At 46.2% G+C, this 144179-nt stretch overlaps 1 protein-coding gene across 2 annotated transcripts; it reads right to left on the bottom strand.

Annotated features, from left to right (window-relative positions):
• Positions 1 to 61568: 61568 nt before the first annotated feature.
• LARP4 (La ribonucleoprotein 4) lies at positions 61569 to 143401 on the bottom strand. Of its 2 annotated transcripts, none has more exons than XM_073576698.1 (16): positions 143281 to 143401; positions 134464 to 134608; positions 131794 to 131955; positions 113915 to 113999; positions 113625 to 113761; positions 113318 to 113421; positions 109614 to 109724; positions 105594 to 105647; positions 104374 to 104586; positions 93143 to 93243; positions 83393 to 83623; positions 73649 to 73697; positions 72846 to 73004; positions 68452 to 68582; positions 67024 to 67183; positions 61569 to 64948 (listed from the first exon to the last, which is right to left on the bottom strand). In XM_073576698.1, exons 3-16 carry the CDS (start codon positions 131909 to 131911, stop codon positions 64622 to 64624), a joined length of 1980 nt encoding a protein of 659 aa, XP_073432799.1. In that variant the 5' UTR covers positions 131912 to 131955; positions 134464 to 134608; positions 143281 to 143401; the 3' UTR covers positions 61569 to 64621. The 2 variants fall into 2 exon arrangements, with proteins under 2 accessions (XP_073432799.1, XP_073432798.1); XM_073576697.1 differs by lacking the exon at positions 143281 to 143401 and adding an exon at positions 143040 to 143268.
• Between the last annotated feature and the right edge of the window lie 778 nt (positions 143402 to 144179).

The raw sequence follows: 144179 nt of genomic DNA, 5'->3' as shown, positions 1-144179 counted from the left end.
AAGCAGACTAAGAGCATGGATTACTGGAATTAAGTCCTGCGGGCTGAGACCAACATAAACATATTTGGTTCAGATGGTGTCAAGTGTGTGGCAGCAACCAGGTGAGGAGTACAAAGACCTACAGTCAAGCATGATGGTGGGAGTGTCATGGTTTGGGGCTGCATGAGTGCTGCCATCTGTGGGCAGCTATAGTTCACTGAGGGAACCATGGATGCCAACATGGTCTGCTTCAGTATTTCACAGTACATGTTCCTCTCTCTTCAGAAACTGGGCCGCAGGGCAGTATTTCAACATGATAATTACCCCAAACACACCTCTAACATGACCACTGCCTTGCTAAAGAAACTGAGGGTAAAGGAGCTGGACTGGCCAAGCATGTCACCAGACCAAAACCCTACTGAACTTCTTCGTGGCATCTTCAAACAAAGGTGGAGGAGTGCAAGGTCTTCAACATCCTCCAGCTCCATTATATTGTCATAGAGGAGTGGAAAAGGATTCCAGTGACAATCTGTGAAGTTCCAGTGAACTCCATGCCCGAGAGAGTAAAGGCAATACTTGAAAATAATGGTGGCCACACAAAATATTGACACTTTGAGCACAATTTGGCCATTTTCACTTAGAGGTGTACTCACTATTGTTACCAGCGGTTTACACATTAATGGCTGTGTGTGGAGTTATTTACAGGCCACACCAAATTGACACTCTTATACAAGCTGTACCCTGACTGGCAGGGATTAGCGCAGATAACATATGCACTAGGCAGGGAAAAGTGATGAGAATATATGCACTAAGCAGACAATAGTGTGGAGAATATGTGCACTAGGCAGGGATTGGTGCAGAGAATATATGCACTAGGCAGGGAATAGTGTGGAGAATATATGCACTAGGCATGAAATCTTGTGGAGAATATGTGCACCAGGCAGGGATTAGTGCAGAGAATATATGCACTAGGCAGGTAATAGTGTGGAGAATATGTGCACTAGGCAGGAAAGAGTGCAGAGAATATATGCACTAGGCAGGGATTAGTGCAGAGAATATATGCTCTAGGCAGGGAATAGTGAGGAAAATATATACACTAAGCAGGGAATAGCGCAGAGAATATATGCACTTGGCAGGTAATAGTGTGGAGAATATATGCACTAAGCAGGGAATAGCACAGAGAATATATGCCCTAGGCAGGGAATAGTGTGGAGAATATGTGCACTAGGTAGGAAAGAGTGCTGAGAATATGTGCTCTAGGCAGGGATTAGTGCAGAGAATATATGCACTTGGCAGGTAATAGTGCAGAGAATATATGCACTAGGCAGGGATTAGTGCAGATAAAATATGCTCTAGGCAGGGAATAGTGAGGAGAATATATGCACCAGGCAGACAATAGTGTGGAGAATATATGCACTAAGCAGGGAATAGTACAGAGAATGTATGCAATAGGCACGAAATAGTACAGAAAATATATACTGTACATTAGGCAGGGATTAGTGCACATATTCATAGCACTGTGTGAGCAAGGCCACTTACAAACCTGGATCAGTTAAACTAGTTTTGTCAGGAGGAATGGGCCCAAATTCCAACCAACTATTGTGAGAAGCTTGTGGAACGATATCCCAAATATTTGACCTTAGTCATTCAGTTTAAGGGCAATGGTACCAAATACTAATTAAATGTATATAAACTTTTGACTTTGCAGTAAGCAATAAAAATGCCTTAAAGGTAACCTGTCAGCAGGATTGTGCTCAGTAACCTACAGACAGTGTCAGGTCTGCACCATTAGGCCGGGGTCACACTAACCGATGCAAAATACGGTCCGTAGTTTACATGCGTAATACGGATGAATGACCCCTAAATAGTGCACCGTATGTCATCCGTAAGCAAGGTGTGGTTGCGTATTTTGCGCATGTCTGCATCCGTAAATAATCCGTATGGCATACGTATGCAATCCGTATGGCGAGATTTTCTCGTCGCCATGCAAAATGGACATATAATGGAGCCCTATGACAGAGTTTCTAACAGAAAAGAAATAATAGATATAGACAAATAGAATGCGCATATATATATATATATATATACACACACAAGTCATTGAGACAAACATATATATATATTTATATTTCACAGAGTTCTTCATAGCAGAATAGCCGCTAGTTCAACTGCCAGCTTCTATCAAATCATTCCCCAACCCGACATGAAATGACACATGGTTTACATTCAGTAAAGCATTTCATTTCATGTTTTTTAATATGTCCCAGACTAATAATTAGATGAGGGTTTGTGTGCAAAATTTGTGAGTTGTAGTTGTTATTTAAAGGGGTTAATTCGTTGTTAAAAAATGTGTGGGCTTCCCTTTGCCCTGTAGCGGTGGCGAATGGGTTAATCTAACAAAGGGTTAATATCACCTTACAATCGAATGGTGACATTAACCCTTTGTTAGATTAAACCACTCGCCACCAATATAGGGCAATGGGAAGCCCACGCATTTTTTAACAACGAATTAACCCCTTAAAATAACAACTAGAACTCCAAAATTTTGCACACAAACCCTCATCTAATTAGTCAGGGACATATAAAAAAACATGAAATGAAATGCTTTACTGAATGTAAACCATGTGTCATTTCATGTCGGGTTGGGGAATGATTTGATAGAAGCCGCCAATTTAATTAGCGGCTATTCTGCTATGAAGAACTCTGTGAAATATAAATAAATATATATATATATGTTTGTCACAATGACATGTATGTATGGATGTATATATATATATGTATTCTATGTGTATATATCTATTCTTTCGTTTCTTTATTAAACCTGTCAGTGTGAGTTTACTGTATAGCGCACTGAATTTTATAAAAGACATCGGGTGCGTATTTCTCGCAAGTCACATGTGTGGTCCGTGTGTAATCCTTTTTTTTTGCGCACCCATAGACTTGCATTGGCGTATTACGGGCGTAGTACGCTGACAATCGCAGCATGCTGCGATTGGCACGGACCGTAGAATACGCCCGAGAAATATACGTCTGTTGGGAGCAAACCCATAGAGAATAATTTGTCCGTGTGTAATGCGTGCTTTTAACGCCTCTCACTCGTCCGTATTCCTCACCAGTGTGACCCCGGCCTTATACTTAATAAAATGATGCCTTGGTTGATGAAATCCGTCTTGTGCTTCTTTTTGCCGTCTAGTTTGCATAGTGAATATATTAATGTGTATATTTAAAAAGACATGTCACTTCATCAAAATGGCGGCGTCTACGGGGCCTGTGCACTTGTCAGTTAATGCCTATTATTTTGCTGTGTTGAAAAAAAAAATTCACCATCAAAATGGCGCCGCTGGCTGCGCCTGCACATTGGCATCTATCGCATACCGATAGATAGTACTGTGCAAACGCCTCCGCCCACCCCTTGTTGCTACAGCCAAAAAATTTTACACTACAACAAAATGGCGCAGGAGGCGACTCTTTTACAGTAGTGTCTATTGGTACACGATAGATGCAAATGCACAGGCGCAGCCGACGGTGCCATTTTGATGGTGATTTTTTTTTCTTTTCAACACCGCAATATAATAGGCACTAACTGACAAGTGATAATGTGCAGATGCTGGAGGCACCGCCTTTTTGATGAAGTAACATTTTTTTTTCAAATACACACATTAGTATATTCATTATGCAAACTAGGGGGCAGGTCAGTGAGGGATCAGTGACCTGTCAGCAGTCTGCATTATGAATACCTATCAGAGAACCACAAACACCAACCCCGTCTTAGAGCAGAAGCATATCATAAACACAAAACTAAAAATAAGGATTAAAAAAGTACAAGACGGATTTCATCAACCAAGGTATAATTTTATTTAGTGTAACAGCACCAACCTGACAGTATGTGTAGGTTACTCAGCACAATTCTGCTGACAGGTTCCCTTTAAAGCATTCTCTCTCTCTCATTATTCTGACATTTGGCAAATATTAATAATTATGGTAATTCTAATTGACCTAAAACAGGAAAAGTCTATTCTGATTTCATGTTAGATATTGAGAAAAACATGTATATGTGCCTTTGTATATAGTGTTTGTAAACTTCTGGTTTCAACTGTATACTCATTTATTTATATGTAATAATTGAGCTGTCAATATATACATACATAATAAGGTGTATATATATTTATCTCTCTCTCTATATATGTATATATATGTACTGTGTGTGTGTATGTGTATATATATATATATATATATATATACACACACTCATATTATGTATATCTATATATGTGTGTGTATATACATCTATCGTCACGGCGCATGTGTAGATTGCCGATGAACAATGCGCATGTAAGAAACATACTGCGCAAGCGCAGCTCCACTCTCTGACCCAGTGGGGGTCCGACTACCATTCGTCCTCCCACAGATCCTGAGAGTGGAGAGCCCACAGTGCTGGTCAGTGCCGCATCCTCTCTATTTTTCCAGGTACCACAGTGCTCTCAGCCATGTCTGTATTGGGGGCAGCACTGCCTCAGTCACCTACATGGAGCGGTGGTTAGCCCCCTGTAAAGTAGGGGGTTTTCATTGAATCTTGCTGGTCACTATTGTTCTACCCAGTCAAGTTCTGATAGTTTCCCTGTAACTTAGTGTAAAGTGTAACTAAGCCCCCAGTAAGTCATAGTCCACAGTGGGAGGCAGTAATTCTATATATCACTGTGCAATCTGTGAGGTTTGCTGTTATTAGCTCAATAAATCTCAGCACTTACAGAGTCAGATGTATTATCTCCATCTCCATGATCTCCGTGCTAATTTCTTCTTCCGGCCACTGTATGGTCTGCTCCCTATGGTACATGGAACATATACACTCACTGGCCACTTTATTAGGTACACCTGTCCAACTGTGTGTTAAGACTTAATTTCTAATCAGCCAATCACATGGCGGCAACTCAGTGCATTTAGGCATGTAGACATGGTCAAGACAATCTCCTGCAGTTCAAACCGAGCATCAGTATGGGGAAGAAAGGTGATTTGAGTGCCTTTGAACGTGGCATGATTGTTGGTGCCAGAAGGGCTGGTCTGAGTATTTCAGAAACTGCTGATCTACTGGGATTTTCACGCACAACCATCTCTAGGGTTTACAGAGAATGGTCTGAAAAAGAAAAAAAATCCAGTGAGCGGCAGTTCTGTGGCCGGAAATGCCTTGTTGATGCCAGAGGTCAGAGGAGAATGGGCAGACTGGTTCGAGCTGATAGAAAGGCAACAGTGACTCAAATTGCCACCCGTTACAACCAAGGTAGGCAGAAGAGCATCTCTGAACGCACAGTGCGTCGAACTTTGAGGCAGATGGGCTACAGCAGCAGAAGACCACACTGGGTACCACTCCTCTCAGCTAAGAACAGGAAACTGAGGCTACAATTTGCACAAGCTCATCGAAATTGGACAGTAGAAGATTGGAAAAACGTTGCCTGGTCTGATGAGTCTCGATTTCTGCTGCGACATTCGGATGGTAGGGTCAGAATTTGGCGTAAACAACATGAAAGCATGGATCCATCCTGCCTTGTATCAACGGTTCAGGCTGGTGGTGGTGGTGTCATGGTGTGGGGAATTTTTTCTTGGCACTCTTTGGGCCCCTTGGTACCAATTGAGCATCGTTGCAACGCCACAGCCTACCTGAGTATTGTTGCTGACCATGTCCATCCCTTTATGACCACAATGTACCCAACATCTGATGGCTACTTTCAGCAGGATAATGCGCCATGTCATAAAGCTCGAATCATCTCAGATTGGTTTCTTGAACATGACAATGAGTTCACTGTCCTCAAATGGCCTCCTCAGTCACCAGATCTCAATCCAATAGAGCATCTTTGGGATGTGGTGGAACGGGAGATTCGCATCAGGGATGTGCAGCCGACAAATCTGCGCCAACTGTGTGATGCCATCATGTCAATATGGTCCAAAATCTCTGAGGAATGCTTCCAGCACCTTGTTGAATCTCTGCCACGAAGAATTGAGGCAGTTCTGAAGGCAAAAGGGGGTCCAACCCCTTACTAGCATGGTGTACCTAATAAAGTGGCCAGTGAGTGTATATCTCATATAGAAAGGTACAAATACCATTAATTGTTAGGATGTTCAATACCATTAGTGATCATGACAAATGTGGCTTCATTCCTCCCCTCCTCCCTCCATTCTAGGTACTTTCTTTACCAACATTTTACATTGACTACATTCCAGAGATACAAAAAATCTGTCAGCAGGTTTCTGCTGTTTAATCTGAGAACAGCATTGTGTAGGGGCAAAGATCATAATTTCAGCAAGTTGTCACTTACTGGGCTGCTTGCTGTAGTTTCAATAAAATTATTGTTTTATTAGCAGGATATTATCATTAGAGGACTAGTTGCCTCATGCCATGTAGTCCTCCTGCTCTGTATAACTCCGTCCCCACCGATGATTAGCAGCTTTCTGGCAAAGTTTAATTTACCTAGAAAGCTGTCAATCAGTAGTGTGGGAGGGGTTATACAGGGCTCAACATTCAGAGCACTGATAGATCTGTACCAGAGAAAACAGGGATTTTAATAAAACTGCACCAAGAAGCCCAGTAAGTGGCACATTGCTGGAATCATTTTCTCTGTCCCTACATCATACCGTTTTCAGATTATGTAGCAAAAACTTGGTTTCAGATTCCCTTTAAAGAGAATTTGTCACCAGGATTTTGCCTCCTAATCTGAGAGTAGCATAACTTAGAGCTGGAAACCTTGCTTCCAGGGATGTGTCATTTGTTGGGTTGTTTGCTGTAACATAAACAGGAGAAAATCCATCTCAATGAACTTGTGAACAAACTTCTTCCTTTATTCACCAAAAGTCCTCAATAGAGGATAAAATAGAATCAGCGACGCAAGTTACATGATATGTGACATCGACACGTCTCTGGTGAATGCGCATCCATAATCATGGAGCTGTTTGCTGTAGCTTTGATAAAATCATGCTTTTATCAGCAGAAGATTATCTATAGAGGACTAGTAAACCTGCTGCCATGTAGTCCTCCTTATTTATGAGCTCTGCACCCACCCCTGATTGGCAGTCTTTTGCCTATGCACAGTGTACATTGAGCTGCCGATCAGTGGTGTGGGCGGAGTTATACAGGGCTCAACATTCAGAGCACTGCTAGATCTGCAGCAGATAAAATAATTTTATCAAAATTGTAAGCAGCCCAGTAATGAGAAACATTGCTGAAATTGTTGCTTTTAGATGCGGCAGCGAAAACCTGGTGATAGATTCTCTTGAAATCCTCAAATTCTGTCTGGCAGCAGCTGCCAATAGAGGATGTTTCTGTACGGGGATACCTAGAGGACTAGAAGATTATTGGCAGAAAAAGATCCCATGGCCTTTCTTGTCTTTATTATTTCCCTTTTTAAATTTACAATAGATGATTACTCCAAACATAATGAATTTAATTTAGTGGTGATTTTCTAACTATACACTGTTCACTGGGAAAACTGTCAGATGAGCTCTGTATACAGATTCCTAGAGAAGGTGTATGTCCTTCCTTTCTAAGAAGCCATGCTACCATAATGGCTCCTGTGTTTTCTCCTCCTACCATTGAACAAGTGAAATAATAATCCCTGTGTTGTGGCATCTTTGTGCTGTAAGATACGATCCATGAGCGGTGCCCAATACATGGCGGCTCTCTGTGCAGACAGGATCTACAGGGTAACATCCCTCCCAGAATATAATGACTCAGTCATCAGAGATAAGGAGACAGCGCCATCATTATGGAATCCAGAAGGTTGGTTTATATTAGAGCGCTACATTTTTATCACTTACAAAATTGTGATCTTTTCTATATATTTTATCTTCAGTGTTGTAAATTTAAAGAATCCCGTGAAGTCCATCCTATAGTACAAGGAAATACATCCATGCATAGATTAGGTAAGGGTTAACTAAAAGGTATGGTAACACTAGTAATTGATGGGAACTATTAAAATAGATGCTCCCACTTATTTATCCCCAATCCACAGTATAGGGAATAAGCTGCTGTTTGCTGGGGCTGCGTTCCCCGGACCCTCCAGCCCTGAGATGCCCCTGTAGCATGGAGCCGAGGTGGCGCATGCGCCCCACACACTGTACAATGATGAGAAAGACTCGTACCTGCAATTTACACCTTCAGCTGAAAAAGAAACAACAGTTTACAATTAGATTTATTGAAGTATTTAATAACAGTTGCAGCGGACGACTTATTTTTGGGTCGTATTCACACGTCTTTGTTTTTCTCATCTGCACAAACCCAAACTAATTTTCATCAGTGCGCTGCTTCCAATTTTCATCTAGTTTTAGTCCATGTGTCCATTTTTTTACCATCAGTATCTCATCCTTTTCTATTGTATGCAAAAAGAAAACCAAAACCTGATGGAAGTTTCCCAAGTTTCTCCTAGAAGTCAGTCAGTGGGTGAGTGTGATCCACAATTCGCCCCACAGCTGACATGTTACCAGTTCCATAGAATATAAGGGCCAGTGAAAAATACTGGCAGCACCCCTGGTACATAGACACACATGTGACTGAGCCCTTCCTTTACAACGTGATTGTACAGAGACTTCCGTACACAATATCGGATCTGGCCGGGCATCCAGGTTTCGGCTATACAGTCCCTACTGGAGTGCAGGGGCGTCACATCAATAGCAGGGGGCCACACGACCCGTGAGTCCTGGGGAGTGTTGGCTTTGTTTCCCCATCAACCCAACCATCATCATAAATTTACCATCAGCTTCTTGTTCCACCATTCAGCCTGAGACTTGGCTCAGCAGGCGCGATAGGCAGCAATAGATCGCGCCTGCTGTAGAAAGCCTCAGCCCCACACTGCACAGACCGGAGCAGGGCGCTGGGGGACACGGCCAGGCATAAATGCTATAAATGCATGTGAGAAGAATGTGATACTTACATGGGATGTCAATCACTGCAGGCTGTAAAAGTAAAACAGAGAAGTGTAAAAAGTCTATGAAATCTTTCATCTTCTTACATTGTCCTGTACATCACATACTCATAGGCTTCCATTACACCCGTTACACTAGACAATGAATGTGACATTATCACACAAGATAGACTGCGCTAGTATTAATAAATCTATGAGCAGAGTGCCAGTCCGTGCCCCATGCAGCATTCATACAGTCCATAAACAGCACGCCTGCTATGTGACCCGGCATCTGCTGACAACTCAGGACGGCATCGGCTGACAACTATAAGATATGTGGAATATATGTATACATTAGTTGTGTATTAGGAATCTCTGGAGCTGCGTCCATTCTGTACATATTTATTGGGTTTAAAAATGGGGGTAAACTGGCATCGCTGCATTACTAAATCTGCCGTAATGTAACAAAGAGTTGTGTGTGTTTCATGGCACTGCAGCCTTGCAGCGCTGGGGTCCTGGGTTCAAATCCCAAGGACAACATCTGCAAGGGGTTTGTATGTTCTCCCCATACTGATAGGGAAAGTAGATTGTGTGCTCCATTGGGGACAGCGATGATAATGTATGCAAAGCACTGCACAATATGTTAGCGCTATATATAAGTAAACGTTATTATTATTATGCTACAAAGATTTAACTCTTTAAAAGAGTTGTCCACTACTTGGACAATTCCTTCTTGAACTAAATGTTTGGTCCCAATAAAATAATTTAGCTTAGACTCCCCTCCCATGCTGGTGCTGTTCCAGCAGTGTCAGCACTTGCGGTCCCCAGAGCTCTGGTGCCGTGTTGTGACACGTGGTGCTCGGCACCCAATCAGCGCTGGCATCATTGTCCCCACCTTTGTACCGATTGAACATGAAGAGGAAGTCCGGGCTGCAGCTGATCTCAGTCTTCCTTCCAGCCCCGAGAACCCCTCTATACTTGATACCCAGCCTTGCTGAAGCTGGCAGCTGAGCGTTGGGGCCCCAAGCTGTCAGTTTTGCCTGGCAGGTTATCAAAAATACAGGGGAACCCACAAATTGTTTTTTAATTATTTATTTAGAGAGCATGAGTCATCACCTGCTCTCAATGTCATTAGCAGCAGCTGGCGTCGGTTGATGGGAGCAGATGTCTCATCAGCCGACACCAGTGACTGGAGGTAAACTTTGTACCGCCGATCACAGCTGTGGGTTCACGCTGTCATTTGTAGTAGTAGTGCATGGCAGACACTGGATATTCGGGCTCCCCATTCAAGTGAATGGGGTCCGGGTTTGGGTCTGGGTACTGTTCTGGTACCCGAACCTGAATGTTTTTTAACAGTTCGGCCGAACCCGCTGGACCCAAACAACCAGAGGTCCACTCATCTCTACCCATGAAAGAAAAAAGTTTTTAAAAATGTAAAAAGATAAAAATTCAAATCAACCCCCTTTCCTCCAGTTAATATTAAAGAAAGGGAAAAATAAAATAAAAACACATATTTGGTATCAATCTGTTCAGAAAAGTCTGACTTATGAAAATATAAAATTAGCTGACCTAATCTGTAGAAACTGTAAAGCATAAAAAAGAATCAAAATGCCAACGTTGCAGGTTTTTGGTTGCTACAACTCCACAAAAAAATACATAACAGCAATCAAATAATCATAACTACCTCAAAATATTATTAATACATCAGGATACCATGCAAAAAAAGAAAGTGTATAAAGAACGGACATCAGACAAAAGAAATTCCTTATTATATAGACGTATATAGAGACAGCATTACTATCACTATTCTGAATTACACGGCTTTTCTTATTTGGAACTTACATAGATCGGTCTCTCGTTTGTGCTGAACATTCTTCTCCTAGAACCAATCGCACAATCCTGAATAGGACAAATAGAGAGGTTTCCATATAAATAGCCTAATCTCAAATGCCAACTTTATCAACAGTAAATATTACTGTAACTAATTAACAAATATAAGGTTTTCTTTCTAAAACTGTATGGGACATGAGAATTGGGAAATAGGGGAAGCTTATCACAAGAAATCAGAAACTTGTATATCTAGGAAATGGGGAATAATAAGGGCAGGACAGGAGCATCAGACGCGCATACTCACTCTCATCGACAACTGCAACCCTCAAAGGAGTTCCAGTAGAACGGTTGGCCATAGCGCCGATCCTGTGATGTCACAACATTCTAGAATGTCTCCTGCAGCCAATCAGATCCAGTATAATCCTGTATAATACAGCATTGGAGGATTTATAAATATACGTAAATAATGTGATACAGCAAATTATAGAAAACAGCACCCCTGCACCACCCCCCACTCCACACACACATGAACACATGTATAAAGAAGAGTATAATCCAATTTTTTTCTTATATTGTTATTATACATATGGACATAAGTATAGGGATAAGGAATTTTATAACATGTTACTCTAAATTCATAGGCATTAATGTGGAGTTTGTCTTTTTCTCCAAGATTTTGGAGGTGTCTGTGGGGATTTTTGCCCCTTCAATCAGGATCACATTTGTGACAGTAGACATTGATGCTGGATGGGTGGTCCAGGCTAGCAATCTCCATTCTTGTTCATCCCATGTGTCTTGGTTGGGGTTGAAGTCAGGGCTCTGTCCGCCCTTAGCGGCTGCAGGTCCCTCACTGCTCCTTTGCATGGTGCTGCTCGTCTATCCTGGAAATATTCACTGCACACTCAATTCAGTTCAAGCAAAATGAATGATTTGTATTTATTTCCATAGGTACTATATACACACAAGCCACATACTATACACACACACCATATACTATATACACACCACATATTATACAAACACCACATACTATATACACACATACAAGCCACATATAACATACACACAACATACTATATACACATAACGTACCATATATACACACACAAGCCACACATTATATGCTCACACCATACTATATACACACACCACATACTATATACACACACCACATACTATATACACACAAGCCACATACTATACACACACATCATATACTATATACACACCACATACTATATACACACAAACAAGTCACATATAACATACACACACCACATACAATATATACACAAGCCACATTTTATATACACACACCACATACTATATACACACCACATATTACTGTATATACACACAAGCCACATACTATATACATGCCACATACCCACCTCATACTGCACATACACAAGCCACATACTATGTATACACACCACATACTATATACACTCCACATACAATATATACACAAGTCACATCTAATATATAACGCTCAAGTGTGTGTATGTGTGTGTGTATGTATGTATGTGTGTGTGTATGTATGTGTGTATGTCCAGGATTGGCATCCGCACCGTTGCAGCTACAGCCACAAAGTTTGGCACAGTCACACGTCTGGACCCCGAGAGTGTCCTAGGCTATGTTGCGAGGCGAAATTTTATCCCCACACGTTCCAATTCACCAAACAATTTTGCCCCTATCTACATAATGGGGAAAAAGTGTGTGTGTGTATCAAGCCCCGCCCCTCATTATGATGTCATAATGGTTGTCATGGCGACGCTGATGTCACCATAGGTTGCAAGCCCCGCCGCTCATTATGATGTCATAATGGTTGACTATGGGATGGAGGATGTGTGATGGGTATATGGGCACTGGACTATGGGATGGAGGATATGTATGACGGGTATATGGGCACGGGACTATGGGATGGAGGATGTGTGATTGGTATATGGGCACTGGACTATGGGATGGAGGATATATATGACAGATATATGGGCACGGGACTATGGGATGGCGGATATATATGATGGGTATATGGGCACGGGACTATGGGATGGAGGATATGTATGATGGGTATATGGGCATGGGACTATGAGATGAAGGATGTGTGATGGGTATATGGGCACTCAACTATGGGATGGCGAATATGTATGATGGGTATATGGGCATGGGACTATGGGATGGAGGATGTGTGATGGGTATATGGGCATGGGACTATGGGATGGAGGATGTGTGATGGGTATATGGGCACAGGACTATGGGATGGAGGATATGTATGATGGGTATATGGGCACAGGACTATGGGATGGAGGAGAATTATAATTTGCTATAACAAACCACAGTTAGTTACTATGCCCGGGCAGCGCCGGGCTCTAAAGCTAGTATTATATAAAAGAAAAAAAGGGGTTTGGTACCATGTTAGCCAGTTGAAAAATAATGCATAACATATTATATACACACACACACACACACCATACTATATACACACCACATACACACCTCATACTATAAACCAGGAGCATTGCTAGAGTCCTATAAGATCAGGGGCCCAAGCCCCACAGTGCATATTTCCCCATATAACTCCCCTAAGCCATTTAAAATATCATCTATACATACATAATTACAGTATACCAATGTTGCTAACCAAAAATACACAATGCAAAGACCATTTTATCAACATGCTACTTTAAAATATGGCTACACAATGTCCACTACCATCACCACTACACAGCGAATACATATTATAATAAGCAATATTATTATAAGCAAGCTGACTACATAGACACAAATGGAACCAAGATTAAGCTGGCTGACTTAGTGATAGAAAACAAAGAGTGGTTATTAATGGTGCATACTCAGATTGGGCCAGGGTTACTAGTGGGGTACCACAGGGTTCTGTATTGGGCCCCCTACTATTTAATATATTTATTATTGATCTAGTGGATGGCTTAAACAGTAAAATATCAGTATTTGCAGATGATACAAAACTATGTAAGGTAGTTAACACAAAGGAGGACAGTTTGCAACTACAGACAGATTTGAGTAAATTGGAGAATTGGGCTGAAAAATGGCAAATGAGGTTTAACACAGATAAGTGTAAGGTTATGCACATGGGAAGGAGAAACAGATGCTACAATTACTTACTAAATGGGAAACTGCTGGGGAAATCAGACATGGAAAAAGACTTAGGCATCTTAGTCAATAAGAAGCTAAATTGGAGTGCCCAGTGTCAGGCAGCTGCCACCAAAGCAAATAGGGTCATGGGATGCATTAGAAGAGGTCTGGGGACACGAGATGAATACATAATTCTCCCTCTGTACAAATCACTCGTCAGACCACACTTGGAGTATTGTGTGCAAGTTTGGACGCCGGTGCTCCAGAAAGACATTACTGAACTTGAAAGGGTTCAAAGGCGGGCTACTAAATTGATAAATGGAGTTGGTTCACTACAATACCCAGAAAGGTTATCAAAATTAGGTCTATTTACTCTAGAAAAGAGAAGACTTAGGGAAGACCTAATATATATGTACAAGTATATCAGAGGGCAATACAGAGATCTCTCCAATGAACTGTTTGTACCAAGGACTGTGACAAGAACAAGGGGGCATTCTCTTCGTTTGGAGGAAAGACAATTTCTGCACCAGCATAGAAGAGGGTTCTTCACGGTAAGAGCAGTGAGGCTCTGGAATTCTCTCCCTGAGGAAGTGGTGATGGCCAACTCACTGAATGAATTTAAGAAAGGAATGGATGATTTTCTTGTGAGTAACAGTATAGAAGGTTACGAATAACATAATATTATAGGTAGATAGTTGACCCAGCTTAGGGGAAGGAATTTTTTTCCCTATGGAGAAAATTGGCTTCTACTCTGTTGGTTTTTTGCCTTCCCCAGGATCAACAATGCAGAAGAGCTGCACTAAAAATAGGCTGAACTAGATGGACATAAGGTCTCCCTTCAGCCTTCAAAACTATGTTACTATGTTATTACTACGTAGATAAGGGAACTGAGTTATGGGAGCAGAACCGATCTTACTACAAAGATAAGGGAGCAGAACCAAGCTTACTAGAGAGATATGGGAGTGGGTCGCCCTCCCAGGGCCGTGGGGTACTCGGTAACGGGCCGGTGTCAGCGGGACGTGTCACAGCAGCGGTGACCCGGACCGTGGCCCTGGTCGCCCAAGTAATAGGAAGATGTGAATAGTGAAATGTAGTTAGATGAATAGTTCGTGAAGCCACCTGTGGTGTTCGGCAAGGGAGGTGTTAAGCCGATGCTTAAACAGGACAGGACAGGTCGCAGCAACCAGAGCAGGACAGCTGCCATGTCAATATGTAATACATGCAGTGGGACCATGATATGACCCTATCAATATTCCTAGGTCCCAACAATTGCTTACTGAGGCTATTCAGAACGCAATCCTGTATGCCTCCTCTGTCCCCCTCGGTACGATGCCTCAACGTACAGTGGCTATACCATTAATCTCTGCTGGTATTTTTCAATATCCCAGGAAGGATGCTGCCATGGTCATAGTATCAGCAATAGAGCGGTGCATACAGGGAAACCCCATAAAATTGGAGGAGGTCCGATTCGTCCTCGACAGCCGCCTAATGGCCCATCAGGCAATACAATCTCTAAATGTAACAGAGCCTCCTGCCCCGCTCCCACAGCAGATGCCTCTTGTGCCCGTACTGCCGCTACCTCCTCCCTCCGAGTTGTCAGTAATATACGTATTTGAAGAAGATAATGTGGAAACGACTCCTGACAGGTCAAAGTATACTCCCTTCACCCCATCACAAATAGACACTCTTTGCAATCAATTACCCGTTCCAGAGACTTCCTCCATGTCTTTCTACAGGCAAATGGCATCAAATCGAGAGATTTATTCTACTCCCCGAAGAGATCTATTGCACATACTTCGAGTAAAAGCTGGGGAGGGGTATTTTCCAATTATTGAGGGTGGCATAATGTATAATGTGGATCTGAATGGGGGAACCTATGAGAATGGTGTTGATTTCTGCAATGCTTTAAAGGTCTGGGCACAAGATAGATTGGCGGACCAAGCTACCTCTCTCACAGATGTCACACAGGACAAGGGGGAGACTGCCGAGAAGTTCTATTGGCGTCTTATGGTAGTATTTAGAGATCTGGGATTCTCACTGTATAATAAAGCCCATACACATCTTTTTGTGGCAGCTTTGATGTCCGGCCTTAAACCCGAATTGCAAGAGGCGATAATGTCAGTTAGACCTGATGTTGAGAATTCCACTCCTGATGATGCTTTGAAAGTAGTAAAAAGTTTTCAGAAGAATTTAACCCATTCTGCAGTGGCAGGGAAACAAAAATAAGCCAGCAGCTGCAGCTGTAGCAGCTCCAGTTCCTCCAATAACAGCAGCCCCCACCATTGTGCCCAGCGCGGCTGCGAGTACACAGCTAGTTCCTTATCACTGGAGCACACAGCAAACTCTGGCCCCCCCTCAGACTTCAGCTCCCTACTCCAATATCTCTCCTAATCCTATGAATAGGAACCTTCCTCCCCAGATCCGCCGTGCCAATTCTCGACTACAATGCTGGCGCTGCAGCCGACTCGGTCACTTTCAGAGAGACTGTCACACTCCCGCTGATAGATGCTACCCTCAAGTTCTCTCTTCCAATCGTAATCTAAATACTGGGAACCCTAGAGGATACCCCGGTTACGGACAGCCCCAAAATCCTGATAATTGTCCATACTGAAGGGTTGGCCAACCAGGGTCTGCCATCACAATGTGCTCCACCAAACCTGGGGCATGCTCATCCGTCACGCTCCCTGTAGGGGACATCCTTGTTAAGTTCATGGTAGACACTGGGGCGGCCAATTCTATAATCAAATCAACAGATGTACCTCCGGATATCTCTATTCAATTCTCAGATCAAGAGCTTGTTTTAATTGGAGTAGATGGCAGACCTAATAAACATACTCTTACAAAATCCATCCCTGTGGGACCCTTCCCCAAGGTTACTGCTCAGTTCGTGATCTCTCCCACATGTCCAGTAAATTTACTGGGGGTAGATTTATTATCACAGTTCCGCTCCAGAATACAATTCCAAGATGATGGTCAAATGGTTCTTACGTTACATAACCCCTATGCAGATGAAGACAGTGAGGAAATCTGTATTTTGCATGCCCTTCCCACAGTTATGATGGCCCTGATAGGCCCAGATCCACCCCCAATATTGCCTGAGGATCAACGACTCACCCCATACCTCTCAGAGATACCATCTAAACTTTGGTCAAAAGGTCCAAATGATATAGGGAAAATGCCCGTAGAACCAGTAAAAGTATTTCTCAAACCTGGTGCCCCGTTTCCCAAAGTCCATCAATATCCTTTGAAACATGATCAGGAGCGGGGCCTTCAGGAACAAATACAAACGTTACTTGATAACGGTGCTCTGGTACCCTGTGTTTCTCCATGTAATACGCCCTTGTTTCCCATTAAGAAAAAGACCCCACCTGGCCAGCCCCCTGTGTACCGGCTGGTACAAGATCTACGGGCAGTTAATGCAGCTACTATTCTGGAAACTCCAGTGGTGCCTAATCCACATACTCCTTTGTCCCAAATACCCCAGGATGCTGCTTGGTTTATAGTCATTGACCTTGCCAATGCCTTCTTTAGCATTCCGTTACACCCAGATTGCTAGTTTCTGTTTGCATTCACTTTTCAGGAACGACAGTTAACATGGACAGTTATGCCACAGGGGGCCCAAAACAGTCCCAACCAGTTTGCAAAAAACATGAGCGAGTGTCTCTTGCCCTGGAAGTTAGATCACCCTCAAGTTACGCTGCTTCAGTATGTGGATGATCTTTTGTTGTGTGCACGGATGGAGCAGGAAGCCATTGCTGCCACTGTTAGCCTCCTCAAGCATCTGGCAGCACTGAACTGTCGGGTTTCAGCCTCGAAACTTCAGTTCTGCCTTGGTCAAGTGATATTCTTGGGTCACTGTCTCCTTCAGGGTATCAGACACCTCACAGCTGTCAGCTCCCTTCCTTTCCCAAAAGATGAAACTGAACTCCAGCATTTTCTTGGACTGTGCACTTATTGTCGTCAGTGGATACCGGATGCATCCCGCATAATGCAACCCCTTTACAATGCCTTGAAAGATGGCATAATGAACTACAAGGAAAGATCACCGGTTTGCATGGAAAGCCTTCATCATGCCTTCTCTGAGTTGAAGCGGCTTATTGCTTCCGCCCCTGCCTTGGGTACCCCGGACTATACTCGACCGTTTCATTTGTATGTGTCTGAGAATGAAGGACACGCAGCAGGGGTACTTACACAATCACATGGCAGCAGGCAACGACCAGTTGGCTATTATTCAACCCGCCTCGACCCAGTGGCCCGAGCATCACCAAGTTGCATAAGGGCAGTTCACGCCACTCACTCGTTGCTTGACAAGACTGTAGACATAATTCTTGGACATGAAACGCACATTTTTGACCCGCATGATATTGCAGCAATACTGAGCCTTCAGCAACCAAGACATTTGACTGTGCAATGACACTTATGGCTGCAGTGTTCACTCCTTTTGCCTGATTATGTCAAGTTGCATCGCTGTACTACAATCAACCCCGCTACTTTACTGCCGGTCCCCACGAAAGATGGCAGTGATGAGGATTTTCTCCAACATGATTGTTCCCAACTTTTGACTGAAGAAACAGCTACTCCACCAAATGTCAGTGAGAATCCACTTACAAATCCCGATCTGGTGTTATACACGGATGGTTCAAGATATGCTGACGAGTTTGGTAGATTCCACACGGGATACGCTGTTACCACAGAGGACACTGTAGTGCACGCAGCTGCACTCCCGCCTTCACAGTCAGCACAAGAAGCAGAACTCCAGGCTCTGTCTACTGCATGTACTTTAGACGGGCGAATATATATACGGACTCACAGTATGCATTTGGTATTGCTCACGATTTTGGGGCTTTATGGGCCAATCGAGGGTTTATTACTACTGCCGGAACCCCAGTTAAAAATGCTGCTGAAGCTGTTAAAAACCTCATGGACTCGATCAAATTACCTATTCAGGTGGCTATTATCAAAGTTAAGGCGCACGGTCCTAGGAACAGTCCACAGACTGTTGGCAACGCATTTGCGGATATGCAATCAAAAGCCGCCGCTCTTTTACCCGTTGAACCAACCATACCTAATATGGTGACCACACAGTTACAAGAAGCATTGACCCTACAAGAACCTGATGATCTACAACAGACTGAAGTTTTCTGTCGGACCCCGCGAGACCGCTTAATGACGATGCAGAGAATGTCTCCAAAGGAAGAGGTGAAGCAATGGAAGACTGATGGGGCACGAATGGATAATGGCCTCTGGAAAAAGGACCAACTTGTGTGTCTCCCTAAGCCGATGTACCCTGCTATTGCCACATGGGCACATGGACCTACACATCGAGGAAAGAATCAGGCCCTCACACTGGTGCGAAAATTCTACTGGGCCCTGGGAATTTCCACAGTTTTGACAGCGCTCAACCGTGCCTGTAATATCTGTCAGACTTGTAATCCCGGTCAACTTCAACGTGTACCCCCGAAGCATCTTGCTAAGCCCGACTATCCTTTCCAAAGGCTCCAGGTGGACCATATCACTATACCTAAGTCTGGAAGGTATGAATACTGTTTGGTTGTTGTTGACATGTTCTCCAGTTGGCCGTAAGCATTCCCTGTTACCAACATGACTGCAAAAACCACAGCGACGAAACCGGTGATGGAAGTCATATGCAGATATGGGGTTCCAGAAGTTGTTGAAAGTGACCAAGGCCCAGCCTTTTCTTCTCATGTGTACCAAGAAGTTCTGACAATGCTTGGATCCACTGTAGCCCTCCATACTCCGTACCACCCACAATCCAGTGGGAAAGCTGGGAGGTTGAATGGCACACTGAAGGGACAATTGACCAAAATGTTGCAGGAGACTACGGCTCCATGGCCAGAGCTCCTACCCATTGTACTATACCACATTCATACTACCCCTATTGCAAAACATGGCCTGTCCCCATATGAGATATTGTTTGGTACTAGGCCCCCAGTTGCAAATTTCCAACCTCAGCAGTTATCAGAAGAGACTGACCGTGCTGTTCAATATGCTATTCAGCTTAGTAAAAATCTTGCTAACACCCATGCTCTAGTTTCTTCTTCTCTTCCAGATTCAGCAGAAACCGACACCTGTCATAACCTGAAGCCTGGTGATTTGTTAGTCGTGAAAAGGCATGTCAGGAAGCACGGACTAGAACCCTTGTATGACGGTCCCTATCAAGTCCTCCTCATCACCCCTACATCAGTGAAACTAGAAGGAAGACCGACTTGGATTCACGCATCGCACTGCAAGCTGGTTAAACAAGCCAATAGCAAATAAGCGGGCATAATGTTCTGGTCTTTCGCATTTTCCATATTATTATTTGTAACTGCATGGGACAGCCTAAATTCCCCAATGTCCTTGAATAAGTTTATACAACATCATGAAAAATTACTGAGAGATTTGTTGGGCAATTCCCATTCTCTGGCAGACTGTTGGATCTGCACGCATTCACCAGTGTCAGCCACGAGCATCCCCTTTTTGGCTATCCCTGTTCCACCTGAGGAGTTATTTGCTTGGATTAACTGTTCTGACACACTCGCTAATAATGCCACAGATAATGCTAAATTATGGAATTTAACTGTTGGTATACCTATTGTGGGATGGGTAGGATACCCCTGGTGACAAGGTAACCTTTCAGGAAGCAATACCCAACTTCAATATTTGGCCTATAAAGGAGGGGCTTGAGTCCCTAAGAATAAGACTAGTCTAACCAATCTAGGGCAAATTCCAACGTATGGTTTACAAGTCAGTTTCAATGTAAGGCTACTTTCACACATCAGTTTTTTGCCGTCAGGCAGGATCCGGCTTTTTTTAGAAAAAACGGATCCGGCATAAATTTTGGAGAACTGTAGAAACGGATCCGTTTTTTTGCTGGATCCGTCTCTGTTCCTGGGGGCTGGCCAATTGGATCTGAGCATGCGCAGACTTAAAAAAACCGGATCCGGTGGCTGGATCCGTCTTTTTCTGGATCCGGCGCATTCCGGCGCCCATAGACTTTCATTGTAGCAAAAAGCTGGAAGCGCCGGATCCGGCGCTTCCGGCTTTTTCGCCGGAGACAAAAAACGTTACAGTAGCCGTTTTTTCCAGACGCCGGAATGAGACAAGTTGCCGGATCCGGCAAAAAACGGATGAAACGCAATGCCATCCGGCACGATCCGGCGCTAATGCAAGTCAATGGGGAAAAACCGGATCCGGCATTGCATTTTGCCGGATCCGGTTTTACAAAAAAAGCCGGATCGCGCCTGAAGGCAAAAAACTGATGTGTGAAAGAGGCCTAACTTCACACTCTACTGATGCCTTCAAACCAATGTTGCTAGAAAGAAGGTTGCATAATACGTCATGGAAATTTTCTAATTTGTTTCCCCAGGGTTCTAACGAAACCTGTGCCAGTATTCCTGGCAATATATCTTGTAATGAGTCCTCTGAAGATGTACCAGGAACCCCCACTTGTGGAAATCCCGATGTAGGCTATTGTAGTCTTTTAGGACAATTTCCAGCTTGGTGTATGCTTCAGAATGCATCTGCATTCATAGACTTAGTTCATAGATTGGTGCTGCAACATTCAGCCCTATGGGATTCACCTGATGATATGTTCTAGATATGTGGAGACAATGCTTATAAATGGTTGCCAGTAGGGGTAAGAGGTACTTGTACTCTGGGTCGCTTGACCCTGGCCACCTTTGTTATTCCAAACAAACAGTTGGATACACAGGCTATACCCAAACATACATTATACAAAAGAGCTGCAGACATTTCACTACGCCCTTCAGGGAGACCACATATAGTGCAGATGAGTGTGGCCAATAAAATTGTCAGTTCCATTTTCATTTACCCTATGATTACACAAATGTGGGATAAATTGGTTAGGGCCACAGACTATCCAGATGATCAAATTTGGGATATACTGGACATACTTAATACTACTGTTGCTGTCCAAAATCAACTTATTATAGTCACTAATCAACATACTATAGTGCTGGACTACTTAACAGCAGCACAAGGTGTGTCAGGTCATTGGACCCGCTTGCTGTCATTATATAGATCCTAACAGTACTATGGAGTTAAAGTTAAAGTTAGAAGACATTCGAAGACGCAGAGATCAATACAATAAAGACAATGATCGTACTAAGGACAGTTGGTGGTCAGACACCTTCTCCTTTCTCAATCCAGCCAATTGGTTTAAGGGAATTGGGGGCTGGATAGCTGGGATCTTACAAAGCTTGTTACACATTGCTGCCTGTATCCTTGTTGTATATGTGATACTAAAACTTGTTTTTTGGTGTATTTCTGTATGTATTAGGAAATTCTGCACTAAGACAGCTAATGATGATACCAAAGGTGTCGTTGCCCCTGCTCTTCTCTGCACTGATCTCAAAAGGCTACTTGATGAAGATGTTGAAGCCAAGCACATGGCTACCTACAAAAGATCTCCACCACCGTCATCAAAAATTGTTATTCGTGAATTGCAGCATACAGGGGGGACGGGTGCGCCGTGACAGCCATGACTGATAACACGGCATCAGTCATGTGAAGACCAGTACCCCTCAAGCTGTTAGCTTGGGATCTGATGCTGCATATGTGTTAAAAAAATGTATCTAGGGGGGATTGTGAAGGGTTAAAACTAAAGTCAAAGCTGAAGTTTCGTTTTATCCATTCTCTGAAGGTTTCATTTCTCCATTTTTGTTGCTGTAAGATAATTTTTTGTAATTGGCATGGGCTGTCATGAAACCTGACTGTTCCCATCAGGTGCAAGATAAGGGAACCGGGGGTGTACTACTCTGAAGAATATGCCACTATACTACTTTCTATGACGGACATATATGTAGTTTCCGGTTTTCTTGCAATATTATTGGCTTATAAAGTGAAATGATGTTATTGGTAGTTGAGAACTTTGCATAATTAAGCGAAATATTATAAAAGAAGTGACTACAATAAACGGGTTACCGATCTCTTTGGATCGTCCCATACAGAGACATGTCTCCGTTTGGTCATTTGAGTTGCTAGCAACACTCTGTGGAATAATTTGGACATCACTGGCTCAACTATGAAGGGTTAATTTAACTCTCTCCCTATCAACCTGTGATCCAGTGTCCACGAGGGCGGTGAAGGGGATACCATCCACTACCACGCTCCCAGAAGAGTCAAATTGGTCTGTTCTCCTGCCGGTGCGAGTCAGTTGCCAATGATGTTGCGGCATCCTCTTTGGCGATCGCCATGGGAGATCATCCGGGCTTGATGCTAGCTGGATCCTCTCTGTGGGGGGACAAGTCTGGAGAGTCTGAACAGTTTTACATGCAGCCGTAAATCTACAATAGAATCTTCAGCTGGAGTCTGCACATGCCATACTGCAGGCACCAGGGGTGAGGATACTGCCCCCTTGAGGTACGTAACTGCTGGATGTTTAACGGCTCAGTGCAGACATAAGTAGAGTGTCTTAAGATACGTATGGATCTGTCTTTAAACTGAACAAAGGGTTCTGTAATGACATCAAGTGCAGTTGTGCCTTACTGGAATCAGACAAAAGACCTTCAATGAACTGTTCTTTCAGCATTTTGTTCTCATCTCTTACACTGTCTGGATCACTTTGTTTAATGGCCTGCAGCGCCTCCTGCAGGTTTAAGGCATAGTCTCTAACAGTGTCCTGTGGTTTCTGTCTGCAGCTGAAAAATCGCATCTTTATTTCTGAAGCAGTATGGGTGTCAAAAGTATCCTTTAATTTAGCAAAAATGTATTTTACAGTCTTTTTATCAGTAACTTCTCTCTGAGCAGCGCCACTGAGCTGACTTGTAAGTATACTGACTTTCTGCTCCTCTGACATAGGATAAATTTCACACATGCTGCGCAGCTTCCCCTTGAAGTCACTTAAGTTGTGCGATTCTCCATTGTACTGTGGCAGCCATGTCGCACCCGGTAAAAAAGGCATGGTGAGAGGCAATATGGGAGCTGCAGCTGCTGCACCCTGGGTGTCGCTGGGATTAGACATCTTCCCCCCAGTTAACCCTTGCAGGGGTGCAACTCACCACTTCAGTTGATGCAGGTCGTTGCTCCTGTAGTACTTTAGGCACGCACGGTATCCTGTTCGAATCCTGTTCGTGACGCCAAAATGACGTTCCCCAGGAGCCGTGGGATGCTCGGTGCCGGGTCGGTCATCTTAAAGGGATATGTCACAGTGGCAGTACCCAGTCTGTGGCCCCAGGTGGTCATGTAAAAGGGGTAGAATTGAATGGGAATAAAATTTATGTAGTGATTTGTTACAACAGTTGGAGTGTTCGACTGTAGTATAGCCGGCACTGCAGATGATCCCTGGGGGAGTAGATGGTGATAGCAGTGCAGATATTTAACCCTCTCCAACCAGGGCAGACCCCCAGAGATTGTGATGGAAGTAAAAGGCACAGAGTACTAAGGCAGGAGACAAGAAAAGTCTATCATTTACTGAAGTTCAGGTGCAGTTCAGAGGAGATATCACAACTCTCACCAGGTTACAGTCTGCTCTGGAGAATGTGAGTTATCCTTCCTCTGCTGTGACTCGGTGTACAGTAAGCTTCCTGCTGTTTTATTCCCTTCTGGGACCAAGGCTTCCCGGAGTCTAGAACTTTCCAGTATAGCCACTACTCACTGTGTTTTCCTCCGCTACTCCGCAACTTGCAGCTTGGATCCTTTGTGAAGCTCACGTTCCTTCTTGTACAATCCTCACTGATTCTAGTTTGCTGCTGTAATCCAGGAGAAAACACTCTGCTGGTGGTTGTATAAACCCACACAGTCTTTCAGCTTACAACCCTGCTCTGAAAGCATGGATGGTCTAGGGGCAGACTCCCTGATTCTTATTATCTTTGCTCCAGAAGGGAGCACATGGGATGGCTCCCAAGAGCGTTCTCCATCTTCCCTTCTTCGTCACTGAAACAACAACTTTCGACTACTCCCCATCCCAGTTAGGGTATGTCTGCAAAGCTCTAAGTTTTAGACAAGTAAGGGAGTGAGGTAAATTGTGTGTGTGTGCTGTGGTGTCTAGCAGAGAAAGCATAACTCCCATTGCTCACAAAACACATGCTAAACAGTACATATTTAACCCTTTTGTGGTGGTAAAGATGCAGGATGCCACATTCCCCCCTAGTTAAAGGTAGCATGTCCTCGGGCTACACAAGGAACATAAGCATGTAACAAAATGACATAACATTTAACCTGGGTATGGGTGAACAGTCCCAGTAACTGAGATAGGTCATGGATTACAGCCCAAAACCACTTCTGATTGCTTTGATCGTCCCTGAGTGCAGCTGCAGGGCACACAGACTATAATAGAAAATTCACTGCACTGGCTGTTTTAGATGGCTTCCTGCCAAGGCACGATGAACAGATTTTTCTTCTCAAGTTTAAGAGTCTTTACAAGAGTTCTTGTAGTAGAATAGGGCATAAAGACGCAGGGCGCCACATGTCTCCAAAAGTACGAGCTGGACATAATCTACTGAGCACTACAAGATACTGGTCCCTACAAGGTACTGGCACTACAATAGCAGATTTGCTATTCTGACTCAGCAACATCCACTGCTGTTTGTCACTAGAAAAATACACCAACAAATAATTATCCTCTATGTGTGGCTATAAAGCAAAAAATACATAAATGCTCCAAAAAAGGGACTTTACACAATGCTAAAAATAGGGTGCGCAGATCGCATGCAGCCGTGTGCAATAGTAGGAGGAGATGACCGGAGGGGCCGGGCAGGGGGCGGGGCTTAGCGGCACCATGCGCTGCATGTAAAATACGCTAGTCTGAAACCAGCCTAAGGCAAAATTGCCACAGTTATATCTGATGCCCATAGTGTTATGGAACAACTATTGACTTAATTACATTTGTACTTGATTATTCTTTGCTCTCCCCTATGTTGGTTCCATTGAAGATTGTTTTAATTCCTGTGAAGCACCTGACACTTCTTGAATGTGGTTTTGAGCACTTTGAGGGGTGCAGTTTTAAAATGTTGTCTCTATTGGTTATTTTCTGTCACATAGGCCCCTCAAAGTCACTTCAAATGTGATGAGGTCTTAAAAAAATGGTTTTATAAATTCTGTTTGGAAAATAAGAAATACCTGATAAAATGTAACCCTTCTATGTTCCTAACCAAAAAAAGTTTCAAAATTGATGCAGATGTAAAGTATACATGTAGTAAATGTTATTTCTTAACTTTTTTGTGTGACAGATCTCTCTGTTTAACCCCTTCCCGACATGCGCCATACTAGTACTGCTCTGCAGGAACCGCGTTCCCGCAAACAGCAGTACTAGAATAGCGCACCGATTGCACAGTCTCATGCTGAGTGCCGCGGCGATCGGGTGTGGGCGTCAGCGGTATGTGACAGTTGACACCCCACAGCAACGGGCAACGATCGCAAACATTTAATATCCCATACTGGGACAATGTAAAAAAGTAAAAACATATTAAAAAGTGTAAAAATATATTTTTTTTTATATCCCCAAAGAAAAAAAATAATCAAATATTTTTCCAATAAATACATTTAATTATGTAAAAAAAAAAAAAACAATAGAAGTACACATATCAGGTATCACCGTGTCCGTAACCACCCACTCTATAAAATGGTCCCACTAGTTAACCCCTAGTGAACACCGTAAAAATAATAAATAAAAAACTAGGCAAAAACAGTGCTTTATCATCATACCACCAATCAAAAAGTGCAATAAACGCAATGAAAAGGATGAATGTAACTAAAAATGGTACCGCTGAAAATGTCATCTTGTCCCGCATAAAACAAGCTATGATACAGCTCAATCAGCAGAAAAATTAAAAAGTTATAGCTCTCAGAATAAAGCAATGCAAAAATAATTATTTTTTCTATAAAAGTTTTTATGTGTAAAAGCAGAAAAACAAAAAAAAGATATAAATTGGGTATCGCTGTAATCATACTGACATGAAGAAAAAGGCTGTGTTACCAATTTTACCACACGCAGAACGGTATAAAAAAAGCAATTCCTGATTTGTTGGTTTTTGTTCATTCTGTCTCTCAAAAATCGGAATAGAAAGCGATCAAAAAATGTCATGTGCCCGAAAATGGTACCAATAAAAACGTCAGTCCGTCCCGCAAAAAATCAAGCCATAATATGACTCAGTCGGCCAAAATATAGGAAAATTTTAGCTCTCAAAATATGGTGATGCAAAGACATAAAAACCCAATATAAATCTGGTATCGCTGTAATCGCACTGACCCCAAGAACAAAGTCGCCTAATCACTTATACCGCACGAGGAACGGCATAAAAGATAAAGACAATTCTGATGATTTTTTCATTCTGCCTCCCAAAGATTGCAATAAGGCTTGGTACACATTTATCCTGCGCTCTGCGCTGAGCACTTACACTGTGTTTACACTGGGGTTTCTGTGTAAATCTCAGAAATATCTGATTCAGATAGAACCATGGGTGGACATACCGCCGGTTCAACCGGTGCGTTGCACAGGGGCCCAGAGGCTCCAGGAGGCCCCTGCAGGGCAGCTAATGATGAGGGCAATCTGGCCGTTTTCTTGGGGCCTGAGGCTCCGGGGGGCCCCTGGCCAGATTGCCCTCATGTGTAGCGGCGGGCAGGGAGAGATTCCAACAGCTCCGCTGCCTGCAAGAGAAAACAGCAGGAGCGGAGCTGCAAAGATCCTTCATGCCCGGTGCCAGAGCTTCCTGTGTCTCTCTGACACAGAGAGCAGCACGGCTGAATGACGTCATCATTGAGCGGCGCGGCTGCTGTGCTAGAGACACAGGAAGCAGCCGGATGAAGAAGACGGTGATGCTGCAGACCGGACATGTGAGGTACTGTGCTGCCTGTCACTGCTGCTGTGAGTGTGTGCGAGTGACTGTGCATGTGTGTGTATGTATGTAGTGTGATGATGGGAGTGATGGGGAGTGATGGAGAAGGTAATGATGTAATATGTAGTATGTGTGTGGAGTGGATGTGTGTGTATGTATGTGTCGTGTGTGTGTGGATCGATGTGTATGTGTAGGCGGAGAAGGCCATGATGGGGTGATGGGGAGAAGGCCATGATGGGATGACGGGGAGAAGGCCATGATGGAGGTGATGGGGAGAAGGCCATGATGGAGCTGATGGGGAGAAGGCCATGATGGAGGTGAGGGGGAGGAGGCCATGATGGAGGTGATGGGGAAAAGGCCATGATGGAGGTGATGGGGAAAAGGTCATGATGGAGGTGATGGGGAAAAGGCCATGATGGAGGTGATGGAGAAAAGGCCATGATGGAGGTGATGGGGAAAAGGCCATGATGGAGATGATGGGGAAAAGCCATGATGGAGGTGATGGGGAAAAGGCCATGATGGAGGTGATGGGGAGAAGGCAATGATGGGGAGAAGGCCATGATGGGGAGAAGGCCTTGATGGAGGTGATGGGGAAAAGGCCATGATGGAGGTGATGGGGAAAAGGCCATGATGGAGGTGATGGAAAGAAGGCCATGATGGAGGTGATGGGGAGAAGGCCATGATGGAGGTGATGAGGAGAAGACAATGATGGAAATGATGGAAGTGATGGGGAGAAGGCCATGATGGATGTGATGGGGAGAAGGCCATGATGGAGGTGATGGGGAAAAGGCCATGATGGAGGTGATGGGAAAAAGGCCATGATGGAGGTGATGGTGATAAGGCCATGATGGGGGTGATGGAGAGGGCAATGATGGGGATGGTGGGGAAAGAGAAAATGATGGAAGTGGTGGAAAGGGCAATGATGGGGTGGGGGAGAAGGCAATGATGATGGTAGTGGAAAAGACAATGATGGGAATGATGGGGAAGGAGGCAATGATGGGGGTGGTGGAGGAGAAGGCAATGATGGAGGTGGTGGAAAAAGGAAATGATGGGGTGGCAGGGGAGAAAGCAATGATAGTGGTGGGGGAGAAGGCAATGATGGAGGTGGGAAAGAGGGCAATGATGGGGTGGGGGAGAGGACAATAATGGGATGCGGGGAGAGGAGGACAATGAGGGGTGTAGGGGATTGGGATGGGAGGAATGTATGTGTGTGGCGCAATATATATATATATACAGTGTATATATATATATATATATATATATATATATTTATAGCTTTGTTGCCATAAAAGGAAGGGGGCCCAGACACATTTCTTGCACAGGTGCCCCAAGCTGTCAGTGTATGCCCCTGGATTGAACCCCAGGTGGAAGATTCCCTATAATGAGGCAGATGGAGGCACTGTGGGTGCTATAGGAGGATCTGTGATCCAGTGGTGTCCATCTTTTTAGGATTGCATAAAAGTGCTGTCAGCCACAAATTTGTGCACTTCTGAAAAGAATACCACTGAACAGAGGCCAGACGGAGTCCAGAGTAACTCTGCTGCCTCATTATAGTGAATGGATCAATCGCAGGCCAGGATTGATAATCTGCCCAACCGGGCATTTTCCCTCTGGGCCACGATGTTTCCATTCATAGTGGGTGCGGGCCGGCAATGCCCACTGATCTTGCCGACCGACTGGCCGCTAATCTGGCCACCGAGCCGTTTTTCCGGCCACTGGCCCTTTCAATCTGTTGGCACGGTGGTTCTAGAAGGGTTGCAACAAGAATGGAGTTGATTTTTTGAGGTAATGATGCCACCTGAAGGGGCGGGGCCTAGAGCTGTTTAGACCAGAGTTGATTTTTGTGATCCTCATTTTAGCCACTCTAAGCAATATGGCTGTAGTCCCCGCCCCTTCTGGTGACATTATTACCTCAAAAAATCGTTCTAGTCGCTACTGTGACGGAAGAGGAGATGCTGCTGCCAGAGAGATATCTGTACTGGCAGCTCTGTGCCTGTCTGCTGGTGATCTGTGCCCCTCAGCTATGTGCCGCCCAGTGATCTATGTGTCCCCCCTGTGATCTCTGTGGCTCCAGCTATGTGCCCACCCTGCGATTTCTGTAGCCCCAGCTATGTGCCCTCCAGATCTGTGCCCCATGTGATCTCTGTGTTCCCCTCCAACTATATGCCCCCCTGTGATCTGTGGCTCCCAGCAATGTGCCCCCCATGATCTCTGTGGTCCAAGCTATGTGCCCCCCTGTGATCTGTGCACATAGCTATATGGACCCCTGTGATCCCTGTGCCCCCAGCTGTGTGTCCCCCGTGATCTCTGTTCCCCCTGTGATTTCTGTGCCCTTCAGCTATGTGCCCTCCTGTGATCTCTGTGGCCCCAGTTATATGCCCCCTTGTGATCATTGTGGCCCTAGCCATGTGCCCCCATGATCTCTGTGGCCCCAGCTATGTGCCTCCCTGTGATCTCTGTGGCCCCAGCAATGTGCCTTCTCTGTGATCTCTGTGGCTCTAGCTATGTGCCCCCTCTGTGATCTCTGTACCCCCTGTGATTTGTGTGCCCTCGATCTATATGCCCCCCGGTAATCTCTGTGGCCCTAGCTATGTGCTCCCCTGTGATCTGTGCACCATAGCTATATGTCCCCCTGTGATCCCTGTGCCCCCAGCTTTGTGTCCCTCGTGATCTCTGTTCCCCCAGTGATTTCTGTGCCCTTCAGCTATGTGCCCTCCCGTGATCTCTGTGGCCCCAGCTATGTGGCTTCTCTGTGATCTCTGTGGCTCTAGCTATGTGCCCCCCTGTGATCTCTGCACCCCCTGTGATTTGTGTGCCCTCCATCTATATGCCCCCTGTGATCTCTGTGGCCCCAGCTATGTGCCCCCTGTGATCTCTTGCCCCAGCTATGTGCCCCCAGCTATGTGCCCCAATATGATCTCTGTGCACCCATGTGATCTCTGTCCCCCCAACTATATGCCCCCTGTGATCTCTGTGCCTCCCAGCTATGTGCCCCTGTGATCTCTGTGCTCTCGGCTATGTGCCTCCCCTGTGATCTCTGTGGCCCTACTTATGTTCCCCATGTGATCTCTCTGCTCCCCCAGCTATATGCCCCCTGTGATCTCTGTGGCACCAGCTATGCATCCCTCTGTGATCTCTGGCCCCAGCTATGTGCCCCCAGCTATGTGCCCCAATATGATCTCTGTGCACCCATGTGATCTCTGTCCCTCCAACTATATGTCCCCTGTGATCTCTGTGCCTCCCAGCTATGTGCCTCTGTGATCTCTGTGCTCTTGGCTATGTGCCTCCCCTGTGATCTCTGTGGCCCTAGTTATGTGCCCCCTGTGATCTGTTCCCCATGTGATCTCTCTGTTCCCCCAGCTATATGCCCCCTGTGATCTCTGTGGCACCAGCTATGTGCCCCCCAGCTATGTGCCCCAATATGATCTCTGTGCACCCATGTGATCTCTGTCCCCCCAACTATATGCCCCCCTGTGATCTCTATGCCTCCCAGCTATGAGCCCCTTTGATCTCTGTGCTCCCAGTTATGTGCCCCCCCGTAAATCTCTGTGACCCTAGCTATGTGCCACCCTGTAATCTCTGTTGCCTCAGCTATGTGCCTCCATGATCTCTGTGGCCCCTGCTATGTGCCCCCTGTGATTTATGTGCCCCATAGCTATATGTTCTCCTGTGATCTCTGTGCCTCCCAGCTATGTGCCCCCCTGTGATCTCTGTGGCCCTAGCTATGTGCCACCCTGTAATCTCTGTTGCCCCAGCTAAGTGCCTCCATGATCTCTGTGGCTCCAGATATGTGCCCCCCTGTGATTTATGTGCCCCATAGCTATATGTCCTCCTGTGATCTCTGTGCCTCCCAGCTATGTGCCCCCTTGTGATGTCTGTGGCCCAAGCTTTGTGCCCCCCTGTGATCTCTGTTTCCCCAGCTATGTGCTACCCTGTGATTTCTGTGCCCCATAGCTATATGTCCTCCTGTGATCCCTGCACCCCCAGCTATGTGCCCCCTTGTGATCTGTACCCATGTGATCTCTCTGCTCCCCCCAGATATATGCCCCCTGTGATCTCTGTGGCACCAGCTATGCACCCCTCTGTGATCTCTGGCCCCAGCTATGTGCCCCCCAGCTTTGTGACCCAATATGATCTCTGTGCACCCATGTGATCTCTGTCCCCCAACTATATGCCCCCCTGTGATCTCTGTGCTCCCAGCTATGTGCCCCCCCGTGATCTCTGTGGCCCTAGCTATATGCCACCCTGTAATCTCTGTTGCCCCAGCTATGTGCCCCATGATCTCTGTGGCCCCAGCTATGTGCCCCCCTGTGATTTCTGTGCCCCATAGCTATATGTCCTCCTGTGATCTCTGTGCTCCCAGCTATGTGCCCCCCTGTGATGTCTGTGGCCCTAGTCCCCAGTACTGTATATCCCCCCTCCCCCAGTGCTGTAAATCCTCCCCAGGGCTGTATGTGCCCCCAACTGATATGTATATTCAACAGTGCTGCATTTACACCAGAAGTGCTGTATATCCCCCCAGTGCTGTATATCCCACCATCTGTGATGTATGTAGCCCCCATTGATGTATGTGACCCCACCAGTGATGTATATTCTCCCCAGGGACATATATACCCCCAGGGCTGACGGTGCTTCCTAGTGATGTATATAGCCCCTCAGTGATGTCTATTCCCCCCAGCCTCCCCAGTGATGAATATGTCCCAGCCTCTCCTGTGACATCTATGCCCCCAGTCCCTCCTGTAATTTATATGACCTCAGAAGTTCCTGTGATGCAGCAGTCTCAATGTTTCCTATGTTATGTATGTACAGCAGTCCCAGCGTCTCCTATGTGATGTATATACAGCAGTCCCATCGTCTCTTATGTGATGCATGTACAGCTGTCTCAGCGTCTCCTATGTGATATATACAGCAGTCTCAGCGTCTTCGATGTGATGTATATACAGCAGTCCCAGCATCTCCTGTGTGATGTATAGACAGCAGTCACAGTGTTTCCTATGTGATGTATATACAGCTATCTCAGTGTTACCTATGTGATGTATATACAGTAGTCTCGGCGTCTCCCATGATTTACAAAACTTATTATGACAAAAAGTTGACTGCGCTCCTGGCCGTCACAAACCTGGAAAAGCAGCTGTGAGAAGCAACTTGATCAATTCCACCTAACATTACAAATGCACCAAAGAGAAGCAGCTCCAGCCGTCACATTAAGGGTGAGTTACCGTAATTGGTTGTTAGACTAAATATACCGGGGTAATTTTCAAGGTGGTCATTTTTGTGTGGCCCCCGAATGATGGTAGAAATTTCCCCCACCAAGAAACAGGTTACCCACCCCTGCTCTAGTGCATTCCCTACTGAGACAGCTAGAATGTATGGGCTGTAGTCAGGATCTGGAAGGAGCCCATACGTTCTAATTACAACCCTGCTGTTAGTCGAGCCCTGCAGTGCAGCACCAGGACGTATCAGGGACAGCTGGAGCTCCTACCTGCATGCCTGATCTCGGCTGCTGCCTGCTTCCATTTAAGTTCGGGTCTGGGTGAGTGTTCCTAGCCCTGAAACAAGTATACAGCCGGGGTCACACTTGTGAGAAACTCGCACGAGAATGGCACCTCAATACTAGGCACTGCCACCAGAGGTTCAGACCGGAGTGTTCAGCTGCATAGAAAAACATGCAGCCGCACACTCCAGTCTTGAGCAGTGCCGGGTATTGAGGTGCGAGTCTCGTGTGAGTTTCTCGCAAGTGTGACCCCGGCCTACATGAAAATATGTTCTGATTCCCTTGCCTTTTCCCTTCCCTGGTCCAGAACTGGCTGCAGGCTGCCTACTGGGACTGGGGATATCAGTTATCATCATTAGATTTTCCCCTTCTTAAAGTGGCCAGTCCTCCAGCAAGTTTTGCACCAGGAGCTTATTTGTGCAAGAGATGCTATGATTTCTATAGGGACTGATTTTCCAGAGGTCATATCACAATAAGCCCCTGCAAAGATCGCCAATCTTTTTTTGGATGCTGTATGTGATGGAGCCGCGTGAGGACAGTGTGAAACAGTAATACTGCTTGTATACTGAAGGGTAGTTATGAACAATTATTTTTTAGGGTATGTGCACACTATCAGTAAACACTGCGGCTTGGACGCTGTGTACAGCCGCAGCATCCAGATGTTAAAGCATAGTGGATGGGATTTCAAGAAATCCCATGTTCACTATATGTCCGTAGACGCCCGCAGAGACGCACATGTTTCTCCAGACCGCAACATGTCTATTTATCTTGCGTAGACACGAGTCTCCACAAGATAAATTTCACCAGTAAAACGTATTGGACACAGGCGGAATCACCTGCGTTCAATAGCCAGCAGCGCTTTGGATGCAGCGGACATCTGCTGTGTCCAAAGTGCTGCTAATTACTGACCATGTGCACATACCCATAAAGGGGTTGTCCAGGCTTATGGCAAAGTCTGCACTCTATATGACTAGACAAGCTGTGAGGATTCTCCATCGCCGGCGGGAACAGGCGTTCACGTGACTGTTAATATGCGGTATGCATGCGGACAGCCATATTCTGACGAGTCTGCATAACCTCACTCAATATACAGTACTTGTATTGAACGAGGCCAGATGTGTCTCACAATGTGGCCTGATATATGCATATCGCATATGGCCGCTTGGTCTCAGCACCGTAAAATCCTGACAGCTGCACCTGCTGGGAGGATTCCCAAATCTGCAATCAAATAGAATGACACACTGTGATAAATGTTGACAACCCCTTTTAAGAATGCTTGTTTCACAATAATATTTCAGTTAGACAGGCTTCTGATCACAGGTGAAAAAAGATAATAATAATAATAATAATAATAATAATAATAAATTTTATTTCTATAGAATTTTACATTTCAGAGGGGACTTGTACAGACAATTTACATTACAGCATAACAATAATCACATAGATCATAACAGATACCAAGAGGAATGAGGGCCCTGCTCGCAAGCTTACAATCTATGAGGAAAAAAGGGGAGACACGAAAGGTGGGTGGTAACAGTTACCCTGATTGTATGTGGGTCGCCCCTCACACCCAGGGCAGCGGGGTACTCGGTACCGGGCCAGTGTCAGGGGGAATGTGTCACAGCAGCGGTGACCCGGTCCATGGCCCTGGGCGCCCAATATCAATGGCGGTGATGTTAATGATGTTTATTGGAATAGTTCGTGACGCCACCTGTGGTGTTTGGCAAGCAAGATGTTAAGCCAACGCTGCGTGCAGATCCACTGGGACTGATGGTGTGGTGCAGCAAAGATGGTGTAGCTCCCCACAGGTGAAGCTGTAGTCCCAGGGCAGTGTAGGTGCAATGGATGAGGAGAGGCGCAGAATGGTATAGATGCTGGTACCCAGGTGTAGCGGTGCTGGAATAACTGGAGGACACCAGAGTATGCGGTTCCAAAGCTTTACTCACTGTTTGCAGTTCACACAACTGCCTGCCTCCGCACTGTGTTCTTCAGGTCAGGGCCCCAGCCAACCTCCACACAGGATAGGATTCTCCTCTCCACACTCTGCCAATATGTACTGTTATGAATGAGTCACCGTAGGAGGCAAAAACAGAAATGCTAGCTAAGTCCAGAAAACCAGAGAAGTTGGCAGCTATCGGATTGCAGACCCCTGAACCTATCAACAACAACTAGCAGTAGCCGTAGGGGGTTCCTACGGTGCCCTAGACCCCTCGATCACAGCCGGAGAACTACATAGCCTAAAGACAGAAAGGGAAATCTAAACTGCCCCAGAGCAGACCCCAAAGCAATAGGCAGCCCCCAACATATAATGACGGTGAAGCAAGAAGAAAAAACACTAACACAGATAGAAAGATAGGCTGAGCAAATGATGGGGCCCAAGCTAACTAGATAGGACAGGATAGAAAAGCTGCTGTCTGCAATCCGCCAAAAACCCTATCAAAACAAGAGCCAACAGACTGGCAGGGAAAAAGGCCCTGAGACGCTAGGCTTCAAAAAGACTATATCAGTACTGAGGTATTTTCTGAAGACAGAGCAAAAAGACAAAAAGGAATTCAGCTGACCCCAGCAGGGAATGGCAGAATCCAGAGAAGCAAGGCAAAATAAAACCAAAACACAAATGCAAAAAGCAAAGCAGAAAACTTAGCTTTTGAGGAGCAGGAATCAGACTGGTCTCCTAGAATCCCTCAGAGAAATCACCAGCGAGGCAGAAGGGCGTCGGCTGCCTTATATCCAGTCAGCAATTCCCGTCACCCAGTCATCCTCTACCAGCTCAGGTGCTTGGTAATCAGCCTCACTACCTTCCTTCACCAGAAGAGGGAGTTCATCAGACCTCAATGGTGAAGGGGAAAATGAACTCATAACAGTACCTCCCCCTTGAGGAGGGGTCACCGAACCCTCATCCACGCCACCAGGGCGATCAGGGTGAGCCCGATGAAAGGCACGCACCAATCTTTTGGCATGAATATCAGAGGCAGAGCCCCAGGAATTATCCTCCTGACCATAACCCTTCCACTTAACCAAATACTGGAGTCTCCGTCTAGCCAGACGGGAATCCAGTATCTTCTCTACCTCATATTCCATGTTACCTTCAACCAATACAGGGTCCGGAAGTGCCACCCCAGGAACTACTGGTTCAACAAACCTCTTCAACAAGGACTTATGAAACACATTATGGATTTTAAATGTGACAGGAAGAGCCAACCGAAAAGAGACCGGATTAATGATCTCCAAAATCTTGTAAGGTCCAATAAATCTAGGCTTAAACTTAGGAGAAGCTACCTTCATAGTGATATTTTTGGATGATAACCAAACCATATCACCCACCTTAAACTGGGGACCAATGGTCCTATGTCGGTTGGAAAACCGCTGGGCCTTTTCCTGGGAGAGAGATAACTTATCCACCACTTGGTTCCAGATCTGGTGCATTCTCTCCACTACAGTGTCAACACCTGGGCAGGCAGAAGGCTCCACGTGCCCTGAAGAAAATCGAGGATGAAACCCAAAGTTACAAAAAAAAGGTGACATCAAAGTGGCAGAACTAGCTCTATTATTTAAAGCAAATTCGGCCAAGGGCAAAAATGAAACCCAATCATCCTGATCAGCAGAAATAAAACATCTCAAATACGACTCCAAGGTCTGGTATGTTCTCTCCGTCTGCCCATTGGCCTGAGGGTGAAACGCAGAGGAGAAGGACAACTGAATTCCCAGCTTGGAACAGAAAGTCCTCCAAAATCTAGACACAAACTGAACTCCTCTGTCAGATACAATGTTCTCAGGAATCCCATGCAAGCGAACCACCTGTTGCAAAAACAGGGGCACCAACTCAGAAGAAGGTGGCAACTTAGGGAGTGGTACAAGATGAACCATCTTAGAGAACCTATCACAAATCACCCAAATAACAGTCATTCTCTGAGAGACAGGCATATCAGAGATGAAATCCATTGAAATATGGGTCCATGGCCTCCTGGGACCCGGCAAAGGCATCAACAACCCACTAGAGCAAGAACAAGGTTTAGACCGGGAGCAAGTCCTACAGGACTGCACAAAATTCCTGACATCACGAGACAAGGCGGGCCACCAAAAAGACCGACTCACCAGATCTCTAGTACCAAAAATACCTGGATGACCAGCCAATGCAGAGCAATGAACTTCAGACATCACTCTCTTCTTCTACTGGTCAGGAACATACAACTTTCCACTGGGACAATGCTCAGGTTTGTCCTCCTGGAACTCTTCCAGAGCACGTCTCAAATCGGGCGAGATAGCAGAAAGAACTACCCCTTCACCTAAGATGGTAGCAGGCTTGGTCACCACAGGAGAATCAACAAAGAAGCTCCTAGAAAGAGCGTCAGTCTTGACATTCTTAGTGCCAGGAAGAAAAGATACCACAAAATCAAAACGTGTAAAAAACAAGGCCCATCTAGCCTGTCTAGGGTTCAAGCGTTTGGCCCACTCCAGGTAAATCAAATTCTTGTGGTCAGTGAGGACCACGACTTAATGTTTAGCTCCCTCCAACCAATGTCTCCACTCCTCAAATGCCCATTTCATGGCTAACAGTTCCCGATTCCCCACATCATAGCTACATTCAGATGGGGAGAACTTTCGGGAAAAGAAAGCACAGGGATTCATTTTAGATGTTACAGGATCCTTTTGGGACAAAACAGCTCCTGCACCAATCTCAGAAGCGTCCACCTCTACCTGGAATGGGAGTAAGACATCAGGTTGCCGCAAAACCGGGGCAGAAGGGAATCGTCGCTTCAGCTCCTGAAAGGAAGAAACAGCCTCCGGAGACCAATTCAACACATCAGCACCCTTCTTAGTCAGATCAGTCAATGGCTTGGCAATACTAGAAAATTTTGCTATAAATTTCCGATAAAAATTAGCAAAACCCAAAAACTTCTGAAGGGCCTTCAAAGAAGTGGGCTGAACCCAATCATAAATGGCCTGTACCTTGGCCGGGTCCATTTTAATAGTTGACGGAGACAAAATAAATCCCAAAAATGAAATCCTCTGTACCCCAAAAAGGCATTTCGATCCTTTGACATACAGGGAATTCTCCCTCAAGATCCGGAACACAGTCCGAACATGTTCCACATGACAATCCCAATCCTTGGAGAAGATCAAAATATCATCCAGATAGATAATCAAAAATTTATCCACAAAGTCTCGAAAAATGTCGTTCATGAAGCACTGGAAGACAGAAGGGGCATTAGTGAGCCCAAAAGGCATCACCAGGTACTCAAAATGTCCCTCTGGAGTATTAAACGTCGTCTTCCATTCATCCCCATGCTTAATGCGGATAAGATTATACGCCCCCCTGAGGTCAAGCTTGGTAAACCAGCAAGCACCTTTAACTCTGGAGAATAGATCCGAAATCAGGGGTAACGGATACTGATATTTAATAGTAATTTTGTTGAGGGCACCATAATCAATACAAGGCATTAATGAACCATCCTTTTTGGCCACGAAAAAAACCCAGCACCTAATGGTGAAGAGGATGGTCTAATATGACCCTTCTCCAACGTCTCCTTAATATAGGATCGCATAGCCTCGTGCTCGGGTACAGATAAATTGAAGAGCCGACCCTTGGGAAATTTACACCCCGGGCTCAGTTCAATTGCACAGTCATAACTCCTATGAGGAGGCAAAGACGCAGACTTATTCTCACTAAATACATCATAAAAGTCCGCCAAATAGTCAGGAACATCATGCGACTGAGGAGAGGTGGAAAAAACAGGTGCCTCACTAAGGGCACACCGACAACCCCAACTCACCACAGACACAGATTTCCAATCCAAAACTGGATTATGAATTTGCAACCAGGGAAACCCCAGAACAATGGTATCATGCAAATTATGCAACACCAAAAATCTGCAATTTTCTTGATGGTCTGGGGCGACCCGCATTACCACCTGGGTCCAAAACTGAGGTTTATTTTTCGCCAAAGGAGTAGCATCAATCCCCCTCAAAGGGATAGGCATCTGCAGAGGTGTCATAGGAAATCCACAGCGTTTAGTAAAATCCAAGTCCATTAGGTTCAGGGCTGCTCCCGAATCCACAAAAGCCTTGGCGGAAAATGTGGACAGGGAGCAGATCAGAGTAATTGCCAGAAGAAACTTAGGTTGAACACCACCCACAGAAAACGTGTGTGCAAAACGTTTCTCTCGTTTAGGACAGACAGAAATAATATGCGAGGCATCTCCACAAAAAAAACACAGCTTATTACGCCTTCTGAACTCCTGACGTTGCTCCCTGGACAAAACTCTATCACATTGCATAGGTTCAGACACTTGTTCAACAGGTGGCAACACCTCTCGTGCAGTCCTGCGTTCACGTAAACGCCGATCAACCTGAATGGCTAATGACATAGAATCGTCAAGACCAGAGGGAACAGGAAATCCCACCATAGTTTCTTTTACGACTTCTGACAAACCCTTCCGAAAGAGAGCTGCCAAGGCATTATCATTCCAGGTAGTAAGGACCGCCCACTTTCGGAATTTTTGACAGTACAATTCTGCAGAATCTCGACCCTGGCTCAATGCCAACAGGGTCTTTTCAGCCTGATCAATAGCATTAGGTTCGCCATACAACAACCCCAAGGCTTGAAAAAATGCGTTCACATTAGTCAGAATAGGATCATCTGGTTTCAAAGAAAACGCCCAATCCTGGGGATCGCCATGCAGCAAAGAGATGACAATTTTAACCTGCTGCGCGGAGCTCCCTGACGAGTTAGGCTTCAAGGCAAAAAATAATTTACAATTATTTTTGAAATTCAAAAATTTAGACCGATACCCAAAAAACACATCAGGTGTAGGAATCTTTGGTTCAGCAGCATGTGAATGAGCAAGGTAGGCGGAAATTCCCCGCACTTCCGCAGCGAGCTGCTCCACAAGATCAGACAATTGCTTTATCTCCATTGAGAGAAAAAAAAATTCCCCCTACGGCCTCAGATATATAGAGGAAAAAATATACACACTTTTTTTTTTTTTACAATTCTTTCCTGCTGTTGAGTACCCTAGGATCTGCGGTATGGCTGGTGATTCTGTTATGAATGAGTCACCGTAGGAGGCAAAAAAAGAAATGCCAGCTAAGTCCAGAAAACCAGAGAAGTTGGCAGCTATCGGATTGCAGACCCCTGAACCTATCAACAACAACTAGCAGTAGCCGTGGGGGGTTCCTACGGTGCCCTAGACCCCTCGATCACAGCCGGAGAACTACATAGCCTAAAGACAGAAAGGGAAATCTAAACTGCCCCAGAGCAGACCCCAAAGCAAGGCTAGGCTAGGCTTCAAAAAGACTATATCAGTACTCAGGTATTTTCTGAAGACAGAGCAAAAAGACAAAAAGGAATTCAGCTCACCCCAGCAGGGAATGGCAGAATCCAGAGAAGCAAGGCAAAATAAAACCAAAACACAAATGCAAAAAGCAAAGCAGAAAACTTAGCTTTTGAGGAGCAGGAATCAGACTGGTCTCCTAGAATCCCTCAGAGAAATCACCAGCGAGGCAGAAGGGCGTCAGCTGCCTTATATCCAGTCAGCAATTCCCGTCACCCAGTCATCCTCTACCAGCTCAGGTGCTTGGTAATCAGCCTCACTACCTTCCTTCACCAGAAGAGGGAGTTCATCAGACCTCAATGGTGAAGGGGAAAATGAACTCATAACAATGTACCTTACTGAACGACTCCTCCAATGCGCCTTTAGGTGCGAAGCACTCCAGTACTTAGTTACCCTGGAATGCCTCTCTCTAGGTGTTCTTAGTCTCCACTTGTATGACAGACAGCTGTAGCCTGCTTCGGGGTCTCCTCTCTGCGTCCCGGCTCACTATCCGAGTGCTGTTGTGTCCCAAGTCTATGGTGGGCAGGGCTGCCACTAGGAATTTCGGGGCCCCATACTGGCAAAATTTATGGGCCCCCTTGAGACTCCGCCCAGGCTCCACCCCAGTTCCGCCTCCACCCTAGCTCCTCCTCCACCATGCAAACCGTCCAAAATCCCTCCGCCCTTTCTTGGAAAAACAGCTGAGCTGCAGGTGGAGACAGTCAACATGCTGGTACTGTGCAGCATAGTACCAGCATGTTGACTGTCTCCACCTGCAGCTCAGCCGTTGTCCTATCTTTTTGGTCAGCACAGACTGTGCTGCATAGTACCAGCATGTTGACTGTTTCCACCTGCAGCTCAGCCGTTGTTCTATCCTTTTTTTGGCCAGCAGACTGTGCTGCACAGTACCAGCATGTTGACTGTCTCCACCTGCAGCTCAGCCGTTGTCCTATCCTTTTGGTCAGCACAGACTGTGCTGCATAGTACCAGCATGTTGACTGTTTCCACCTGCAGCTCAGCCGTTGTTCTATCCTTTTAGCCAGCAGACTGTGCTGCACAGTACCAGCATGTTGACTGTCTCCACCTGCAGCTCAGCCGTTGTCCTATCCTTTTAGTCAGCACAGACTGTGCTGCACAGTACCAGCATGTTGACTGTCTCCGCCTGCAGCTCAGCCGTTGTCCTATCCTTTTAGTCAGCACAGACTGTGCTGCACAGTACCAGCATGTTGACTGTCTCCACTTGCAGCACAGCCGTTGTCCTATCCAATTAGTTAGCACTGCTGACTAAAAGGAAAGGACAATGGCTGAGCTACAGGTGCCACGGTGGAGACAGTCAGCAGCATGCTGGTACTATGCAGCACAGTCTGTGCGGCTGACTAAAAGGCTGAGCTGCAGGTGGAGTGGAGACAGTCAACATGCGGCATGCCTATGGACGCTGGAGATTTGTCCCCCACAGCCCCACTCCCGCCCCATCCATCATGAGCCTGGGCGCACGCCACCGGAGACGTCGGAGAGAGGGACAGACTGAGACACTGTGACCTGCCTGGATGTGACTGACCGCCCCAGACACTGAGGACGCAGCCACTGCAGAACCTCCTGTTAGTGACTGCAGAGCTCACCACCTTCAGCGACCGATATGCGAGGAGGTGACGGCAGGTGCAAAGTTTCAGGAGATAGTCTTGGACTTGTAGTTCAGCAGATTGACAACACAGAATGCAGCTGCTGCAGAACCTCCTGTGTAAGTGACAGTTCTCACCCAAACTCCGAACTGTGCACCTGCATCTGTCAGTGGAGCCGCACAAGAGGTTCTGCAGCAGCTGCACTCAAACTAGGCTGTGAGGCAGCTGTAGGGCAGGAGAATATTGGGAGTTGTAGTTCTGACTTTGTGTTCCGATGGGGGTTCATGCCCCCCATTCCTCTATATATAGTGGCTCAAGCCCCCACACAGTATGTACCCAGTATATATTGCTTCCCTGTGCCATCCCCATGGATTTAGGGGTCTCCTCCCCCACCCCCCTGGACATAGGGGTCCCTGCCCCGCTTAGGATACAGGGTTCCTGCCCCTCGTGTATATAGGGGTCCCTTCCCCCAACAATGGATATAGGGGTCTCTGTCCCCCACCCCTGGATATAAATCCCAACTGGAAAAAGGGAACTCTGCCCCCCCTACGCCTATATATTGGAGTATCTGCACCCCCACCCTGGAAATAGGGGTCTGCGGGCCCCACCCCTGGATATAGGAGTATCTGCCCCTGCACCCCTGAATATAGGGTTCTCTCCCCCCACCCCTGGATATAGGGGTCTCTGCCCTCCCACCCCTCCCCGGAAATAGGGGTCTGTGGCACCCACCCCTGGATATAGGAGTATCTACCCCCCACCCCTAGATATAGGGGTCTCTGCCCCCCCTGCGGGTATAGGGATCTCTGCCCCTTAGGATAAAGTGTTCCTGCCCCCCTGCCTGATATAGGGGTTCCTTCCACCCCCTGCTAGATATAAAGTCTTTGCCCACTCAGGATATAGCAGGATATAGGGGTCCCAGCTGTCTTTCGTAGAACAAGGGTCTCTTTTGTCCCCCTAGGGTATGGGGTCTCCCCCAGGACATGGGGGTCCCTGATAAAAGTAACCAGTGGCTTTCCTTCCTTAGACTTGGTACAATGGCTCCTGCACCGTCAGATAGGGCGTCCTGACTTCTGGTCCCATATTGTGGGATTGTAAACATTGAAGAGGAGGCATAGACCGGCGATGCCAGCACTGTGGGTGGAGATGCCCATGGAGGAGAATATGGAGGGCTGGGCACATCCAGCAAGTGGAGTTTGACAACAGGGTGACTGGTAGTGGATCGCGGTGAGGATGGTGCCAGGATCCATGCAGTGGGCAGTATAATGTGAAGACCTACAGACTATGGATGACCGGGCATGCTGGGACTTGTAGTATTCCGGCGGCTTCAAAGCCACAGGCTGAGACTGACATAGAGGATGACCGCACATAGAGTTAAAGCATTCCCCCGCAGAGACACTAACAGACTACTTTCCTTAACCTGCCGCCATCCACGTCCACCGTCTACTGCGAGTCCGACTGCTGCCTCCCAGTCCCACATGGCACACCGCAGCATGCTGCTCTCTCTGCTCCGGAATGAGGAAGTGGAGCAGAGCAGCATGTAACGTCACATGAGGGGACGGCGCTGAGGCTGCACCATTTGCAGGGGGGGGATTGCGGTGCTGGCTGGACCATGGTGCGGGGGGCCTGCCCGGGGGGCCCGGCATGCGCTGGGCTTTCATTTAATATAAAGCTGGAGAAGCCTGAATAATATGTAGGGGGCCCTAGCGCGGACCGGGCTGCCAGCATGGTCGGGCCCCCCTAATTATCGGGCCCCATACACTTGTAAGGGCTGTCATGCCCTGATGGCGGCCCTGATGGTGGGAGTAAGGCGTTGGTGGCTCACTACTCCTCCGGTGTCTGTTGCCGGACATAAAGATCCAATCAACCTCGGGGACCGGGCCCCGGCCTTTGCGCTCTTGACTGGAAGGGTTCTCTCTCTTTCTCAACCTGCTTCCCACCATCCTTCCATTCTCCTTCGTTCCGATCTGTTCTATCTCTCTTATGGAATCTGTAGTCTCTAGTATACATCTCTTTCTCCTTCTCTTCCTTCCCGTGCCAGCTGGCCCAGTTCAATGGGGCAGCTGCAGCACTCCTTCCTCCATCCCTTCTTCCAGGGATCCCCACTCCTCACTGAGTGGCTGTTCTCTCCTACTCCGCCTGCCTTCTTCTGCGGACTGACCTGAAATCCTACACCTTCCCTCTCTTTTATATCTAACTCCACCCGCCTCCCCAGCACCTCTCGTGTTACGAAGCCAGGGACCACAAAAGGCACCCTATGACCTTTCCAGCATAAAGCATGGATGGGTCCCTGCTGAACTATCCTGTGTGTGGGGTTCAGGTGTGGGAATGTGGGAGTTCCCACCCTACCTGGATGGTGGGGTACCACACCTTAGGAGAAGGTGCAGTACCTCTGTGGTGACTGAAGCCTCAGGGGAGCCACATATGGACCAGCCATAATGTTAAGTGTGTAACAGTTCAGATGCAGAGGGCTATTGGATGCATAAAGCATGTGGCAACATGATGCGGGGAACCTGGTTATGGTAAAAAACTTTTGGCTGTGCCACATAGGGATAGATTAGGTTAATGTGTTGAGGCGGTAGGCCAGTCTGAATAAATGAATTTTCAGGGCACGCTTAAAATTGTGGGGATTGGGGACTAATCGTATTGACCTGGTAAGTGCATTCCAAAGAATTGGCGCAGCACGTGTATAGTCTTGAAGACGGGAGTGGGAGGTTCTGATTATTGAGGATGCTAACCTCAGGTCATCAGCAGAACGGAGGGCGCGGGTAGGATGGTATACTGAAACAAGGGAGGAGATGTAGGGTGATGCTGAGCCATGAAGAGCTTTGTGGGTGAGGGTAATAAGTTTATACTGGATTCTGGAGTGGATGGGTAGCCAGTGTAATGACTGGCACAAGGTAGAGGCATCGGTGTAACGATTGGCGAGGAATATGATCCTGGCAGCAGCATTCAAGACAGATTGGAGGGGGGAGAGTTTGGTAAGAGGGAGACCGATTCGAAGGGAGTTACAATAGTCGAGACGAGAATGAATAAGAGAAACAGTCAGAGTTTTTGCAGAGTCAAAAGTAAGAAAAGGTCGAATTCTAGAAATGTTTTTGAGGTGCAGATAACAAGAGCGAGCCAGTGATCGGATGTGGGGGACAAAGGAAAGCTCAGAGTCAAGTATGACCCCAAGACAGCAGGCATGTTGCTGGGGAGTAATAGTAGAACCACACACGGAAATGGCAATGTCGGGTATAGGCACATTAGTAGCTGGAGGAAACACAATGAGTTCAGTCTTTGACAGGTTCAGTTTCAGATATAGTGAGGACATGATGTTAGACACAGCGTTTAGACAATTGCCGGTGTTTTCTAGAAAGGCTGGCGTGATGTCAGGAGAAGTGTATAATTGGGTGTCGTCAGCATAAAGATGGTACTGGAAACCAAATCTACTGATTGTTTGACCAATAGGGGCAGTATACAAAGAGAAGAGGAGGGGGCCTAGGACTGATCCTTGAGGAACCCCAACAGTAAGGGGAAGATGAGAGGAGGAGGAGCCAGCAAAAGATACAGTAAAGGAGTGGTCAGAGAGATAGGAGGAGAACCAGGAGAGAACGGTGTCCTTGTTGCCAATGGAACGGAGCATAGTCAGGAGAAGCTGATGATCCACAGTGTTGAATGCTGCAGAGAGATCCAAGAGAATTAGCATGGAGTAATGACCCTTTGATTTAGCTGTTAGTAGATCATTAGAGACTTTAGTGAGGGCAGTTTCAGTAGAGTGTAAAGAGCGGAAACTGGATTGGAAAGGGTCGAGAAGAGAGTTTCCTGAGAGATAGCGGATAAGACGGGAGTGGACCAGGTGTTCCAGGAGTTTAGAGATGAAGGGAAGATTAGAAACAGGTCTATAGTTAGCGGCACAGTTTTGGTCGAGGGATGGTTTTTTAAGTAGTGGATGTATGATGGCATGCTTAAATGAGGAGGGAAAGATACCAGAAGAGAGAGAGAGGTTAAATATTTTAGTTAGGTGAGGGGTGACAGCAGGGGAAAGGGGCTGGAGTAGATGTGACGGAAATGTGTCACTGGTGCAAGTGGTTGGGCGAGAAGATGCAAGGAGCCTGCTTACTTCCTCTTCTGTGACTGGTTCAAAATCAAAGAGTGAGCTAGATGCAGTGGGGGAGGGAGGACAGTGCACGGTATGAGGTGATTGGGAGATAATTTCCTGTCGGATCTGGTCAATTTTTTCTTTGAAGTAATTGGCCAGATCGTCAGCTCGAAGCTCCGTGGTTGGGGCCTGTACTCTTGGGTTGAGTAGAGAATGAAAAGTGTCAAAGAGACGTTTAGGGTTATTGGACAGTGAAGTGATGAGGGTGTTGAAGTAGGTTTGTTTTGAGAGGTGAAGGGCAGTATTGTATGTTCGAAGCATAAACTTATAATGGATGAAATCTTCGTGTAGGTTGGATTTTCTCCACAGACGTTCGGCGCACCTGGAGCACCGCTGCAGGAAACGTGTTTGCAGGGTGTGCCAGGGTTGTCGCCGTCTGTGTTGTGGTGTTCTAGGTATAGGAGGAGCAAATTCATCCAGGGCACTTTGAAGTGTTTCATTGTAATGCTTCAATGCAGAATCAGGACATGAGAGGGAGGAGATAGGGGCCAATGAAGACTGCAAGTTCTTCATAAGTTTCTGGTTGTTAATGGCCTGTATGTTTCTATAAATATGGACAGTGGGGGTGACCTGAGCAGCCTGGTGGTTCTTGATAGAGAATGAAAGAAGGTTGTGGTCAGAGAGCGGGAGAGGGGAGTTTGCAAAATCATCCACTGCACAAAGCCGAGAGAAGACCAAGCCGAGGGAGTTTCTGTCGTCATGCGTTGGAGAATTAGTAAGCTACAAAAGGCCAAATGAGGAGGTTAGAGATAAAAGGTGAGTAGCAGATGGGGAGAGTGGAAGAGCAATGGGGATGTTGAAATCTCCCATTATGAGGGTAGGGATGTCACAGGAGAGAAAATGTGGAAGCCAAGTGGCAAAATGATCCAGGAACTGATGGGAGGGGCCGGGAGGACGATATACCACCGCCACTCGCATGGAGAAGGGGGTGTAGAGTCTGACGGCATGGACCTCAAAAGAAGGAAAGACAAGTGAGGGTACTTGAGGGATAACCTGAAAGGTACATTTTGATGATAGGAGCAGACCAACGCCTCCACCTGCTCTATTGTCTGATCTTGGGGATCATCCTAAAGGACGAATAATCACAGTCATCCATCTAGTCCATGTAACAGAGCCCAAGTTAGGCGTGTTGTCTAGTCAGGGAATACTGATCACCCCTCTGCAGGATAAGTAATCATTCTGAGACTTGAGTAGAGTAATGTTTGGATTCGGCTTTACTGGGAGCTCAAGCAGTTGACACATGACTGTAAGTATGCTTTTACCAACCAGATTCTCATCCATTTTTCTCAAAGGGGTTATCTAGTCTAAATCCACGAGTCTGCATTCACGCTATATGTCACTATATGTCACTAGTAAGTATATTGCAAGTGTGAATGTGGCCGGGTCAGAGCTGGACAGGCCATCTGGCAATTCTAGCAAATAGCAGAAGGACCTGTCTGGTCATGGGCCACATTGCCTGCTACGTTGTAAACAGAATTGGTGTTCTCAAGACACCCATACTGTTAAGAGTTGTGACGGAGCACAAAGTCGCCGACTCCATCGCTTATCCCAGCAGGCCACGGGTATCATTAGAAATATTGGTCATGTTGTAATTCTTGCTTTGCTCCATCCAGGGGAATATTAGTAATATATTCCATCTGGTGCTTGGGGATATGAACAGCATGGGCCTGTATGATTTCAAATGCCAGGGCTGAATTTCAGTCCCAGTCTGTACCTGGGCCGGGTGTATGCATATTGACTACTCGCAGTCACGAGACCAACTGACCGTCATTCCCAGCTCTGACACCAAAGAATCCACACAGTGTACAGTGTGAGGATTCACAAGTCTGCAGTCATATAGAGTGACAAAGAGTAAATGCAGACTTGGAGATTTAGACAACCCCTTTAAGGCCTCTTTCACACTCCAGTCTTTTGGCGTCAGTCAAAATCCTTCAAAGTGTGAAAAAACGGATCCAGTGAAGATTGGCTAAAAACTGAAGCACCGGATCTGTTTTTTTGACGGATCCGTCGAAGCTGCAGATTTTGGAATTTAAAGGAGGAGAGAGAGAGAGACAATTTTGCTGTGCCAGAACGGCTTTTGGAGTTAAATTAAATGAATGAAAAATCTTGTGTGCATGCTCAGTTTAAAAAACGGAATCCATCACTTGATTCCGTCATGTGACAGACGGCGACGGATCCGCCGCCCCTAGGCATCCATTATAGCAGACAACGGACTGCGACGGATCCGTCACCATCCGTCTTTTCAACGCAGACAAAAAACGTTACTATGTCTGTTGTAGCCAGACGACGGATGCTGAAATTTCGAAGGAACCGTCAAATGACGGATGCAATGGATGGCCATCCGTTGCAATCCGTCCTTAATGCAAGTCTATGAGAAAAAAAAATGGATTCCGTTAAAAAAAATTATCCGTTTTTTTCAAAAAAAAGGGCGGATTTCGACTGACGTCAAAAGACTGAAGTGTGACAAGTGCTTGAACCACCTAATAAAGTCCAATCTGAACATTGCATTGTTAGTAATCAGCACTGGTGACTAAACATTTTCACTGGGTGGAAAACCCCTATAATAAGGATGTGCTGAGTATAAACTATAACTATTAGGCCGGGATAACACTACCGTGTGTGATGCGAGAAACTCGCACGAGTCTCTCGCATCAACACCAGGCGCTGCCTCCGGCACACAGGAGCGGAGCAGCTGCTGCATTAGCACCTGGCTGCTCTGCATATAATCGGGCTAGGTGCTCACATTAGTCAATCTGCTTGGGAAAAGCTGACCAGAGTGGGTGATTGTGGAGCTGAAGAGAGACTGTACAGACTGTGTGCACCAAACTGCAAGTATCACTGGTTACTGTGGACAATAGCTGTTTTGTTTGACCGAACTGAGACTAGCTCAGCCGTGCCTGAGTAGCCAGGGTATATATTGTGTAGTCAGCCCCTGGATAAGGCTAGGGATTTATGCTTATGGTTTTGTTTTTTTGGTCCTGTACAACCTGTGGGAAAAAAATGTCACATTATTCCACAAGAAACCTGTGCCTGTGTGCAGAGCTGCCATAAGAGCATTACTGCCCTTACTAGTGTATGGGGCATGGAGAGCAGAAGCAAAGAGGGGGGCGGTGTACTTCTTACTGGGCTCCAGGGGCAGGATTCGGCCAGGTCAGTAACGGAACGCATGTCCGAGGACACACAATAAGTTAAAATCTATGCACAGCTATAGCTTTCTGCACGGCAATAGTTTAAAGCTGCCAGTCAATCAGAGGCTGGCAGCTGATGTCAGCATGTTATGTCATTGCCATGCACTGGCGCATCAAATGAATGAGGAAGAGGATGCTGCTGGACCGCGACCAGGTAAAAAGCTTTTATTCTACTGAAAGCTGCCATATGGGGGCTTGGATTGTAGAGCATGTGGGGCCCAGGATGTGGGAGTATTACTGTAGGGGCTAATTAAGGGATATTATTAATGCTGTGATGTATTTTATTTTTGAGGATCCTGTTTTCAGTGTGGGATGTTATGTTACTGTGCAGTGCGACACTGTTGATTTTACTTTTTTCATCTGGCGTAGTGTAGAAGTTGGGGAATGTGCTATGGAAGTGTCAGCTATTGAGCACTGTGTGCTTATTTTCTGCAGAGACGAGTCCTGGCTGGAAGAAGTGATGTCAGTCTGCACTGGATGAAGAAAAAGAGAAGTTGAAGGACTTTAAAAACAAATTTCACTGATGAGTCAGTGCATTGCATACCATATACAGAGCTCCTGTTTATAATGTCACTGCTGATCACTATTACCTGCACACCGACACTATATACAGAGCTCCTGTGTATAAGGTCACTGGTGATCACTGTATTACTTGTACACTGTATACTATATACAGAGCCCCTGTGCATAATGTCACTAGTGATCCCTGTATTAACTGTACCCTTACACTATACACTGCATACTATGTATAGAGTTCCTGTGTATAATGGTATTAGTATTGTGGGTTTTTTTTTTTAAATTAATGATCAGTTTTGTAGTATTCGGTCACTGTGGTCTTGTCGTGGTGTGGCGGTATTTATCCCTTGTATGTAATATTATTCGGACATTACAGTGCCTTGTGAAAGTATTCAGCCTCCTGGAACTTTTCCCCCATATCATGCTTAAAACATAAAGATACCAAATATAAATTTTTGGTGAAGAATCAACAATAAGTGGGACACAATGGTGAAATTGAATGAAATTTATTGGTTATTTTAAATTTTTAGGGAAATTCAAAAACTGAAAAGTGGGGCGAGCAATATTATTAGGCCCCTTTACTTTCAGTGCAGCAAACTCACTCCAGAAGTTCATTGTGGATCCCTGAACAATCCAGTGTTCTCCTAAAATGATTAATGATGATAAATATAATCCACCTCTGTGTAAACAAGTCTCCGTATAAATGCACCTGCTCTGTGATAGTCTCAGGGTTCTGTTTGAAGCACAGAGAGCATCATGAAGACCAAGAAACACAACAGGCAGGTCCGTGATACTATTGTGGAGATGTTTAAAGCTGGATTTGGATACAAAATGATTTCCAAAACGTTAAACATCCCAAGGAACACTGTGCAAGCGATTATATTGAAATGGAAGGAGTATCATAACACTGCAAATCTACCAAGACCCGGCCATCCCTCTAAACTTTCATCTCAAACAAGAAGACTGATCAGAGATGCAGCCAAGAGGCCCATGATCACTCTGGATGAACTGCAGAGATCTACAGCGGAGGTGGGACAGTCTGTCCATAGGACAACAATCAGTCGTACACTGCACAAATCTGGCCTTTATGGAGTGGCAAGAAGAGAGCCATTTCTCAAAGATATCCATAAAAAGTGTCATTTAAAGTTTGCAACAAGCCACCTGGGAGACACACCAAATATGTGGAAGAAGGTGCTCTGGTCAGATGAAACCAAAATTGAACATTTTGGCAACACAGCTCATCACCATGAACACACCATCCTCACTGTCAAACATGGTGGTGGCAGCATCATGGTTTGGGCCTGCTTTTCTTCAGCAGGGACAGGGAAAGATGGTTAAATTTGATGGTAAGATGGATGGAGCCAAATACAGGACCATTCTTGAAGAAAACCTGTTGGGAGTCTGCAAAAGACCTGAGACTGTGACGGAGATTTGTCTTCCAACAAGACAATGATCCCAAACATGAAGCAAAATCTACAATGGAAAGGTTTACAAATAAACGTATCCAGGTGTTAGAATGGCCAAGTCAAAGTCCAGACCTGAAAACAATCGAGAATCTATGGAAAGAGCTGAAAACTACTGTTCACAAACGATCTCCATCAAAGCTCACTGAGCGCGAGCTGTTTGCCAAGGAAGAATGGGCAAGAATTTCAGTCTCTCGATGTACCAAAACTGATAGACATACCCCAAGCAACTTGTGTGGCCAATGCCGGCACCGGGAATCTTGTTAAAGTTGAGGGTCGCATGGATTCAACTCAGTATCAGCAGATTCTTGACAATAATGTGCAAGAATCAGTGACAAAGTTGAAGTTACGCAAAGGATGGATATTTCAGCAAGACAATGATCCAAAACAACGCTCCAAATCTACTCAGGCATTCATGCAGAGGAACAATTACAATGTTCTGGAATGGCCATCCCAGTCCCCAGACCTGAATATCATTGAACATCTGTGGGATGATTTGAAGCGGCCTGTCCATGCTCGGCGACCATCAAACTTAACTGAACTGGAATTGTTTTGTTAACAGGAATGGTCACAAATACCTTCATCCAGGAACTCATTAATAGCTACAGGAAGCGACTAGAGGCTGTTATTTTTGCAAAAGGAGGATCTACGAAATATTAATGTCACTTTTATGTTGAGGTGCCCATACTTTTGCACCGGTCAAATTTTGTTTAAATGCAGATTGCACATTTTCTGTACAATAAACCTCATTTGAATCCAGAAATATAACTGAGTCCATCAGTTATTAGATATATGAAACTGAAATAGCTGTTGCAAAAACCAAAATTGTTATAAAGAAAAAAGGTTAACATTAATAGGGGTGCCCAAACTTTAACATATGACTGTATCTTGCGGAGACGGAGCGTCTCAAGATAGACATGCTGCGGTCAGGAAAGACGCACTGCATGTCCAGATACACAGGGCCGACGGATGCAGCCCTGCACGCATAGTGGAGACGGGATTTCATAAAATCCCCTCCAATATGCTTTAACATTTGGATGCTGCAGCTGTACGCAGCGTCCAATCCACAGCAAATACTGAATGTTTCCGGACCGTGGAAACATACCCTAAATGTGTGAATGGTGAGGACATGATGCAGAAGTGGAGTTTTTCCAAGACTAGACAGTGGGACTGTGTATAATGTCACTGGTGATCCCTGTATTACCTGTATACTTACACTACTGTATATACAGAGCTCTTTGGTATAATGGCCCTTATGGTAATATTAGTATTGTGTTTTTGCTTTTTTTTTTTTTCTAAATTAATGATCAGTATTGTAGTATCTGGTCACTGTGGTCTGGTCAAGGTGTGGTGGTATTTATCCCTTGTATGTAATATTATTTGGTCATTATATTGTGGTAATATGTGGTCCAGCCATGGTATGACAGAATTTGTTCCTTCTATGTGGTATTAGTCATTTTTAAAAATGTACCTAAAGAGTATTGCGTAAGAAATGTTTAATAGAGTAGGGCCCGATCAAAAGAGTCTTCCTTGTAGTGGGGGCTTAAAAAATCAATGGCTGTATGTGATCTGGTGTTCGATGGGAACTACTAATGTGTGATTGGTGAGGACGTGATGCAGAAGTGTTTTTTTTCCAAGACTGGGCAGGGGACTGTGGAAGGTTCAAGGGGTGGAGGGCCTGAGATGGAGCCTGGGCGGAGTCTCAAGGGGGCCAAAAAACTTTGCCAATATGGGGCTCCAAAATTCCTGTTGACAACCCTGCCTGTGTGAATGCTACCTAATGTCTGATAGTAAGAAATCCTTCATTGTGTGGGTTTATATAATAGTATTTATGCACTCATAGAAATATAGATCTATCAATAAAAGTATCCTCTAAAGAAAGCAGCACTATACAAAACTGACATTACAAATGAGAGCAAGCTTCAGAGTATCGACCCAGTATCCTCCATATATACATGGCCCATCCTTTGTCACACTGGAGGGATGAGAGACCCATAGATGGGTGTCTGTCAATTTGGTAGACGGCACTAAATTATAATACATATAATGGGTGAGAGATACAGACAACCATCTGGATACTAACTAGTAGTCTGCCACAAATGGCACCCATTTCTTCTTATACCAGAAACAGACTGGATAGATTCAATGTATTTGCAGTTTCCATCTGCTATGTGGCCATTGCCCTTGGTTCACATAGGTCCCTGTTCAAACAAGGTGGCTCTTCTTCCTATACTATTATTTATTACTTCCATACCATCTTTTTTATATACTAGATATATCTGTAATTCTGCTTATTCTGTCTATATTTTACTATTGAGAAACCAGAGCAATCTTCAGATTATCTACAAGCTTATACAGCCTGTGCCGGAGTGTGAGCATTCCCCACTCCAATATGGCAGATACATATAACTGAATGCAGTAGACATGCACAGCTTGAGGGCAGCTCCCTGATCTAATATGGCGCCACACAACTTGATGGAGAGAAGAGAGCTTGTGCAAATCAGTCAGTGCCGGGGTGTACACTGACAGCTTGGGGCCCCTGTGCAAAAAAAAAAAAATGTTTGGGCCCCTCTATGTTTATGGCAACCAAGCTACAGATGTCTCCTCTCAATATGATTACTGTCCCCTATTACATGATGCCCTCTTATGTACAGCACCATCCCTTACATATCGGAATCTCGTTATTTAGAGCATCCTGTTTTTATTATAGTATCCACTCTTGTTATATAAAAACTGAAGTGATTGCTGATGGAAGATGGTAAAGCTACTTTTCTGATAGCAAAGTATGATTAACTGGTGAGATGTTGCTCCATCAGCAGTCATGTTATATCTAACAAGAGAGGACACTGTAGTAAAGAGAGAGCGCTGTGATTAACAAAAATAACAAGAAAGCAATATGCCTGCAGGGGACCGACCTTCACCTGCCATGGCGGCCACCGACTGGAGTCGAGAGCCTCGCGCCGAGGCATCCTGCTCCTGGCCTTTGGGGCAGAGGGACTCCCCACCGGGAAGTTTCGGAAGGTTTGGACTAGCCGCCTGATCCCCCTGGGCCCTCTGGTAAGCTTCTGCAGCTCCTCTCGCGTGTCCCTCCATGCAGGGACAGGAAAAACACTGAGGGAAATGGGGTGGGACGGGACCTTTTAACCTCTCGAGTGCTTTCCTGTCCCCATAAGGAGGACGACATCCTCCTCCATGGTGCTGTCAGGTGGACGTCCTGGAAAACCACCATGGTTACTTACCGGTAGCCGGTTTTTCCGGAACCCATGACAGCACCACCTGAGAGAGGGATCCGCCCCGCCAGGACAGGAACCTACTGAGACATAAGGGGCAGCACCTCTCCCCTGCTTCAGTTGGGTTACAGAGCATTGAGAGGACTTCCCGGTTAGTTACATGTTTAATCCAACACCACAACACTCAAAACACCCTACTAATTGTGCACACCCATACAGTGAAAAAGGGGGGGAATGTACGGGTGCTGTCATGGGTTCCGGAAAAACCGGCTACCGGTAAGTAACCATGGTGGTTTTCCCTTCACCCATGACAGCACCACCTGAGAGATTTTTGGAGACTTCGAAACACCTTAGGGAGGGACCACCGCTTGCAGCACCCTTCTACCAAAGGTTAAGTCAGCAGAGGAGGATAGATTTAATCTATAGTGCTTAAAGAAGGTTGAAGGTGAGGCCCAGGTAGCGGCCTTACAAATCTGTTCGATTGATACCTCTGCCTTTTCAGCCCAGGAGGTCGCCACGGCTCTGGTGGAATGAGCCTTGATGCCGTCAGGAATCGGGATACCACTAGCTGAATAGGCTACACTAATGGCTTCCCTAATCCATCTAGCAATAGTCCCTTTTGAAACCCCATAGCCTTTCCTGGCACCCTGAAAAGCTACAAATAGGGACTGTGACCTCCTCCACTGGCTAGTGGCAGATATATATTCTACGAGAGCCCTTTTAACATCCAGACTATGGAATTTTTCCTCCCCCAGATTTTTTGGATTTTCGCAAAAGGATGGAAGGACAATTTCCTGACCCCGATGGAAATCTGATACTACCTTGGGCAGATAACTGGGGTCTGTTCTTAATACTACCCTATCCTGAAAGACTTGCGTATAAGGAGGATTTACTGAGAGATCCTGTAAGTCGCTTATCCTGCGGGCTGATGTGAGGGCTACTAACAGGATTGTTTTTAGGGTCAAGAACTTTAGGGGTAGCTGATGTAATGGCTCATACGGATCTTTTGTAAGGGCTTCTAACACCAGGTTTAAATCCCAGGGGGCTATTCTGGGTATTGGAATAGGCTTAGCTCTATGGCAGGATTTAATAAATCTGGCTATCCACCTATCTGATGCCAGTTTGCAATTGTAGAGCGCCCCTAGTGCCGACACCTGAACCTTAAGTGTGTTTACGGCTAACCCCATCTGCAACCCAGATTGTAAGAACTCTAGGATGGCCCTAATCGGGGGTTCTTTTCCTAACGGCTTACCCAAGAACTGTAGGAACTTATCCCATGTTCTGCCGTAGATGTTAGTAGTCACCGGTTTCCTGCTTTTTAGCAGAGTGGCCACCAGCCCAGGGGAGAACCCCCTATCCATTAAAAGCGACCTTTCAAATTCCACGCCGTCAGATGGAATCCTTTGACCTGAGCGTGCAATATTGGACCCTGAGCTAGTAGGTCCGGGATTTCTGGCAGAACCCATGGATCGGAGAGGGACATCTTCCGTAGCAGAGCAAACCAGGGCCTTTTTGGCCAGAATGGAGCTATTAGAATCACTCTGGCTTGATCGTTTCTGATTTTTCTTACCACAGTTGGGATCAGAGCTACTGGGGGGAACGCGTAAGCCAGTCTGAAGTTCCACTGGATGTGCAACGAGTCCACTGCCCATGGATTTTCCCTCGGGTTTAGAGAGCAGAACCTTTCTGTTTGCCTGTTGTGCTTGTTTGCAAAGAGGTCTATCACCGGTTCCCCCCAAAGCTGAATTATCTTTTGAAAAATGGACCGGTTTAGCGCCCATTCTCCTTGCCTCAGGGTATTGCGACTCAGGAAATCTGCCTCTATGTTTTCTGCCCCTTTTATGTGTAGGGCTGTCACGGAGTGTAGGTGTTCCTCTGCACTGTTCAGAATGTCTGTTGCTGCTTCCATTAAGGAGTGTGATTTTGTCCCACCTTGGTGGTTGATGTATGCCACTGCTACCTTGTTGTCTGACATGATGCGTACGTCTCGACCCTGGAGTAGCGGAATGAAGTGGCTTAGGGCTTTGCCCACTGCCCACAGTTCTCTCAGGTTGGAGGATGCCTTCCTTTCTTGAGGTGTCCAGGAACCCTGACCTATGAGGCCCCTTAGGTGTGCCCCCCACCCCGAGGAGCTTGCATCTGTTAAAATTATATCTGTCGCCTGTCTGTCCCATGGTATTCCTAAGGTCAGATTTGTCCCGTTCAACCACCAGTTGAGAGAGTCTCTGGTTTTTGAGGAAAGCTCCAGCTTCCCTTCCAAACGCCCTCTTAGCGATCTTTGTGCTCTTAGTATCTCCCCCTGGAGTTGCCGGGTGTGAAACTGAGCCCACCTGACCGCCGGAATACAGGATGTTAGGGTACCTAGTAGGGACATTGCTTTTCTTAATGTCATACATGGTTGGTTTCGGCCCGCCAAGGCCAGATTTTGTACCTTCTCTATCTTGGACTCTGGGAGCAGACACTCTTGCCTTTCTGAGTCCAGTATAAATCCTAGGAAGGTCTGTTTCTTTAGGGGTTGTAGTTTTGATTTTTTGAAATTGACTATCCACCCTAATTCTTGCAAGGTGTTGATCACCTGAGTCAACTGTGCTGTACAGTGGTCCTCTGAACTGCCCACTATAAGAAAATCGTCCAGGTATGGTATTATGACCGTATCGTGAATCCGGAGAAAGGCTGTCACTTCCGCTATGACCTTGGTGAAGACCCTCGGGGCTATGGATATGCCAAACGGAAGAGCCCTGAACTGAAAGTGCCTTAGTGTGCCCTGAATATAAAGCGCTACCCTCAGGTATTTCTGGTAATCTGGATGGATAGGGATGTGATAATACGCATCCTTTAAATCGACTACGGCCATGAAGCAATCTTGATGTAGCAGCTTTACTGCCGTAGTCACTGATTCCATCTTGAAGGTCGGGTTCCTTATCCAAAGATTGAGGCGTCTGAGATTTATGATTGTCCTGAACGACTGATCTGGTTTTTTTATTAGAAAAAGGGGTGAATAAAACCACTTTCCTTCCTGTAAGCGTGGCACCTCGGACAGTACCCGCTTGTCTATCAGGCTCAGGATTTCTGTTTCTAAGGCCAGTTGTTCTTCGGTCATCTTCCTGATAGGTGTGATGACGACCACGGGTTTTGGCTGACGAATAAAGGGGATTTTCAGGCCTTCTTTTAGGATGCTCAGAATCCAGGTATTGGAGGAGATCTTTTCCCAGGCCTGGAAAAAGTGCCAATCTCCCTCCTACTGGAATACCGGCGTCATTGTGGTGACTTTTTTGAGGTGGAGGTGCCTCCACCAAACATAAACCCTGATTCTTTCTTTCTTTTATCCTCCCATCTTCTCCTGTCAGCGGGAGGGCGCCCTCTATTGAATCTCCCCCTCCGAAAGGGCTGTCTCCTCTGATCCATAGGGAATCTGGGGAAGCCTTTTTTCTTATCGCCTGCTTTCTCCAGAATATCGTCCAAGTTCTTGCCGAACAGGAATCGATCATCGCAGGGGAGAGAGCACAATTTGGCCTTGGACTGAAGGTCACCCGGACAGCCCTTAAGCCATAACGCGCGTCTAGCAGCATTTGATAGTGACGCTGCTCTGGCTGTCAATCGCATAGAGTCCGCCGAGGTATCTGCCAAAAAAGCCGCTGCCCCGTGCAAGAGATACATGTCTGATAAGATCTTCTCTCTTGGGACCCTTGACGCCAGCTTCTCTTCTAACTGCTGCAGCCAGATCATAAGGGAGCGTGCCGTGCAGGTGCCCGCTATCGCCGGCTTTAGACCTCCTGCTGTCGCTTCCCATGCGTGCCTCAAATATGAGTCCGCTTTTTTGTCCAGCGGGTCTCTAAGAACCCCTGCATCTTCCAAGGGCAGGGCCGACCTTTTGGAAGATCTGGACACCGCTGCATCTATTTTTGGGACTTTGTCCCATACCTCCGTATCCTTGTATTCAAAGGGGTATCGTCTCTTAGAGGCGGATGGAAGGGCCCCCGATTTTTCAGGCTTTTTCCACTCCTTCTCAATAAGCGCCTGGATTTTCGCGTTTACTGGAAAGGTTCGTTTTTTCCTCTCCTGAAGCCCCCCAAACATGACGTCCTCTAGGGTTTTAGCCGCCCTTTCTTCCTGTAGGCCCATTGTGGTTCTAATGGCCTTTAGGAGGGCATCTGTATCTTCTACAGGGAAACATGGCTTACCCCCTGTGTCACTATCTGAGGAGTCTGAGGAGGATGATTTTTCCGCCTGAGATGATACTGACGCGGAATCTGAGGGGGAACTAGGGAAATCCTTCCTGCTTTTTTCCCTTTTTTCAATAAGGACTTAATTGAGCCTTCCATTTCTGACCTGAGGGCAGATATTAGATTGGCTGCGAAACTAGGCGCTTCCTCCGCCATAGTCCGCTGAATGCACGAAGCACAGAGATCTTTTTGCCAGTCTCTTGCTAGGGGAGATTTACATATAGCACAATCCCTATTCTTCTTCTTGCTTCCCGCTTTTCTGGGCCTTTCCTACAGGGTGAAGCATACAATAGAAAACCCCTATTAATATACTGTTAACATTCACGAAGATCACTCACCACCCGTAATCAAGGGTACCGGACTTGGAGGCTGCATCGGAGCACCTGACCCGCGCTCTTTGGACTTTGAGGAGTGCCCTGACCTGCGGCTGGGGCGACTGCTGCTTGAATGGCTTCCATGCTTCCTGCCAGAGGGCTGTGAGGGAGGCAGGGACGCTGAACGTTCCTGCTCGGACTCCATTTTGCACCGCCGATCTACAGCTGTCTTCCTCTTTTTAAATTGCATGCCTCCGCCTGGTGAGCGTCTTCCTCCCCTCCCCCCTGCGACCGCCGGCTCAGCGCTTCAGAAGCCGGCCGGCGTCGCACCCAGCGCCATTACACCGTCGCCTTCTGCTGACGTCAGCCGGCGCACCCAGCATTCCAAGCGCCGCTGACGTCAGCGGCCGGAAGACGCCAGCGTCTCTCCCCTACCACGGGGATCGAGATGCGGCGTGCGCGAGGGGAGGGCGGCGCGGTGGGGGCTTCCCGGAGCCACCGGAATCCCATCCACGCCCGCACGAACCCGGAGCCCCAGGGACCCCGGGGACTGCGCTTCCAGGACCCGACGGCCGGCGCTACAGGTAAGCTACCTGTTCTTCCCGCGCCGGGACGGGCCTGGGTCTTATCTTTTTCTTCGCCCATGACAGGCACCGCCACAGTGGGATTCCTTCCAGGACAGGAACCCAACTGAAGCGGGGGAGAGGTGCCGCCCCTTATGTCTCAGTAGGTTCCTGTCCTGGCGGGGCGGATCCCTCTCTCAGGTGGTGCTGTCATGGGTGAAGGGAAAACTTTATTTTTCTGGGCATTCCAATTACTGTGATACTAGATTTAGGGTTTGTGCTTATGGCTGAAAAAGTGCCTCATAACAGGAAGGACAGCAACATCAAAATGGCATTGTTGTAAACATGTTTCGTCTTACGTCACATCAGGAAAATTAGGTGTTCCGGTTTTTAAAGACATGCATTTAGCCTTATATAGTTTTATGACTTTGATCACTTTCTTTTCTATTTCTGTGCATGGCGGGACGGTGGAACAAAACTCACAATAAGCAATTCCAAATACCACGGCCGAGGGAGGCCAAGACCTCACTCCCAGATTAAATGCAAGATTTACATAAATAGAAGGAATACTCCCATAGATATGAAGCCACCAGAAAACTTGGACTATAAACAAACCACCACAAGGATAATACAATCCAAAAAGTTTTAGACAAAATTTACATGCATAAAGTAAAAGCCATAAATACTGGCACCAGGGAAGGGGAATTTTAAAGGGCATTAAATAGACCAGTAAAATCAAAATTACCAAATACATATATGCCCCATAGTCAATCCTGCTTACCCATTGTAGCTGGCAATGATCATATGTCTCCTCACTGACCCCCTTAAGATGTTGGCTTATGTAATTGGTACTTTTGATTTTACTGTTCTATTTAATGCCCTTTACTATTTATGCTTGCACAAATTCCCCTTTAAGTCATGATCTGACTTACCTCTGGATACTTTTTTTTGTCCTTGTTTTCTCCTTCGCTGTACCAGCACATCTCCACACCTATTCTCCCTGGTGCCAGTATTTATGGCTTTTACTTTATGCATGTAAATTTTGCCTAAATAAACTTTTTGGATTCTATTATCCTTGTGGTGGTTTGTATATACTCCCAAGTTTTCTGGTGTTTTCATGGCAGGACAGTGGGTAGAGTATTCAGCTCTGCTGTGGTCCCTCCGCATTTGTGTTAGCATCAGTTATTAAATTTCATACTAGTGTCACCCTTTTGCACATTCATATCCCAGCAAAGTGGTGAATACTCAGATTAACCTCTGGCAGTCTCCAGCAAAATGGCACCGGTGGCTGCGCATGCGCAGATTGGGGAAGTCTTTTCAATTACGCGCCGAGATGTCGATCTGAGCATGTGCCAAAAGGGGGAACCATTTTGTTGGAAGCAAAGGTTATTGTGAGCATGTGTTGCCTCCACTTTGCTGGAAAATGCTAGGATATGCTTGAGCGCAAGCAGGCGGCGAAGGCAGAGCTGGCACATATTGAAAAAAAAAAAAAAAAAAAAAAAAAAAAAAAGAAGAGGCTCATACAAATGCAAGAGGCCACAGCAAAGCCAAAGACCCTACCAACATTCTCACCATGAAGAGGCCATGGCATCAAAACTTCCAAGGCGAATTAAACAGTAACAGGGATAATCACCATACATACCTTTGAACAAGTTAAATCTTTAGGACAAAAAAAAAAAACCCACTACATGAATATGGTGCCGTCTTTGTAATAAATGCATGGGGAGCGGTCCCGGGCTTGGAACACATGCTTGTGTAATTCCATTGCATGTCTTTAAAGCTGCTGCTTATTGCAAAAGAGCAGACATAAGAGACAACTTTCAGATACAACAGTCAGGATGTCCAGTTGTATCATATGTAGTTAATGCAAATGTACCTTAAGAAAACTAAACCACAGACTAAACCCTTTGAATCAGCTTTATTCTTCTAAATCTGGTATTTCAATATTTCATAGCACCTTGGCAATGTCCAGAATAGAATACAAACACACATATACATTTAAAGCATTGACCCCTACTTTACAATGTTCAAATAGGACGATAAGCTGGAACAATGGGGAAAAAAATGTATGTTTTATTTTGACTAAAAAGCCCCATAACTGCCAAGGCAAGTTATAATCACCAGGTAAAAGGATGTAAATACAATTTCAGCCTAAAAAAAAAAGTGTGGTTTTTGGGTACAATTTAGTTTAACACAATCAGATTTGTAAGTGCCAGATGGATTTTTCAGGAGAAGAAAAAAATACATAAAAATGATTTCAAATAATATTCCAGATTCAAGAAGTGTTTCTTGATAGTCGAACACAAAGCTGAAAACTATGGTACCACAGTAAAGGAAGCCCTGACAACACAATATACAGAAGAGAAAATAAAGTTGCATTACTGAAGTAGCACACTTGTGTAAATATTCTAGAATAAAACTCAAATGAACCTGGGGAGGGAAAAAAAATAAAAATGCATAACAAATAAAATGTATAAAATCAAAAAGCAAAAATTACTCTACTCTAGTGCAGTTTCCACAGACTGCTCAAATATTTCACATGTATTTCACACTCGCCAAAGAGGTGTTACTGGGTAAAATCATTATTTCTTTGAAGCAATACAGTTTATGTCATTTCACTTTAAGCAGACTGTAATCACAAACTACTTTACCAGCGTATCTAGTTATCGAAGGAGGAATGTTATACCACACCGTTTTAGATGTTGCCTATATGCGTTACATTTTTGCAGAGTAATACAATGTGTTAATAGTGGTAGGATCAATCGTTTGAATAGAAGCTGAAAAAAATTAAGACAAAAAAAAAATATATATGTACAAAAAAATAATTAAAAATGCAAAAAAAAAAAAAAAAAAAAATCACCCTGTAAATTAATATAGATTTTTTTAACATGCTCATTAACGGGAATAGTTCACATTGTTTGCCATGAAAAAAAAGCTATAAAGCTGGTATATCTGATCTTGATTGAAAAAAAAAAAAAAAAAAGTATTGAATTTACAGGATGGCAACGGTCAGCATCATAATTTGAGAATATGCTCGAGTTAGCAGCCAGCCTAAGAGGCCATGTGCTTGTCATGCAACATACCGCATATGTAGTTTAGATTTAATCTTTTCACAGCCTTTATTACATTCTGCTAGCCCCAGTTAACACAAAAGGAGGAGAAAAAAAAAAATATCGAGTGGCAGCGATATATTCTGCATGGAAAATTCAAATAAATACTATAATGAATGGGGGGGTAGAGAGAAAAAAGGCTTATGTAGCATTTATACTGAAAGCCAACACTTCCGAACATTTTATTGGCATTTCTGTACATGAGCTGTAAGTCTGATGGGAAAAAAAAAAATGCTATACACAACAGAGAGCATTCTTTCAATTTCACATCTTAAGTCAACTTACATAATAAGATTTCTGCAAGTCACAATCAATGATAATCTATTTTACATCTAGAAAGAAAAAAAAAAAATATATATAGTACAATTAAGAAATACTCAAAAAGTCCTATTTCTAGAAGAATAGGATCAAATGCACTGCATTCACATTTCCAGATTTGGACTAGAACGAGATAAAAAGATTTAAAGATGGAGCCTGTTCCAGTGATTAATGAGAAAACAGGCCCCATCGTTCCTTTGTAACTAGCACGATACGAGTGCTCGCAAGTCAATTTCGGTAGACATGCAACATGTCATTGTGCGGACCTCGGATACAGAGAGACCCACTATACAAAGAGTAGTGAATGGTGCCACTGAGATAGGACTTAATGTCTTGAAAAATAAATGATTAACGAAAAAAAACAAAAAACAAAAACACAAACCTGTCAAACTAATTTCTACAAGTAATAGAATGACTATGAAGCAGTGGACAGGGCAAGTGTTGAACTGATTTGTACAATTTTGATTAATGGATAGGAAATGAGTTCAATTGTGATGCCTTTGATAACAATGACTATGCGGCAACAGAGTCACCATTTCCAGAAGGCTGCAAGTGCGAGAAAAAGAAAAAAAAGAAGAAAAAAAACCTCAAAAACACCTGGACGTAACACGTCGGTGAGAGATGCATCAGTTTACTAGAGATCTATGAAAAGCCGCACAGGATGGTGACAGACGTGTGAATGATTCCAGCGAGAACGGCGAGGTCTGACCACTTATGCATAGCCCTTTCTTAAAAAGATGACGTACATTTAACACCGCATGGATTCACGGATCAACATCGCTAATGTAAAAACCATGCTCGAGACGGAGAGACAAACGAAAAATAAATGGTACATATGAGAGAGCCTGGATTACAGACACGCATGCTTTTGCTATAAGCTAAGCTCTTGTTATCTTCCAAAAAAGTTCTGGCTTGATAAACAGCTTCAAAAGAAATTTTAGTAAGGTCAAAAGACAAACTAAATTTCAAGTTAATAGACATGACAAGATTAGCTGTACATTCAGTTTCATAATCTGTGACAATACAGCATCTGGCCACAGGTACAATACACACTGACCACACACTGCATCTTTTTATTTCCACTTCAAGGCCAAAATGGCATACGTATACTACCAGCAAAGCCTTAAATAGATTAAAAAAATTAAATTTTAAATTTCTATATTTTTTTCTTTTTTTTACATTTTTTTCTTAACAGATCTATTTCTCAAAAATATTTTCTTTCACCCTCGACTTGAGGGTCTTCTAGGTTTATGCCAAAACCCTGAAAATGATATATAGCAGGTAACTTCTGCAACAAAAAAGAAAAAAAAATAACCCACAATCATACCCATCCCACAAAAAAAAAAAAAAAAATCCTACATTTCATGTGTTTTAATCACATCTGGAACACGCTACCACCTCAAATAAAAATCTGAGATGACCATTGGGTTCCACTATGCCCGCTTTGTACAAAACAATGACAATATTCATCCAAGTCTATTTCTTTGATGTCATCAGTCCGATTAGATAGTTAAGAGACGAGAAGTTTTTACTTTGGTGATCTTGGTGGCACATATTGCTCCTTGCCATTACGCCGTGTTGCTCCCTGAGGTGAAGATCTGCGTCCAAACTGGCGCCTCTGTTCCCTGATTTTCCCAGCACCACCTCGGGGTGCTCCACTACTTCTGTGCCCAGGAGTTTCTTTTACTTTTCCTTCAACCTTTTCATGCGTCTTTTCCGAATCTTTTTCTGGAACAGACGTTTCTTCATTTTTGGCAGGCGGTGCTATATTTGTACGAAGCTCACGAAGTGGCTGGACTGGAGCTGGTGCTGGAGGCCTTTGACACACCTCAGCATAACTTAGTTTTCGTGGTTCCTTGAAACAAATAGATGGTTGATGTGAACACATGGGCACAACACTACAGCAAATTATGAGAAAAATACAATAATAAAAGTACATTGAGTACAGCTTATTAGAAAAGCAACTTGCACAACTCCAAAAGTAAAAATCTACAACAAACGGTGAAACACTAAGGTCATTTTACTCCATCTAAACCATAAAGCAATTAATCGCATTTAAAAAAAATCAGACCTTTCACCAATTTTTTTTATGTAGAACTGCACAAAATATGTAATTATAGTAAAAAGCAGAATAAGTTCGTTTCATTTCTACCTAATTTGCCAGCTGATGAGTTAATGTTAAGTCCAAGTGGGTGTTTACAGTTTTCACTGGGGGCCGGTACTTTTCTCTATATGATGCTGACCAATCATAAGCAGGTAGCACTGCTAAAAGGAAAGAACCCCCACCATAGCACACAGCAGATTTCTCATTGTGCGAGATGTATAACGTTAGACAGCACAGATATCTTAGGCTAACCTCACACGAGTCACTGTGGGAGAAGGGGCAGTGCTGCCAAGCTTAGCCGTCACATTGCAATCAATTCCATCAGCGCTCCTCCTCTCATAGCACTGTTATCTGTTCTGTACTGCACCTCCCCAGAGAGGAAAGCTCAAAATCACTCTACAGTGAACAAAGGAACATTACATCTCATACAGAAGTAGCCCAAAACAGACAGGTTAGTCATGAGCAAGCTGGAATGACAGGCCTGAACTCAGTGCAGAGCAAGTACAATTTTCTCTTTAATCAGCGCAGCTGAGATTAGCTATGTCACATTACAAACTTTCCTATCAGCTCTCCTAATTACTGAGTGTCAGTAATCACACTATTGTCTGCTGTGATTAAGGAGACTATCCATACAGAACGAGTGTTCAAACCAAGTACAGGCGCTAGTTGCACTCTTCTCATGGCCAAACAATTTAGAACATTCTCATCTGCTTCGTCTTTATCCATCTCCAGCTCTATTAAGGTAGAGCTGTCAAACAGGAGGATGCTGGATATAATTGGAAAACAAGCTGGCGGGAATGTGAACTTGAATGTTTGTCTATGCCATGAATCCATTAAGTGCCTGCCCTTGGTTTGAACAGTCATTGTGTGCTGACAGAGTCCCTTTAAGCACAGCAGACAGTGTGATTACTGACACACTTGGCAATCACGTGAGCAGATATAAGGGATTGTAATGTGACAGCTAAACTCAGCTGAACAGCCCAAATCAGACTCAAAGAAGGAGGGTAGACTGGGAGATCAGGGCTGTCAGTCAATTTACATCTTTCACACCAAGAAATATGCTCAAGCCATGGTGGGGGTATGTTTTTCCCTTTTTGTGCTGCTGCTTGCTTATGACTGGTCAGCATTATACAGAGTAACTTATGTCAAGTCCAACTGGGCTTTTATCAAGAATTCTTTTCTGGGGCATGTACTTTGTCCTCTGAATGAGATGGACCAATCATAAGAGGTAAAATGACAACTCAGTCACCTTTTTTATTTTGTCTACCAAATACCAAGCAGTATGACATTTTGTCTACCAAATACCAAGCAGTATGACCACATGACACCCGTAAAATAAGGTTAAGCACAAACAAATTCAGCAAAAAAAAAAAAAAAAAAAGACAAAACTACTAGATTGTTACCGAATTATGTTTACTTCAGGTCTTTTTGCCTAGTCAAGCAACTGCTTTTTTGGCAGACTGAGTTGTAGCTTATTAATACTGTTGTAACATTTCTGGGGGGGGGGGGGGGGAATAGCTGTGAAGACCACCATAAATTCTGAGAATGAGGTTCCCAAAGTCCCCTGCATGATTGCAGAGAGCACTACTCCAACAATCAATGAAGGAGAGCTGAGTACAGAAGCTTAGGAGTAAAACTGGAAAATTCCAGCGTACGCAAACAGAGTAGAAGCCTGGAAGAGGCCACGCAGACTACAGGCTGTTGTAAACTCATCTGCAGCCTACTGATTATCAGCCGTCTGAGCACTCCACAACATTTACCTACAGCTCCAACTGATCACATTACGGAACTGCTCAGTAATCTAAGAGGGAATATATGACTAGTACCTGTGTACTCGGAGCAGGGGACGTATTCCCCACAGGTGCAGTGGCAGCAGGATTAGTTGGTTTCGCAGAGGCAGAAGTACATACAGGGAGCATTGTTGAGGTCTGGCTGGCAACATCTTTGTGACAAGAATTTTCTACAGGTTTCTCGGGCATGGAGTAGCTATGAAGGAACAATAAACAGTGATAAATTAAATGAAGTGCTGCACATTTGAGTCTTTAGTAGTCTCAGTTCTCAGCCCTCAGATCTCATAATCTTGCAGTCATTGGAAGTACAATGCAGAGAAATTCTGGCCAGAAAAATCAAGAGAAGAGGAGAAAATGAATGAAAAGGATGAGAAAGGAAAAGGGTAGCAAGTTGTGAAGAAAGAAAAGTGATAGAGCACAGATCATCATCTGAAAGTCTTATCCTCTACGCGCGATACTTATTCATCACAGGGCTGGAAGGTTGAGGAATACATAAACAGAACTTTAATTACAAAAGAAGAAGTATGTATAAGGCAAACACATGACGGCATATACAAAGATATTCTAGAACAAATCCTGGAGGTTCCCAAAAAGCTATAATAAAGAACGTTGTAAAAACATTTATGCTCAAAAATGACAAGTATTCTATGAGTAATATCTTTTACTGGCCAACCAGAAAAATTATATTTGCAAGCTTTCAGAGCACAGAGGCTCCTTCATCAGGCAGGTTTACAAAAAGGAGAAGCCTCTGTGCTCTGAACACTGGGTTGTCCAATAAAGGCATCACTCCTAGAATACTTATGAAATTTTTGGGCATAAAAGTATTTACATAGATTTTTCTGGCTCGGAGTCACGGGTCACTGACTACGGGTATACTCCATTTAATCCCTCGTTTCTATGATCTTCATGACATGCTTCTTAGATTTTTGCACAATACAAACAGGATTTCTCTTATACCTAATCATGTTATTTTGTCAGAATTCCTTTCTATGACATCTTTATGTGCTGTGGTTTATGCTCTTTTTTGGTTTCTTTTATTCGTTATATGGTTTTAATATTATGAATAAAATTATATCTATCATATTTTTTCTGGGCTATTCACTTCATTTTGAGTAGGCTTTAGTGTTACTTTCTGTGAATATCCCTACAGATGCTGCTATATTATGGGGCGCTTGTCTCACACCTGTTATGTTTAAGTTATATGCATACCAAAATAATGCAATTTAAAAACTACAGCTTGTTACGCAAAAAAAACTCAGCTTAAATTAAAATACAAGTTTTGGGTGACTTTCACTGTAAATGCTGAGACTAGGGTGCGCTGGATCCGTTTGTAATCCTTAGTGAGTTTTTTTTTTTTTTATTTAAAAACTCACAAGTAAAATTTATTCCTTTGCCCAGAATGTTTTTTTTTCTACTTTTCTTTTTTCATGACCCCAGATACCAATTTATCCAACATCTGCGTACCTTGGTTGGGGTGGCGGTGTAACAGCTCGTGTAGGATACTGCGTTGAGCTTGTAATTGTGTGCTGCACTGGGGCCTTTGCAGTTTCTTCCTGAGCAGGATTCGTCAAGCTTGGAGGGAATTCCTTATTCTCCTGGAGCAAATCAGAATACATTAAAAGGGTTTTCTACCTTAAGAGAAGTGGACAACAAAATACTGCCCATCATATAAAATGAAATCACACAGTACTCGCCCACCACTGCTGCACTGGCCTTAGTATTTTGGCTGCAGCAGTATCCTCTTGACAACCGGTCACAGCATCGCTGAGCTCAGCATCTTGGCCAACATAGACGGCACAAACCATTGAGCTCAGGGATTGGTTGCTGTGGTAAAGTGAGCCATTGACATCACCTAACCACTGCCACCAAGACAGACTAATAGTGGCAGACAGCTGGCATAGGCCTGGGGAGCGAGTACCATCTGATTGTTTCACTAAGCAGCAAAAAGAGGACTTTAAGATTGCCCCCCAAAAAAATTGAAAAACCAGAAAAAAAAAAAAAAAAAGGCAGAGCATCTGGCTTACAGCTATTGGTAACACCCATACTATATTAGGCGGGCTGCCCAGTGTCATCCAAAATGCATCCAATGTGAACAGACACCACAGTTTACAGAGCCAAATGGGCCCAACAGCACCCTGAAAAATAAGTGCAAAAAACACAAATGTGAGGTATTAGTTGATATTATGGCCAAAATATGCAAGCTCGCAACTCAAGTCACGGGTCCTCAAAACTTGCGAGTCCTATCACTAAGCAGCAAAAAGTCTGTATGCAGCGCTGTTCACACACACTTAGGCAATGCAGAGCATCTCGCTTACAGATTATTTCTGGGATCTTCAAGTCCTCTTTTTGCTGCTTACTGATAGGACTCAAGAGTGAAGACCCGTGACATGGGTTCCGAGCTTGCATATTTTGGCCATAATATCAACAAATACCTCACATTTTTGTGTACGTTTTTTGCACTTTATTTTTCAGGGTGCAGCTGGGCCCATGTGGCTCTGTAAACTGTGGTGTCTGTTCACATGGGATGCATTTTGGAGAGCACTGGGCAGCCCGCCTAATCTAATAGTATGGGTGTCACCAATAGGCTGTAAGCCAGATGCTCTGCATCACCTGTATGTCAACAGCACCACATACAGACTAAGGCTAGTTTCACACTAGCGTTTGAGCGCAGCGACAGCCTGCGCACGGCCGCCGCTAAGCCCCGCCCCCTATCTTTATCACTGGGGGCGCAGGCCGTGCGCAGTATGTGTTTGGCGGCGCATGCGCCGTTTTGACGGTGCGCCGGCGCAACCAAACTGCAGCAGGTTGCGTTTGGCGCAGGTCGGCGCACCGTCAAAAGGACGCATGCGCCAAACGCATACTGCGCACGGCCTGCGTCCCCAGTGATAAAGATAGGGGACGCAGGGCGCATGCAGCGTCATGCGCAGGTAGGCGGAGCTACCGGCGGAGACGCGGCAGGGGGCGGGGCTTAGCGGCGGCCGTGCGCAGGCCGTCGCTGCGCTCAAAAACGCTAGTGTGAAACTAGCCTAAGGCCTATTTCACATGTCACCACACGTACCAGTGACATGGACAGTTTTGACACGTACTCACATAGACCCATTCAAATGAATGGGTTTGTGCACGTCAGTGTGTTTCCACAGATCGTGAGTCCATGGGCAAAACACGCTGACATATCCGTTTTTTTGCCGTCAGCACGGATGCAAAACGTCCCGCACACGGAGACCACACATTGATGTCCTCAGTTAGTCACGCATCAGCACTGGGGAAGAAGCGCTTACAATAAGCACTCTTTCCCGGCGTTAGGTGCTGAAGACTGCTTTCATTATCCCCTGATCTGCCAGCGAGCAGAGGAGAATGATGAGCGTTATACACTGCTCAAAAAAATAAAGGGAACACGTAACAGAATATAACTCCAAGTGAATCAAACTTCTGTGAAATCAAACTGTCCACTTAGGAAGCAACACTGATTGACAATCAATTTCACATGCTGTTGTGTAAATGGAATAGACAACAGAAGGAAATTGGCAATTATCAAGACACCCTCAATAAAGGCGTGGTTCTGCAGGTGGGGACCACAGACCACATCTCAGTACCAATGCTTTCTGGCGATGTTTTGGTCACTTCTGAATGTTGGTTGTGCTTTCACACACGTGGTAGCATGAGACGGACTCTACAACCCACACAAGTGGCTCAGGTAGTGCAGCTCATCCAGGATGGCGCATCAATGCGAGCTGTTACAAGATGGTTTGCTATGTCTGTCAGGGTAGTGTCCAGAGGCTGAAGGCACTACCAGGAGACAGGCCAGTACACCAGGAGACGTGGAAGGGGCTGTCGGAGGGCAACAACCCAGCAGCAGGACCGCTACCTCAGCCTTTGTGCAAGGAGGAACAGGAGGAGCACTGCCAGAGTCCTGCAAAATGACCTCCAGCAGGCCACAAATGTGCATGTGTCTGCAAAAACGGTTAGAAACAGACTCCATGAGGATGGTCTGAGTGCCCAATGTCCACAGATGGGGTTGTGCTCACAGCCCAACACCGTGCAGGACCCTTGGCATTTGCCACAGAACACCAGGATTGGCAAATTCCCCACTGGCGCCCTTTGCTCTTCACAGATGAAAGCAGGTTCACACTGAGCACATGTGACAGTCTGGAGACGGCGTGGAGAATGATCTGCTGCTTGCAACATCCTTCAGCATGACCGGTTTGGCAGTGGGTCAGTAATGGTGTGAGGTGGAATTTCTTTGGAGGGCCGCACGTTGTTGGGCTGTGAGCACAACCCCCCACCTGTGGACATCGGGCACTCAGACCATCCTCATGGAGTCTGTTTCTAACAGTTTTTGCAGACACATGCACATTTGTGGCCTGATGGAGGTCATTTTGCAGGGCTCTGGCAGTGCTCCTCCTGTTCCTCCTTGCATAAAGGCTGAGGTAGCGGTCCTGCTGCTGGGTTGTTGACCTCCTATGGCGCCCTCCACGTCTCCTAGTGTACTGGCATGTCTCCTGGTAGCTCCTCCGGCCTCTGGACACTACGCTGAGACACAGCAAACCTTCTTGCCACAGCTCACTTGAGGTGCCATTTTGGATGAGCTGCACTACCTGAGCACATGCTCACTTGTGTGGGTTGTAGAGTCCATCTCATGCTACCACAAATGTGAAAGCACAGCCAATATTCAAAAGTGACCAAAATATCAGCCAGAAAGCATTGGTACTGAGATGTGGTCTGTGGTTCCCACCTGCAGAACCACCCTTTTATTGAGTGTCTTGATAATTGCCAATAATTTCCAACTGTTGTGTATTCCATTTGCACAACAGCATGTGAAATTGATTGTCAGTGTTGCTTCCTAAGTAGACAGTTTGATTTCACAGAAGTTTGATTTACTTGGAATTATATTCTAAGTGTACCCTTTATTTTTTTGAGCAGTGTATTTAAGTCCGACTGACAACAGGTGGTGGCTTTTGGGACTCTTATCCCCATCAGACACCTGCTGCGCTAATAAGTAACAGTAGGTGCGGATGATCGGGGTATTCCACAGCCCCCACCTGCCGTCGTTCGGACTTTGATATAACGCTCATTCTCCTCTGCTCGCCAGCAGAGCAGGGAAGAATGATGACAACTGACTTCAACACCTGCCGCCGGGGAACAGCGCTTACTGTAGCACTTCGTTCCCGGTGGCTGTGCGTGTGGTACTGATGCGGCACACGGTTGCCACACGTGGTACACACACACAGACATCTCCAGTACCGGTTATTCCGGTACAGGAAATAAGGGGACGTGAGAAAAAGCCTTTTTGAGCATTAATACGCCAACCACCCCCTCTATGGATTGGCAGGCTGTGAGTGGTTGTCTCATCTGCATTTTTACACCTGTGTCAAATAGGTCCAAGGCATCCTGTTAGTGCATTTGTTTGGAGGCCTGGGCAGGTAAACATCTCTGCTTTTGCTTGTTTTACCATCTTATTGTTATTTTACTTGACAGGCAGAGTTCTTGTCCACTTCTGGAAAATCTCATTAAAAGACCAAGGTCCCGATTCATAAAGCCCGGTGTTTCTCGCCAGACTCGATGAGGGGGTGTGCTGGACTTAAACATTCTTGATTCACTAAAATGTGCAAGCCTCTTAATGAATTCGGTATGTCTGAATTTACAGCCTGCTTTGCCAGAGCTGTAGTAAACTCATCACGAGAACGCCAAAAGTAGGCATATTTTTAGCACTGCCTTGCACCAACTACTTGAATTTTTAAAGCTTTTAATTTCAGAAATCTGGCATAAAAGCTTTGAAGGAAGATTAGAATAATGAAAAGCGAGAAGAAAGATATACAATTCTTAAACAAAGCATTTCCTCATTAAGTTCTGAGACCTACCTTTTCCTTGCAGAGTCCTTTAACAACATCAGCCATCCTACTTTCAAGTACAGGCTCTCCCGGCGCGCTCACTACGCTTCCAGGCAATGGAGGGAAATTAGATGCTAGCAAGTCAAACTTTGCTGTCGGTGCCATTTCTTCCATTGCAGTCAGGGGCCGCTGAAAAAAAGAAATATCAACACACTGCACAGGTTTTATGTCCACACACGATCAGATGAATCAGGCCAACAGCCCTCAGATCTCATAATCTTGCGATCATTGAGAAGGCCAAACAGACAGAATCTGAGCAAAGAGGACAGTGATCAGAAAGAGGTCAGATAGAAAAGTAGAAGTGAGGAAAGAATGAAAAAGTGAAATAAGGAAGCTCAGACTTCTGAATGCCAGCCCTATTCCCTCTAAGCGCGATACTTGATCATCACTGGGCCATATAAAGTCACCAGATCTGTGATGCAATTGTTATTCTAATCTATAGGTGACATGTCCTTTTAGAAAGTAATATGAATGTCTAGTTGCATCATTTCCGTGTGCACAGTTACAAAGCCAATCATGCTTGTGAGCAAGATTTCCTTAAATATTTAAACCACCCCAAGACCTGAATCCTGAAAGCCATCCCACAAATTATAGAAAAACTAAAAATGCACACAGTGCATGATTACACATAGCAAGATACCTGGCAAAATGTGTCATTTGCCCAGAAGCATAATTGGCTTTGCACGGCTAACCTGAATTAAGATTTTCTGACTTCAAATTAAAAAAAAAAAATAAAAAAATAAAAAAGACGAGCAAATGAACACAAAACTTACAGAAGGTCGCTCGTCATCTCTTCTTCGTCTACCTCTAAAGACATTTCTCCTTTGAAAAAAACCCAAAAAGACATACATAAATTTTAGAGGCACAATGAAGCAGCTGGTCTGAGCTCTCAATCAGAAGCGCCTGACCCCAGCAGTTAGACAGTAGGCTGGGAGAGGTGTGCTGCCGATTTGACCAGAAAGAAACTTCTCAATAAATGTCCATGATTGGAAAATCACTATCAATTATTCACAAAATACGAGATTACTGGGGACCCCAATAGCTCAATATTTATTCCAAATGCAAAACTGAATGGAATGACTTGGGGTCTTGATTGTTTCTGTGCGAGTGGAGAGGCAGAGCAAAATTGCTGGATTTAAGAGGTTAGTTAACTTTTCTTATGGGGTTAAGAACTTAGAGGCAGGTAGTTGCTAATGTCAATGGAAGGAGGAGAATCGCTGGCAGTAGCGGTCTATAACTGCTGTAAGTCAGAAGAAATAGTCGCCAGGAAGAAAAAAAAAAAATAGATAGCAACTACCTGCCTGTAAGTACTTACCCCAAGGGGAAAAAAAATAACCAAAGTCCTGGATAATCCTTTTAAAGCTCTTCAATCGGACCACATTTTAGTGCCATTGGGGGTCTCCGTGGTGGACGGGAATATAAAAGAGTAAAAAAAAAAAAAAAATTTAGGCGATAAAAGGTCAATTTTTTTGAAAGACCAACTTAGGCCATTTATTTAGCTGTTTACAAGTCTAATTAGATTACTTATCGATCAAAAAACCCACTTTAGACAATTGTGATTTTCCACATATTTCACATGCACTGGGATTCCACAAGTGAGACAACACAACAGACCTCAACCAGGGGCCTGACAAACATTAACAATAGTGCTTTCTGCGCTCTTTGTGCTGGCGTTTGAACCAAATGCACTTAAGATTAGACAGGACCAGTTGGTGAAGGGAATATAAATTCTAGAGTAGATAAGGTTGGATTATATGCGGATGACCTGGTGTTCTTCCTGGATGGGGTTGAACGTTCCCTTCCTAGAGCAATTGATCTTATTAAATGCTTTGGGAAGCTTTCAGGTCTTAAAATCAATTGGAGTAAGTCAGTAGTTATGCGGATAATGAATGATATAACAGTACCCGTGTTGTTTGGTTTGCAAGTAGTATCAAAATTTAAGTATTTGGGCATAGTAATTAACCAAAATCCGATTAAAGACCTTGGAGACAATATAAACCCCCTCGAGGATAAAATGGGGAAAAAAAACAAAAAAAAACAAAAAAAAAAAAAACAGGATTTTTGGGTTGCTTACCGTAAAATCTGTTTCTCGGAGCCTTCATTGGGGGACACAGAAACCATGGGAGTATGCTGTTGCCACTAGGAGGCTGACACTATGCAAAAAAAGGTTAGCTCCTCCTCCGCAGTGTACACCCCACCGACCGGCAGGGATTTCCTCAGTTAGTGAGAAAGCAATAGGAGAAGAAACAGAATAGATTGAAAACAGAACAAACAACTCAACTGTAACCATTCAACCAAAGTAAGAACAGGAGCTGTAGAACATGGGAGGGTGCTGTGTCCCCCAATGAAGGCTCCGAGAAACAGATTTTACAGTAAGCAACCCAAAAATCCTGTTTACTCGTTCGCCTTATTGGGGGACACAGGAACCATGGGACGTCCAAAAGCAGTCCCTGGGGTGGGAAACAAACTTCCATCAGGCCAGCGGACTCACCACTGCGGCCTGCAGAATCCTTCTACCTAGGCTGGCGTCCGCCGAAGCGTAGGTGTGGACTCTGTAGAATTTCACAAACGTGTGAACCGATGACCATGTTGCAGCTTTGCAAAGCTGCAGCGCGGAAACTCTGTGGCGTACCGCCCAGGAGGCACCCACCGCCCAAGTAGAGTGGGCCCTGATCCCCGGAGGGGCTCCGCGACGCTTAACTCGGTAGGCTTCCAAAAATGCCGATCTGATCCAGCGAGCAATAGTGGCCTTTGACGCCGGGAGACCTTTCCGCGCCCCATCTGGAATAATGAAAAGAGACTCTGTCTTTCGCAAGGAAGCCGTCCTAGACAGATAGACTCTTATTGTCCAGCTTGTTCAAAGACCGCTCTCGGGGATGAGTTGGACTCGGACAGAAGGACGGTAGCACGATATCCTCATTGAGGTGAAACGAGGACACCACCTTCGGAAGGAAGGAGGGCGGAGGCCGCAGAACTACCTTATCCTGGTGAAGCACCAGAAAGGGAGAGCGGCAAGAAAAAGCTGCCAATTCCGACACGCGCCGGACGGAGGTGATGGCCACCAGAAAGGCCACCTTCCAAGAAAGAAGAGAAAGGGAAACTTCCCTGAGAGGTTCAAAGGGAGAACCTTGCAGAACCTCAAGAACCAGATTAAGATCCCATGGATCCACGGGCGCCCTGTACCACGGAACCGTGTGAGCCACGCCCTGAAGAAAGGTCTTGACTTGAGGACGGGAAGCCAACGTTCTCTGAAAGAAAATGGACAGCGCCGAAACTTGCCCCTTCAAGGAACTGAGGGCAAGCCCCGCTTCCAATCCTGCCTGGAGAAAGGCTAGGACTGAAGGGAGCGAAAAGTACATGGGCGCGATGTCATTGGTCTCACACCAAGTGAAATAGGCCTTCCAAGTACGGTAGGAGATCTTGGAAGATGATGGCATTCTGGCTCGGATCATGGTCTGAATTACTTGGTCGGAAATCCAGCTCGTTCAAAACCTCGGTCTCAACAGCCATGCCGTTAAATTGAGCGGCCGAGAATTGGGGTGGCAAATCAGACCTTGGGACAGCAGATCTGCTCTGTCCGGAAGCTTCCAGGGAGCGTCCGCGAGAAGATTGACAATGTCCGCGAACCAAGACCTTCTGGGCCAATTCAGGGCGATGAGAATGACTGGAATTCCTTCTGCCTTGATCTTCAACAGCTTAGGAAGAGGAGGCAGAGGAGAGAACAGGTAGGGAAGATCGAACTGGGACCAAGGAACGGCCAGGGCGTCGGCGCCCACTGCCAGAGGGTCCCGAGACCTGGACACGAATTGTGGGACTTTCCTGTTGAGGCGAGACACCATGAGATCTACATCCGGGGTTCCCCACCGAAGGCAGAGCCGATGAAACACCTCCGGATGTAGGGACCACTCTCCCGCCGTGAGACCCTCACGGCTGAGAAAATCGGCGGCCCAGTTGTCTACGCCGGGGATGTGGACCGCGGAAATTGTCGGAACGGAAATCTCCGCCCAAAGAAGAATTTTGGACACCTCCGCCAGGGCTGAGACACTCAGTGTTCCCCCTTGGCGGTTGACATATGCCACCGCTGTGGCATTGTCTGTCTGAACCCGAACAGGCAGTCCCTTGAGAAGCCTCTCCCAGTGAACGAGAGCCAGATGGATCGCTCGAATCTCTAGAACGTTGATCGGCAGTGCTGATTCCCGATCCGACCATCGACCCTGAACAGTGTGGTTGCGGAACACTGCACCCCAACCGAGGAGACTGGCATCTGTGGTTACTATCTGCCAGTGAATGGGAAGGAAGGATCGACCAGATAGGATGAGAGGTGACGTCAACCACCAGTTGAGAGACCGCTTGATCCGGCATGAAAGATGGACAGGGCGATCCAGGTACAGAGGCGACCTGTTCCATCTCGACAGAATGGCCTGCTGGAGAGGTCTGGCGTGAAATTGGGCAAAGGGAACCGCCTCTATCGCCGCCACCATCTTTCCCAGGACCCTCATGGCTGTACGGAGGGACGGGGATCGTGTGATCTGCAGCGATCGTACCTCCTGCTGCAGGGAAAGGATCTTCTCTTGAGGGAGAAAGACCCTTGACCGACGAGTGTCGAACAGTAGGCCTAGAAAGACCAAACGTTGGGTAGGAACCAGACAGGACTTTCTCCTGTTGACGATCCACCCGAAATTGGAAAGAGTGTCCAGGACGATTAACAAACTTTGGTGAGCCTGTTGAAATGAGGGAGCTTTGATCAGAATATCGTCGAGGTACGGAAAAAGAGCGAGACCTCTGACTCTCAACAAAGCCATCAACGCAGCCATGATCTTCGTGAAGACTCTGGGAGCAGTGGCGAGACAGAAGGGCAGTGCGACGAATTGGTAATGGTGCTGCCGAATCGCAAAACACAGAAACTTCTGATGTCCGGAGAAGATTGGAACATGTAAATAGGCATCTTGGATGTCTATTGAGCACATGAATTCCTGCTCCTCCATGGAAGCGATGACCAAGCGAAGCGACTCCATTCGGAAGTGGCGAAGGCGGACTCTCTTGTTGAGCAGCTTGAGATCCAAGATGGGACGAACTGCGCCGTCTTTTTTCGGCACTAAAAACAGGTTCGAATAAAACCCTGTGAAGCGCTCTGATTCGGGAACGGGCATAATCACTCCAGAACTGAGAAGAGAGGCGATAGCCGTAGAGAACCCCGGGATTAAGGCTGGATCTTTTGGAGGCCGGGATTCGAAGAAACGATCCCGTGGAAGAGAGACGAACTCTATCTTGCATCCTGAGGATACGACCTCCCTGACCCAAGCGTCCTCTACGGAGGCCAGCCAAACTTCTCTGAAGAAAAGAAGTCGACCTCCCAATTGGAAGGGCCCCTCGGGTGCCCGACGATAGTCATGCTGATGTAGACCGTCCAGATCTAGATCTGGACGGTCTGCCCTGGGAAGAGTGGGATCGCCAGGAAGGAGTGGGTCTGAAAGAAACTTTCTTCCTATCCTGGCGTGCCTGCGGTCTCTGTTGATTAGAGTTGTCCGCCGTATTGAAACGGCGGAAAGTCCGAAAGGGTCGAAACTGACACCTTAGTGGAGGTCTGCGAGGCTTGGACTGAGGGAGGAGTGAACTCGTGCCTCCGGTGGCGTCCTTAATAATCTGGTCCAATTGGGACCCAAAAAGGCGCACCCCTTGAAAAGGCAGGTTAGTGAGGGACTTTTTAGAAGACAAGTCCGCTTGCCAGGCCTTTAGCCAAATAGTACGTCGAATTGCAACTACGTTGCTTGACGCCTGAACTGCGCAGGATGCTGCATCCAAGGAAGCGGAAAGATAGTCCCCCGCATGGGAGAACTGATTGGCGAGATCGGCCAAACGCTCCGGTTGCGCCTTATCTAGGATTCCCTGATGGAGGTCGTCTGCCCACATCGCTATGGCTTTTGCTGCCCAGGATGAAGCAAAGATTGGACATACCGCCGTTGAAGCCGCTTCGAAAGCAGACTTTGCCAGGGATTCTATAATCCTGTCATTAGAATCTTATAGGGACGCCACGCCTGAAAGCGGGAGAACCGTGTTATTGGAAAGCCTGGACACTGGCGGATCCACCGAGGGAGAAGCAGACCAGTTGTCCGTGAGCTCCTTAGCAAACGGATAGAGTACGCCGAGACGCTTCCCTCTTTGAAAGCGTCTGGTCGGATCTTCTTTCCCTGGTAAAAATCTTTCCAAACTCGGAATGGAAAGGAAATACCCTGGAGGGAGTTTCTGCCCGTCTGAATGAAACCTCCTGATCTGAGGATTTCACTGGGGATTCAGCAATATCGAAGGTATGATGGATCGCTGCAATGAGGTTCTGCACTGTGACCTTCATGTTCACATCCTGGTCTGAATCCAGCTCTAAAATCCCCTCAGATGACCTGTCCGAAAACGCTTCACCTGACTCAGGAGAGGAGGCCCGAGAGGGAGGTTGCTGAGACGGGCTATGCGGTGAGATGGGGCTAGGAGAGGATTCCGGCTGGGGGTCTCGCCTGGGTCGTTTGCGACTAACGCTGGCTGACTCAGATGGAATCTCTTGGGACCTGCTGGGCCCTGCCGAAGTGTCCAGGGGCAACTTATCCAGAACGGCAACTAGGGATTGAGACACCTTGGTGAGGTCTGCCACTGATTGAGATAGAGAGGAGGCCCAGCCAGGCATGGGGGGGTTCACTCTCACCTGGGGCCGTAGATGGCTCCTGGGCGGCGTCCGACTGAATTGGATTGCTACAATCCAGACAGAGGGGAGAGGACTGACCTGAGGGAAGTTTCCGATTGCACGAAGAACATGCAAAGAACTTGACTAGGGTGCAGGGGAGGGCCATAGAGCGGGTACGATCAGATTTCGAGTTAGACATAATGAAAACCTGAGGTAGTGCCAGAAGGTTGGGGGGACAGAAGGCGGAGAAGGGTCAGTCTGCAGTGCAGAGCTACTCACGGACCGGTGTCCCCAAAGCACAGGCTGCTGGATATCCGGACATGTGCGTCCGGCTGACAGGCTGTGAAGATGGTGCCTGCCTGTAGAGAAGCGAGCGTCCAGGAGAAGGGGAAGGGCGGAGTTCGCCGCAGGGTTACCCAATCGCTGCCCTCTGGCCATAACAGGCTGAGCAGGAGAAGGAAAGGCGGGGGGAGGGCCTGGGGAGAGCGGGAGAAAAGCCCGCTTAGAAGAAAGGGGCGGGGGGCGTGGCCGCGAAGCTGCGGTAGGCCCGAACAGAAGCCGGGGCCTAAATTAGTTGCGGCGGCCGCCTGTCAGCAGGGGGTCGGCGCGGAGGTCGGGACAAGGACGCCGCCGCTGGAAGCAGCTTCCCAGCATGGAAGAAGGGGAGGGAGAGGCCCTGTGCTCTCTGTCCCCAGAAAGGGGGGAGGGAAGGGGAAGAGCGGAGAGCAGCAATATAAGGATGATGTGCCCGTAGGGTGGCTGCGGAGAACCGCAGCGCCCGCATCCCTGTGCCAATGAAGAGGACCCCCTGTCCGTCGGGAATGGGCAGCCAGGTAAAATAAAAAAGGCCATACTCACCCATCCCCGATCCATTACCTGGATTGAAGAGCTCCTGTGTCTCCTCCAACCGACAGGCTCTGGTAGGCGAGTGGGTGGGAGACTGGCGACAAGGACCCCTGGAGTCGCTGGCACGTCTTGGTGTCGGCATCCGTCTGGGCTGCTGGTCCTGTCGCGGAGAACTGCAAGGATACGGGGTGGCAATACACGCCGTACTCGCAGACACCATGTGGGAGTACAGATGTGACTTTTCACTCTGTATCCCTCCGTAGAACCTGTAAAGGAACGACAAACGACGAGGTAGATAAGGGTCTAATGAAAGACCCGTGTCCACCTCCTACTGACACTAAGCTAAACTGGGGATATCCCTGCCGGTCGGTGGGGTGTACACTGGAGGAGCTAACCTTTTTTTGCATAGTGTCAGCCTCCTAGTGGCAACAGCATACACCCATGGTTTCTGTGTCCCCCAATAAGGCGAACGAGAAAAAAGTATTAACTATTGTCTCGACTCCCCCTGTCTGTGGCGGCCAGAATTGGCTTAATTAAAATGGTTATCCTCCCAAAGTGTTTATATATGCTGGAACATACGTCAATTAAGGTCTCCAAGGGTTACTTCAAGAGAATGCACAGCTTGATGGCAGCGTTTATATGGGGCTCACCTAGACCTAAAGTAAATATCGGTACCCTGCAGAGGCCCAAGAGGCAGGGGGGATATGCGGTACTTGACCTTTTTTTGTATTATCTGGCTGGCCAGTTACGATATTTAAAACACTGGCTGCTCCACGACAGGCTCAATAATGCAGAGGCTCATCTCATTCATTTTCTGGGAGGGTGCACACCATGGGCGGTATTGGAGGGTTCATACAGACCACCTCGGGGTCTGCTGTTTGCACATAGTTTGGCAATACAGATTTGGTGGGAAAGTAAACATACTTTAACATTTTCTGATCAGATTGGGGAGATTCAGATATGGGATAATCCTGAATTTTCCCCATCTCCAGAAATTGCAGGATCCAAGTTTCTGGAAGCAAAATGGTGTAACACCCAGATTTTTGAAAATCAAATTTTTATCATTCGAACAACTTCATATTAAATTTAGAATTCCTCAGAGTGTTTTATAGATCTCTGCAGCTGAGGCATGCCATAGCATATCAGTTCCCACTTCCCAGGATGCGTATAGCTAGATACCCACTAATAGGAATATTGTCCAGTCAAGGGCCTACGGGTATGATCTCATCTTTATACACCTTTCTGTTAAATTCCAGAATTGCTCCCATCCAATTGGCTGTGGAAAGAAAATGTAGGCACCTAATCCCCTCTATAACCGATGACCAGTGGTGTGACACTAGAGGCGCATACGACGGTGCCTTCAGCGGCAAACAACAAATTAATCCAATTATATATGCTACACCAATCGTATTTAACCCTGTGCAAACTATATAAATTCGGCAGAAGAGTAGGCTACTTTCAGACTTCAGTTTTTTAAATCCAGCGGGCTGCGGAGAAAAGTTGTCAAACCTGATCCGGTAGAAGCCGCAGCCCGCCAGATCATCTGTTGAGGCCGGAGACGGTGCAGGAGAGGGCGATAGAGTCTTCTGGCATGCGCAGTGGAAAAAAGCGGTCCAGCGCTGTCAAAAAAACGTTGCAAGGAACGTTTTTTTGCAGACGCCGGACAGGCATTTTTCTCCGTATCCGGCAAAAGCCGGACACGCCGCATGGCCATCAGGCGCAATGCGGCGATAATGCTAGTCTATGGCAAAAAAGCCGGATCCGGTGGCAACCGGCTTTTACATTTTTCGCCGCATCGCGCCTGATGCAGAAAAACTAAAGTCTCTAAGTAGCCTAAGTGATGAATGTCATAGATGCGGTGAGGTGGGAGTGGATTTTTGTCATCTCATTTGGGATTGTAGAACTGTAAGACGACATTGGAAGGACATAATTTTTACACTAGAAAGGATAATTGGGATACCAATAGAGTGTAGTCCACTGGTGTGTGTACTGGGTGTGGTGGACGAAGAAATGTGGACTCATGACAGAAAATTTCTTAGGAGGTCCTGTTTCTCGCTAGGAAAGCAATAGCATTGAGGTGGATTGGGGGGGGGGGGGGGGGGGGGGAGGTCTCCCTCGATCAGTGGAAAAAATTGGTGAATAATATAATTCCATATGAGAAAATTATATACAGGAACAGGGGATGTCCTCAGAAATTTCATGAAATTTGGGAAAGGTGGTGTGACTCGCCCTTGACACAACTAGCTCCTGATGCCATAATTTCCTCAACTGATATAACCCTTGAAGTGTTTCTTTTGCAGTGCATAAATGTGATGCTTTACGTGGACTCAGGAATATCTGCTTATTCGCTTATTATAACCCGAATTGCTGCAAACTTATAACGCCAATTAAGAATCCCCTGATTGTGATGCAATGCTGTTGTTGAGAATTGAACACATTATGCTTAACGTTCTTTTTCATCTGTGTTGTTTGTCTATTTTATTATTGAAAGTATACTTCTGTAACTATGTTGTGGATAATGATTAAGTGGATTAATCTGTTTTCTTTGCACTGCAATGTGACATGTTTGACATTTTGTGGAATCTTTCAATAAAAAAAAAAAAAGGAGTTAAAAAAAAAAAAAAAAAAAAAAAAAAAAGCTTTCTGCCATAAACCAACACAAGGGCCTGATTCATACAGATTGGCGTTGTACAGGATCATCTTGATCAGGTGGGTGGCACGCTGGGGTCAGACGCTCAAAATTCATGAAGAGGGGTATGCCTCTTCATGAATCAGTGGAGTACACACGTGTACACCCTCTCCACTAATCATACTCAAGCCCCTGCTTGGGTAATGTCTGTGGCATAGAAAACTGGCATGAAGACACAAACATCTGCAAAATTTAGGCGCAACTCGAAGTTGTCTACATTTTTCAATTTTCCAGAGCTTTTACGCCAGAATTTGGTTATGAAACTTTTGATGAATAGGGCCCAAATTGTTTGACAGAAACGCTGCTGCTTACCTTCCCCGAGCTGCTCCATCTGTACCATTCTGTTCTATATGTAAAGATTGGGAGGAGTCCTTGGAAAAAACATCCTGATGTCCAGTTAGAGATGTGACGTGCCGATCAGATGGGAAGGGACGAGAGTTCGGTCTATTTACATGGATATCAGCTAACGGTAAAAGAGTTGTAGTGCCAGCCTCAGCAGATCTTTCTGAATTGTTAGGAGACGATCGAAATGGAGGCTTCACACTAAAAGACAGAAAATGGCAGAGATGTAAAAATAAACCTAATACATTTGTAAGTGCATTCAATTGATTTTTCAGTTAATTTGATTCACCTGCATTAAAAATTAAGATTGGTCACTTTCTCTCAGAATTGCAAGTGGTCTGACTACTATAGTCAACGGATGGAAGCAAATCTAAGTTGAGGCATCACATGACATAGCCACATACAAATATCAATCTTAAGAAACATAGAAATAAACCAAATATGGTGAAACACTAGCAATAAGAATAAAAAAAAAACAAACAAAAAACACTACTAGATACCCAGCAGTATAGTATGCTCAATATGAATGCATAAAGGCCTTTAATATTCCCCAAAACATGTAAAAAACAAATCCCGTAAGTATACAAGTCTATATGATGCCCGAAATAGAGGACCCACTTATGGCATAAACAAACTAAACACATCAGTAGAATACATATATAGCTTCAGACAGTGTGCCAGTAGAAAACTGGCACCTCGACGCGCATTTCACCAACACTGGGCTTCGACAATTAATGTAAACTAGCTTAGGAGTCTCAAAAAGGCCAGTATGTAACAGCGGTCATGTTTTTAGACAAATTAGACAATCAAAATCAATCAAAATGAAAAAGATGGATTTTTGGCTTTTTCAGCCATGTTGAGAATTTGGTGAATTTAACTGAAAAAACAAAAAGGGAATCACAGCTCCAACAACATGCATGGGCTTTATAAAAATCCTGTGCCCAGTGCTTTTTATCCACCCATAAACTGACCTACCTGTGTTGCATTTTTTAAATCCTCAACATGTCATTTATTTGCAAATTTTCTCTATAGACTTAAAATAAAATTAGAAAAATCCACAGGTAAAAAACAAAAAAAAAAAAAAAAAAATGTACTCCAGCGTCAAATGCACCAAATACTCATCACAAACCCCACAAACTTTCACACCCTCGCAGGAATCTTAAACACCTTGACCTACACTCATTCTCCGAATCCCTCCTCCCTCTTACAGATATAAGTTCCTTACACAATGCGGATGACGCTGCCGCTCTATATAACACCACAATAGCTGTAGCTTTGGAATCCGCTGCCCCACTTACACATACCAAAACTCGCAAAATCAACAGACAGCCCTGGCACACCAGCCTGACCAAAGAGCTGAGGCGAGCTTCCAGGGCTGCTGAGCGCAGATGGAAAAGATCCCACTCCAACGAGCATTTCATCGCATTCAAACAGTCCCTCACTACTTTCAAGACCACACTCGCCACAGCTAAACAAACCTACTTCTCATCTCTCATATCCTCCCTGTCTCACAACCCTAAACAGTTATTCAACACCTTCAATTCTCTCCTCCGCCCCCCAGCACCTCCTCCCTCCCCACTCATCTCAGCTGAAGACTTTGCCTCATTTTTCAAGCAGAAAATTGATAACATCAGGGACAGTTTTGGTCAACAACCCCCAGAGCCCTTCCTCCCGACTTCCCAGCCCTCCACCTTCAAAACCAACTTCTCCACCATTACAGAAGATCGACTCTCCACTCTACTCTCAAGATCACATCTCACCACCTGTGCACTCGACCCGATCCCATCCCACTTCATCCCGAACCTCACCACAGTCTTCATCCCAACCCTAACCCATCTCTTCAACCTATCACTAACAACTGGTGTTTTCCCCTCAAGCTTTAAACATGCCTCCATCACACCTATCCTCAAAAAGCCCTCTCTTGACCCATCCTCTGTATCTAGCTATCGCCCTATATCACTTCTCCCATACGCCTCCAAGCTACTGGAACAACACGTCTACCTTGAACTGTCCTCCCATCTCTCTTCTTGCTCCCTCTTCGACCGCTTACAATCTGGCTTCCGGTCACACCACTCCACTGAAACTGCCCTTACTAAGGTCACCAATGACCTCTTAACTGCCAAGAGCAAGCGACACTACTCTGTCCTCCTCCTCCTGGACCTGTCGGCTGCCTTTGACACAGTGGACCATTCCCTATTATTACAGACCCTCTCATCCCTCGGCATCACAGACTTGGCCCTCTCCTGGATCTCATCATACCTAACAGACCGGACATTCAGCGTCTCCCACCCACACACCACCTCCTCACCTCGCCCCCTATCTGTCGGAGTCCCACAAGGTTCAGTCCTAGGGCCCCTGCTGTTCTCTATTTACACCTTTGGCCTGGGACAGCTCATAGAATCTCATGGCTTTCAGTATCATCTTTATGCTGATGACACACAGATCTACATCTCTGGACCAGATATCACCTCCCTACTAACCAGAATCCCTCAATGTCTGTCCACTATTTCATCCTTCTTCTCCACTAGATATCTGAAACTCAACATGGACAAAACAGAATTCATCATCTTTCCCCCATCTCACGTGACCCCCCCTACGAACCTATCAATTACAGTAAATGACTGCCCACTCTCCCCAGTCCCACAAGCTCGCTGCCTCGGAGTAATCCTTGATGCTGATCTCTCCTTCAAACCACATATCCAAACCCTTTCCACTTCCTGCCGACTTCAACTCAAAAATATTTCACGCATCCGTTCATTCCTCACCCAAGAATCTGCAAAAACCCTAGTCCATGCCCTCATCATCTCTCGCCTTGACTACTGCAACCTCATGCTCTGCGGCCTCCCCTCAAACACTCTCGCACCCCTCCAATCTATTCTAAACTCTGCTGCCCGACTAATCCACCTGTCCCCCCGCTATTCCCCAGCTTCTCCCCTCTGTCAATCCCTTCACTGGCTCCCAATTGCCCAGAGACTCCATTACAAAACCCTAACCATGACATACAAAGCCATCCACAACTTGTCTCCTCCATACATCTGTGACCTCGTCTCCCGGTACTTTCCTGCACGCAACCTCCGATCCTCACAAGATCTCCTTCTCTACTCCCCTCTTATCTCCTCTTCCCACAATCGCATACAAGATTTCTCTCGCGCATCACCCCTACTCTGGAACTCTCTACCACAACATATCAGACTCTCACCTACCATCGAAACCTTCAAAAAGAGCCTGAAGACCCACCTCTTCCGACAAGCCTATAACCTGCAGTAACCACCGATCGACCAAACCGCTGCACGACCAGCTCTACCCTCGCCTACTGTATTATCACCCATCCCTTGAAGATTGTGAGCCCTCGCGGGCAGGGTCCTCTCTCCTCCTGTACCAGTTATGACTTGTATTGTTTAAGATTATTGTACTTGTTTTTATGTATACCCCCCTCACATGTAAAGCGCCATGGAATAAATGGCGCTATAACAATAATAATAATAATAATAATAATAATAATAATAATAATCATGAGAGATTAGTCTTCGAGTACAGAGAGCTCATATACATCAGATTTTCCTGTGTGTACTAAAGCTTACCAAAAAGCTACACTAGAATAAATTCCTGTGTGCACAGGTGGAGTTACACTTTGTAGCTAATTTGCCTATTACACAAATTTTATCAGCTTTCCCCTCTGGCTTCTCACCAGAAGCCTCACCCCGTTTCATTTTTTTTTTGCCTCTTTCCCCAGCTCCTTTTAAAGGGAATCTGTCACCCCCGGGACGTATATGACCTATTACTCTGGGTATACAGGTGATAGAAATGTTACACTAATCCTACCTGTATGCCTCATATTATCCATCTTGCTGTTGAGAAATCTAATATATCCTTTTGCTAATGATTTTTTCCAGGCTCAGGGGTGTGCGGTGCTTGGAAGAAATCCCTGCATCCTGTCTTCATTACTACCCTCCTCCTATGCACGTCAGTTATGGCGCCGGAATCCTGCGACTGCACAATCTGTACCTTTTACTCCCTTCTGTGGGCAGTGTATTCAGGGATCTTCTTCGCAAGCGAGGCACTGTGACCTCTGGCGTGCAAGGCGATATGGTGCGCTTGCCACATTCTCCCTGCATAGTCATCTCTAGGAACCAAGTGTACATAGTGATGACTATGCATGGAGAAAGAAGGGAGAGCACTTTATCGTTGTGAACACCGGCGGTCACTGGGGCAGAAGTTGCCTGCACATAAGATCCCTGAATGCAGTGACCATACAAGGGAGGAAAAAGGTATGGATTGAGGAGGGAGTGAAGGATTCTGGTGCCACAACTGACATGCATGGGAGGGGGTGGGGGTAGTATTATAATCAAGATAAGGTTTCTTCCAGGCACCGTATGCCCAGGAGCTGGGAAGAAAACATAGCAGAAATTTATGACCTGTATGCCCATATTAATAGGTCATATACATCAGGGCAAGGGGGGGCAGATTCCCTTTAACATTGAGGTGTTGACGTAGTATTCCAAATATGCTGTTACTTTGGCAGATAAGGATAAGAGTTTGCTCGATTGGGAGCACACCTAAGTAAAACAGGATTTTTGGGTTGCTTACCGTAAAATCTATTTCTCGGAGCCTTCATTTGGGAGGGGGGGGGGGGGGAAACAGGAACCATGGGGTGTATGCTGTTGCCACTAGGAGGCTGATACTATGCACATAAAAAAAAAGTTAGCTCCTCCTGCGCAGTATACACCCCACCGACTGGCACCAAGTTAATCAGTTAGTGAGAAAGCAGTAGGAGAAGCAACAGAATAGAGAACAGACAACTCAACTGTAACCAGAGCACACAGAACAAAATAACAGGAGTTGTAAAACATGGGAGGGTGCCGTGTCCCCCAATGAAGGCTCCGAGAAACAGATTTTACGGTAAGCAACCCAAAAATCCTGTTTTCTCCATCGCTTCAATGTGGGACACAAGAACCATGGGATGGATGTCCAAAAGCAGTCCCTGGGGAGGGAAAAGCAAATTTCCATTAGGTCGGCGGACTCACCACCACCGCCTGCAAGATCCTTCTGCCTGGGTTGGCATCCGCCGAAGCGTAGGTGTGGACCCTGTAAAATTTTGCAAACGTGTGGACATAAGACCAGGTTGCAGCCTTACAAAGCTGCAGCGCGGAAGCCCTGTGGTGCACCACCCAGGAGGCGCCCACTGCCCGGGTGGAGTGAGCCTTAACCTCAGGAGTGGGCCCTCTGTTATTGACCTGGTAAGGCCTGTTTCACACTTCCGTTTTTTCAAATCCGTCAAAATCCGTTGGTTTCCGTGAAAAAACGGATCCGCCATTTTTTTGCAGGATCCGTTTTTTTTGTCCCATAGACTTCCATTAGTGGTTACCGCGGATCCGTCAAAAAAACGGATCCGTTTGCATCAGTTTCCGTCAAAAAAACGGAAACAGATCCGTTTGGCGGACACAAAAACGGAAGTGTGAAACAGGCCTAAGCCTCCAAGATTACCGATATGATCCAGCGAGCAATAGTTGCCTTGGAGTCTGGCAGGCCTTTTCGCGCTCCATCTGGGATGACGAAAAGGGAGTCTGTCTTCCGGAACGAAGCAGTTGTAGCCAAATAGACCCTCATCGCCCTGACCAGGTCTAGCTTGTTCAAGGAGCATTCCCGGGGATGAATTGGAGCCAGGCAAAAGGAAGGTAGAACGATGTCTTCATTCAGGTGGAAAGCAGACACCACCTTGGGAAGGAAGGAAGGCGGAGGCCGCAGGACCACCTTATCCTGGTGAAGCACCACCAAGAAAGGCGGGCGACAAGAAAGGGCCGCCAACTCCGAGATGCGTCAGATGGAGGTGATGGCCACGAGAAAGGCCACTTTCCAAGAGAGAAAGGACAGGGAAACTTCCCTGAGAGGCTCAAAGGGGGAACCTTGTAAGGCCTATAGGACAAGATTGAGATCCCAGGGATCCACCGGAGCCCGATACAGCAGTGCTGCATGAGCTGTCGCCTGCAGAAAAGTCTTGACCTGCGGACGAGAGGATAACGTCTTCTGAAAAAGAATGGAAAGCGCCGATATTTGACCCGTTAGAGAACTTAGGGCACGACCCGCATCCAGGCCCACATGGAGGAATGCCAGAACAGAAGGGAGCGAAAAAGACATAGGCGGGATGTGATTGGACTCGCACCAACCAATATAGGCCTTCCACGTGCGATAGTATATTCTGGAAGACAGCTTCCTAGCCCGGATCATGGTGCGAATTACCCGATCTGAAAAACCTGATCCCTTCAGAACCACAGTCTCAACGGAGGAAGAGACCAAATATTCGCCTGCGTGAGAAATCTGGTTGGCGAGCTCCACTAGCTGTTCTGGCTGGGCTCTAGCCAGAATGCCTTGGCAGAGATCCTTAGCCCATTTGGCTATGGCCTTTGAAACCCAAGTGGAAGCAAAGGCCAGGCTGAGAGCAGATGCTTCGAAAGCTGACTTCGCAAAGGATTCTATTATTCTGTCATTAGGATCTCCCAAAGATGCTCCACCAGAAATCGGAAGGACCGTGATGTTAGATAGTCAAGAGACCGGCGGGTCCATGGAGGGAGAAGTTGACCAGTTAGCGGTGAGCTCCGGAGAAAGAGGATATAACATGCCAAGGCGCTTTCCTCTTTGAAAGCGCATGTTCGGATTTTCTCTTTCCCTGGTCAGAATGGGGAGCGAAGACCTTGGAAGGTGGTTTAGACCTTCTGAACGAAACCCCCTGATCTGCGGGTTCCGCAGGAGAGTCTTTGATGTTGAAGGTCTGGTTGATTGCTCCAATGAGGTTCTGAACCATATCCCTGATGTCAGCGATTTGGTCCGAATCCAGCTCCAAAACATCCTCAGAGGGAGCATCTGAGAAAGTCTCTCCTGGTTCAGGAGAGGAGGACCAGGAAGAAGGAGGTCGCTGGGACGGGCTATGAGGCGAGATGGAACAGGAAGAGGATTCGGACCGGCGCTCCTGTCTGCATCTTTTGCAGTTAATGTTGGCAGGCTCAGACGGAGCTTCCTGTGAACTGCTGGGTCCTGTGGAAGTCTGCAGGGGCAACTTATCAAGTACAGACACCAGGGTCTGAGACACCCTGGTGAGATCCGCCACAGATTGTGACAGAGGATAGGGGTCTCACTCTCACTTGGGACAACCGGGGGCTCCTGGGCGGTGGGTTCAATGGGGTTGCTGCAGTCCTGACAGAGGGGAGAGGACTGACCTGATGGAAATTTGCATTAACAAGAAGAACATGCAAAGTGACTGACCACAGTGGAGGAAGAGGAGGAGGTTGGAGGACAAGAACAAAGTGGCTTAGAATTAGACAAGATGAGCAGACCCACTAAGCAGTGCCAGAAGGTTAGGGGACGGGGAAGAGGGTATCAGTCTGCAGTGCAGAACTACTCACGGATCAGGTGTCCTGAAGAGACTTCCAGCTAGAGAAGCTGCACAGCTCGATTGGGTAGGCAGGTCCCGCAGACAGAAAAACAGCGTCCGGCTCACAGGCTGAGGAAAATGGAGGCCGCCTGGGAGATGGAGTAGAGTGCGCGCTTTGGAAGCAGTGGGCGGTAAGGATCAAAATCCTGCTCACTGAGGATGGAAAAGGGGGGGCGGAGCTAACCGCGCTGTCAGGAGTCCAAAGATGGCGCTGCTAGAAGCCGATGGGAAGGCTAGGATGAGTGGGCAGGTCCATCGGGAGCGCAGAAATGAAGAACAGAGTGGTGGGGAGGCGCAAGACGGGCGGGAGAAAAGCCCGCCCGAGAAGGGGCGTGGCCAAGACGCACGACAAGGCCCGAATAGAAGCCGGGGCCTGGATTAAATATGCCGGCCGCCGGGGAGCGCGGAGACATCGTTAAAGGACGCACTGCCGCGGCGACCGCTCTTAGTATTGAACACCACTATGCAGCCCGGTATGAAAAAAAAAAAAAAAAAAAAACACGGGAAGGGGGGGGGAACTGCAGGGGACGCCGCAAGGCGATTTGAGCAGTGCTTCCCCAGTACTCATTCACCACTGCCCATGGTCCTGCTGTTGAAGTTTAAGAGACGCTAAGCTGACAGAGCAGCTAGGTGGGTCCAGACTTGCAGATACTTACCTACTTCACCTGTAAGCCTTGTCTTGAAGGAAAACCTGGGGGAAGAGGTACATCATCCAGGCAAAGAAAAAGTACGTCCGTAAGAAATCCCATTAGTGGACGTCCGCGCCTCCCCCAACCAACAGGCTTTGGTGGGGGGAGAGAGACGGGGGGGCTAGGAACGGTCAGGATCGCCTGGACACGCATCGGTGTTAGGGGCTCTTGATCCTGCCGGCTAGACATATGAGGATACGGGGTGGCAGTACACGCCATACTTCTAGTCTCTTTGTGGGGATACATATGTGACTGTTCACTCTGTATCCCTCCAGAAACCTGAAAGGGAACGACGCACACTGAGGCAGATAAGGGTCTAATGAATGACCCGTGTCCACCTCCTACTGACACTAAGCTAAACTGGTTAATTTAGTGCCAGTCGATGGGGTGTATACTGCAGAGGAGGAGCTAACTTTTATGTGCATAGTGTCAGCAGCATACACCCCATGGTTCCTGTGTCCCCCAATGAAGCAATGGAGAAACACAGTCTATCGGCGTTTTTAATTATGTTTGTAGTCTTGTCTTTTCATAGCAATAAAAATAGATTAACTGTTGGTGATCCATTTTTTTTTGCATACTTTACTCTTATGTTTTGCACTGTTATTAGTCCGCTCTAAGCTAGGGAGAACCCAGTATATTGAGTGCTGGACTCATCTTTTTTGATAATTAGGGAAAGAGGCAGCCTATACTACGCTCTGCATGTACTGTTGATTTACTCTTTAAAAATCATGTAGGTACTCATTAAGGTAGGAGGAGATCTGTAGGAGAGATGTTAGGAAATTTCATTAACATGGAACATCTAGAGTACACAGTGAAGGGAAAAAAAATAAAAATTCAAATCGAAGCTGTGGAATTGAATTCTCCAGCAGGACAAAGGAGAAAATCCACTGTGCATGTATCCGTAAGACAGTTTTTTTACAACATATAGCAGATTTTAACATTAGCAGCATGTCAAGGATTTATTGTCCATGCAGAGAGTGTAATCTGCAGCAGGAACTCCGTGTAACACCAGAATTGGCACGCGGATACTTTGAAACTAAAAGAGTTTTGCATAATCCCACCATTGTGAACAGTGTTTATTTGATGTATAAGCACTATGGAAACATCTGAGCGATAAACCTTATATAAAAGCAGAGAGGAAAAAAAACTAGCGCAGAGCAGGTATACAATGGTCAATAGTATTGGAAAAAGATTCTACCCACACAAGCAAAAATTATTTCAGACACTGGAAAATACTGCAATGTGTCTGCCGAATGACCCGACTGTTGCATTATAACTGTTCGTGACCTTAATTGACCGTATAACTTACTAGAAACCAGCGGACCCATTCCAGAAGGCTTTCAGCAGTCTTACACAATAGAATGCATTGCTAAAACACGTTCCTTTTGTTAGAGCAGAATTTCAATCCTCTTTGCGGCTGTTTAACTGGCCCTTGTCAGTAAAGCTGGGATCGACTTTTATTATAAATAACTCCCATAAAAAATGGATTTAAGTACAAAGCTCACACACAGTAACAAGTGGCTGTAGGATGAAACCTGAATGGGAGAGGTTGTGTCACCATTTCCAGAACCTCCTAGGAATGAACGGCACACAGCTTGTACCTACCGGTTTCTATGGAAAGGTCGACCTATACTTAAAGCAGCACTTGTTTTGTACGATCCTGAAGAATTAAAACCATTGACATAGCCACCATTAGGAAACGGAGCCTGCAGAAGGAAAAATATATGATCAAATCAGGGGAATCTCTATGGAGGAAAAAATAAATAGATCAGGTATTAATAACTGGACGCAAGTGACTAGTCGCCCCCACCAAGGGGCTTACATTTTTATGGCATTTAATGTGCGGTAAGAAACGACCTGGAAACATGTGTTTGGGGTGGAGGCGAGTACCATTACTGAAAACCAGCAGCTTTGTTGTTTTTTTGTTACTTCTGGACTTTTACCGGACAGTTAATTTTATATTTTGATTTTTTTTCGGGACGACAATCATTATCTTGAAAAAGGTTTCAATTTTTTTAAATTAATCTTTAAAGAGTGCGGGAGGGGGTGTCACATTTTACAGTCTTTAAGACACTGTCACCCTAGGGGCTTTGAACATGCAATTTTCCTATCACCTACATTATACACTAATATGTAACAGTATTGCAATTCTCTAACGAAGCAGTCTGTGGCTGAGTGCCAATATAGCAGTTAAGGGGGGCCCATCAGGTGGTCACCTGGCTGCCATGGTAGCCCATTGGATCCTGAAAAAGGGACAGATGGGAATGAGCAATGATGATGCCACCACTGAAATCAGCCGACATCTGCCTGGTGCAAAGCAGACTTAGCTCCATTTTTTTCCCTTAGCCCACGTGTCAGCATTCATTTCTAACGATCAAGTTCACACAAACGGAGCCCCATATCTCCTGCATAATAGAGTGAAATCCACTCATTACTATTGCATATAAAAGGTGAATCTGACCAAACTTTAAGTAAAAAAGCGCTATTTTTGCCATAAGTAAAAGCAACAATAAGGGGTTAATAGGCTAACACCTCCGCTAGTATATGTCCCAAAAAAATTGTGCAGACAATAAGCAGGGGTAATAATACATTTCTATAGCGCCGCCTTATTCCGCAGCACTTTACATTTCAGAGGGGATTTGTACAGACAATAGACATTACAGCATAACAATAATCACATACAGTAGATTATAGCAAATACCAAGAGGAATGAGGGCCCTGCTCGCAAGCTTACAGTCTATGAGGAAAGAGGTAGACACGAAAGGTGGGTGGTAACAGTTGCCCTGATTGTATGGACCAGCCATAATGTTAGGTGTGTGACAATACGGACACAGAGGGCTAATGGATGCATAAAGCATGTGGGAGAATGATGCGGGGAATCTGGTTATGGTAAGACTTTTGGCTCTGCCACACAGGGATAGGTTAGGTTAATGTGTTGAGGCGATAGGCCAGTCTGAATAAATGCGTTTTCAGGACACGCTTAAAATTGTGGGGATTGGGGACTAATCGTATTGACCTGGGAAGTGCATTCCAAAGAATTGGCGCGGCACGTGTAAAGTCTTGGAGACGGGAGTGGGAGGTTCTGACTATTGAGGATGCTAACCTCAGGTCATCAGCAGAACAGAGGGCGCGGGTAGGGTGGTATACTGAAACAAGGGAGGAGATGTAGGGTGGTGCTGAGCCATGGAGGGCTATGTGAGTGAGGGTAATAAGTTTATACTGAATTCTGGAGTGGATGGGTAGCCAGTGTAATGACTGGCACAAGGTAGAGGCATCGGTGTAACGATTGGTGAGGAATATGATCCTGGCTGCAGCATTCAAGACAGATTGGAGAGGGGAGAGTTTGGTAAGAGGGAGACCGATTAGAAGAGAGTTACAATAGTCGAGACGAGAATGAATAAGAGAAACAGTAAGAGTTTTTGCAGAGTCAAAAGGTAAGAAAAGGTCGAATTCTAGAAATGTTTTTGAGGTGCAGATGACAAGAGCGAGCCAGTGATCGAATGTGGGGGGCAAAAGAAAGCTCGGAATCAAGTATGACCCCAAGACAGCGGGCCTGTTGCTGGGGAGTAATAGTGGAACCACACACAGAAATGGCAATGTCGGGTATAGGTACATTAGTAGAGGGAGGAAACACCAGGAGTTCAGTCTTTGACAGGTTCAGTTTCAGATATAGTGAGGACATATTAGACACAGCGTTTAGACAATCGCCGGTGTTTTCTAGAAAGGCTGGCGTGATGTCAGGAGAAGAAGCGTATAATTGGGTGTCATCAGCATAGAGATGGTACTGGAAACCAAATCTACTGATTGTTTGACCAATAGGGGCAGTGTACAAGGAGAAGAGGAGGGGGCCTAGAACCGATCCTTGGGGGACCCCAACAGTAAGGGGAAGGTGAGGAGGAGGAGGAACCGGCAAAAGATACAGTAAAGGAGCTGTCGGAGAGATAGGAGGAGAACCAGGAGAGAACGGTATCCTTGAGGCCAATGGAACGGAGCATAGTGAGGAGGAGCTGATGATCCACAGTGTCGAATGCTGCAGAGAGATCCAAGAGAATTAGCATGGAGTAATGACCATTTGATTTAGCTGTTAGCAGATCATTAGAGACTTTAGTGAGGGCAGTTTCAGTGGAGTGTAAAGAGCGGAAACCGGATTGGAGAGGGTCGAGAAATATCACTTTTGGCTCATTCATCCTCATTTGGTTCACTGGGCAATTAGTTATTATTTGTAGGGGTATAGGGACTTAGGCTTAGATGTCATGTTTTCCGTTGTACCTTATTTACTTTGGATACACACCTTTATTGATATAGGAAATTATACTCAGCAGTTACTTTGCGGCTGCACTTTATTCACTTAATAGATTGGCCTTACTTTCTGAGGTTGTTTGGAGTTTATTATGATTTTTTATATGCTTTGCATATTTGACCTTATTACCTATATATGCTGCATATTTAATATATAGGTTAGGGCATTTGAGCACCTCCTACTGGGCATTTTCTTTTTTTTTTTATTTGTGTGTATTTAACCCCTTCATGACCAAGCCTATTTTGACCTTAATGACCAGGCCATTTTTTGCAATTCTGACCAGTGTCCCTTTATGAGGTAATAACTCAGGAACGCTTCAACGGATCCTAGCGATTCTGAGATTGTTTTTTCGTGACATATTGGGCTTCATGTTAGTGGTAAATTTAGGTTGATAATTTTTGCGTTTGTCAAAAAAAATCAGAAATTTGGTGAAAATTTAGAAAATTTTGCAATTTTCAAATTTTGAATTTTTATTCTGTTAAACCAGAGAGTTATGTGACACAAAATAGTTAATAAATAACATTTCCCATATGTCTACTTTACATCAGCACAGTTTTGGAAACAAAATATTTTTTTGTTAGGAAGTTATAAGGGTTAAAAGTTGACCAGCGATTTCTCATTTTTACAATAAAATTTACAAAACCATTTTTTTTAGGGACCACCTCACATTTGAAGTCACTTTGAGGGGTCTATATGGCAGAAAATACCCAAAAGTTACACCATTCTAAAAACTGCACCCCTCAAGCTACTCAAAACTGCATTCAAGAAGATTATTAACCCTTCAGGTGTTTCACAGGAACTAAAGCAATGTGGAAAGAAAAAATGGACATTTTAATTTTTCCAACAGAAATTTTATTTTAGCATCAATTTTTTCATTTTCACATGGGAAACAGGATAAAATGGATCCTAAAATTTGTTGGGCAATTTCTCCTGAGTACAACGATACCTCATATGTGGTCATAAACCACTGTTTGGGCGCACGGCACGGCTCAGAAGGGAAGGAGCGCCATTTGACTTTTTGAATGAAAAATATGCTGGAATATTTAGCGGTTGCCATGTCGTGTTTGGAGAGCCCCTGTGTGCATAAACATTGGAGCTCCTCCACAAGTGACCCCATTTTGGAAACTAGACCCCCCAAGGAACTTATCTAGATGCATAGTGATCACTTTGAACCCCCAGGTACTTCACAAATTGATCTGTAAAAAAAAATAAATAATTTTTTTTCACAAAAATTTTCTTTTAGCCTCAGTTTTTTCATTTTCACATTGGCAACAGGATAAAATGGATCCTAAAATTTGTTGAGCAATTTCTCCTGAGTGCACAGATACCTCATATGTGGTCATAAACCACTGTTTGGGTGCACGGCATGGCCCGGAAGGCAAGGAGCACCATTTGACTTTTTGAATGGAAAATTAGCTCCAATCGTTATCGGACACCATGTCGCATTTGGAGAGCCCCTGTGCACCTAAACATTGGAGCTCCTCCACAAGTGACCCCATTTTGGAAACTAGACCCCCTAAGGAACTTATCTAGATGTGTAGGGAGCACTTTGAACCCCCAAGTGCTTCACAAAAGTTTATAACACAGAGCAGTGAAAATAAAAAATATTTTTTTTTCCTCAAAAATGATTTTTAGCACACTATTTTTAATTTTCACAAGGCTAACAGGAGAAATTGGACCACAAATCTTGTTGTCCAGTTTGTCCTGAGTACGCTGGTACCCCATATGTGGGGGGGAACCACTGTTTGGGCACACGGCAGGGCTCAGAAGGGAAGGAGCGCCATTTGACTTTTTGAAATGCAAATTACTTCCAATCGTTAGCAGACACCATGTTGTGTTTGGAGAGCCCCTGTGTGCCTAAACATTGGAGCTCCCCCACAAATGACCCCATTTTGGAAACTAGACCCCCTAAGGAACTTATCTAGATGTGTAGTGAGCACCTTGAACCCTCAAGTGCTTCACAAAAGTTCATGACGCAGAACCGTGAAAATAAAAAAAATAAAAAATTTTCCCCCTCAAAAAATTATTTTTTAGTGCGCAATTTTTTATTTTCACAAGGGTACCAGGATAAATTAGACCCCAAAATTTGTTGTCCAGTTTGTCCTGAGTACGCTGGTACCCCACATGTGGGGGGGAACCACTGTTTGGGCACACGACGGGGCTCGGAAGGGAAGTAGTGACATTTTGAAATGCTGACTTTGATGGAATGGTCTGCGGGTGTCATGTTACATTTGCAGAGCCCCTGATGTACCTAAACTGTGGAACCCCCCCCACAAGTGACCCCATTTTGGAGACTAGACCCCCCAAGGAACTTATCTAGATGTGTGGCGAGCACCTTGAACCCCCAAGCGCTTCACAGAAGTTAATAACGCAGAGCCGTGAAAATAAAAAATATTTTTTTTTCCTCAAAAAAAAGATTTTTAGCTGGCAATTTTTTTTTTCACAAGGGTAGCAGGATAAATTGGACCCCAAAAGTTGTTGTACAGTTTGTCCTCAGTACGCTGATGCCCCATATATGGGGGGGGAACTATTGTTTGGGCACACGTAAGGGCTCGGAATGGAAGTAGTGGCGTTTTGAAATGCAGACTTTGATGGAATGGTCTGCGGACGTTTGCAGAGCCCCTGATGTGCCTAAACAATAGAAACCCCCCACAAGTGACCCCATTTTGGAAACTAGACCTCCCAAGGAACTTATCTAGATATGTGGTGAGCACCTTGAACCCCCAAGTGCTTCACAGAAGTTTATAACGCAGAGCCGTGAAAATAAAAAATATTTTTTTTTCCTCAAAAAAAATGATTTTTAGCTAGCAATTTTTTTTTTCACAAGGGTAGCAGGATAAATTGGACCCCAAAAGTTGTTGTACAGTTTGTCCTGAGTACGCTGGTGCCCCATATATGGGGGGGGGGGGGGGGGGGGAACTATTGTTTGGGCACACGTAAGGGCTCGGAATGGAAGTAGTGGCGTTTTGAAATGCAGACTTTGATGGAATGGTCTGCGGTCGTCATTACGTTTGCAGAGCCCCTGATGTGCCTAAACAATAGAAACCCCCCACAAGTGACCCCATTTTGGAAACTAGACCTCCCAAGTAACTTATCTAGATGCCTGGTGAGCACTTTGGACCCCCAAGTGCTTCACAGAAGTTTATAACGCAGAGACGTGAAAATTAAAAAAAAAAAAAAATTTCCACAAAAATATTTTTTTAGCCCCCAATTTTTTATTTTCCCAAGGGTACCAGGAGAAATTAGACCCCCAAAGTTGTTGTGCAATTTTTCCTGAGTACGCCGATACCCCATATGTTGGGGTAAACCACTGTTTGGGCACACGTCGGGGCTTGGAAGGGAGGAAGCACCGTTTAACTTTTTGAACGCAAAATTGGCTGGAATCAGTGGTTGCACCATGTCGCGTTTGGTGACCCCCTGATGTGCCTAAACAGTGGAAACCCCTCAATTCTAACTCCAGCCCTAACCCCAACACACCCCTAACCACATCCCTAACCCTCTTTCCAGCCCTAACCCTCTTTCCAGCCCTAACCCTCTTTCCAGCCCTAACCCTCTTTCCAGCCCTAACCCTCTTTCCAACCCCAACCCTCTTTTCAACCCCAACCCTCTTTTCAACCCTAACCCTCATGGATAAATAAAAATATTTTCTTTTATTAGTACTGCCTACCTATGGGGGTGATAATCGGGGGGTTTATTTACTTTTTCTTTCATTTTGATCACTGTGAGAGTGATCAAAATGAAAGAATGGAATCTGCAGCCGGCAGATTCGGGCGGGCGCACTGCGCATGCGCCCGCCATTTTCAAAGATGGCGGCGCCCATCATCCGGACCCGAGGGACACCGGGAGGGACGGGGGGACTCAGGAGGTACCGGGGGGGGGGGGGGGGGGTGAGGGGGGGGATCGGAGGCTGGCGGGGAGCAGAGGGAATGGGAGGGGGGCAGGTGATGACAGCGGCGGCAGATCGCCGCTGTCATTCATTTGCGGGGGGGGCGATCGCCGGTGGGGGTGGTGGAATCAGTGTCGCCAGCCATGTCCGATGCTACAGCAGCGTCGGACATGGCTGGATTGTAATATTTCATCAATTTTCATTGATGAAATATTACTATCGCTCTGATTGGCTGTTAAAAGTGAAACAGCCAATCAGAGCGATCGTAGCCACGTGGGGGCGAAGCCACGCCCCCTGTGGTGAATTACAAAGCCCCCTGTATCTGCGGGTCAGGTGACCTTTCAGTGACCCCGGTCACCCGACCCGCAGGGGGGCTTTGAAGTCATGACGCCACATAGGCGTCACTGGTCAGATTTGAACCAGGTTTCATGACGCCTATGTGGCGTCATTGGTCGTGAAGGGGTTAATAAATATGTGATTTTAATATATTTTTCTGGATCTCTTCATTTTTTTCGGCTAATATTATTACGCAAGTCCGGAATTCTTTCCATTATACTTCTGTGACTGGTTCAAAATCAGAGAGTAAGGCTAGTTTCACATTTGCGCTTTTGAGCGCAGCGACGGCCTGCGCACGGCCACCGCTAAGCCCCGCCTCCGCCAGTAGCTCCGCCTACCGGAGCATGATGCTGCATGCGTCCCCTATCTTTATCACTGGGGGCGCAGGCCGTGCGCAGTATGCGTTTGGCGGCGCATGCGTCCTTTTCACGGTGCGCCGAGCGCAACCAAACTGCAGCAGGTTGCGTTTGGCGCACCATGAAAAGGACGCATGCGCCGCCAAACGCATAATGCGCACGGCCTGCGCCCCCAGTGATAAAGACAGGGGACGCAGGACGCATGCAGCGTCATGCGCCGGTAGGCGGAGTTACCGGCGGAGGCGGGGCTTAGCGGCGGCCGTGCGCAGGCCGTCGCTGCGCTCAAAAGCGCAAATGTGAAACTAGCCTCAGCTAGATGCAGTGGGGGAGGGACGAAAGTGCATGGTATGAGGTGATTGACCAGATCCGACTGGAAATTATCTCCCAATTTTTTCTTTGAAGTAATTGGCCAGATCGTCAGCTCGGAGCTCCGTGGTTGGGGCCTGTACTCTTGGGTTGAGTAGAGAATGAAAAGTGTCAAAGAGACGTTTAGGGTTATTGGACAGTGAGGTGATGAGGGTGTTGAAATAGGTTTGTTTGGAGAGGTGAAGGGCAGTGTTGTATGTTCTAAGCATAAACTTATAATGGATGAAATCTTCGTGTAGATTGGATTTTCTCCACAGACGTTCGGCGCACCTGGAGCACCGCTGCAGGAAACGTGTTTACAGGGTGTGCCAGGGTTGTCGCAGTCTGTGTTGTGGTGTTCTATTTATAGGGGGTGCAAATTCATTGAGGGCACTTTGAAGTGTTTCATTCATTGTAATGCTTCAATGCAGAATCAGGACATGAGAGGGAGGAGATAGGGGCCAATGAAGACTGCAAGTTCTTCATAAGTTTCTGAGTGTTAATGACCTGTATGTTTATAAGTATGGACAGTGGGGGTGACCTGAGCAGCCTGGCAGTTCTTGATAGAGAATGAAAGAAGGTTGTGGTCAGAGAGCGGGAGAGGGGAGTTTGCAAAATCATCCACTGCACAAAGCCGAGAGAAGACCAAGTCGAGGGAGTTTCCGTTTTCATGCGTTGGAGAATTAGTAAGCTGCGAAAGGCCAAATGAGGTTAGAGACAAAAGGAGAGTAGCAGATGGGGAGAGGGGAAGAGCAATGAGGATGTTGAAATCGCCCTTGATGAGGGTAGGGATGTTACAGGAGAGAAAATGTGGAAGCCAAGTGGCAAAATGATCCAGGACCTGTTGACAAGGGCCGGGAGGACGAAGGGGGGTGTAGAGTCTGACAGCACGGACCTCAAAAGAAGGGAAGACTAGTGAGGGTAGTTGAGGGATAACCTGAAAGGTACATTTTGGTGATAGGAGACAACCAATGCCTCCTCCTGCTCTATTGTCTGATCTTGGGGTATGAGAGAAGTGTAGTCCCCCATATGAAAGAGCAGCAGCAGCGGTTGTTTCTGACTGCTGGATCCAGGTTTCAGTAAGAGCCAGGTTATGAGAATTACAAAAGGAAAAAGTCATTAATGAAGGAGAGTTTGTTACACACTGAGCGAGAATTCCAAAGTGCACAATTAAGAGAAAAAGATGGCATGCAGGGAATATTAATAAGATTAGAGGGGTTTCTGAGTGTAGCAGTTGGGGGGTTTGACTTTCTGTAACATGGGGGACCAGGGTTGGGAGCCATGTCTCCTGCAACTAGGAGGAGGATAAAAAGAGTGAGCAGATGGTTAAGTGATTTGTGAGAGCATCTCTTATGTTGAATGGTGGGACTGACTGGATCTGTGCAATTTAACAATGTGAAAAGAGCGTGAGTGCTTTACATAGGAGAGGAAAGGAGCAAGGGGCCGATATGGATGGAGTGTAGAGAGTTAATGCCAGGGCGGTGGATGTGTGTGAATGCAGTGGCCAGGATATAAATTACACAAATGCATATGGTTTATATTTGTTGTACTCCAAATGTACAGGGAGTAGATGTATACAAATGTCTTACCTGTCTCCTGCCCTGTCTAACTGCCATGTTATAACTGCCTCGTACTTTGATACATGTACTTCGATTACATGTGCATAAATGCCCCCTGCATAAATGCTCGCCCAAGCTATGTCTGAATATATATAGGAGGCTAAGACTTAGATCTTTTTTTTGCTCTCTCTTCTCATTAATCAAACTAAATTGAGACAGCAGGACCCAATAAATGTTGTGGTCAGATAAACAGATGTCCAGCACTACATGGATCATAAAGCACTTTGAAAAGTTTCTTGACCTCACAACATAAGGGGACAAGTAGAGTAAGTTGAAATAACTATATACCAGATATAAGCTTGCATAGTTGAAAACACATATATAGCATTCAGGATTAACTGCTTGCTGACACTGAATTAAGTGGAGAAACACAGGAGTTGATTCAGAGCAGAGATTGAAAGAGATGGTTACCAGATATAAGCTTGCATAGTTGAAAACACATATATAGCATTCAGGATTAACTGCTTGCTGACATTGAGTGGGGTGTGTTATGATTGGGTCACCGAGGAGGAAAACAAAACCAAGCTAAGTCACAGAAAACCAGAAAGGTTGGTAACTACGCGGATTGCAGACCCCTGATCCTAACCACACAACTAAGAGCAGCCGTGGAGCGATGATTCTAGACGCCTCAACACAGCCAGAGGACTAAATAAGCCTAAAGCAAGAAAAGGGATAATCTAAACTGCCCCAGAGCAGACCCCAAAGGAATAGACAGCCCCCACTGATGTATTGACGGTGAAACAAGATGAAAGCACAAACACAGGTAGGAAAATAGGCTGAGCAAACAATGGGGCCCACACTAACTAGAAAGGACAGGAAAGGAAAGATACTGTCTGGAATCACGCCAAAAAACCCTGCAAAAATGTCCAACACTTCTGATAGCAAAAAAATACCCTGAAGTCACTAGACTTCTCCCACTATATCAGCACTCTGGCATATTCTGAGAACAGAGCAAAAAGAGGCCAATCTAATAAGGGACAAATAGCAAACTGGCACATACAGTAACATAAGAGTGGAAAATCAGTACAGCCCCAGCCGGGGCTGGCTGACCACGCAAAAACTGAATAGACAAAACCAAATCAAATGTGAACATTAGCAGAGAAAACAGGAACTGAGCTGGAAACAAAGACCTCAGGAGTCAGGAAGAAAATCACCAGCATGGGAATAGGGAGTCGACTGTCTTAAATCCAGATGTCCAATAGTCGTCCTCATTATCAGGTGGTAGGTCTCTTAATTAGATCAGCTTCACTACCTCCTGCCACCACCAGAGGGAGCCCGGAAAGAGAACTCAACTCCTCTGTCAGCACAAACAGTTCCCTCACCAGAAAGAAACCAGAGGCAGACCAGAAAATGAGTTCACAACAGGGGTGTAAGAAAGTGCTCAAGCAAAGTGCTTACCCATATTGTGCTGATATGGACCGACACGTGTTTCGCTTTCACTTTCTCAAGGTGCGGAGGTGTTCGCTTATTAACCCCTTACTGTTGCTTTTACTTAACCTTAGCCATCATTGCCTGAACATTTGACTACATGTTTGTACTGTTGATGTGATGTTAGATTTTATTATATTAAGATAATACAACAATTACTATTTTTTGTAAATATGGACTTTATCGATATACAGATATAGCAGACCTTTGTGTTGACAGCCGACAATACACTGTGACCAGCATAGCTACACTATGGTAATGGTTGCTACACTGCAACACACACACAGTGAACATAGGAATTTAGGCCCTCAGATCTCATAATCTTGCAATCACAGAGATGGCCCACCATTCATTACATGAGAATGAAAAAAAAAAAATCTTGAATGTCAGAGATCAGAAATGGGACCCATTCCTGGTGTCTGAGAAGCTAACATTTCCATTAGATTACTGTTGAACTCATGTAATAGAACGAGGACCTTCTTTCTCTCAAGGCGCATGTTTTCATCACTGGGCCGAGCATGACAAACACTGGCGTCTGCTTGCAGACATCTATGGCCATTACTTACCAGTGGAGTTTCAAAGTAAGGTGCTGGGTTTGGAGACCATGTTGGAGGCACAAGGTTGTAGAGTGAATACTGTTGATGAGGACTATATACAGGCTGCATAAAGAGTGGCGAGTGAAACTGTGCTTGTGTCTGAACAGGCTGACTGTACACATTAGAGTCCAACGATCGATAGTTATTCTTTGCAAAGAATGTGTTGATGGCTTTTATCCTTGCCTGCAGGGAAAAAAAAAACAAAAAAAAAAAAAAAAACCTGTAGCTGGACCATGTAATATTCACAAACTAAGCTGTAATAAGCAAAGATCCATCATTTAACTTTTGAGAAATATTGCAAATGTAAGTTGGGAGCATTCCATGAAGTAGATTTCAAAAGGAAGTCTCCAATGTCTCTAACTCATCAGCCACTTCCAGTGACAAACAAAACACTTTGTAAACCTTTTATTTAACCTAGCAGACTATGCTTTAGACCTGCAATAAAGAGTGTTGCCCGACAGATCCAATCAAACATGGCACCCCATAGTCTTATTGTGGGGATCACTGGGGATCCCAGGTGCTGGCCCACAAGGATCTACAACTTATTAACTACCACGCTAGTAAGGAACTATGCACCAAGCAACCAGCCAGTTTGATGTGACGAGTCACAACACAAACATGTGTACAAGTGGTCTGTAACTTATTGATGCACAACTATTCCTGAGCTTTAAAAAAAAAACAAAAAAAAAAAAACCAACAACCTGCTAAAACGGCAAAAATGTTTAATATGATTTTCATGAACGTCCATAGAGGTAAAAGTGCTTCGGCCTAAAGAGCAACAGTCACTTCACATCGATATATACCATAAATGTTTTACCTAGTTCTAAATGCTGCCGTACTCCAGAAAATCTGATGTTCCTGCCCATCTCCGTTCCAGAGAAATGCCCCCTCTATCCCATTAAATAAACTTAATCACAAAACTGAACAAGGGCATCAAATCTCTAAGGACATCTTCACGAGGATCACTCCACCTTGGCTAACGAGACTAGATTTACACACAAGGAAGAGGAGGCTGGAGCTCAGGAACGGAGAGGCAACAAATACATCACCAGATTCAGACCAGCATGAAAAATGCGCATTTTGGCAAACGAGACCAGACCAATATTTTGCTTAAAGTTGAAAGAGAACAAGAAAAAAAAAAAAAAAAAAAAAAAAGGAATATGAAATAATACTGCAAATAGAAATCTTACCATTATTGGCTTGTCCTGAAATGTTTTAACTTCTTCCCTTAAGTATTTAAAAGCCTGCAGGAGAGAGTAGTGTCGGTGGGTTAGCACACAGGACACGGCCATCAATAATAAACACGTACAACCACATTAAGAAGTGTAACGTGCTGTATTATACACACTTATTCACTACATTTGCTCTTTTATTAGATTAGATTGCACCATAGCAAAAAACGTGAGGTGACAACCTTCCCGGCTGCTGTATAAATTGGTCACATTGTCAGGTTATGGCACATATACATACATTAGGTTATAGGTGCAAGATCTCTCCTCTTATCCTCACTTATCGGGAGACCTTCGGTCCTACTTTCCCTGTTCATTGGTCAAAGAGACAGCGCTCCCCATAGCCAATGACTTTTCTACTACAAGCTACCTCTTCCTTACAGAATGTGGGTATTATGGCCTCTATCAACCAGAAAAAACAGGGCACAGTAGTCAGAGAACATCAGTGATTAGAATAAAAAAAAAAAAAAAAAAAAAAAACACTTTGTAAAGGGAATAAGTCACCAGGTTTTCGCCACCTAATCTGAGAACCGCATATTGACAGTCACCGATTACAGCGATCTGTCACTTACTGGGTTGCTTGCTGCCGTTTCAGTAACATTCATTATTAAAACAGAATTCTCACTAGAGGACTAAAACCTGTTGTCATGTAGTCCAACCTCGCTTCCATCCCTGATTGGCTGCTTTCTGCCTATGCACAGTGTATAGCCCTGTAGCATGTAAGCCCGAAAGGGCAGGGTCCTCTCTCCCCTCTGTATGAGTCTGTTATTGTAAGTTTGCTTACTGTTAAGTGATATCTGTAATTTGTATGTAACCCCTTCTCATGTACAGCACCATGGAATCATAACAACAACAACAACAACAACAACCAGCAGCCCCATCATTGCCCCACAGACAATGAATGAAGCGGTGTTGCTCATGCCCAATGGACGCTTCTTTCTGACACCCTGTTTTTATTATAGGTGGGGGTCCTGGCTGTGGAACACCTATAATCAGCACGTTATCCTCTACCAGTGGTTAAGTGATAATTTGGTACAAACTGACAGCTGGAGAATTACAAGTTAGGGACCACTGGTTTTACAGACAGATCTACCCATTTATCAGAAGCTGTAAGAAAATATTCCTTTCTAGGCTCTATCTTGAGTCAATTTGTCCATTTTCCTTGCAGCTAAATTTTATCCAAGTCAACAGTCCAGGAAAAACAAAAATCTTTTGTAAACTATAACAAAGAAATTAAGATCTATGGCTGTCCAGTGGAGTGCACTACATAGGTTTTTGGGACAGAACACGTCATTAAAGGGTCTGTCATCAGTACACTCCTTGTCCATAAGCTTTATTAGAGCAGATGTCAGCAGAATATGGACATAGTCAAACATTAAATTGCCAGATATATAAAGAAATAAGCTCACAAATTGCATCACATGTCCACCATTTGGTAGCTGAATTAGAGCCCCAAAATATGAGCATCAAACCATTAATATTAAAAACTAGCTGAAGAGCCCGGCACTGCCCCCGGGCATAGTAACTAACTGTGGTTAGTTATAGCAAATTATAATTATCCTTCATCCCATAGTCCCGTGCCCATATACCCATCACACATCCTCCATCCCATAGACAACCATTATGACATCATAATGAGCGGCGAGGCTTGCAACCTATGACATCAACGTCACCATGGCAACCATTATGACATCATAATGAGGGGCAGGGCTTGATACACACTCCCCCCCCCCCCCCCCCCCCCCCCATTATGTAGATAGGGGCAAAATTGTTTGGTGAACTGGAACGCGCGGGGTTAAAGTTTCGCCTCACAACATAGCTTAGGACACTCTCGGGGTACAGACGTGTGACTGTGCCAAATTTTGTGACTGTAGGTGCGACGGTGCGGATGCCAATCCCGGACACACACACACACACACACACACACACACTTGAGCTTTATATATCAGATATCAAAATTTATTCGTTGCCGTTAAAAATATTTGCATAAATACATAGTAAAGTACAGGAACAAAAAAAAATATCAGTGACAGACTGACTCCACAATAATATGTGTTGCTGCATGGCAAGTGACATGACGTTCACTCAATACTTCATATACCAAGAAAGTTGTAATCCTGCAAGTGTACCAAAACTCCCCAGTGCACATTTTTATGTAAACACACTACCCAAATGATGCCACGTGGGGAATTCATAAACAGGAAACCAGGCACCTTAAACCCTCTGCACACTACCTCTGATCGCTAGACGATTCTCCACCGGAGATATACACTATGGAGGTTTTACTGAGGGATAATGCGCCCTGCAAACTGTGTGTAACCTAGAGAATGTTAAGAGCCGCCATACACACATTACCTGGATCCCAGCAGCATGTAGAGATGGACTAGGAGCCCTGTCACCCGACGCGCACGTTTCGCCCTGCTTCCTCTTTGTGTTTGGTTACTTTCATAGACCTTGACAAGAGTGAAACCAAAGCCCACTAAACTCATCCTGAAGCAGTTATGTGGCCGACTCAAGACCCCTATACTGGTGATTGATGGGGGTTTAAGTGGTCAGACACTTACATCAGTCTAATGCACGTTAAGGAAATTGCAGAGAAAGATAGAGTCTACGGAAATGCTGGTTAGGTCAGATTCCAGATTATAGCTTTTTAGGGTTTGTTGAGGCTGTGAGATGCCCTTCTGTAATGTTCTTTCTATACTGTTTGGTGAAGAACTGGTGCGCTATTCTTCACAAAGTACAAAATCATCAGGCAAATGAGTAGTCGGAAACAAGCAGAGCTCAGGGAAGGCAGCAGTGCAAAAATGTGATCTACTGAGCAAGCCATAGTCAAAACCAGAAAATCCGTCTGAGAAGCAGCTGTGCAGATGTTATGGGCACGCTGCAGGCCACTCGCCACTATATTTTCCTCTGGCTAAATGATAGTGCCACGGAATTCTCTCCTCGGGAGAATAACCTTACAAGTACCAGAAATGTTGCCCTTATCTCGGTCCAGCGTACTGCCTGTGGGCTCATCAGCATTGCTCGCATGTTCTTTCTAGCAGCATAGCTGACTAGCATGCATGGCATAGGTCTGTAGGCTTGTTTAGCAGTCACCCCCACAGGCCGCCCCGAGCATATCATTAACTCAATACTGAAAATAAAGATCAACCAACAACCATTAGACGGATTTCATCACCCAGGTATCATTTTAAGGCTGGAGTCACGGTCATATTTTTTTCCTGCAAAGTCGGACGAGAGTAATGCAAGCATCATGCTTTTTTTTTTTCACGGGAGCACAATCAGATTTACACCTAGTGTCCGATTTACATCCGAATACAGTGCGATTGCTATCCGCCACATGAGAAATTCCTAAACAGAACACTGCCCAGACCTGCACATACATATATCATGTAACACAATCCCAGAAAAGCAGGGAGCAGTCGTGGTCTGCAGGAAATGTATGAACGCATGAGTTCATGAATTTGGTCTATTTTGGTTCATCAAGGACAGAAATTCTAATTAAGCCAGATTTTAGCAGGCAAGGATGTGCAAATTTAGTGCCATTTTCAGCCATACCTTTAAATAAACCTAACTCACAGCAGATGTCACCAGATTTCACAACACATACATTATATATTTTAAACCCAAGAGGCTGGTGTACTTACGCTGAACATTTATGTCAGAATAGCCGTGTTTTTGTTTAACCTTGCCTGATTGACCGCTCCTCAGTGTCCCTTCTCCTGCGGAGATCTCAGTGCTCAATACAAAGCTACAGCTGTCAGTCAGGCTAGGCGTAGAGAATTTATACTCTCTGGCAGGACTTGATTTGCATTTTACTGTCAAGGTATCACAGCCATTCAGACATGGATTTAAAAAGTATACAGTTTGTACAATTTGATGAAAGATTAAGAAAAAGGCAGGTTTTTTGGAATAAATTTGAAGAACGAACCAAAAAAAAAAAACACAGAAAATGATAAAGGCAGCAAGGCCCCATCTTACCTGTTGTGCATCAGTGTCAGACTGGAATGTAACATACCAGTTATTGTTATGAGCAAACTCACAACTTATCACTTTTGGACAATTTTCATTATCGAATAGTGCTTTCACCTCCTGTAAGACAACAACAAAAAAAAAGTTATCAGACATGAAATTTAGAGCAGAATGGTTTAGAACACAGAATTGAATCCATAATTCCTATGAAAACCTAGGTCTAAGTGGTAAGATTTCTCCTTGCGGAGAGTGACATGCCAGCTCTGGCTTGTCAAGGTAAGGAGGCTTATTCGCCATGCAATGCTCCTCTGGGAAAATATGCAAATTGCCTCTTCAGAAAGAAACGAGAGCCAGTAGCTCGAAACACCGTGTCTGCAAATTGAGATTCTGATTTGGCTTTTATCCCAAGTCATATTACAAGACTCGTTAAAGGGTTGATTGTGACTTGTAGGATCGCTACTACCAATAGGTGGCGCTGTAGAGTAAAAGTCCTCTTTCTTTCTGAAGATGCAATTTGCATATTATGTTCCCAGAGGAGCATTGCATGGCGAATAAGCCTCCTTACCTTGACAAGCCAGAGCTGGCATGTCACTCTCCGCAAGGAGAAACCTTACCTCTTAGACCTCAGTCCAGAGCCTCTCACCTAGCCAAATCAGATCTCATACTTTGCACTGACGAGGGCCAATAGCCCGAAACACCATGTCTGCAAATTGAGATTCTGATTTGGCTTTTATCTTAAGTCATATTACAAGACTCGTTAAAGGGTTGATTGTGACTTGTAGGATTGCCACTACCAATAGGTGGCGCTGTAGAGTAAAAAAGTCCTGTTTCTTTCTGAAGAGGCAATATGAAAACCTAATGTAATGGAGAGGGGCAGGGTCGTTCCAGTTTTGCGGTTTTTATTTTAATTTTTAGCGACTTTTTATTAGAAAAAAAAAAACCACACCACTCCTGAACTCACTATCCCTTAAAACACAATAAGCATCTTTTATGGGTAGGATTGGAATTAATATACATATGCAGATCTCTAGGATGATAAAGAAATGTATTTATGTTGAACTTTTCTCCACGATAGTCGAGGTCTAATCTGTCAGTGGTGTCGTACAGGCTCATTACTTCATTTTATAATGCTTCTATCTTTATTCAAGCCAAGCAAAAGGAAAAATGGTCTCCAGTGTTGACATAAAAAATAAAACTTCCACCGTTATTAGGTATTTTCATGAATAAACAGACTTGTTTCGACTAAAACCTCTTATTCATGAATAAGTACGGTATGCCGGTCCATCAGTTTTTATAAGAAAATTCCTAATAAAAGGTGAAGTTTTATTTTTATATCAACGCTGGAGACAATTTTTCCTTCTGCTTGGCTTCAATTGGACACGTTCCGGACCAGGGCGGCTCCGTGCGGTGATTCATCGCCCAAGAGTGGTTGGAAACAGAGCTGTCTCCTACTTTCCCCTCCCTTTCGTGTATGTTTATTTAATATTCTCCAGTCATTGGCTTTTTCTTTTAATAAAGAGGCTAAAGTTCAATTGCAGGATACTTTTTATCTTGTGTATTGTGTCTCTTTGCACCGAGACTAAAATTTTTATTTTTCTTATAAGAACTTTCTCTGCCGTTTCATTTAATTCTGCCATTCGTTTTTTCGTTTTGATTCTAGTGTTCATTGTGTGGTAAAAATGATTTGACAGTATGGTTCTCCATATCAGTAGGATTAAAGCAATATCAAACATGTATAGTTTTTTCCAATTTCAAGGGAACTGTAGGATGAGCCCTTTTATGCTGTCTATATGGGTATACATGTCACAGGAAACTGAAAATGATACTGTGATCTCACTTCTAAGCTGGGTGTGACTAACGCAGTACAGCAGAGCTGAGATTTGTTTAACTACAAACACACATGCATCTCTCATCTTTCTGCCACCTCAGCTGCAGAGCTACGCCTGACTACAATTAACACTTCAGTTTTCAGGTGTAGGAGAGGGGCAGTACAGTAAAGCTGGCAGCACTGATGCCTGCAAGATGGAGATTTAAGCGTTATTAAAATCAGGTACAGCTCTACAGTAGAGCTGACAGGATTGAGAAAACCACTGCAATTTGTGTTTATATTTAAACAAAACTCAGCTCTGCTGTACTGTGTTAGTTGTAATCAGAAACAACTGCAGTGGAGCTGACAGGACTGCCAAGAGCTGCAACTGCAGATGTTAGTGCAGGGTAACTGAGCTTTCTGATTAGAGTGTTATTAGTTATAATCTCACAAAGTTCTGAAGTGAGATCAGGAGAGCAGACCAATAATATAAATCACTAGATTATGGCCCCATGCTATCGCATCGGGAGGATGCGATAGCATCACACCTCTTGCCATGTTAACCCTCAACACACACACACTCCTCTCACCTTTCACCATCTCCACTCACTCCTTCACTCCACATACGACCCCTTCTCTCACTCCGTCTCTCATACTCACGCAGTAATCGCCGCTGCTCCACGATCCCCGACATCTTCTTCCGCCGGCGCCATCCTGGATCCAGACGTCCACGCCGGCTACATGTTATTGCGGCGACGCCATCTTGAGTATCGTGAAATCCCGCGATAGTCAAGATGGCGTCGCTGGAAGAACATGTCGCCGGCGTGGACGACGTCGGGATCCAAAATGGTGTCGGCGAAATCTTGCGAGTTTTCGCCGACGCCATTTTGGATCCCGACGTCCTCCATGCCGGCAACATGTTCTTGCGGCGACACCATTTTGGATCGGCGAAATCCCGCGATAGTCAAGATGGCGTCGCCGCAAGAACATGTCGCCGGCGTGGATGCCGTCGGGATCCAAAATGGCGTTGGTCGAAATCTCGCCTGGTCCAATCCCCTGCTCAAAGCAGGTTTCACTAAACCATCCTATTACATGTCTCACACTGGTATCACCTTCACTTATAATCAGCTCTGGAGGCAGATTGTCAGGTCAGACAAAAGGGAATAGTCCTATAAAGTGCAATCACAGGCTGGGCTTCATCGGACAAAGGTAACAGCCATGGGGGGGGGGGGGGCATTCAGCCAGCTCCCGTGACAATCCTTCAGCCCCCACGATGCAATCGCAAAGTGCCAATAGGAGCCAATGCACATGCACCCCTGCTATCACGCAATTTAAATGCCATTGTCTGTGACTGACTGCGGCATTTAAATGACTAATCAGCTGCGATTGGAGACCAGTCCAGTCGTTGCTATGGCACGATTTCGGCTACGTATCACAGCATGCTTCTCCAAGGTTTAATGTGAGCTCAGCACCAGAGCCAGCTCCTTTCGTTGCCACTCAACATCCGATGTAATGGAACATCATATGTCAGGAAGGGGTTAAAAAGAGGTGTTCTGGGTAGAGCAGTGTGGGTATGACACAGAATAGCTCAGAGATGAACTCAACTTAATGAGGCAACGACAGGAATATTTGTGTGTAACACAACAAGCTGACTGGGTTACTTACTTTCAGGGTAACTAGATACGCGACATCTCCTGGACAAGATGTCAAGCTGACATACCGGTCACTGTTACATGGCAGTATTTTGAGCAACATTTGTATGCTAAATCCAGGAATGGCTACAAAACATAGGTGCATTGAAAAATAAATCTAACTTCTAGTCTATGCTTACAAATACTAATCTAAATACTGTCAATGAAAGAGACCCTTGATATTGATCCAACTAGCATGAAAAAAAAATCTGTACCTCCACAGGAGTCGTTTCAGGGATTTCACGTAGAATTAGAATGCATCGCTTGTGGTTTGGTCTCACTTTCTCTCCTATCTCATCAACTTGTACCATAGGAGTAGCTGTAACAAAAATGACAGTGGTCAGGAAACGAGATAAGGGGGTGTTAATCCCATCACAACCCCATAATGGTGTTGTGCCACCGCCATCTGCAGGTGCCCAGACTAGATCACAACACAAATCCCAATCACTCAGTTCCCACAAGCACAGAGGTCCTTCTGAAGCATATAAAAGAAAGTAATACACACAAGATGTGACTACTTACAACGTAGGACTTCAACAATAAGGTCCTTATCAGTGGTCAGTTTTTTTATTCCTTCCATACTTGCAACTGTCCATATAGGTATAAACTGATCACTATCCATTTGGGATATCAAGTATAAGTCTTTAGATAGGTTCTCTCTGCAGCAAAAAAAAAAAAAAAAAAAAGATAGCCATGTTTAAAAAAAATTCACATGCCATAATGAACATAACCATCTCTAGCTTTTCTTTTTACGGCATCTTCTTCCATGAACACTTGACATGGAATAAGACTAAGTATAGTTATACTCATACCTTGAAAAGCAGAACTCCAGTTGCTTTTTCAGACATTCTTTCAGATCTTCTGCAGAAACAGCTTGTGGAACAGACGTGCCTTCACCTTCATAAATACACAGATATTAAGTTGTCACTTGGGCTACTAAATTCAGATGCCTCACAAAAGGGAGTATGTCCGATTGCAAAACTAAAAGTCTTTAAAGGAAGACACATCACAAGGAAATGACCCATTGTTTAAGCAAAGCATGACCAAGTGCTGTAATTTTTGGGCAGTTTGTCTTGGGCTTTAACCCAACGGCATTGTCAATTTACAGTGTGGTGATAAAGTTCCTAAAATTTAGCTGCAGCAGGTCCAGTCTCCAACTGTCACACACCGGGGGAACCCGGAGAGAAGACAGAAGAGGTTTATTACCACTTCTATCTTCTTTCGCAGACTACATAGTGAACAGTAAGCGCTATGCAGTAAACAGAAGCATCAGCACCATCAATACTTCTATAGTACCTGGCTATTACATGAACGACGGGTCTCAACTGCCATAGCAATGATGCTGGCACACGATGCCCCAAGTGAGGGAGAAAGGAAATTTTTTATTTTATGGGGTTTTTTTTTTTTTTTAACATGTTTTATGATCTTTTAGGGGACAAGTTAAACATGAAAAAATAAAATGCATTGACTATATATGATAAATATGTAATAGAAACCTACACATTATGTATCCACACAATTGCAATAGTTTGGAGAATGCAGTCTGACGAGAGAATATAATATATATACACACGCACAGTGTATATATCTCACAATCTCTTTATATCTATATCTAATTTAATCTCTATAGGAAAAACACTCACGGTGCTAGTGCGGATCTCACTGAAGTCACCGCCTTTCAGCCCGGCAGGGAACACAGCCTCAGTGACCGGAGGAAACCTCGATGACGTCACTGCTAGTCACTGAGGTTGCGCACGCAGCAGTTCATTCCCCAGTGATTCTCAGCCTGGACGGTTGCATCTTGGTACCATCCAGGCTGAAAACGGTTTATCCCCCAGACATGGATTACGGAGTGGGACAGATCAACAGACAGGTATGGCATAGTTTTTTTTATTTTAGCTTTATTACAGGAGAATGAGTGCTTCGGTGGAATTAGGTGTTGATAACTTATTTTTACATAAAAATTGAAAACTGTTTTACTTTTATTTCTAATAAAGGACTTTATTCTGGCTATGTCTTATTTTGCAATATAACTATGGGATTAGCAATAGATAGTCTCAGACACCTCTCCACTATTAATCCAAGGGCTTGATGTTGCCTGACAATACAAAAAAGTGACATAAACCCTACATAAATGATCCTCATTTGCCACCGCTACAGGGCAAGTGGGAAGAGCCGGGCAAAACGCCAGAATTGGCGCATCTAATGTGCCTTTTCTGGGTATCTGCGGGCTGCTATTTTTAGGCTGGGAGGGGCCAATATCCATTGCCAGCCTGAGAATACCAGCACCCAGCTGTCTGCTTTAGCAAGGCTGGTTGTCAAAAATGGGGAGGGTGTTGAGAGAGACTCCACACCATTTAAATAATTACAAGAAAAACAGCGTAGTGACTCCTCTATTCTTAATAACCAGCCCTGCTGAAGCTACACAGCTGAGGGTTGTAGCCACAAGCTGTGAGTTTTGCCTGGCTGGGTATCAAAAAGTACAGGGGAAACACTTTTTTGTATTTACAGCGCAGGAGCCGGCTAATGAATACACCCATCCTGCTGTTATTAGGGGCAGCAAGTGTCGGATAATGGGAGCAGTTGTCCCATCCGCTGACACCAGTGACCGGAGGTAAACCCTATACCTCCGATCACAGCTGAGCGCTCACGCTGTCTTTTCACAACTTGGGAACCGCGGCTCTGACCGGCGGGGAGGATTTCACCGCTGATCAGAAGCTGTGATGTCCAGGCCTCCCATTCAAATGAATGGGGTTCGGGTACTCTTCTGGTACCCAAACTTTTTGTAACTGATTGACCGAACCTGATGGACCTGAACATCCAGGTATCCGCCCATCTCTACTGACTACCCATTTACTTGAAAAGAGGTTGTCCACTACCAAGTCAGCCCTTTCTAAGTCTTCACTCCCCTCCCATGCTGGTGCATTACCAGCGGTGTCAAAATGCACGATCCCAGGGCTCTCGTGACATTATAACAAGTGGTACCCGATGCACAATGAGTTTGTCCATGTCTTCAGAAGCTTTGAACATGAAAAGGGAGTCCGGGATGCGGCTGCTCTCAGACTTCCTCTTCATGTTCAATTTGTGCGAAGAGGGTGGGTGGGGGGTTGGAATCGTGATGGCAGAAACCATGTGTCGTACAAATGAGTGCAAAACGAGTGCACCGGGACCGCGAGTACCGACACCACTGGAATAGGGGGCGAGTGTAAGCTTTATTTGATGGGGACCAAAAATTTAGATCAAGAAGGGGTCATTCTAGTAGTGTACAACCCCTTTAAGGGTTGTGAATCCTTGAATAGCAAACAGATTAAAAGGTGAGTTATGGATACAAATAGGCAGACCAGTAGTAGTAGTTATGGTCACATGATTATCTTCAGCACATGACCTCTATTACAGATGCCAGCTGTACTTTAACCTTTGCAATAAAAGCTGATAAAATCACCAGCAAAACTCATTCAAGGGGTTCAAAACAAACTATTTCAAACTTTCTTAAAATTTGTACTTACACCTGGGTCCTACGCAACTTTACAACCCAATATTGAGATGACTTATCAACCTACCAGCAGCTGTCTGTGATATTACGGCTGACAATACATCAATGATGCAGCTAATGATTGGCAGCCAAGGTCACATAGCTATGGGCAATAAGCCATATCAAAGAACAAAAGGCAGCAAGAACCACAAAGATGAGCAGAGCGTGAAAACAGCTTCACTTACATAGAACGAGTGGCAGCACATTATGATCGCCGATCAATAAACTTACCAAACGGCAGACGTTTGATTACCTGTTTACACCGGCAGAACAAAGTGAACAATGCACACTGAGTGAATCTACGCTGTGCACATAAGCTGCCATAATTGGAAAGCACAAATCCTGCTTACACAGGATGAAGCACCACCGGGAACAACGATTTTTATAGTGCACAAAAATAATTTCACCTGATGAACGTGTTTTGCTCATTCACCAGGTGATAAGCAGCCTGTTTACGTGGCATCATCGTAAAGTGAGCATTTTTTTATCACTCGCTCAAGATTGTCTTGCAGTAAAGTTGCCCCTTTATATAACAGTAGAATATTTCTTTCAAGGCAATGGAACGGGGTGGGGAGAGAGGCAACCTTCTCAGATAAGTAAAGGGAGAAAAATAAGGCCTATTTCTTGTGGACGGAAGGATGTATAGGTTATCTCAAAAAGCAGAATACAATGGAGCTTAATCTAAAAAGGAAGTTCAAAAATGAAAATACAAATCTCTTAAACAGGCTGTCTTCTAACGACATCCTTATCCATATGCACTTTTAGAGTTAATGATCATAGATGGACAGATCACCCTGAGGACCCCCTCTCCTACAATTTAGAATAGAAAGCCCCTTGTTCTGGCAGACAAGCCGACATGATATTTTACGTAAATAACCAATTCAGTGCAAGGCAAATGTATGACAGGCATCATATATACAGTGGGTATGGAAAATATTCAGACCCCTTTACATTTTTTACTGTTTCATTGCAGCCATTTGGTAAAATCAAAATAGTTCATTTTTGTCTCATTACTGTACACTCTGCACCCCATCTTGACTGTAAAAAAAAAAAAAAAACAAATGTAAAATTTTTTGCAAAATTATTAAAGAAACTGAAATATCACATGGTCATAAGTATTCAGACCCTTTGCTCAGACACTCATATTTAAGACACATGCTGTCCATTTCCTTGTGATCTTCCTTGAGATGGTTCTACTCCTTCATTGGAGTCCAGCTGTGTTTAATTAAACTGATAGGACTTGATTTGTAAAGGCGCACATCTGTCTATATAAGACCTCACAGCTCACAGTGCATGTCAGACCAAATGAGAACCATGAGGTCAAAGGAAATGGCCAAGGAGCTCAGAGACAGAATTGTGGTAAGGCACAGATCTGGCCAAGGTTGCAAAACAATTTCTGCTGTACTCAAGGTTCCTAAGTGCACAGTGGCCGCCATAATCCATACAATGGAAAGTTTGGGACCACCAGACGTCTTTCTAGGCCTGGCCGTTCAGCCAAACTAAGCAATCAAGGGAGAAGAGCCTTGGTGAGAGAGATAAAGAAGAACCTCAAGATCACTGTGGCTGAGCTCCACAGATGCAGTAGAAGGGAGAAAGTTCCACAAAGTTAACCATCACTGCATGCCTCCACCTGTTGGGCCTTTAAGGCAGAGTGGCCCAACAGAAGTCTTTCCTCGGTGCATATGAAAGCCTGCATAGAGTTTCCCTAAAAAAAAAAAAACAAAAAAAAAAAAAACAGGATTTTTGGGTTGCTTACCGTAAAATCTGTTTCTCGGAGCCTTCATTGGGGGACACAGAGACCATGGGTGTATGCTGCTGCCACTAGGAGGCTGACACTATGCACAAAAAAAGGTTAGCTCCTCCTCCGCAGTGTACACCCCACCGACCGGCAGGGAATTCCTCAGTTAGTGAGAAAGCAGTAGGAGAAGAAACAGAATAGATTGAAAACAGAACAAACAACTCAACTGTAACCAATCAACCAAAGTAAGAACAGGAGTTGTAGAACATGGGAGGGTGCTGTGTCCCCCAATGAAGGCTCCGAGAAACAGATTTTACGGTAAGCAACCCAAAAATCCTGTTTTCTCGTTCGCCTTATTGGGGGACACAGAGACCATGGGACGTCCCAAAGCAGTCCCTGGGGTGGGAAACAAACTTCCATCAGGCCAGTGGACTCACCACTGCTGCCTGCAGAATCCTTCTACCTAGGCTGGCGTCCGCCGAAGCGTAGGTGTGGACCCTGTAGAATTTCACAAACGTGTGAACCGAAGACCAGGTTGCAGCTTTGCAAAGCTGCAGCGCGGAGGCTCTGTGGCGTACCGCCCAGGAAGCACCCACTGCCCGGGTAGAGTGCGCTCTGATCCCTGGAGGGGCCACTCGATGCTTAACCCGGTAGGCCTCCAAAATTGCCGATCTGATCCAGCGAGCAATAGTAGCTTTGGAAGCCGGGTGACCTTTCCGCGCCCCATCTGGAATGACGAAAAGAGAGTCTGTTTTTCGCAAGGAAGACGTCCTAGACAGATAGACTCATTGCCCTGACCAGATACAGCTTGTTCAGGGACCGCTCCCGAGGGTGAGTTGGATTCGGACAGAAAGACGGCAGAACAATATCCTCATTGAGGTGAAAGGAGGACACCACCTTCGGAAGAAAAGAGGGCGGAGGCCGCAGAACTACCTTGTCCTGGTGAAGTACCAGGAAAGGAGAGCGGCAAGAAAGAGCCGCCAATTCCGACACGCGCCGGATGGAGGTGATGGCCACCAGAAAGGCTACCTTCCAGGAGAGAAGGGAAAAGGGAGACTTCTCTGAGAGGTTCAAAGGGAGAACCTTGCAGAACCTCAAGAACCAGATTAAGATCCCATGGATTTACGGGCGCTCGATACGGAGGGGCCGTGTGAGCCACGCCCTGAAGAAAGGTTTTGACCTGAGGGCGGTAGGCCAAAGTCTTCTGAAATAAAATGGAGAGTGCCGAAACTTGACCCTTCAAGGAACTGAGAGCAAGCCCCGCATCCAGCCCTGCCTGAAGAAACGCCAGAACGGAAGGGAGCGAAAAGCACATAGGCGCGATGTTATTGGCCTCGCACCAAGTGAAATAGGCCTTCCAAGTACGGTAGTAAATTTTGGAAGATGATGGCTTCCTGGCTCGGATCATGGAATGAATTACTCGACCGGAGAATCCTGCCCGTTTCAAAACCTCGGTCTCAACAGCCACGCCGTTAAATTGAACGGCCGAGAATTGGGGTGGCAAATCGGACCTTGAGACAGCAGATCTGCCCTGTCTGGAAGCTTCCAGGGGGCGTCCGCGAGAAGGTTGACAATGTCCGCGAACCAAGACCTTCTGGGCCAATTCGGGGCGATGAGAATGACTGGAATTCCTTCTGCTTTGATCTTCAACAGCATGGGAAGAGGCAGGGGAGGAAACAGGTAGGGGAGCTCGAACTGTGACCAAGGAATGGCCAGAGCGTCGGCGCCCACTGCGAGAGGATCTCAAGCTCTGGATACAAACTGTGGAACCTTCCTGTTGAGGCGAGAAGCTAGCAGATCTACGTCCGGGGTTCCCCAACGACTGCAGACCTGAAGAAATACCTCCGTGTGTAGGGACCACTCTCCTGCCGCGAGACCCTCGCGGCTGAGAAAGTCGGCGGCCAGTTGTCTACGCCAGGAATGTGTACCGCGGAGATTGTCGGAATCGAAATCTCTGCCCACTGAAGGATCTTGGACACTTCTGCCAGGGCTGAGGCACTCCGTGTCCCTCCTTGGCGGTTGACATATGCTACCGCTTTGGCGTTGTCTGCCTGAATCCGTACAGGCAGGCCCCCGAGGAGTCTGTCCCAGTGGACGAGAGCCAGATGGATCGCTCGTATCTCTAGAACGTTGATCGGCAGAGCAGATTCTTGAGTCGACCAACGACCCTGAACAGTGTGATTGCGGAACACTGCACCCCAGCCGAGGAGGCTGGCATCCGTTGTTACAATCTGCCAATGAACAGGAAGAAAAGACCGCCCCAAGAGGATGAGAGGTGACGTCAACCACCAGTTGAGTGACCGCTTGATCCGGCATGAAAGACGAACAGGGCGATCCAAGGACAGAGCCGACCTGTTCCACCTCGACAGAATGGCATGTTGGATAGGTCTGGCGTGAAATTGGGCAAAGGGAACTGCCTCTATCGCCGCCACCATTTTTTCCCAGGACCCTCATAGCTGTTCGGAGGGACGGAAATCGTGGGGTCTGCAGCGATCGCACAGCCTGCTGCAGGGAGAGAATCTTCTCTTGTGGGAGAAAGACCCTTGACCGACGAGTGTCGAACAGTAGGCCCAGAAACACAAGACGTTGAGTAGGGACCAGACAGAACTTTTTCCTGTTGATGATCCACCCGAAATCGGAAAGAGTGTCCAGGACGATCGTCAAACTTAGGCGCGCCTGCTGGAAAGAGGGAGCTTTGATCAGAATATCGTCGAGGTACAGAAAAAGAACGAGACCTCTGATCCTCAACAAGGCCATCAACGCAGCCACGATCTTCGTGAAGACTCTGGGAGCGGTGGCGAGACCGAAGGGCAGCGCGACGAACTGGTAATGTTCCTGGCGAACCGCAAAACGCAGGAACTTCTGACGAACTCTCTTGTTGAGCAGCTTGAGATCCAAGATGGATCGGACCGCCCCGTCTTTTTTCGGCACGACAAACAGGTTTGAATAAAACCCTGTAAACCGCTCCGATTCGGGAACGGGCACAATCACCCCGGGACTGAGGAGAGAGTCGATGGCCGTAAAGAATCCCGGGATCAAAGCTGGATCTTTTGGAGGACGGGATTCGAAGAAACGATCCCGTGGAAGAGAGATGAACTCTATCTTGTATCCTGACGATACAACCTCCCTGACCCAAGCGTCCTCTACCGAGGCCAGCCAGACGTCCTTGAAGAACAGGAGTCGACCTCCCAATTGGGAGGGACCCTCGGGAGTCCGAGGATAGTCATGTTGATGTGGGCCGACCCGATCCGGATCTGGATGGTCTGCCCCGCGAATAGTGGGAGCGTCAGGAGGGAGTGGGTCTGAAGGAAACTTTCTTCCTATCTTGGCGTGCCTGCGGTCTTTGCTGGTTGGAGGAGGTCTCCTCCGTATTGAAACGGCGGTAAGCCCGAAAGGGTCGAAACTGACGCCTCAGTGGGGGTCTGCGAGGTCTGGCCTGAGGCAGGAGAGAACTCGTGCCTCCGGTGGCGTCCTTAATAATTTGGTCCAATTGGGATCCAAAGAGGCGCCCTCCCTAAAAAGGCAGATTAGTAAGAGACTTTTTAGAAGACAGGTCCGCCTGCCAGGCCTTGAGCCAAATTGTACGTCGGATTGCCACAACGTTACTTGACGCCTGGACTGCGCAGGATGCGGCATCCAAAGAAGCAGAAAGCAGATAATCCCCCGCATGGGAAATCTGATTGGCAAGATCGGCCAATCGATCTGGTTGTGCTTTCTCTAGGATGCCCTGACGAAGATCCTCTGCCCAAGTGGCTATGGCTTTTGCTGCCCAAAATGAAGCAAAAATTGGGCATACCGCCGTCGAAGCCGCTTCGAAGGCAGACTTCGCTAGGGATTCTATGATCCTATCATTAGAATCCCTAAGAGACGCCACGCCTGAAAGCGGGAGAACCGTGTTATTAGAAAGCCTGGACACGGCCGGATCGACCGAGGGAGAAGCAGACCAGTTGTCCGTGAGCTCTTTATCAAACGGGTACAGAACGCCGAGACGCTTCCCTCGTTGAAAGCGTCTGGTCAGATCCCCTCTTTCTCTGGTAAAAAATCTTTCCACACTCGGAATGTAAAGGGAATACCCTGGAGGGTGTTTCCTCCCGTCTGAACGAAACCTCCTGATCTGAGGATTTCGCAGGGGGGTCAGCAATGTCAAAGGTCTGGTGGATCGCTGCAATGAGGTTCTGCACAGTAACCCTCATGTTCGCATCCTGATCCGAATCCAGCTCTAAGATCCCCTCAGATGATCCGTCCGAGAGCGCTTCACCTGACTCGGGAGAGGAGGCCCGGGAGGGATGCTGCCGAGGACTATGTGGTGACATGGGGCGAGGAGAGGAATCCGGCTGGGGATCCTGCCTGGGTCTTTTGCGACTAACGCTGGCCGACTCAGATGGAATCTCTCGGGACCTGCTGGACCCTGTAGAGGTGTCCAGGGGCAGCTTATCCAGGACGGCTACTAGGGTCTGAGACACCCTGGTGAGGTCTGCCACTGACTGTGATAGAGACGAGGCCCAGCCAGGCATGGGGGGGGGGGTTCACTCACGCCTGGGGCCCTAGATGACTCCTGGTCGGCGTCAGGCTGAATAGGGTTGCTACAATCCAGGCAGAGGGAAGTGGACTGACCTGAGGGAAGTTTGCGATTGCAAGAAGAGCACGCAAAGTACTTAACTAAGGTGCAAGAGGAGGCAGGAGGACGAGAGCGGTCAGACTTAGAATTAGACATACTGACGGACAGTCACTGAGGCAGTGCCGGAAGGTTGGGGGACAGGAGGCAGAGGAGGGTGTCAGTCTGCAGTCGCAGAGCTACTCACGGTCCGGTGTCCTGTCGCAGCTTCTAGCAAATGAAGTGCACGGCTTGTCTGGGCTTGCAGGGGGCACGGCAGATAAGACAGCGTCCGGCTGACAGGCTGTGAAAATGGCGGCAGCCTGAGAACAGAGCAGGAAGCGCGCACTTCCCTGCAGAGACCGAGGCAGAAGATGGGCGGGGCTAACCGCCGATGTTAAAAATGGCGCCGTCCTATCCAGACTGGGGTGGGTGGAGACAGCGCCGCCTCAGGGAGACTTAGCGTGAGGGGAGAAGGCGGTGGGCAGGCTTAAAGCGGGCGGGAGGAAAGCCCGCCCGAGAAAGAAGGCGGGGGGCGTGGCCGCGACGCAGGACAAGGCCCAAGATGAAGCCGGGGCCTGGATTAGATGAGGCGGCCGCCTGTCAGCACGGGGCGGCGCGGAGGCCCCGCAGCACTGCCGCGGTGACCGCTCCTGAGGCTCGCTGGGGCCGGAAGGGAGAAACTCCCCCCCCCCCCTAGAAATGCACTGGGGGCAAGTTGCGGCAGAACAGGCCGAGAAGCCGGGGCCTGAATTAAATGCGGCGGCCGCCGGGAAGCGCGGGCGGCGCAGTACCGCCACAGTGACCTCTGGGGCTGCCGAGGAGAATGGGACCCGGGCCTCATACTTACCCTCCGTCACTATAATAAAGGTACCTTCATCCAGCGTGTGTTGTCACGAAGAGTATCCGCGCCTCATCCAACCGACAGGCTCTGGTAGGCGAGTGGGTGGGAGGCGGGGGACGAGGACCATCTGGATCGCCTGACACACATCCGTGTAAGGTCTCCTGGTCCTGCTGTAGAGACCTATGAGGATACGGGGTGGCAGTACACGCCGTACTCAGTCTCTTTGTGGGAGTACAGTTGTGACTGTTCACACTGTATCCCTCCGGGAACCTGAAAAGGAACGACGCACAACGAGGTAGATATGGGTCTAATGAAAGACCCGTGTCCACCTCCTACTGACACTAAGCTAAACTGAGGAATTCCCTGCCGGTCGGTGGGGTGTACACTGCGGAGGAGGAGCTAACCTTTTTTTGTGCATAGTGTCAGCCTCCTAGTGGCAGCAGCATACACCCATGGTCTCTGTGTCCCCCAATAAGGCGAACGAGAAAACCACACATGAAGGACTCCCAGACTATGAGAAATGAGATTCTCTGGTCTGATGAGACGAAGCTAGAACTTTTTGGTGATAATTCTAAGTGGTGTGTGTCCAAACCAGGCACTGCTCATCAACTGCCGAATACAATCCCAACAGTGAAACATGGTGGTGGCAGCATCATGCTATGCGGGTGTTTTTCAGCTGCAGGGACAGGACAACTGGTTGCAATTGAAGGAAACATGAATGCGGTCAAGTACAGAGATATTCAGGATGAAAAACTCTCCCAGAGTGCTCTGGACCTCAGACTTGGCCGAAGGTTCACCTTCCAACAAGACAATGGCCTTAAGCACACAGCTAAAATAAAGGAGTGGCTTCAGAACAACTCTGTGACCATTCCTGACTGGCCCAGCCAGAGCCCTGACCTAAACCCATTTGAGCATCTCTGGAGAAACCTGACAATGGCTGTCCACCCATGTTCACCATTCAACCCGACAGAACTGGAGAGGATCTGCAAGGAAGAATGGTACCGGATACCTAAATCCAGTTGTGAAAAACTTGTTGCATCATTCCCAAGACGACTCACGGCAGTAGTAGCTCAAAAGGGTGCTTCTACTCAAAACTAAGCAAAGGATTTTTCAACTTTTCTTTTTTTACTAATTTTGCAGAAGTTTCTACATTTGTTTTTTTTCCAGTCAAGATGGGGTGCAGAGTGTACATTAATGAGAAAAAATATGAACTTTTTGAATTTACCAAATGTCTGCAATGAAACAGAGTGAAAAATTTAAAGGGGTCTGAATACTTTCCATACCCACTGTACATCTTGCAACTAAGTGCAGCACTGAACCTGGATGGATCGCTGGTTTCAGCCAGCTTGAGTACCCCCTAAAGTTCTATGATGCTAAGAAGCAAATGCTGCCTCTGCTTCAGCACAGGAGAGCAAAAAATAGGTATTAGACCTACCGGTAATGATGTTTCCAGGAGTCCATCCTGACAGCACTATGGAGGACGTCCTCCTCCTCCTTACAGGGACAGGAAAGCACACGAGAGGTTAAAAGGCCATGTCCCACCCCCTTTCCCTCAGTGATTTGACAAGTACCACAAGGTGGATGATGCTAGTAACGGTTTAATGAAACAGTCATATTACAGCATATGACATAACATAATACAACATAGTATAACATAACAGGGAGGGAACTACCCGTGCTGTCAGGATGGACTCCTGGAAACATCATTACCGGTAGGTCTAATACCTATTTTCCAGGACGTCCACCTGACAGCACTATGGAGAGTACCAAAGCACCTCCTCAGGGTGGGATTACTGCTTGGAGAACTTTTCTCCCGAATGCGGTTTGTTGGCCAGCTAACACATCTAGTTTGTAGTGTTTGCAGAATGTATTAAGACTAGCCCAGGTTGCCGCTCGACAAATTTGATCAACTGACGCCCCTGCCCGCTCGGCCCATGAGGCCGATACCGCCCTTGTAGAGTGGGCTTTTAAGGAATCAGGCGGGCTGGCGCCTTCAGCCTGGTAGGCGTCCGAGATTACTGAGGTAATCCAACGCGCTATGGACGCCTTAGAGGCCTTCTTCCCTTTATTCCTACCACCAAAGAGAACGAACAGGTTCGGGTCGATACGCCAACTATTGGTGGCCTCTAGGTATTCTATAACTGCGCGCCTCACGTCTAGCGAGTGGAGCCGCTGCTCCTTCTCATTTCGGGGATTATCACAGAAAGAGGGTAACACTACCTCCTGGTTCAGGTTTCTTGTGGAGGCTACCTTCGGGGTAAATGCCGGGTCTAACCTAAGGATTATACTATCCTCTCTTATCTGGAGGTATGGATCCTTAGTGGATAGGGCCTGGATCTCCCCTATTCTTTTGGCCGTGGTAATGGCTACTAGAAAGGCCGTTTTACGAGTGAGAGCACGGATGGGTATCTTCTCACTAAGGGCGAAAGTGTCCGAGCAGAGGAACCGAAGTACCAGGCCCAGGTCCCATGGCGGGGTGAGCTGCCTAATCGTGGGACGCAGGCGTTGTGTGGCTTTTATAAACCTTATCACCCAGGGATGTGCAGCTAACTGATAATCAAAGGCGCTCAAAGCTGAAACCTGGACTTTTAGAGTGCTGGGCTTGAGGCCTTTATTAAAGCCTGCCTGCAGGAACCCTAGTATGTTAGGGAGATCCGGGGTACCTGCCACGAGCTCGGACCTGCCACCCTCCAGACAGAATCTCCTCCATATCTTCCGATAGATTGCCGACGTCACCGGCTTCCTGCTGGCCTGTAGGGTGGATATGACCTGCTCCGACAATCCTTTTGCCTTCAGGATGTCCCTCTCAGGATCCAAGCCGATAGATGGAGTCTTGCTGGGTCCGGGTGGTGGATCGGGCCCTGGTGGATGATGTTCTTCCACAAGGGCAGCTCGACTGGATCTTCTACTGCCATGGCTCCCAGAAGGGAAAACCAGCTTCTCCTCGGCCAGTATGGCACTATCAATATCACTCTTGCGTGGTCCTCGCGTATCTTTCTGAGCACTGCCGGTATGAGGGCCAGTGGTGGGAACGCATAAGAGAGGGATTCTCCCCAAGTCTGACTCAGGGCGTCTACGCCCTCTGGATGGTCCATCGGATTTAAGGAGTAGAATCTGGGAACCTTCGCGTTCTTGCGGCTTGCGAAGAGATCTATACTGGGGTTCCCCCAGCGCTGACAAAGCTGGTTGAAGATCTCTATGTTCAGTTCCCACTCTGTCGGGTGGATCTGTTGTCTTCTCAGGTAGTCCGCCACTTCGTTTTGGGAACCTTCTAGATGTACCGCGGTCACGGATCGAACTGTCCGTTCTGCCCACGTGAATATCTTTTCCGCCAGTGCCTGTAGTGGTTGATGTCTGGTTCCTCCTTGGTGTTTCAGGAATGCCACTGTCGTCGTATTGTCGGATAAAATGCGGACATGACGACTCTTTAGTACCGACCGGTTTCTCCGCAACGCTTCCCAGACCGCGAAGAGTTCCTTGAAATTGGAGGATCTGGCCTTGATGCTTGCTGGCCACTTCCCCTGGAAGATCTTCCCTTCTATGTGGGCTCCCCATCCCCACGCACTTGCGTCTGTGGTGACTACCACGTATGGAGAGGTTGTCCAATGCACGCCCACCTGAAGATTCCTGGCCTGTAACCACCAGCGAAGGGACTCCTTTACTCGTCCTGAGAGTCTTAGGGGTTTGTCTAGCGACGCCTGACTCCTGTCCCACCTCGCGAGAATTTCTCTTTGTAACAACCGCGAGTGGAATTGGGCCCAACGGACACACTGGATGCAGGCTGTCATAAGGCCCAGGACCTCCATTGCTTCCCTTATGGAGCATTGACGCTTCAACAGACCTCTGGTTCTGGCCTGAATGGACTTCTGCTTCTGCTCGGGTAGCCAGGATATTCTGTCGGCTGAGTCTAGGAGGACTCCCAGGAATACCTTTCTGGTGTTTGGAATGAGGTCCGACTTCTCCCAGTTGATCACCCAGCCCAGGAACTCCAACACAGTAGTTGTTCGGATCCTGTCTCGGATGAGCGCTTCCTTGGATCTTGCCACCAGTAAGAAGTCGTCCAGGTACGGCACAATCACAATACCCTGATCTCTCAGGTAGGCCACCACCTCTACCACCAGCTTTGTAAAGATCCTGGGAGCTGAGGCCAGCCCGAACGGAAGACCCTGCAACTGAAAATGGCAGGTCCGGGCTGGTGAACTGATCGCAAACCTTAGTAGGCTTTGGGATGAGGGATGAATAGGAACCTGATAATATGCCTTTTTTAGGTCTAGGGTGCACATAACTGCGTCCCTGTCTATCAGAGGAATTGCGGATCGGATTGACTCCATCCGGAACCTCCTGTATCTGACCCAAGCATTTAGTGGCTTCAGGTTTATGATGGTGCGGGCCTCTCCGGATTTTTTTGTAATTACAAACAGGGAAGAGTAGTGACCTTTCCCTCTTTCTGATGGTGAAACTGGTATTATGACCCCTGAGTCTAGCATGTCCTGAAGATCCGACCACATTGCGGAGTCCTCCTGGACGACAGTGGGGGCAATATATCTGTCGGGGGGAGGAGAATAGAGCTCTATCCTGTAACCCTCTCTGATGGTTCTGAGAACCCACTGATTGTTGGTGACTCGCGACCAGTTTGCTGCAAAGTGGCGAAGTCTCCCCCCAATGCCTATGGCGTCATTGTCTCCTCGACCTAGATGTCGATGCAAATGGGGGATCTCTGCTCTTCCCACTTTGGCTGAAGGAGCCTCTGTAGGAGCTTCTATTAGACCTCGCCCGGCCCCTAAACTCTGACTGTCCTCTGAAGAAGGAGCCTCTCCGAAAGGACTGGGACCGTCTGGGCTTTTCTTCCGGGAATCCCTTATTCTTATCAGACACCAGCTCAAGGATATTATCCAGGGCTGGACCAAACACCCTCAGACCCGAGAAAGGGATGGCACATAACTTGGCCTTAGAAGGGTTATCTCCCGACCAGGATCTAAGCCAGACTGCTCGCCGGGCCGCATTAGAGAGGGAGCTGTTTCGGGCCGCAAACCTAACTGATTCCGCCGACGTATCCGACAGGAACGCCGTGGCTGATTTCAAAAGAGGAAGAGATGCTAGAATCTCTGACCTCGGGGTCTTGTTGGTTAGGTTTTCCTCCAACTGCCCCAACCACAGGAACATAGACCTGGCCACCGAGGTGGCTGCTATGTTGGCTCTAATCAGGGCCGCCGACGTCTCCCATGTTCTTTTTAACAAGACGTCCGCCTTTCTATCCATTGGGTCTCGAAGACCGGACGAGTCCTCGGCTGGGATAGCCGATTTCTTCGTAACCTTGGCAACCGGGACGTCGATCTTAGGGACCTCTTCCCACGCCCGAGTTTCCTCGGGATCGAAGGGCAGTCTATTTTTAAAGTTTCGGGAGAGTGTCAACCGACGCTCTGCTTCCTTCCACTCCTCCTGGATCAATGCTTTGATGTGCTCGCTCACAGGGAACACCACCTGTTTGCGGGACACCAGTCCTCCAAACATTAAGTCCTGTCTGGACTGTGGCTTAGGGACTTCTTCCATCTGCATGGTATTTCTGACCGCGTGTACCAGCTCGTCCGTATCCTCCAGTCTGAACAGGTACTTTCTGTTCTGTTCCTGACTATCCCCCAGGATCTCGCCTTCTTCCTCCTGATCTGAGTTCCGGAAATCGGATTCCTCGCTAGGGCTCGCCTCTGATACTGGGACTGGTTCCCACCTCGGACGCTTGCGACCTGGCCCAGGGCTGGGGGATCGACGCCGGGACGTAGAGGCCTGAATCTCTTCCCTTATCAGCGACCTCATTTCGGAAAGCAGAGATGGCTGTTCCTCGCCTATGACCCTGGAGGTACAGGGACCGCATAGGGTCTTGCTATAGGTGTCTGGCAGCTTTACTCTGCACACCGGACATCTGACTGATTTGGCGGTAGCTTTCGCCGGGTCCTTCCCCGAGGGGGACTCAGCCGGGGTTCCCTTTTCCTGCTAATATAAGGGGCACCTCATCAGATCTGGGCTGTGGGGACGAGTGGGGACGAGTGGGGAGGGTGGTCTGCGCTATGCGCACTTACCCCTCCACCAGATGCAGTGTTGCCTTCCATCCCCTGGCGTCCGATGCAGTCACACAGCCTGGAACCGCCTGTGACGACTCTGGAGAAGGCTTTGGTCCAGGAGCGCGCGCGCCCTGGATTTGAAACCGGCGTCTGACGTCACCGGATGTGACGCTGGTAAGCCGCGCCTCCACTTCCTGCCGGGCATCTGCGCGCGAACCCTCCGGCTTCCACTGCCCAGCGTCAGCGTCGTTCTGCGGGCTCGGCCCGCCGCCCCGCTTCTGTCGGTGCCCGCATGGCCAGCCGCCTGCGGGGAGCCGACCCGTCCTGGAGCCGAGAGCCCCCCCACCGGGAGGAACGGCTCCCTCCAGGAGCGCCGTCCTGCTCCTGGCCTTTGGAACCGAGGGACTCCCCACCGGGAAGTTTCGGCTCCGGGACCTCTTGACAGGGGAAGGATTGGACCGGCCGCACGATCCCCTGGGTCCCTCCGGTAAGCTCTCGCGTGTCCCTCCGTGCAGGGACAGGAAAAACACTGAGGGAAAGGGGGTGGGACATGGCCTTTTAACCTCTCGTGTGCTTTCCTGTCCCTGTAAGGAGGACGTCCTCCATAGTGCTGTCAGGTGGACGTCCTGGAAAGTTTGGGTTACTGCTGGCCTGAATGTTCAGTGGTGCAGCGTCCCCTTCCAGGCAAGCAGGAAGATTGGGGACTACTGCTCCCTTGAAAAGCAATCTTGAGATTTTCACTTTTAGGCCAGGGTCACTTGTGAGTGCAATGCGAGTCTCTCGCCTCAATACCCTGCACTCAAACCAGAGTGTTCAGCTGCATAGAAATACATGCAACCACACACTCCGGTCCCGAATGCCGGGTACTGATGCGAGTTTCTCGCATTTCACTCGCAAGTGTGACCCCGGCCTTACACTTCTAAACAGTGTGCACATACCCTTAAATAGGGATTCTGCTAGGACACCATCTGAAAAATGACATGCAAAAAGTGTCCCATAAAAATTATGCTCATTCTTCAGGTTGTTTCCACTCGGTAGCTGTCTGATCTCTATAGTTAAAGGGAACCTGTCACCTGTTTTGGCCGATATAAGATGCGGCCACTGCCTTTCAGGGCCAACTATAGAATTCGATAATGCTGTAGATAAGCCCCCGATCCAATCTGCAAGATAACAAGAATAAGTTTTATTATACTCACCGGAAGGGGGTGTGGGGGTGTCGCAGGTCCGGCGCTTCCCATCTTCTTGCGATGCCGCCCTCCTGCATGCTTCATTGCTCTCCGGTATCGCACTCCTGTGAAAGCGTACTTATCTGCCCCGTTGAGGGCAGCATTAAGTACTGCAGTGCGCAGGGCCTCTCTGACCTTTCCCAGCGCCTGCGCACTGCAGTACTTTACTCTGCCCTCAACAGGGCAGATAAGCATGCCTGCACAGGAGCGCGACGAAGCAAGCAGGAGGGCGGCATCTCAAAAAGATGGGTGCCACCGGACCTGGACCTACGATACCCACCCCCCCTCCCCCTCCGGTGAATATAATTAAACTTATTCTTATCTTGTAGGTCGGATAGGGGGATTATCTACAGCATTATAGAATGTTGTAGATAAGCCCTAAAAGGCAGTAGCCTCATCTTATATTGGCCAAAGCTGCTGACACGTTCCCTTTAAAGTATAGAAGTAAAATATGTTGGCAGCAAAACTGCCAGTGAAGCTGCTTCAGGAACACAACTGCTGTAGTTATCCTAAAAAAGTTTTGCCTGGGAAAACCCAGCAGATACAAAGATATTCAAAAGACAGTGTGCACATAGCCCATCTACAGTAGTGCAAAAAAACTTCGACCTCCACTATGCAAACCATGGCTTACAAACAGAATACCAATAAAACTACATGGGACACATACTTTGTGACCGGGAGCGGCAGGAATACTGAATTACCTGAAACCTCAAACATTTGGTATCCAAGTTCGTCTTGTACTAATAATTCCATTCCATTTGCTGCTGCTTCCTCTAACTGAAGACCATTCCTGTTGACTTCACAAGGGGGGGAATACATTACTTCAAAGGGTTTACACGTTTCACTCAAACCTTCTAGATTGCCTGCACAAAAAGAAAAACAAAGATTTTATTAAAGCATTAAAAACAAAACAAAAAAAACTTGTTAGTTTCCCCGAGGAAGCCATAGTGTGGAGCGGAGATACATGTGGGGTTTCAAGGCTTCCTTCTCCTGGGGTGAGAAACTTTACATTTTCAGGTTCTCTCTTCATTTTATAAGTGGGTTTTCTTTTTGGCAGTTTGTCATTACTAGTGGTCTTTCATTATTTATATTACCTATGGCTATTTGTGATTTTCTGATATGAAGGGGGTTAACACTGCTGATCTGGAATTCATCGTTGGATCGTCTCTGCGACATATCACAATACAGCAGAGATGTTTGGTTATATTATAACATACTGAAAAACTTCTCCCAGTTTTTGCGGTTGGAATTTTGAGTTGCAATCAGTCGATATAGTAAATAATTTGCCTTGGAAACATTTTGCTCTCTCCATATATATTGCATAATTAAGAGGGGCAGCTCTAGCTTATAATACAGGTTCCCGTTTTCTGGTATTTTTAGAGAGACTATCACAGAATTACCTAATGATTGTTTATTTTCCATATGTATTTAAAACTTTTTTTTGCAATTTGTTTCTTCAAATTACGATCTATATATAAAAAAAAAAAAAAAAAATATATGTTATTCCTGCAGTTTTCAAAAAGCCCACTGGGGCTTTTTTTTTTTTTTTTTTTGTATAAGACTCATACATCCTGTTCTTTCAGGAAGAGTTTTCAGAAGGTTCCATATCAGCAGAGGTATGACTACAATGATAAGCGAGTATACTCTCTGCTTGGGTTCTCTCAAGCATGTCCGGGTGTCCTCCAAGTATTTTGGTGTGCTCGGAGATTTAGTTTGTCGACGCAGCTGCATGATTTGCGGCTGCTGGACAGCCTGAATACATGTGGAGATTTCCTAACAAACAGGCATTCCTCACATGTATTCAGGCTGTCCAGCAGCCGCAAATCATGCAGCTGCGTCGACCGAAACTAAATCTCCGAGCACACCAAAATACTTGGACACCCGAGCATGCTCGGAAAAACCCGAGAAAGGAGTATGCTCGTTCATCACTACATGTAACCTCTCAGTACACAGCTGATATGTCACAGATCCCCCTCCTTTCACATAGACCTTCGCACAAGCTCATTTGACACTTCAATACAAGAGATAGGGTCAGGGTCTGACCATTGTGGCCATGTAGATGTGCAATATCCTGAAACAAAGTTTACAGGGACTCTTGATAGGTCCCCCATCATTTGTAGGTTCCTGTATAAAATCCTTGCCGACCAGTTCCTTTACTACATTTAATACAAAGATCTTTAGAAATGTATTTTTTTTAAACAAAAACCTGATTTAAACACCAAGACAAATTCAGATTATATACTACCTTAAAGTGTTAATAAAGTTATATGTTGCCTGTGACGATTACAATGCAGATCTTTTAATTTTTTTTTTTTTCCTCTGTCAATTTATGAGTATAGAATATTTGAAATCAGTAAATGGGTTGCACGGGCGCATACTCTCCTGCCCAACGTGACAGCCGTGGAGCGATGTAACTGTACACATCCCATTAATGAGACTGCTCAATACTGAGCCCTGGTAACTCCCACCAGGAGTGCAATGAAGCCACTCTGTGTGCCCATCGGCAGCAGATGTCTCCACAATCCATTGACCTTAAAGCCCCCGTCACACATAGCGATCTCGCTAGCGAGATCGCTGCTGAGTCACAAGTTTTGTGACGCAACAGCGATCTCACCAGCGAGATCGCTGTGTGTGATAGCGACCAGCGACCGGCCCCCCCCTGCCGGGTATCACTGAGGAAACCTCTGGACATTTTTTGGGTCGCTGGTCTCCAGGGTACACATCGGGCTTCTAAGGGGCGCGCAGCGCCTAGAAAGCCGATGTGTACCTTAGTTACCAGCGCGCTGATGCAGGGAGCTGGTAACCAAGGTACACATCGGGTTTCTAAGTGCCGCGCGCCCCATTGAAACCCAATGTGTACCTTGGTTACCAGCTCCCTGCACCAGTGCGTTGGTAACTAAGATAAACTGCGGGTAACTAAGCGACGTGCGTCGCTTGTTACCCGCATGTCGCTGGTGAAGCTGCCTGTCTGGCAGCTCACCAGCGATTACATAGCGACTTACCAGCGATGCAATAACGATGTGCTCACCTCAAGATATGAATCGTGTATAAACACTATTGAACAAAAAATGTCCTAAAATCCAATTTAAACATGAATCACACGTGGTGTATTGATATCTATTGTGTTTGTGTGCGTTTCATGTTTTAATTGGATTTTAGGATATTTTTTGTTTAATAAAGTGTTTGTTTTTTTTATACGATTCATCATTATTACATTTCTTTCTCTTCTCCCCTACATATATTTCTTACTGCCACATCTAAGTGATGTTTAAAGACCTCCGAAGAAGTTGTACATTTACAGAAAAAAACATTGTCAAGTCAGAACTTTTTTTTTTTTTTTTGCAGACATGGCTTATGACAAATAGACCAACCTTCAATGTGCGTTTCTGTTGTGGCCACTGCCTCATCCCAAGACTCTTCTGTGCCATTGACAGTCTCAGAACCTTCAGTGTTTCCTTGCGGGATTTCCTGCCATACTTTTGCGTGAGGATTCAAACCAGCTCCTTTAGACGCCACCTAGGTAGAGGGGGGGAAAAAAAAAATGCAATCATACAAAAGTTTATAAATTTGAATGCCAATACAAAGGCATTTTTCAAATGTTCATAGTTCTACTATAGTTAGCTCATCAACATTTACTATCCTTACAATTTATAAAAGTTTTAACATGAAGTTTTCTGACATGGAAACTGCATTAATAAAAAAGGTGATAAGTTTTTTTGCCATGCTTTGTGTGTATGAGGTTTACTGATTAAAGTTGATTCAATGGGTGCATGTAGTTCGATTTTCACTCTGAAAACATCCTAAGGAATCGATAGGATTAGTACATCCACAAAAAACTAACAGGACCAGAAGCCATGATCTTCAGACCAGAGAACTGTGATTGACTGCAGCGGTCAGGTGACTGGAGCACTGCATCATCGGATATTTCACGGATGACAAGCTGTTCCCACTTCAGCCAATCGCAGGTGACCAAAGACCTGCAACGTCATGTCTTCCAGTCCACGAGAGCTGCCTGTCCAGGATACACCCACTTTTAGACAAAATGTCCATAACCCAGATGTTGGTGAACTGTAGCACTACGGTCGATCGGCGGTCAGGCACTAGGGACAGAGGGTATGTGGGTAACTTAACGCTTCTTACCCCTTTATATGTTATATCGTCTTCCTGAAATTGCAGCAAAAACTTTGCAGTTCTATCGCGATGTACGATGCTTGGGGCGGCAATAAAGAGCCAAGATGTGTGTGTTATTGTAGTTTCCCAAATATTAAGCGTCACCATACTCTAAGAGCCACACATGGCTAATCACTGCAAATTGCGAAATCCAAGGAATATGGTTTTTCTTGAAGGATAATGAGTAGTTTATAATGGTATTATTTTGGGTGCATCTTTTACTTTTGACAGTGAAGATACGTGTTGGACATGGCTCCTGAATCTGTGCAATGAGAGCGTCCGGTGTACGTCCTCCCACGTATGGCATGAATATAGGTCTCAAGAGTAGAATGGGTTATACGTCGGTTTTTAACATTCTTGAAAGGTAAAGGGTTAAACTCAGACATCACTTTTTAGATGGGAAACACTATTAAGACCCTGCACTGCAAAACCAGACCACATAGGGTCTTAAAATAAACAAACGCAATCCTTTCCATTATGTCGGGATAAGAATAATAAATCCATGTGAAGACAAACCCATCTATACTCTTACACCAGGCCAGAGACGCCCCCATCACAGTGAGATCACCGTTTCCAGGTGCACAGGTTATGTAGCCAAACATTGGCGGTTCCTAAACATGGCTGCTCTCATTCTATGGTAAATACCAAGCACACAAGGAGCAAGACAAACAGATAGCAGGATTTCAATACAAGCGAAGGAGCGAGTGGATGTGGACAAACCAGTTGGACAAAGTAAAGGAATAACACAAACCTATAGCAAACAAGATTTTCGACTCGTCTACAGGGCCAGCTCAGAGCGATTTTTTAATCCTGCACTGAAATCCACATATATTCCTCATGACGATCCTCAACGAAGATTACCCATAACTGCATTATGCGGCCTCGCATGGATTAGCACCATTGAAAGTAGAGCTAAAACTGCTATTCCGTGGCAGAAACCTGGGGGGGGGGGGGGGGGGGGGGGTCGTCTGCCGCAGAATCAGAGTAGGATTTTTCTGAAAGAAAAAAAACTGGCCTGTGTACCTGCCTACCTAGGCAAGGTCTTTGTATCTTCCCAGGTAAGACCTGGTTGGATGGCCGGTAACAAAGCTCACCATGGCTGCCAATAAGTTTCGCTATCATATACTGGCGATATATGGACCGACACGACAGCAGCCACCCAGTCAGGACCCACTTCACAATGATGTAGTTACAGACCTACTAGGCAGGAAAATTTGGTTTAATTCATCGTAGATCAAGAATAATCCTGAATGTCTCATTTGTTTTCATTGACTGTAAAAGTGCTGGATTTAGACTATATTCACACGTTGCTTTTTTTCTAAGACAAAACCTGTTCTCTTGGCAGTAAGAAATTTACTTCAAAAAAGCAGCTTTTGCATAGTTTGTGTCAGGGTACATTTGTCTTGTGAATGCTGATAAGGTTTAGTGCATTAAAAAAAAAAAAAAAAAAAAAAGCCGATATGAGTTAATCAGGTTTTGGTACCACAAATGCAGCAAAAACTGATACCTACCTTCTTTCAGTGTGTTTTCACCACCCATTGCTTTCAATGGGTGAAAAATGCTGAAACAAGTGACATGCTCCATTCGGCAAAAAAGTATTGCACAAAATACTGAGGACAAAAAAACCCCAAGCTGTGTGCATGAGATTTCTGAAATCTTAGACTTTGCCAATACTGTAAAATAGCTGAAAACTTGCAATAAAAACAAAAAAAAAAAAAAAGGTTGAAAAAATGAAAGTGTGTGAACATAGCCTAAAGGACTTAAAATTAGTCAGCACAAGACTTGGCAGGATTAACATTTGTCTAAGAGGCTTTATAGACCAATGTTCAGAGGTTACAGCCTTCCTGGTGGTTCTGTTCTTGGACAGGTTACAGGTTGTGGTTTATATCTGCCAGAGACATAAAAACCGTCTGAAGAGGACAGAGATACAATTGGAGCAGTCACTTCACATGATGAGGATGTGACTGGTACCGCATGCAGCCCCATACACATTGCGAGTGGTCCACAGGCGGCTTGCCATTACATGCCCCATATATGTACGTCCATAAAAGAAACCTGTGTAATGTAGACTGAGCAGGGTGACTGAATCATCGCTCGCGTGTCCTAGCACATAGCACACAGACCAACTGACTGCTGTGCACATGGAAAGGAAACATAGCTGCTGGAAGGAGGCCTCAATCCTCACCAGGAATAAAACAAACTTGCTAAAAAAGACAAAAAAAGCTACAAGTTCATCTTTATTTTTAAACAAACTTGATATGCTGAGAAAATAGTGAAGTGTGCTGGGGAAAGGCCATGACTATACTACGCAAGTGATTATGACACCGAGGTTTGACTTTTCCAGGTCTAGAGGTCATCAATTCGATCACAGCCTTTTAATATTTGCTCTCTCCTACAATAGAAAGAATTTACACAACTCATTATATATTTGCATTGTAATTACAATCTAAAATTATTAAGAACTAAAGAAAAAAAAAAAAAAAGCTTCACTTGCGCAAAATGCCATCTCCCCAGATTACATTACCGGTCTATTCAAGGTCACCAGTCATATTGCCGTAGAGTCAGGATGTGCAGTAGATGGCATCACATGGCTGTCACTCCTGCTTCCCCTATGTGTACTCTGGCAGTAGGAGATCCAGGCATTGCTGCTTGCAGTCACAGCCCAGGCTTGCCGCTACTTTGCGAGCAATGATAACATGTGTTCTCCAGCCAAGTGATTGCAGTACACATTGTTCAACAGGGTGGTGTCCTATTAACCTTGACAGCCACTGGGTAGGAGGCACAGCTGCCCACAGACGCACAGATAATGCAGCAGCCACGATCATTACTGACAATAATCTGTATCTACAAGGCAAGCATGCAAGTATAGGCTGCTGTATGATATATAAAGGGCCGTAGGGAGCAATCAGGGGGTCCTTGTTGCAGTCTCACGAGAGAATTGTTCTGAAAAGATGACCCTTTAACAGGCACAAGGAAGAGTCCCATGAGCAAAGTATCAATGTTAAGCCCCCGTTACACACTGCGATATCGCTAGCAATATCGCTGTAAAGTCACCGATTTTGTGACGTTACAGCGATATTGCTAGCGATATCGCTGCATGTGATACTTACCTCCGACCGGCTCCCCTGCTGCTCATCGCTGATCGCGCGAGAAGCTCCTGGACCATTCCTCGTCGGGCGCTTCCTGCTGTGACGACGAGCGACGCGTGGAGCCGTGCGGGAGGACGCAGGGTCTGACAGGTAAGTAGCGATCCCCATCCCCAGCGATGTCGCTGGTGAGATCTGCCTGTGTGGCAGCTCACTAGCGACCACCTAGCGATGCACCAGCGATCCTGACTGTCATATTGCTAGTCGGGATCGCTGGTGCATCGCTAGGTGTAACGGTACCCTTACTAAGTTGAAGGATTTTAACAATTGAACCTAAAGGTTTGTACACAATGCATCAGAGCAGATTGTGCCACAAGAGGATTCCATGTCAATTTTGGCAGCACTGAATATGCACAGTACTTTAAGGCTATGTGCACACGTAGTTTTCTGGGTGTGCGGATTTTGGAGAGAAAATCGCAGGTAAATCCGCAAGACAAAAGTCCTGCCGGTTAATCTGCGGTTTTACACCTCATAATGGATGAGGTGTAAAACTGCAGCGTTTCTGCACCAAACAATTGACATGCTGCGGATTGTAAACCGCGGAAAAATCCGCAGCATGTGCACAGCGTTTTTTTTTCCCATTGAAAATAAAGGTACTGTACAACGCAGCAGATTTCACTATGTGTGCACATACCCTTAAGGCCGGTTCAGGAAGGCGCATTTTACCGCTGTACATGGACACCAATGCCCGGCCTGACCTTGGGCCTCCCAACATGAACTTGCAGCCCCAGACACAGATAAGAGTGTAGGTCAGTCCAGGAAAAGCAGTCTGTTTATGGACTGTGAAATACGCACATCTGAATATAGCTTCAATCGGAGTTAAAGGGAACCTGTCAGCATGAAAATGCAGCCCAATCTGCAGGCACCAAGTTACAGAGCAGGAGGAGCTGAGAAGATTGATCTACTACTGTGAGAAAAGCTTCTAACCTGTGATTTCATCATTTAATCCTCTGCCCTTTCTGGGGTGTTCAGTCCAGTGGGCGGTCCTATCAGTGACTGACAGCTCATCACTCTTATGCCTACTTATACAAAGACAGCTGTCAGTCACTGATAGGACCGCCCACTGGACTGAAAGCCCAAGGAAGAGCAGAGGATGTAATGATTTCAACACAGGTTATTCTGAATCTTTTCTCAGAAATTAAACATTTCAATCTACTCAGCTCCCCCTGCTCATAACATGGTGCTTGCAGATTGGACTGCATTTTCATGTTGATAGGTTCACTTTAATAATCTGTTTAATGTTTGTATTTTAATCCTAGCTTGGTGGAAACAGCAAAATTTCTCCTTTCCCATTCAGTTATCTATAGGACGTACAACAAACCTATCAGACATGCAAAACAGAAATGCCCTTGTGCGTAGATCCAGCTTCTCAGCAGCTCCCAGGACCGCCATTACTGTCCATGGGAGAACCTGCCGTGTCAGAACAAGCACGTGTGGCTTCCGCTGCCTGGTTTTACATTTACAGCATGCCTGCATTTGCCTTGCAAAAACTGTTTAAGTGATTTTGTCAGAAGTCCCTTGTGTTAATCAGTAGTGTGATCAACAGGGTTAACGTGACATGTGGGTCTGAGCGCTCACCCAACAATCACAAGCTACACAAATATAGACCCAAGTGCCCTAGGGTACTGTGCCACATGCAGCATAAAAAAACAAAACGAGCCAACATGTGGTGTGAGCAGGATTCACACCGCTGCACGGTTCTGCTGGTAATACAGCAGGTATACCTTCAAGGACATGTGGCCACTATCAACCATTTTAACCGGGTGTTTTCTGCAAACTACCGCTGCTCCGTAGAAGAGTGACCGAGTGCACCATTAGCGTCTATTTGGGGCCTATGGACCCACCACCACAGCTAATGGTAGCGGAGCACAGGCCTCACGTCGGTACTACTGCTGTACCAAGGAACACAGCGAGCTGTGCACAGTTGTGGATGGCAGCTGTCATTTCACAGTTAAAGTGTAGCTGCATTTTCATAAGCACAGGACATGACAGGTGGTATCATTGCTGGGAGATGCCCACTGATGGAGAAGGGGCAGGAGCGCTCAACTGCTCCCCCCCAATATGTATGAAAACTTATTGTGAAAGACAACACAGCTCAGCTGAACACTACTGCACCTTCATCCTCCAGCACCCAGATCGCCACTGATCAAAACTTCAGCCAAGTCTAGGGTGCAAATTAAGTTTTCTGAAAGTGCATAGTGTGTATCAGACCTACTCCATACATCTCATGGGCACAGGCTTCCTTTCTGACAACTGCTGCTCCTACATATGGCAATTTCAGCTTGTCATCACCTCCACACAGGATTACCTAGCGATGGCCACAAACCGACGATTTATCACCCAGCGGTCTGGCAAAGGATCATTCAGCCTACAGTGCCCTCTCCAGACCCCCATACACATGCCCTGAACGGTACTAAACTGACCAGCTAAAGGGTAAAGGAATCAGTGTGACAAGGCCAAAAATAAAGTTCAGTCTTTGAGCTCCTCAAAAGCTACTACATGGTCTATTCAGCCTCTGGGAAAGCTGAGTGAAGACAAACATGGCTGTCATCATACACAGTATACTGGAAGTATTCCCAGACCCCTGTAACCCAATCAATAGCCGCCTCCGCCCTGAAATGCATTGGTGCAAACACAGATGCCACTTAAGAGACTTTGGTAACTTTGTAGAAAGGTCGTGGTGTCAGCACTATCAGCAGTCACCTGGCTTTCCCTGCAAGCTGTATAAAATTATAATCCTGCACCTAATCGGTAGAACAGGTACTTCAGAGTTAGTTTTCTCTTGCATGAGCGCAGTGACCAAAGTAACCTGTAATCAAACTAACAGCGTTACAGAAGTGCTGCAGGTCAGCTACAAAAGGCTTTCCAAACAAAATGGAAGATAAGCGGTCAACGGCAACATCCTTGGTGCGCGGCAGAGGCAGCAGGATGTGTTGTAACGTTCAGCAATCACCGACTGGGGGATGGGAAACCTCAATGTGCTCATTATATAATATATCACACCTTTAATGACGCTGAACATCACCCAACCAGCCAAATCCTCAGACTACTGACCGGTGCTCGCAGGAGTGCAGCCCAGCTGATTCTCGCCTATGATGGCACATAACCACCCAGGACGGCGGCAGGGATCGCTCCCCCGCACATAACCACCCAGGACGGCGGCAGGGATCGCTCCCCCGCACATAACCACCCAGGACGGCGGCAGGGATCGCTCCCCCGCACATAACCACCCAGGACGGCGGCAGGGATCGCTCCCCCGCACATAACCACCCAGGATGGGACCAGCTCGGTACAGGGATCACTCCCCATCTTATCTAGAGGATTAGAGACATAGAAATCATCCCATCATACAAAAGCAATCCTGGTTCCCCAGGAGCACGGCCTACACATGTTGAGGGTAGTAGTGTTATGAAGGATTCTAATCCACATGATGGGAGTAGTTCGGTCACTGCATAGCAAGGGAGTGGTGTGATGATGGGGGGGCAGCGGCGTGACCCCCCCCCCGTGCTTTGTGATGATGGGGGGCAGCGGCGTGACCCCCCCCCCGTGCTTTGTGATGATGGGGGGCAGCGGCGTGACCCCCCCCCGTGCTTTGTGATGATGGGGGGCAGCGGCGTGACCCCCCCCGTGCTTTGTGATGATGGGGGGCAGCGGCGTGACCCCCCCCCGTGCTTTGTGATGATGGGGGGCAGCGGCGTGACCCCCCCCGTGCTTTGTGATGATGATGGGGGCAGTGGTGTGACCCCCCCCCCCCCGTGCTTTGTGATGATGATGATGATGGGGGCAGTGGTGTGACCCCCCCCCCCCCCGTGCTTTGTGATGATGATGATGGGGGCAGTGGTGTGACCCCCCCCCCCCATGCTTTGTGATGATGATGATGGGGGCAGTGGTGTGACCCCCCCCCCCCATGCTTTGTGATGATGATGATGGGGGCAGTGGTGTGACCCCCCCCCCGTGCTTTGTGATGATGATGATGGGGGCAGTGGTGTGACCCCCCCCCGTGCTTTGTGATGATGATGATGATGGGGGCAGTGGTGTGACCCCCGTGCTTTGTGATGATGATGATGATGGGGGCAGTGGTGTGACCCCCGTGCTTTGTGATGATGATGATGATGATGGGGGCAGTGGTGTGACCCCCCCCCCGTGCTTTGTGATGATGATGATGATGATGATGGGGGCAGTGGTGTGACCCCCCCCCCCGTGCTTTGTGATGATGATGATGGGGGCAGTGGTGTGACCCCCCCCCGTGCTTTGTGATGATGATGATGGGGGCAGTGGTGTGACCCCCGTGCTTTGTGATGATGATGGGGGCAGTGGTGTGACGCCAGTACATACACAAGGACAGAGCACATGGCGGCGGCCGGGCCTTCCATATGGCAGGCAGTGTCAGCTCTGCTCCCTGTCACCTTGACTGTGCCGCCAGCAGCAGCTCCGACAGAGGTCAGTGCGGCGTCTCCGGCTGTTCCCCTCGGGCCCTCGCTGCCCCGGATTAGCCGTCAGTGCTGGCCGTCCCCCCAGCCCCGCACCCCTCACCGCTCAGGTGCAGCGCGGCCCGCGGAGGATTGCTGTGTCAGCCCGGCCTCAGTCACATGGCGGCTCCCGGCCCCTCGCCCTCATTTTCCGGTGCTCACCTCCACGAACAAGAGCATCCTATCACGGCAGGGAGCGGGGCCCGGACTCTCGGGGGGAGGGGGGTTAGGAGGGCGACGAGGATTAGTGCGGGAAAGGAAGGAAGGACGAGTGAGTGACAGCGGCGGGGCCCGCACTGCTTGTCACACAGGCCAAGCCCCCACACCCTCCCCGAGCTGCGGCGCTGGAGCCCGGCCTCTTCCGCAGACAGCCGTCCCATTAGCCTGTACGGCGCATGCTCACACAGAAATCACTTCCAGCAGTCAGGGGTCAGCGGCCGGCGCCATCATAACACGTGCTGCAGGACTGCGTTCCTTGCAGGTCATGCCGGCAGCCGCCATTTTACCGCAGGGCAACAGGCGGAAAGGGGAGGAGGAAGGGGCGGGGCCCTGTCAATTAATGACGCGCGCTGACATGAGGCGATAGTGAGGGAGACACGTGGTGTCTGGCGGGGAGGTGTGGGTGGCGGGTGTGACGCTCCGGCTACAGCGTATGTGACCAGACATCTTTCTGTTTACGATGGGATGTAGTTGTGAAAACGGACTGCCCATGGCGACCAATGGCAGGGCGGCTTCTGTTGAACCAGAGCGGTTTCAGAAATGAGAGCTGAGCGCTGATTGGTGGCTATGGTCAGCAAAATAATATTTAGGATTGAGAGTCCTCAGTGGTTGATTCCTTTTAATGGCTGACTGAAAAGATGGTAACACATTGCAAGCTTTCGAGACTACTCAGGTCTCTTCATCAGGCTAGACTAATACAACATCTGAAGAGTCACATATTTATACACAAGACAACACAGAAATAACGCAATAGAAAAGACAAGTGATGTGAAGCAGAATTGTCATTATGGGAGAGGGATAAATATTGGGGCACACCACCAAAGGAGAAACAATGAAGGAACTTACTGATCAAAAAAATTATACGATTTTATTCATACAAAATTTAAAAAAGCATATCATTGCAGCACAATACCGCTCAATGAGATACAGAGTCCGTATAGGGTGGCAAGTTCCTCACCCTGATATACAAAGCTGTGACCATCAGGAAATTGTGAAACGTCACCCGGCTCAAACCATTGGGCAATAGCTGAACTATCACTCTCGCTGTATAGCACATGGCCTGGACAAATACCCCATCAGTAA

Source organism: Dendrobates tinctorius, unplaced genomic scaffold, assembly GCF_039654945.1.
Source record: "Dendrobates tinctorius isolate UK_male_01 unplaced genomic scaffold, ASM3965494v1 ptg000051l, whole genome shotgun sequence".
NCBI lineage: Eukaryota > Metazoa > Chordata > Amphibia > Anura > Dendrobatidae > Dendrobates > Dendrobates tinctorius.
The sequence above is the reverse complement of the archived record's forward strand: the minus strand, read 5'-3'. Positions and strand labels throughout refer to the sequence as shown.

Coding starts and splice junctions, on each gene's coding strand:
- LARP4 (XM_073576697.1), bottom strand. Junction 113,762..113,914: donor CTGGAGTTCTGCTTTTCAAG/GTATGAGTATAA, acceptor TTTTTGCTGCAG/AGAGAACCTATCTAAAGACT. Junction 83,624..93,142: donor CGACCTTTCCATAGAAACCG/GTAGGTACAAGC, acceptor TCTGTCTTTTAG/TGTGAAGCCTCCATTTCGAT.